At 40.5% G+C, this 121,896-nt stretch overlaps 8 protein-coding genes and 2 long non-coding RNA genes across 22 annotated transcripts; 3 read left to right on the top strand and 7 right to left on the bottom strand.

Annotated features, from left to right (window-relative positions):
• Positions 1–1,727: 1,727 nt before the first annotated feature.
• On the bottom strand, positions 1,728–20,555 carry ttbk1a (tau tubulin kinase 1a). The gene is made up of 14 exons (XM_076092015.1): positions 20,493–20,555; positions 19,421–19,568; positions 18,412–18,485; positions 18,173–18,313; positions 16,591–16,695; positions 11,610–11,675; positions 11,333–11,425; positions 10,564–10,689; positions 10,318–10,472; positions 9,830–10,040; positions 9,420–9,592; positions 8,467–8,807; positions 7,972–8,153; positions 1,728–2,030 (listed from the first exon to the last, which is right to left on the bottom strand). The coding sequence occupies exons 1-14, from the start codon at positions 20,553–20,555 to the stop codon at positions 1,728–1,730; spliced, it is 2,181 nt and encodes a 726-aa protein (XP_075948130.1).
• A 10,484-nt stretch (positions 20,556–31,039) lies between these two features.
• Positions 31,040–47,817, bottom strand: tpcn3 (two pore segment channel 3). Its single transcript, XM_076091615.1, has 19 exons — positions 47,423–47,817; positions 46,516–46,598; positions 44,371–44,485; positions 43,789–43,917; positions 42,916–43,032; positions 42,421–42,539; positions 42,035–42,136; positions 41,358–41,484; positions 40,474–40,681; positions 38,167–38,311; positions 37,586–37,771; positions 35,367–35,431; positions 35,055–35,142; positions 34,777–34,846; positions 34,077–34,296; positions 33,543–33,633; positions 33,144–33,257; positions 32,419–32,531; positions 31,040–31,721 (listed from the first exon to the last, which is right to left on the bottom strand). Exons 1-19 carry the CDS (start codon positions 47,510–47,512, stop codon positions 31,597–31,599), a joined length of 2,307 nt encoding a protein of 768 aa, XP_075947730.1. The 5' UTR covers positions 47,513–47,817; the 3' UTR covers positions 31,040–31,596.
• pgap4 (post-GPI attachment to proteins GalNAc transferase 4) lies at positions 46,575–65,315 on the bottom strand. 5 transcript variants are annotated; one of them, XR_012954084.1, is made up of 6 exons: positions 65,179–65,315; positions 60,917–62,351; positions 56,709–56,840; positions 56,494–56,601; positions 55,921–55,974; positions 55,215–55,293 (listed from the first exon to the last, which is right to left on the bottom strand). XR_012954084.1 is itself a non-coding variant. In XM_076091655.1 (3 exons), the coding sequence occupies exon 2, from the start codon at positions 62,118–62,120 to the stop codon at positions 60,924–60,926; it is 1,197 nt and encodes a 398-aa protein (XP_075947770.1). In that variant the 5' UTR covers positions 62,121–62,351; positions 65,179–65,315; the 3' UTR covers positions 46,575–46,598; positions 60,917–60,923. The 5 variants fall into 5 exon arrangements, 3 of the variants coding, with proteins under 3 accessions (XP_075947770.1, XP_075947769.1, XP_075947771.1); XR_012954085.1 differs by having other exon boundaries at positions 56,709–56,815; XM_076091655.1 differs by lacking the exons at positions 55,215–55,293; positions 55,921–55,974; positions 56,494–56,601; positions 56,709–56,840 and adding an exon at positions 46,575–46,598.
• Positions 49,715–54,509, bottom strand: hyls1 (HYLS1 centriolar and ciliogenesis associated). Its single transcript, XM_076091614.1, has 7 exons — positions 51,827–54,509; positions 51,016–51,176; positions 50,885–50,930; positions 50,739–50,793; positions 50,431–50,512; positions 50,143–50,169; positions 49,715–49,941 (listed from the first exon to the last, which is right to left on the bottom strand). The coding sequence occupies exons 1-7, from the start codon at positions 54,015–54,017 to the stop codon at positions 49,807–49,809; spliced, it is 2,697 nt and encodes an 898-aa protein (XP_075947729.1). The 5' UTR covers positions 54,018–54,509; the 3' UTR covers positions 49,715–49,806.
• Positions 65,316–70,164: 4,849 nt separating the features above from the next.
• Positions 70,165–75,405, top strand: LOC142949822 (myelin and lymphocyte protein-like). The gene is made up of 4 exons (XM_076091664.1): positions 70,165–70,254; positions 73,580–73,747; positions 74,691–74,816; positions 75,331–75,405. Exons 1-4 carry the CDS (start codon positions 70,165–70,167, stop codon positions 75,403–75,405), a joined length of 459 nt encoding a protein of 152 aa, XP_075947779.1.
• A 6,348-nt stretch (positions 75,406–81,753) lies between these two features.
• Positions 81,754–92,645, bottom strand: LOC142949821 (caspase b-like). 6 transcript variants are annotated; one of them, XR_012954086.1, is made up of 7 exons: positions 92,425–92,645; positions 90,781–91,075; positions 88,489–90,259; positions 86,703–86,970; positions 84,686–86,605; positions 82,901–83,168; positions 81,754–82,803 (listed from the first exon to the last, which is right to left on the bottom strand). XR_012954086.1 is itself a non-coding variant. In XM_076091661.1 (3 exons), exons 2-3 carry the CDS (start codon positions 83,157–83,159, stop codon positions 82,640–82,642), a joined length of 423 nt encoding a protein of 140 aa, XP_075947776.1. In that variant the 5' UTR covers positions 83,160–83,168; positions 84,686–84,753; the 3' UTR covers positions 81,754–82,639. The 6 variants fall into 6 exon arrangements, 2 of the variants coding, with proteins under 2 accessions (XP_075947776.1, XP_075947778.1); XR_012954087.1 differs by lacking the exon at positions 92,425–92,645 and adding an exon at positions 91,789–92,417; XR_012954088.1 differs by lacking the exons at positions 90,781–91,075; positions 92,425–92,645 and having other exon boundaries at positions 88,489–88,579.
• A 1,798-nt stretch (positions 92,646–94,443) lies between these two features.
• LOC142949775 (uncharacterized) lies at positions 94,444–97,713 on the bottom strand. Of its 4 annotated transcripts, none has more exons than XR_012954080.1 (4): positions 97,624–97,664; positions 96,089–96,178; positions 95,654–95,861; positions 94,444–95,560 (listed from the first exon to the last, which is right to left on the bottom strand). It is a non-coding gene; the product is annotated as an uncharacterized LOC142949775 (long non-coding RNA). The 4 variants fall into 4 exon arrangements; XR_012954081.1 differs by having other exon boundaries at positions 96,089–96,175; positions 97,624–97,650; XR_012954079.1 differs by lacking the exon at positions 96,089–96,178 and having other exon boundaries at positions 97,624–97,713.
• A 2,485-nt stretch (positions 97,714–100,198) lies between these two features.
• On the top strand, positions 100,199–102,529 carry LOC142950116 (uncharacterized). The gene is made up of 5 exons (XM_076092014.1): positions 100,199–100,226; positions 100,796–100,973; positions 101,416–101,491; positions 101,919–102,054; positions 102,141–102,529. Exons 1-5 carry the CDS (start codon positions 100,199–100,201, stop codon positions 102,527–102,529), a joined length of 807 nt encoding a protein of 268 aa, XP_075948129.1.
• A 101-nt stretch (positions 102,530–102,630) lies between these two features.
• Positions 102,631–104,164, top strand: LOC142950047 (uncharacterized). The gene is made up of 2 exons (XR_012954122.1): positions 102,631–103,413; positions 103,604–104,164. It is a non-coding gene; the product is annotated as an uncharacterized LOC142950047 (long non-coding RNA).
• Positions 104,165–105,583: 1,419 nt separating this feature from the next.
• On the bottom strand, positions 105,584–111,974 carry LOC142950149 (ubinuclein-1-like). Its single transcript, XM_076092052.1, has 13 exons — positions 111,715–111,974; positions 110,986–111,058; positions 110,697–110,789; positions 110,287–110,421; positions 110,003–110,103; positions 109,297–109,888; positions 109,099–109,169; positions 108,336–108,465; positions 108,119–108,246; positions 107,471–107,596; positions 106,907–107,050; positions 106,739–106,789; positions 105,584–106,187 (listed from the first exon to the last, which is right to left on the bottom strand). The coding sequence occupies exons 1-13, from the start codon at positions 111,972–111,974 to the stop codon at positions 105,584–105,586; spliced, it is 2,508 nt and encodes an 835-aa protein (XP_075948167.1).
• Between the last annotated feature and the right edge of the window lie 9,922 nt (positions 111,975–121,896).

Raw genomic sequence — 121,896 nt, 5'->3', positions numbered from 1 at the left:
TAATGTGTAGTTTATGGTGTCATTCTGTTTTGTTTTTGTAGTGTTTCTGATATTTTTAGTGTTTTGTGAAACATTTATATAAAATGTGTATTGTGATGGCCTTTAATTTGTTTTCAGCTATATTGTTGTTGAGTTTTTAGAGATTTAGTGAAATATTGTGGGGGTTTTATTTAGTTGTTTTATGAAATGTCACTGTGTATTCACTCTAGGTTATTTTTTTATTACAAAACATTGCTGTTTTTCTTTTTTCTTTCTGTGAAATATTTTCACTTGCAGGCCACCGTACTTCTGCCCACAGACCCAGCACAGTAACAGTTTTTGTCTTAAAGGCTGAGTTTGGAGATCAAAGTTATCACACCTTCACAAAACTCTTTTCACAGAGAAAACTCACACTTCTCTCTTCACACAAAACATTTAATGAATCAAGAGCGAGACGTTTGGATCACTGGTTTTGTGTCGGTGAAGACGTGTGGTGAAGCGGTGTCGGTGTATTGCTCGGTGGACACGATGATTGGACGGGAAACGCCGACTCCAAAGTCTCGGTGCAAAAAAACTTGATCGCCGGGACGACCTGCATTCCTCGACGATCGCTCCTTCATTTAAGCAGAACAAATAAATAAAAATAAATAAAATGCACAAACACTGTAAAGCTTAACAGTCTGTTAGCAGCCTCACTCTGTCTCCTCTTCTTCACAGGAACTAGAAGGAGATATTCAGTTTCACATTATTTCCTCCAGTTTGCCAGGTCTGCGGCGTGTGCAACATCAGGTTTTCAGAGAGGCTTTTCAGAGTTTATTGCATGGAAAATATTTCCCGTTTTCTCCTCTTCTTCTGTTCCTCTGCTCGAAAAGTAGTCGGTGGAGCTACGTGAGTGAGTGAGTGAGTGTGTGTGTGTGTGTGTGTGTGTGTGTGTGTGTGTGTGTGTGTGTGAAACTACATGTTTACCAGCACAGTGGTGCTGCTGTGTGTCTGTCATATGGCTTGTTGTGTTTAGTTAACATGTGTGGTTATTATCTGGCTCTCAGTGTTCATTTTGTCGCTTTCATACATGTGTTTGTATATGCAGAGCCTCCAGACGGCGATAAACCAGCAAAATTACAAAATCAACTGTTTGTTTACTTTTTGTTATTGTGTTATCTTGTTTTTTTGTAAAGGTGCACCCCTTGATTTTGACCACAGATCCCAACATGTCCTCACAGCTCCCTGTGGAGCCGGTGTTTTGGTGGTTTGTCAGTTCTGGGCTACTGTAGAAACATGACGGTGCAATGTGAAGAGGACCTGATCCCTATGTAGATATGAAGGGCAATGTCTTTTGTTTCAGGGGATTTCTACACTAAGGAAAAGATATATTATATTCCATTTCTGCTAATAGATCCCCCAAAATGCTACACACTGGCCCTTTAACAAATTATTTTAGGATTCAGGGGTGCTTTGACTAAATCAGGGGTTGTATCTGTATTTAAAAAGTCTCTTTGGTCACTTCAGACTCTTTGTAAACACTTAAATAAAATAGTCTGGGACGTCAGGATGCGGGTGGGAATCAGAGGGGCCGAACTCTGCCCCGGGCCCCAAAACTGGTTAGACCGACTCTGCATATTCAGTCTGTCCATGTTTATGTGTATGAGTGTGTGTATATAGGTGTGTGTATCGGTATACTTCATGTCTATGTGTTTGTGTATGTTATATGAGTGTGTGTTTATATGTTCTGAGTCCGTCTCTCAGTCCTCTCAGCTGTTGTTCTTGTTCATGAGCTTCGCTAACATCTGCTGCAGCTGCGTCCTCGACACGTTCAGGACCGAGTGTCTGCTCCGCGGGCTGCCCGGCGTCGGCAGGGTGCCGGCGTGCCGCCGCCGGATTGAGGCGTTGGCGGCCGTGATGTGGGCGGGGCTGCTCTCGGCCGAGCGGCTCCTCTGGATGAAGCTGCCTCCTCCGTGGGGATACTGCTCCGTCTCCAGGGTGGAGGAGGAGAAGACGTAGGAGGCCAGCCTCCTCAGCTGATTGGGCCGCGGTTGGTGTCTGTCCTCTTCTAACTGCAAAACAGACCAATCAGAGAGAGGGAGGGAGGTTAGCATGTGGAAAACTCTTCATAAAGTATAAATGTATTTGAATGTTTAATATTTTCCTACAACTACATCCCAACACTCTGACTTCCTTCCCTCGTCTCCTTCCCCTCTCTTACCAGGCGTTAGACAGGAGAGAGCTGATTGGTGCTCTCACACATCTAAAGCCTTCAGCTGATTGGTCAAAGGTTTGCGAGGGGTGGAGTCTCGGGAGAGAAGCTGAGGGAGTGTTGGCGTAAATCTGGCACTCTGTCTACAGTTACAGCTATCAGATACTAGTTAGAAGCTATGAAAAAGTTAACAGGACAGTTGAGCCAATAAGACTGTTAGCTGTGTGGGTTGCCAGATTGGTCAGACTAGCATCCCTCTAGCTGGACAAATGGTGATGAAAATATTTTCCCCCATAAAAAAAAAAGAAGCAGTTTAAAAGGACACACCGGCACGAACACTGCACATACTGTAGCTCACTAGTCTACAACAGTCTGAGCCTGGACAACTGACACTTTCAGCTTTTTTTGACTTCTGAAGGAAAAATTACCATTGGAGATGCAAAAACAAAACAAAACAGGGAACACAAAAGAGAGATGGAGTCATCAAGCACACAAAACACAAACACACGACGGAGGAAAAAGAAGGGAGGAAATATGTCTGAACAGAAGGAAAAGGAAGAGGAGGAACAGAAACTGAGTGAGAGAACAGAGGTAAAGGACTATTCCTAAACTGTGCTTACCCCGAAACATCACTTTATTTCTTCTTGTGTTGTCCCAATGGCTCCCTCGCTCTTTTCTCTGTCTCCTCAGGTGAGTCAAACTCGAAATACTGTGTACTTTTAAAGCGATAGGTTGGGGGCAAAGGCGTCAGTAGTTATGTGGAGGGGGGGGGGGGGGGGGGGGGGGGGGGGGGGAAGAACTGGAGAAGAGTAAAAAAGTGAATGGCAGTCCTCGATGGCCGGCGGCGGAGAGCTCGCTCTGAGTCTAGCGGTCACACGAAAATAAAGAGAGCTGGCTAAAATATTACTAAAAACGGATTTGTGCACACGCTTCCGCACGCTGCAGATAAAGTGAAATATCAGTGGTGATGTTATAACGTCCCAGCCTGTAAACAGCAGCCACCAAGTACGGAGGACCAAATCTGACTTATTAGTAAATGAATAAATGAGTGCATGAATAACTCAAATGGTCACATACACGTAGAACTGAACTGAAAAAGCATTAATGGGTAAAGAAATAAAGAAAATAAGAAAATAATGAATCAATTACTCACAAAGAAAAATCCTTCTGCAGGAAAATTAAATAAAATGTAAAATAAGTGCGAAATTCATTGATTCTGTATTTATTTTCCATGAAACCAGCTGAGCATATTAAGATGGTGACTTCCCTGACCTTTCCTCTAGCGCCACCATCAGGACAGAATTGAACAAGAAATACACAAGCACACACACACAAAAATAAAATAATATACCGTAATGAAATTATCTAATTTGTTCTCCTCCTTTACAGTTTCTTAGATAAATGATCTTTGCTGTAGCGCCACCCAGAGGACAGACTATACATTATCCATATTGTGGCTGTAATGGACACTGTTACCTCCAGGGGGCGCTGGCAGCACTTTTTACTGTTAGTGTTGTGATTACATTATCACATTTAAAATGTTCTGTTTTTTAGTCAGATTTGGTCCCCCGTAAGAAAGTTCTCAAGGATGCTGTTTCCTTCATCGTAGAGCTTGTTTGTTTGTCAAAAACCTTTATTAGTTAGTCCTAAAATACCTTGTACGTATCATGTCAACCGTTTTTATGTTTAGAATTTAGCCATAAACATACATCTTGATTTAATATTTATATCTACACAAGCTAGACACACTTTTTTTTTTACATATTCCTACGTATTTATTTAATTTGTATTACCTTTAATTTACAGAGGCCCAGACGCCCTGAAAGATAATTGCTTTCTTATCTTGTGCGAACGCCATATTAAAAAGAAAACATTTATTTTGGGACTTCTGGGCCCTCTGTATAAATTATATATAAATTGTTAAAGGGTCTTTTTAGTGATCGAAGAAGATGTCTTTTCACTTTCAGGCACTAGCAGACACACACATACAGTACATTGCAGAGTATTTTAATGCTTCTTGTTGTCATTGTCAGTCCAGGTGATCTGTGTGTGTTGAGTGATGGCTGAGCAGTTATCTGGATGTTATAGTTACAGCTTGTTGTGAAGATGAAGGCGTGTATTCATGACAAACATTTAAGTTTCCGGTTCTCAGTTGGACTTCAGGGTTCTCATCACCAAACATTCACATTATTAACCACATTAACCTCTGACGGTCCGTTCTGCACACTTCACGTAAAATATTTACCTCACAAGTATCGTTTGAATCACTAAACATATGTTTAAATGTTCCACGATGTAGCTGAACTGAATACAGCGGCTGTGCATGAAGAAATATAACGAGTCATCTTTCAGCTGAATATTAACTGAGAAACAACCAATTAATGAACCTGAATTCAATCCTATGAGTCACACATAGGTAAAGTGTCAAGTGTGATTACTAATTGGTAAAAATAGAAATGTATAACCTTGTTACAAGTAAATAAAGCTGTTGTTTTCCAACGCCTAAATTCAGTAAAAGCTAGAGTTCATCTCTCTGACAATTCAGCCTTTAATGCAAACAGTGAGAGAAAATAAGTCTCAGACACAACGAGAAGACGGAGAAAGAACCGACGCTGACTGAACGAACTACGAGCATCAAGTTGAACCAGATCCTCTGACAGAGTCAATAACAACTGGCAGTGATGATCTTCTCCAAACTAATACTTTAATCTTTACTGAAGGATCGTCACACTCCGAATCACCAAATCACAGTACTGAGATATTCACTCAGGGTTTAGTAAAGTTTCTCAAAGGAAGAATGTTGAAAAACAACCACACGCTAGACGATCTTATTAGCAACGTTTAAAGTGGGAAAGAAACAATGTAGGTTGGTGTATGATCAGGGGTTTCTGTTATTTTGTCTAACCCCTCCTTTTCTCTAAATGAACTGATTTTAAATTATTTTTCTCAACACAGAACACACAAACGGTCAGATGTTGAAGTTATTTTGCCTGTAAAAGATGCCGCCTCACTAGAAATAGTGCAACACATCATTCACATCACAGCTCTCGTTCACAAATCTGTTGTATCATGGCAGCTGCATCATGGTTAGAGAAAGATTTATGGACAATAAACTACGGGTAAGTTATGATTAGTGTTCGGGAAAGATTGTTGTTACGGTTGATTTCGGTCCGTTTCAAGTCCAGTCTCCTGCATGTCCAGTCTCCTGCATGAAAGACAAATCCGCTGCACTACACGACAATCCTTCACCCGACCTCCACGCATTTGCCACCCTGAACGTCCACCAACCCGAACAAAATCACCAAAACTGTATGTGTGTGTGTTGTGTGTGTGTGTGTGTGTGTTCCTGACTTAAGCTACCTTCGGGGACATATTTCAGACTAAAGACCAGGTAATTGGGGACGGCTTGTGCAATTGGGGCCAAAAGCTGTGTGTCCCTAATTTGGAAAAAGGTGATTTTTGGGTCAGTGGTTAAGGTCAGGGTTAGTCTCCAGGATATGAATGTAAATCTATGTGATGTCCCCAAAAGTGACCCAAGTAAACATTTACTGTGCGTAAAACCAGGTGGTGAAACTGCCCCTTTGACTCTAGCACGTCGGAGAACATGAGGAAACACAGCAGAACAACAGGAGGTGAAAACAGCGTCAACATCCCGACAGAGAAACATCGTGGCTACAGCGGCTGAATCGTACAGGAACTGCTGTTTCTCATTCACTCCTTCAGAATAAAACAATGGTCCAAAGCAAAAGTCATGAGCAAAAGCAAAGAGATGGAAAAGATTTCAACTGCACAATGACAGAGGAAAACACAGCTGGACAGTTAGAACTGTTGTTATGTGTCACAGGCAGTCGAGGAAGAATCAAACCATCAGCACCATCAGTGACTAGATATTAAACAACCCGACTGACCTGAACTGCCTCAGCAAAGCTCACTGAAGCTCAAAAGACAGTCGGACACAACGGACTGTCCCTCTTTCTCTGAGAATCAGATGTTCAGATTGATACCTCTCTCTTGTTTGCACAGTGAATATGAAGCTACAGCCAGCAGCTGATTAGCTTAGCTTAGCATAAAGACTGGAAACAGCTAGTCTAGCTCTGTCCAATGGTAACATAATCCGCCTACCAGCTCCCCTGAAGCTCACCGATTAACATGTTATATATGGCTTGTTGTTCTACTTGTGTTTGGATTAAACAAACAACATATAACGTTAATTTGTGTTAATAAGCGAGCTAGCTGTGTTCCCCTGTTTACAGTCGTTATGCTAAGCTAATCTACATATCTAGATATGAGAATGGTATCAATCTTGTCATCTAACTCTCAGCAGGAAAGTGTATTCCTCAAAATCCACAAAGAGTCCAGCTTTCTCTTCGACCAAGATCCATTTCCAGTATCTGAAACTAAACGCATTTTATTTCTAAGAATCCCAAATTGTGTTACTGAAGTTTTCTGTCCACATTTTAGGATAAATGAGGACCTACTACTGCGCTGGGCAGAAACATCTGAACGTGATATTCAGCAACTACAGCTCCCATGAGGCTTTGACAGCAGGCCAACAGACTCGTGGGATACGGTGTTTCTGAATGCAAACAAAAACAATTCTAATGTTAAATCTCTGTGGTGTTCGTGATGCAGACTTTTCAACAACAATATGAGAATATGGGATTATTCTTGTCAATAAACGGGACTTTGGCTCTCTAATGCCTCATCCTGCCATGATAGACGGGTCAGTACATATAAAAATAATACCTCAAATATACTATAAGTACGTATACTGTATATAAACACATACTGGAAAAACTGAACCTGCTGTGTGAAAACAGCAATTTCCTGTGATGAAAGTATGACATCATGACTTTTTTACGTTACACACAGCGCTCAACTGTTGCAGAGAACTTGTCCACATTTGTCAGTGAACATCGATGTGGGAGCAATGATTCGATGTCCTCAGTTAAAAGAACATGGAGAGTATCCTGCTGTGGAGCAACAACCAATTTAAGTATCACATGCAGAACCTCACCGCCATCTCTCCCGGCTGAAAGTCAGTGAACACTGATTCTATCAGAGGAACCTTTTGGCTGCTGCTGGTTGAACAGAGCGACTGCATGTGACAGACGGTAATGACAGATGTCATACACCTTTAAAAGGACAAATCCAGCACGAGTTCAGATGGTTTTTCCTCATTAGAAAGACGAACTAAAGACTTACTGGACTGGACTTTAAAAAAGAAAGACTTCAGATTTACGGATGACTTCATCAGAAACCATCAAATTTTGTGCTGATTAGGATCAAACCATCGTACTTTCTGAGCACTACTCCATCTGCATCTGTAGAATCTGCAGCACAGACTGTTGAGCACTTTTAGGGATTTCTTGATCAGATTGTAAACAGAAATCTCTTTGGTCGGCAGAGTTAACCCTCAGTTGGTAAATGCCAAGTATGATCTGTTGGCCACTCCTGCACCTGATTTATACTGTAGGTCCGGGGATTGAACAGACAACCTCTTGGTCAAAGGTTCCTTAGGTGACGTAAAAAAGGGCAGAATCATCGACACTGACGGAAACCCAAGAGGGGGAACCAGGAAATGAGCTGAACCTCCGATCATGCTGGATTTGTCCTTAAAGCTGCATGTTGACCGACAGATAAATGAGACGGAGCAGCTGCTGCAGAGCGCCTCCGTATGACAGCGTCTGGTATAACAGTCATCAGAGTGATGAATCTGTACAGCAGCCGTCCTCTTCTTCATCTGTCCGCCAACATCGGAGAGCTGAGCTCTCCTCTGATTGGCTGGCTGGGTCTCTTACCGGTCTTTGAGGTCCAGTGGGGTCTGACTCTCTCCGGCGGGGGCGTCCCGACGGCAGCGAGTGACAGGGCGACTGGACGGGGCTCCCGCCGCTCCTCCTCGACGCCTCCTCCTCCGTTAATGTCAGCATCCCCCGGCTGCTGTCCCTGGTGTGGGTCTTTGGACGAACCACCAGCTCCCCTCCTGCAGGGAAACAAAATGTTAACCAGAGTTACAAGAGACTGGAAGTCGATACTGAAGCAAACATTTTGTCGTGCCACGTCATTATCAATCTATGTTAATAATCCTAATGATATTAACAATTGTATTAATATCAATAATTCATTTTATACTTGCTAATAATCAAACCCGTTCTTGCCAGATGTATAATTGACTTTTCTTTAGCAATGTATTAAATCTACATCCAGTATAGAATCCATTTGTTTAATCTGAATCCTGCCACCTTTACTCCTGCAGGGACTCCTTTTTTATTCCAGGTGTGAACAAAAGCTCCTACCTGCTGCCCTGAGCCTCCTCCTCTCCTCCTGCTCCTCCAGGGGGCGGAGCTCCTCGGGCTCCTCGTCGGTGGTTCCCGACGTGGTCGGTTGGAAGTCTCGTAGCTCTGCCTCCTTGTCGATGATTACCCACTCTTTGCTGTCAAAGTCCTCCTCCTCGGCCAGCGGGACGGAGCGAATGAAGGCGTTGCTGTGCGCCTCCTGATCGACCGACGCCACCGACGCCTCCTGGCGGCCGCTGGCCTGACGGTCGCCGCGGCAACCGGGGTCGACGGACAGCATCTGAGCCGGCTGGGAGGAGTAGACGTGACGGGACGGAGAGCCGAGGATGTCCATCCTGGACCTGGAAGACACACAGACAGACATGAAGACACGGAGAAATGTTACGGTAACTCTACTGAAGACACTAAAGAGTTTAACTTTGACCTCCACAGCTGCTCGCCCAAAATTCATCACCCAGGTCGGTCGAGATAAGTCCGAGACAAGTCTCAACTTCTTGAGGGCAAAGCCAAGTCAAGTCTAAAGTCAGTGAAGAAGACCAGACAAGTCTTCAAGTCAGTTGAGGCAAGACCAAATCAAGCCCGGGTTAGTTAGAAGTCTTTGAGGTTAAGTCTGAGTCTAAGTCTTGTCAAAGGAAGTCTCAAGTCAATCAAAGCTAAATCTCAAGTTGGTTGAAATAAGTCCGAGTCAAGTCCCAAGTCAATAAAGGCAAACCCAAGTCATGTGTAACTCAACTCCAAGTCAACTCTCAAGCTAAAATTCTAGTCAAGGCTTCATAAGAAAACTGCAAGTTTAAAGTGTTTCAATAGGTCTACATGAGACCGTCGTAAACCAAAGTAAAGAAATAATGATTTCACTTTTTAACTTCTAAATGTGAATCTAACTGAAAAATAAAACAGAAAGCCGTCTCCCGTCTGTAAATGCTCCTCCGGTGTTTCCTGATGTTGTAGATCACCTCTGTCCGTAGGCGTCGGCCCGGCCCTCAGCAGCAGACAGGCGGTCAGATTCGGGGCTGTTGACCCGACGGTACCGTAAGGACCGACCCTGACCGGTCGGGGACTCCGGGACTCCACTTCGTACCGGCGACACAGGACACGCCCCCCGACTCACCTCCTCCTCCTGAGGCCCCTGAGGAAGGACAGGAAGTGATGTTTCATGGTCCAACACAATGACCATCTAAACACTTCAGGTAGAAACTCTAGAAAAGAAGGTTTTTTTGTCGGCTAAAAGTGTCGAGATAAATACCATAAATAGTTCCATAAAAAGTGCAATATGTCTCTCTACTCTAGTAAGTACTTCAGTAGATATATTTGGTTAATTTCAGCTTTACAACAATCAGTCCAGATGTTCTTTGACAGTTCAAACCTTGTTCAGGCTGATCCTGAGTCTGTTGCGGTTGAAGTCCGTGTCCTCCCAGGCTTCTCCGGGCTCCCCGGCGTTGGAGACCCCCATCTCCCCGGGGGGTCGGCTGGCCGGGACCGGAGGGGCGTTCTCCTGATCACTGAGATGTTCGTCCTGCAGAACGTCGTCGGTGTTCTCTCGCTGGAGATCTCCAGGAACCGACGTCACGATGGCTCTGTGGACCGAGAACAAAAGAGACTCTGATGTTTGAGAAACAGTTTAAAGTGTACACAGATATTCTACCATCCAGGGAGCCTTTGGTTGTAGTTCATGTGGGTGTTGTTTTTACATAATTTGTGATATGATCTATGTGTTGCTCATGTTCTATATTGGCTGCAAACGTGATGCGTTTCTTGACCCATCTTTTTGACAGTGACAATAAAGCAGACCGATCCTTTACGTGAAGCTTCAGCTTGAGGAGGCTCTCATACAGCTAATGGTCTGGTTCTTACCCCACCATGGCGGCGGTGGGTCGGGTGTTCTGCTGTGGTTGGCTGGAGGTACTGGTTGACAGCGTGACATCACCCCCTCCCTTCTCCCAATCGAAAGGCTCATTCTCGGTGATTATTCGCTCCTTCATGCTGTTCTCAAACACCGACATCAGCAGCTGGAACAAAACAAACAAGACAGACTCATGGATCCAAACCAAGCTGTTAGCCCTGAAGCAGAGACCACACAGTTCACTTCCCAGTGCGTACCTGGTAGTCTGGTTTGGTGTAGTAGTCCAGAGCCAGGACGTGGTCCAGGAAGATATTAAACTCTGAAGGCATATGTTTGAGCAGCATCCGATGGTCGTAACGCTCTTTAATCTGACCAACTTGTTCCTGGAGAAAAAAACAAAACAAATCACCTTCAGCTGCAGTGAATTAATGTGGATTCACGGAAAGTTCTGAAGTTTTCAGCATAAAGAAGCAGTGAACACAATCTTCCCCAAGTTGATATATTGAACTTGTTAGTAAACAGGTGCTTATTTCCACATCCAGCACTTACAGAGCAACATGATTGTTCATAAGGAGTCATGTTTGTGTACACCTGATGAATGCAAGTCCTATATTCTCTCTTTTAGCTCTGTTTTTGGTCTCCATGAACTTCTGAGGGGAAAGTCTGTCTCTATAGCTGCCAAATGCTCCACCAGCGAGTCTGTAATTGTGTCTGCCTGCTGTTTGCTGCTGAGCAGTGGATTTACTACAAAACACAGGAAATGTGCCGCAAAACCAAAACTAGGAGCTAAACGAGGCTAAAAAAGCTCCGTCGAGCTGCAGCGATTGTGATAATATCTGTGATTTTATATCGTTTGATGCATTTGTCCATAGATTATATTAACAAATGCAGCTTTTTCTACAACTTATAGTATATGAAATAATAATTATCCATTCAGCAGGTGCTCTCGGGTTATTGTTAGAATTAATTATTAGCATTATTCTGTTGCTGATGGTCAAAGTAGTGGTTCAGTGGAAACAGTCTGACCTTATCTTTGATCTTTCGCCATGGCAACTGTCCGACGGCGAACTCCACCAACATGTAAAACAACGACCACAGGTCATCATGGCGACCCATTTCCTGGAGGAGCACGACAAACACACGTTGTTCGGGCATCAGTGTTAATGTTACAACATATTATCTTTAATTCATTACTGCCGGTGTTACACAAATATAAAACGTTAATGTATAATATCAAAAGCTTCAGTAGAGTAGATCAATGAAGCTGTTACTGAAATCATTAAAGAGAATAAAACACACGGACCTTGTTTTTGTGAGCGTTGACTGAAGCGTAGCGGACCGTCCCTCTGAAACCTGCCACAGTCCTCGGCTGAACACAACACAAAGAAAAGTTAGTCAATAAAAACATAAAGTTTGGTCTAATTTACATCCTGTTTACCAAAAATATCTTGTTGCCAGACAACAGATCAGCTAGAGCGGGATGTGATCACTGTTAGAAATGTTTATCTTATTTAAGGTTATTACATTTATTCAAAAGCAAAAGAAAGTGCGCTCCAACTCCAGTTGGGGAGGGTTTCCACTCCCCTTTAATGCGACGAACAGAACTTAAACTCACGTCTCTGTGTGTACAAACAGCATCATAATCAATACAAACTAATAAAAACATATTTATATTTATAGAAACGGCTCTGCAGCATCTTTGAATGTATATTTAAATCTAAGTTTATCAAAGCTTCTCCTTCACCTGCTGCTGATTTAACGTTCCCGCTCTCACTGCTCCGTACCAAGCGGCTCGTCGGCAAATTAAGCGTTTAAGCGTTTAAGTGTTGGCAGAGACACCAGAGTACTTATCATATTTCGATATGTCACATTTCTGTTTAGTAGTCCATAATATTCACGTCGCTCTGCGTGCGAAATTTAAAAGGAGTGGAAATCACGTCCAACCGGCTCAAACCGACTCTGTGCTGTCGCAGGTTTTGGCGCGCACCCTCTGAGATCATCAAGATAAAGATAAAGATAAAGCACGTGTTGCTTCTGTCAGCTAATACCATATAATTATTCTTTGACCACGAGAAGAGAACAGAGGAACAATTACACTTATATTATATATATATTTGAACTCCAAAGAGGTCATTGCACTGACTGGAAAACGTGACGTCGCGTTGCGCTGCAGCCGCTGCAGTTGCAGAGCAGACACGAGCTGCATCCTTTAATCTGTTGGATTCATGTTTCTGGTGTCAACAAAGTGAATTCAAACCAAACACACAAAAACAACCAAACAGTGATGCAAAACAGAAATATAAGCAGAGGGTCACACTGCATCGACGTAGCCTCCAGAAAACACAGGGCGGGGGGGGGTCCATCGTCCATCCAGGGTGATGCTATTCATGTGTGTGTGGTGAGCAGGATGTGATGACATGTTTAGGACATATGGATTTACTGTATGGATGAAATGTTCACTCGACCTGTGAGTCTTGAAGTTATTGGGCCGATCCTCAGTCTGCTTTCATGTCAGACGAATGATTATAATTTAAAGTGATGTTTACAGTCAGTGTTTCTCACTAAAGTCATTTTGTTTATTCTTGACGTCTAACAAACATATTGAATGTATGAACACGTGTTGATAAAGTCCTATTGACTCTATTATTAGCAGCACTTCTTCTTCTCTGATGGTGACTAACGTGTTCTTTCAGGTTATACTTTCGGCGGTCGGCTGGTGATGCGGGCTGTGACTCCTCTGTTGCTACAGAAACCACTCACATCCCTGGGTAACCATGGAGATGATGGAGAAACGGGACGCATGCACGTCAAAATCATAAGTCCAAAGGAACTGTAAGAAAAACAAAAACAACACTGAAACGTAATACGATGAAAATAAAACAGGACATGAATCATTGATAACAGAAGTGGTGATCGGTGATCAATACAGACTGAACATCATGAGGTCAAAGTAAAAGGTTTTCATGACATCACACAATTCTGTCAGAACATAAAATCTTTATTGTACAAAGCATGTAAGAGGAAATCATATTCACAGTTCTTAAAAGAGGGTTAGGTTTGGAGATTTAAGGTAGTTAATAGTTTTTAAAAGGTAAAAGATCATCTTAAAAACAGAGAAATGTATAAATAAAGGCTCCAACTTTATTCTCTGAATAATCTAAATCTGACACTTCATCTGGAGGAGACGAGGAGACGAGGAGACAAAAAAACGAACTAAAAGGAAACAGAAAATGAAGGAGAGGAAAGGAAACATGAGGAGGAGATCAATATATCAACTCTTAATAATAAAGCTCTTCTGAGAGAGGGTTAGGTTCTTTTAAGTAAAAGATTATTTTAAATCGAGTTTAGAGAAAAAGAAGCTGTGAATGTAGTAAAGACTATAAATGAAGGTTTGTAGAGAAAACTCTAAATTGTGACTTTAACCTCAGACTATTCTTTTGTCAAATATCTGAAATGAATCTCAGAGTTAGAGTCCTAAACTTCATCGGGAGAAGATGAAGAGATTCTGAGAAGAAACTAAAAAGAGAGAGCTGATCCTGGGGCAGCTGGACACACACACACACACACACACACACACACACACACACACACACACACACACACACACACACACACACACACACACACACACACACACACACACACACACACACACACACACACACACACACACACACACACACACACACACACACACACACACACACACGTGACAGAAACTGAACCCCAAACTGCTCCACCATCGGTGTGAATGACAGACGTTGTAAAGGAGTCCCTACAACTGATACCATAACTCACAGAGAGTAATACTGAACCTTGTGTCCTCCAGAGACAAAGAGCTGTCAAATGTCTTCATACCTTTCAAATTAAATATCTTATCATCATTAACAAACACGCTCATCTCATGTTCAGACTCAAACAAATACTGTATCTGACAGCTGGAGGTGATAACGTGCAAATAAATGCAGCTCTGCACCAGTGTAAGTGAAGAAGAACACTGCTAGCTACCAAACATAGATTTAAAACATCAAAACAAACAACTGCTGAAAATGTTCCCTTACAAATGAACAATTTCCTCCTGTTTGACCGACAAAAATGAAACAACAGAGCAACATGATGATTCAATATGTTCAGTTTGTGTCACCTGATGAATTCAATATTCTCTCTCTTTTTGCAATGAGCTTAAACTCCCTGTAAAGCTCTGTAAAGCTGAAGGAAGCTGCAGATTCAGCTGATCATTCTTTGCAGGTTTGCAGAGACACATTGTTATTTCACATATATTATTGTAAGAAATATTGATTATTGCCGCTGAAGTTTTAAGTCTTCAGGAGGAACCAATGGGCTTAGAGCTGAGAGCCACAGACAGGAAGTCGGACATTGTTCAGAGACGGACCAACGCATTGTTTCAGTCTGCACATGAGATTTGATGAATATAAGAACAATTTAAAATAACACCAGCCGTATCCTTAAAATAAATACTACTGCAGTTGCTATATTACAGTGGCAGTATGGCTGATTTCCTGTTGGATCAGAGATGATGTCAGAGAGAGAGAGAGAGAGAGAGACAGAGAGAGAGAGAGAGAGAGAAAGAGAGAGAGAGAGAGAGAGAGAGAGAGAGGGAGAGAGAGAGAGAGAAATGGAGAGAGAAAGAGTTCTGCTGAAAGATGGAGGGATGAAATAGATGGAGAGGCAGCAGGATGAAGAGTGGGGGAGGGGTAGGACGAGAGAAAGAGAGAGAGAGAGGGGGAGACGATCCTCTCAGATCAGCGGACAGAAGCTGACTCAGCTGTAGAGAGAGAGGGGGAGAGAGAGAGAGGGAGCCTGAGGTCGCTCGCCCACTGACGCACGATGGAGCATCAAATATTCATCTCACTGCTGCAACAGAAGCAACACAACACCCCAGGAAGACGAGGAGGAAGAGGAGAAGCAGAGGAGAGGAGAGAAAGAAAGTGAGGAGAGGAGAAGCAGAGGAGAGGAAAAGTAACAAGAGTGAAACAAGAAAGGAGGTGAGGAATGGGAGGAGGAGGAGGAGGAGGAGAAGGAATGAGACAAGGAAGAGGAGGAGGAGGAAAGGAAGAAACAAGAATGGAAGTGAGGAGGAAGAGAGAAGAGTTGAGATGGAAGCGAAAGAGAGGAGAAGGAAACAAGAAAAGTAGTGAGAATGAGGAGGAATGGAATGAGGAGGAGGAGGAGGATAGAAGAGGATTATGAAGTTGACAGTAACCGGCTCACGTAGTCGCTGATCTAAAAATATCACAGAGTTCAGTCTGATAGAGAGACGGCATAAAGGAATGAGAGAAGAAGAAGAAGATGAAGAAGAAGCAAACAGCAACAGTGAAAACCAGCAGACCTGATTACTGACTGACGACCAATCAAAACATCCAGAGGTATTTTAGACTTTTCATAATAAAAGCCTTTTCCATTCAAACATGGACAAAATCCCCCCATGCAGCATCAGACAACTGCTGTTCTTATATCATCTTGATTAATAATATCTAATAAGTCCTAATTGATCACAGTGTATCACTGACACACACACACACACACAAAAGACATTAGGCGTCTAACAGACAACGCAGACAAACAGTCTACAGTGAGCTATTAAACTAATGTGCTGCAATGCAGCAAACACACCCTGTCTGCAGTTTAAGCTTCTTATAATTCAGTTTATTTTTTAAAGCAGCTCAAAGGAAAGTGAAAACACATGAGAGGAAAATATAGTTTGTGTTCAGTATGGAAGAGCAGTCCTGCTAAAAAACAAACAAAGAATGAAGATGAAAATAAAATACATAAAAATTCACAAATCTAATGACAAGAAAAGAATAAAATGATTTTAAAGAGTATGACTCAGTCAAATCTTTGTCTGAATATTTAATGATGAGATGTTAATCATATGCTTAACTCTCCTTTAAATAATACTAATAATTGAGAATGTTTTGTTTCTAATATTTATCTTTTATACCAGAACATAGAATGTTGATGTCGTTCATAACTGTTATTTAAAATGTCAGAATGATGAGCTAACAGGGACCTACAAAGCCAAAATGATGTGTCACAAAGACATTATTATGTCTGAAAATCAAACATTGTAAATCACAGTTATAAGATACTCACGACTTAATATTTATGATTTCTAAATGTTCATCTGTTTATTTTGGCGGCAGGACGGGTCTTCCATACAAACAGCGAGTTAAAGTCTGTAAATACTTCCTCTGATGTGATGAAGAATTAACTGTTAGTAAAATGCTACTGTCAGCACGGACGTTGTCGATAAGGTTTCTTACCGGTCGGACCTCTCCGGTGGTGTTGGTGTACTGCCGCGCCAGGCCAAAGTCTAGCATGTAGCACTTCCTGTAGGTGGAGGGAAGCCGGCCCATCGCAAAGTTCGACTGCAGGAACGAAACAAGACAGAAACTGTGAGAAATGTCGTTCATACTGGACATTAACAGAGATCTTCATGATGAGGTTTCAATGGAGGTCATGGAGGACAAAACCAAGGGTCTATGTGAAGTGAATATGAGGCTTCGACAGTCTGAGTCAATAAAAAATCTGCATTTTTATGCATGCCCAAGGACATGTCGTGGTTGCGGTGACTCACACTTTCTCTTCACACCTTTAAATGCCTGTTTTATACTGCCATTGTCTGCCTGCTGACTCTTCACTCACTTCTCTTACCCAGACCTCCCACCTGCTTCCCTGCGCCCACAAGAGGGGGCTAACAGTTTGTGGTGTGTTTGGCTAACAGCTATGGCAGCTACCAGTAAACACACTGCTTTACCTCTCCAACATTCAGCCGCTACTATGCAGACAGCTTGGTGAGAATTTTTGTTTTTGGCAAGATTGTATGAAGTGCCTTCTACGACGACTTTGAGCCGATCGTCTGCATTCATCGCCGCTCGTTTTTGAGTTTGAATGAAGTGTGTTTTTCGGCGCCTCATTGGTGTCTGGAAGATGGTTTTGGGATTTATTTTGTTCCTGTCGAGTTTAAATTCAGTGTGTTTCGATGCTCAGCGAGGTGAAATTACTGTTGTGGTCTGGAGTCTGGTGGCTTCGAGGAGAGCATATTACTGCGGAGTCATTTGTCCCGGGATGAATGTCGATTGTTTGCTTTAACACTGAAGACACAAGCCAGATGTTAGTGGATGTTGGTTTTGTGTCCAGTGGAAAAGGGGCTTAACCCTTTTTTATCTCCTTTCCTTTATTTCCTTTGTTCTCTTTAACTCTGTGATGAACACGAAACAACGAGACTCTGAGATGAAGAATATTGTGAGACAGTGAAGTGAATCTGAAGTATAAAATGTGAAACGGTGTGGAACTAAAGTTGGATTTGATGAAAACCAGACGCAGACGGAACTGGATCACATTAATAACCATGATGACGGTGACCAGACGGTCTGCAGGCTTTCTTTCCTCACTATGACCTTCCTCATCCACCCCCCTCATCACTGTCCTCCAGCTTTTGTTCCAGCTCTGCTTATTAATATGTAAATATATTCAGCATGAACATCCTTTTTTATTTTTACTGTTTTTCTTCTTGTTCCACAATATGAAAATAATACTTTATTGTGACTTTGTTTCTCTGGGTTTGGTTCTATCAGTTATAACTTAATGACAGATATTATAAATGCATTTTTGATGCATTAAAATAGCAATAAATCAGTTTTTGACACACAGTTAAAACTCCATCCAGTTAAATAAGCTGACAGATTTAACAGCCAATCGGCTCCTCAGATCAAGTATAAAACATGGGCTTTGAATCGACTCCCTCGCTGACAATACATGTGAAACCACAGAAGAAGACAGCAACGTTCCTCTGTAAAGGACCTTTGATGAAAAGAGAACTGGGAGAACTGGTTTGCATCGTACCGGTTTGATGTCTCGGTGCAGGAAGCCCACCGAGTGGATGGCTTCGATGGACTCCAGGATCTGCTTCCCGAGCCGCAAGGTGGTGCTCAAGGTGAAGGTCCCTCTGGGCTGGCTCCTCCTCAGGTCGGCCAGGTTACGCCCCTGCAACAATATGGAGACGGTGTGAAGTCTGTATTCATGTCCTTCACAATAAAAGCCTTAACAGGCCCATGCAGCTTTCAGTGTGTAGACGGACTCACCTGAAGCTGCATGACCACGTAGTTGAATTTGTCGTTTCTCCCACAGCCAATAAACTTACAGACGTGGTTTTTACCTGGAAGGAAAAAGAACAGAGTAAATCACACTGTAAAATATTGTAATGCAACACAACAACTGACACACTGTAAAATATTACAGTGCAACACAACAACTGACACACTGTAAAATATTACAGTGCAACACAACAACTGACACACTGTAAAATATTGTAATGCAACATAACAACTGACACACTGTAAAATATTACAGTGCAACACAACAACTGACATTGTAAAATATTACAGTGCAACACAACAACTGACACACTGTAAAAAATAGACTGCAACACAACATTTGACACACTGTAAAAAATACACTGCAACACAACATCTTACACAGTGTAAATAGTACAATGCACCACAACAACTGACACACTGTAAAATATTACAATGCAACTTAACATTTCTAGTGTCTGCCTTTAGAAACATTTCAGAATGAACATCCTACAAAACTGCTTAAATTAAGAAACTCATTAGCATACTACCCAGCATGCACTAGGTTTAGATTCAATATCTGCAGACAGCTGTCAGTTTCTAGTTCAAAATCAGTTACATGACTCATAGAATGTTGATGCCGGTAACAACTGCTTATGAAACCAACAGCAGTGTTTTAATCTGCCGGCTCAACACTGTGGCTCACATTGAAATATCTTAACGGCTGTTCCACATATTTTCTATGACCTTTGATTCAGAAAATGAATCCTAAAGATTTTGGTCATTCTACCAAAATCTGCCATCAGCAGGTCAAAATGTGCTGCAGCTTCTCCAACGGATTATATTAGTCTGTGAAGGGCATGCGTCATTTTATCAGACACACAGACGGGTGAACTCTGCTGTCACAGTGAAACGTCTGGCCTAGCTGATTTAAATAGAGTACAAGTTATTGTTTGGCCACTTTTGAGTCGTGCCGCCTAACTCATGAGAAGAGAGCCAAAGGTTTAAGGTGTCTCACCCTGCAGCTTCTTCAGCACAGCCACCTCCATCTTCAGCACCTGTTTGGGCTGCTGGGCCGACTCCACCTTCAGTGCCACGTTCTCCCGCGTCAGCAGGTCCAAGGCCTCGTAGATCTCCCCGAACCCGCCTCCACCGATCTTCTTCAGCTGGGACAAAGAACGCAGGACAGACTCTGGATCGGTTTCGGTCTGATGATCTCAGTGTTACAGCATTACAACTGGGGCTACAAGAGTTTCATCATGAATGAAACAGAAAGTAAGTCTTCTGGTTTCAGTGTCAAACAAAAATACATATTTTAGCTTTTTCATTGAAAACTGTTAGTTTTCATCCCTCCTTTATTCGTTCTCCTTGTTTCTCCCAATCTCTCTTCTTCCTATCTTTCTATTTCATCCCATTGTTTTCATCTTCTTTTCATTCATTCGTCCCTTCTTCAATATTTTGTTTCTCTATTCGTTTTTTAGCCCCTTAATCCTCTTTTTCTTTACTTTTTTTCGTCAACTCTTGTTCCTACTTTCTCAGCTGCAGGATTGATTCCACAAAGTGAGAGAGAAAACACACTGATAACAAAAGCATTCATTTATCAAAAACAAATTTTAAAAAAATCAAACCATTTAAAAAAAACAATTAATTAAAATCAACCCAGAATACAACAGGAAACATCTCTTCTCCCCTTTAATCCTTCTATCTTCCCTTATTTCTTTCCTTCAGGTCTTCTTTTCTCCTTTCTCCAATCTTTTGGCCTTTATTCTTATAATTCCCCTCTTTCTTTCCTTCCCATCTTCTGCTATTGTTTCCTCCTTTCTTCCCTCATTTCAATCTTTCCTTCTCTTCAGGCCTTCCTTTCCTCCTTTTACTACCTTTCTTTCTTGATTCACCCTTGTATCCCCTCTTCCCCTTTTCACTTCTGTTTGTCCTTAGTTTGTCTGTTTTTCCCTTCTTTTTTATTCATTTTTTCATTACATATATATATCTATATACATATAGATATATATATGTATATACAGTATATATGCGTGTTGAACCTAGCCAGTTCAGTGGTTCTGCAGTAAATTGATCGTTGAAGTGCAAACAGCCTGCAGGCTCCGCGCTGCGATCTGATTGGCTGAGACAGGAGCTGCATTATATAACTTCATATTTCAGAAACCAAAGGGACCTCAAAGGATCACATCAGTGTTTCTTTTTTTTCTTGTATATGAATTACATGTATTTATATGCATAAGCCCTTTAACTAAAGCTCACATGCACTTTACATGACTAGTTTTGTTTTCTTATTTGACAAAAACGATAAAGTTAAATGTGGACTGGGCTGATTCTTCTATTCTAGTCTGACGATGTGGAAACTCTCTGAAGTAAAAGGTATTAAATGTGTGATTGATGAGTTGAAACTGTGAATGTCTCGTCTCAGACCAACAGCAGCAGTTTGACCCAGAAAATAAAATAAAACATGAAATAAAATCGCTGACGGTTTTCTTCTTAATGGAACATTTTGACATTTTCTGTGTTTCTGTCGTTTAGATTCTAAACATATTTAGTTCCTGACTCACCACTTTCCATCGGTCTTTGACCATGCAGTTTGGCGGCAGGATGTCGGCCTGCTCGGACGTCCCGTTCATGTTGGCGTTGTCCTGGAGGCCGGGGACTAGGCACTGCATCTGCCAGCCAGACAGAACACGAGCAGCTCCCAGCTTAAAAGAGCCATTTATCTGTGAGGGGGGATGAAGGGAGGTGGGGGGGGGGGGGGGGAGAAAGGCAGAACAGTCAGTAAATTAAACACATCATCTCGGTACTGGGAGGCTCCCAGTGTAACCACAGCCCTGTGCTGGGACAGTCACAGCAGTCCAGTATAACAACAGGCATTAGAGATGGCTGGCTGCCATTAGAAGCCATTCTTCAGCTGGATCAGGCTACAGGCCGGTGGGGGGAGGGGGGCGGAGGGGTTGGGGTTGGGTTTGGGGGTGTGATGGTATTTGCAGTAACTGGAGCAAATATCATGTGTGCAGAGGAAGAAGCCGGACACTCTGCTCTCATCCTGACTGCTGCGACGGCCCGACGGCCATGGACTCCACCGAATCATCAGAGATCACAACGGGCCATCTGAACTGACAATCAGCATGGCACTGGAACAAGTCCCAACATGATCCACCTGAACTACACGGCACGTACGACATGTTAGGAAACTCTCGTCTTTCCTAAATATGAAGTTCCAGCAAGCAGCCAGCAGCCAGTTAGCTTAGCTTAGCATAAAGACTGGAAACAGGGGGAAACAGCTAGCCTGGCTCTGTCCGACGGGAACAAAATCCACCTGCCTACTAGTATAAAAACAACAGTTGCTCATTTTACCGGGGTTCACGGGGGTGTGCCAGACTATTTCTTGGCTGCGACCAGTTACCAGTCAACTAGGTTAGACAGGAAGTCACTAAACCCCTAGTAAAACCACAACATGTTGTTTTCACACTTCTGTTTTTTAAAGATTAAACAAACGAGATAGAACACTTTCATCGTGGTGCTTTAGAGCAGCTGGTAGGTGGATTTTGTTCATTTTAGACAGAACCAGGCTAACTGACCCCCCCCCCCCCCCCCCCTGTTTCCAGTTTTTATGCTAAGCTAAGCTAACCAGCTGCTGGCTGCAGCTTCATATGTAGCGTAGAGACATGAGAGTATCAATCTGAACATCTACCTCTCAGAGAAAAAGAGAAGATTTCACTAAATGTGGAACTATTCCTTTAAAAATACAGCTCAGAGGGAAAAAAATATGAATAAAGAATTACTGGTAGTGATAAGGGCTGAACTGTTATGTTTTTCTGAGTCATTTCCAAATAATTTCTTTGGACGGGTTTAACAGAAAACAGCACATTTTCTAAAGATACCCAGCCTTCCCAGTGAAAGCAAATACAAGTACTGCTGCTGTGTCGCCTTCTTCTTCATGGGAGCGCCACATTAATTTTGTAATGCAGTGACAAAGAAGTTGTTTGGTAAAGGGGTTTATTTTGTCTAAGAAGCTAATAATGATGTTGAACTTGGCAGGCAGTGAACATTCCCAACTCGAGTCCCGCTCCCAACAAGCGCCGTTAAGACTAAGCTGGATGAGTTCAGGTCGAAGGTTAGAAACACTTCTGAGATTTTGAGTTGGAGGAGATCAAAAGGCCTGGGAGTGAGCTCTGCCTGAGAAGATGACTACAGGGGAAAGAAAGCCCCATAGGGGAAAGAAAGCCCCATAGGGCTTTACATATGTGGGTCGAGGTTTGATGCTGGCAGACCTGAGCGGTTATAGTGCTGTAATCTTGAATATTGTATGCAGTGAAGGTGTTAAAATGTCTTATTTGACCACTTTTTTTGGGGGTCATTGGCAAATAATAAAGACTTTGATTAAAACTGAGCTAATTATTGCACAGCTGGAGCTGATGAGTCTGAAGTAGACGACCATAAACCCTATTCCTTCACACCGAATAATGGGTTCGCAGTAGAGAATGAGGTGGCCCTGTTCATCAGCGTCTTACTGAGCATCCCTCTCACAGCTGCATTCACCTGTGAACCACCTGTCTGTCCCTTCAGTGCTCTGCAGGTAGTCGACCCGAGCTGAACTGTTCGACGCTGCCGCTCTGATGCAACATGTCTGCCATGAATGGTCATCGGCTTTTTTTTCGGTGGACTTTTTCGGTGAAATTTGAAGTTCAAAGTGATGCATGTCAGTCCCCAAACCATGCTGTTCTTGCATGCAAATGCCACGGGCCGTCATCAGTGCATGCAGAGCTCAGGCGGACTGCAGATATAATGGAGAGTGTCCGCTGTGTTTCCAGTCAGACCAGCTCTGCCAAGAGGACTGGACGGACTGGGAAGGAGGGGAGGAGGCTTCTCTGCACCTGCAGTGATACAGCTGTGTTACACAGCAGCAGCAGAAGCAGCACCATCAATATCATCATCAGCTGACCAGCGACCAGCAGCTGGGAGTCACTGTAACACTGGAGATGTAGTGAAACCTGCTGCAGGCCTCAACACACTGCTGAGCCGCCAATCACTGCAGAGGGCGGGACCACAGAGATTCTCTGAATTCACTGCAACCGGCCAATCAGAACTGATACAATAAAGTGATATAGTAGTATAATGTATCGCTGTATACTTAACATAGAATACATTGGTATAGTATCATATTGTATGACAAAGGTTAGCAATGTATACTATAGCTATATAGAACAGTATAGTACGACGTAATATGGTATTTGTACACTGGCATGGTAGTAAAGCATAATAAAAGTTAGTATGTTATTATCAAATATAAAGTATGCTGTTGTATTGTAAAGGTTTGTATAGTATTACATCATATATTACAATATAGTGCAGTTGTAGTCTAGTATAGTATTTGTATACGGTAGCGTAGAAAAATAGGTTTGCATGTATAATATTGTATAGATCGTATTTTTATATTGTGTAATAGTCAAATTATTATATTATTACACTGTAATATATATATCTGTATTTCATCATATCTTATAGTATTTGTAAATATAGTATACTGTATGTATATTATTATCAAAACCATAGTTATATATTCTAAATTCTATATAGTACAATATGTACTCTACTATAGTACTGACTGACCCCCACAGCATAGTTTAATATTTAATTTAACTTAATTGAGCAGCATTGCATTATGCTGTATCTCACTGTTTTGTATCATCTCCTATTTTAAGATATATTGACATACAGTGGAGTATTGTGGCGTTTATTAACATAGAGTATGGAGTATACATGTGTAGTATCAGTATCAGTATTGATAAAGAATCAGTGTGAAACAGAGAAACTCTGAGGTCCAGCAGCGTCTCAGCAGCAGATCAGAGTGAAACATCCTGACAGACACATTCTCAACCTTCAAACCTCAGTTTGCTCTTCTTCTTCTTCTTGTTCTTCTTCATCATCTCGTCTTCACTTACAAATCGACTAGTCTGTTACTGGCATGGGGGGAGGGGGGAGGGGGTGCTCTGCCAGAAGCCGGGTTTGCATCATTCCAGTTTTGATCTGATGAAGTCAGTCAAAGCTCACCATAGTTCTGAGCTCCCGGAAAACCTGACGGCTTACAACAAATCCTGAGCGGGACAAAACCCTTCCTGTTCCTGTGTTAGCCTACAAGCCAAAACAGAGGGCACAGTTAAACCAGGAGAAGAGGAGGAGGAGGAAGAGGACGGCTGACCGCTGCAGCCGTCCGACCTGCACACACAGGCCCAAACAGTGACATCACGGGGGGGGGGGAAGCATGGAGGGACAGGCCTTCAGGTTAAAGAACAACAGCTTCAGATCCTCAAACAGCAAATATCATCGAACCTCAACGGTGTTCATTGAGCTTCACCACATGAAGCCACATTCACCAAAACACCGGTAGTTCACACGACCCTTTCCTCAAGCCTGAGGACAAACGTCACGGTGTGGTCTGTTTTCTGGTGTGGAAAATATATGTATTTATAACAACAAATTATGTTTTCTTTTCTTGCTAATCTTTGTGAAATACACAAACGCACACATCTTCAGGCTTCTGTCACGAGACATATATGATGTGAACCAGTTCATCTGAACTGAACATAGACCAGACCGGCATCACGTCATCAATCGACAAACCCTTTTGTGGAAAATAATTGAGCTGTTAAATCAGGAGAGAAACAGGAAATGGCTGAAAAGCCGTTGTGTAGCGGGTTGAGAAACATAAACAGAAGAAACCAGATCTGATATGTGACATCAGACCGTCGTCTCCAACTAAATTTCAGCCTCGATTAAACAGTTGGATGTAGGTTGTTTGTTTTTCAGTAAACCCTTAGACAATACACGATGATGCAATCAAATATGTTTGGATGCCTGGATTAGCAATATACGGCCACTGACTTGGGTCATTGATACAAATAAAAACGATAAAGCGGACTATGCTTTAGGGCGGGGCTACCTTGTGATTGACAGGTTGCTACCACGGCGTTGTCCGTGTTTTCGTCTTACAAATGTAACCTTTTCAGAGTTAGTTCATGGAAGTTAATTGTAACATTTTCGTCGCCTAAAAATGTCTTATTCAGCGTTCAGTTATACTTAGCTCCGCCCTCTCGTGTCACTTCTGGTACCGAAAAAAAATAAACAAGATGGCGAACGCTGATAATGCTTTGAAAGGCTTCAAAACCTCCAGGTCTAAAAAGTGAAGCCGATGCGGAAGTGTCTTAAAACTTGCATTCTCTCTGCTGACCAGCAGGGGGCGACTCCTCTGGTTGCAAAAAAGTCAGATTGTATAGAAGTCTATGAGAAAATGACCCTACTTCTCTCTTGATTTATTCCCTCAGTAAACATTGTGAACATGAGTTTATGGTCTCAATCTCTAGTTTAAAGTATTTTCAATACAGCATGATGTTCATTTAGTAAATTATGATCCATGTAGAGTCAAATAGACCATAAAGCGGGGTATGATTTAGGGCGTGGCTAGTCTCTAAGGCGTCCCTCTTCTGCAGTCTATATGTGATCAACCTCAGCATTTTGCTAAGTGCCCGTATGTGCCGGTCTGCTCTATCTATCTAAGCTTTGCTGCTTTGTTTCTTCGAATGGTTTAATAATGAGCTATGAGCTAACAGCTAACACACTATCCAGTCACGATATCTCTCTGAGCTTCTTATTAGACTCTCATGAGCCGTTTACGTCCTCTGACATCACATCATCATCGTTTTATCAGTCGTGTTAGCTCGGCCGCTAACAGGACAAGCTCTATCAGTACGACGTCCTCCAGGCTGCTGACTTTGTGCACACCAGTGTAGACTGAAAGTGTTTTGGTGAATCTGACATCAGATGGAACAATAGAGAGAATAATAAACACAGAACAGTTGCATATTGCTCAGACACACCTGCAGCTATAAACCAACTCTAAAAAAATATGTCAAAATATGTAAAACTGCCATAATATTACAAAAAAAAGTAGACATTGTATTTTGACTGCTTTTCTTTAAATACTTTAAATTATTTTAATTTAATTGAATTATTTGAGTGGAATTCAAGTAAGATATTAGTGAGAAACTGTTTGTGCCACAATCCCAAAACCAAAGGATGTGTTAAATTAATAAAAAATGTAAATCTTAAAACAATAACAACTGTTAATACATTTAAAAAAAACTGTCAACAAATAAAACAATTGTGTAAAGAATAAATTACATCAGAGGGATTTAAATTAAGCTCTACATTTCCAGGAACTTTACAAATGTGATTGTTCTTTTATTGTTTGATGGTATTTAGTTTGTGAATATATATTTATCAGAACATCTGTTATTTTCAGTCATCAAATGTAATTGTTTTTTTGTCATTAGATCAAATTATGTCAAAATTGGATTTTGAAAGTTACCAAATCTGCATATTTAACCTTTGTTACATCATATTATTGCTGTTCTTTGGTAAAAAAGAAGAATATATATTTACTGATGTAATAATGACAATAATGTGTCAGAGACTAACTTCGGCTCTGGTCCAGGTTTACTTTACTCCCCCCCTCCTCCCCTTCTCTCTCTGCATCACCCATATTGAATCCTTCCTCTCTGCAGTGCACAGTCATGATGCTCTGTGCGCATGCGCACCATCACATCCTGCTGATCAATAAATCTGGCCCGGACTAACCCGAGTTATGAATTAAGAGATCAGTACAGAGACACAACCCGGATCAGTCCTAGTCCAAAAATTATCATCAGGCCACATATCAAACGTTTCTGATACGGATCATTAAATTCACTTCCGTTAACGCATCACTGCGGGACACACACACACACGCACACGCACACACACACGCACGCACACACTGATCTCTGTGGTCCGGGCTAGACCTAGTCCGGATCAGGCCTACCTGGCGCACCGTCCGCTCCTTTTCCGCCTTTTGGGAATCTTCATCTGGGATTTTATTTCGGCACAAAACGTCCTGGTCCAGAAAACCCACCGTTCCTCTAAAGGGGGGCCGGGGTTTGGGCCTCAGTCTCCCGCAGGACTAAACCACCATTTATTTCTCCTCTAACAGTCCCCGATATCAAACCAGACCACAGACCGGCCGTGCGATGCAGAGCAGACCCGCTGCTGCAGGACCGGGACGCACTGAGTCCACAAAGACACAAGAACAGATTTTGTGTCCCCAAGAGCGCTCATTAAAACCTGCTGTCCGGGTCCCGGTCCTCCTCCGGTACTCCGCTGCTGCAGATGGGAGGAGGAGGAGGAGGATGGGATGATGCGGACTGATCTTCCCTTCTGCAGGACCAGATCCGAGAGTCAAATCCGGGACAAAACCAGATCCAGAACCCCGTCTGAGGCTGATCCGGACCGGCTGTCTGTCTGTCAGTCAGAGGCGGTCTGTGGGTGTCAGGTTCTCCGACTCCAGCCTGTTTGTCCGCACTGCAGCTCCGCATCCACCAGCGTCAAACCAGCGTCACCGCACACAACCACAACATCCGGTCACAGCTTTCAAAATAAAACGCCCTATGATGAACGCGTCATCACCTCTTTTTAGTTTGTGTATTTATTTGTTTCCCTATTGTTGTCAAATATTAGTTAATATTATCATTTTTTTGTATTATTAATTATATATTCACTTTGTATCAACCTGTATAGTGTCATTTAAAAGTATATATTTACAAAGAGTTATTAATATGAACATCTTTTAAGAACATCTGAATCCAAATATATATATTTTTTTGTTTGGTTCATAACTTTACTGATGAAATTTAAATTTTCAGTCTTTTATCACAACAACAGAAGATTTAATACATTATTTTTACTGAACATATTGGATCTGATTTAATACATTTCGGGGTTGCAACTTATTTTTTATCATCAGTTAATCTGCCAATTGTTTTGTCAATAAATTAGTTAATTGTTTTGTTTATAAAATTTCAGAAAATAGTGAAAAATGTCTTCAGGCGTCTCGCTCTTTCCATGCAGGTGATAACAATCCGATAATATGCAGATATTAAGACACTCTGAAAGGGGCCATTCTGCATAATGAGGACTTTTACTCTTTAATAACTGGAGCAAAGGTCCACAGAGAGATGCTGTGCACTAACCTAAAATCCCAGGTGCGCTTCTGAACCCTGATTTTGAATCTCGCATCAATAATCTCACTTAAACAGACTTTTATCACATTATAAATATTGCTAAAGTGCAACCTCTCCCAGGCAGTCACTGAGAGACTTATGCATGCTTTTATCATAGGCTTGATTATTGCCATGCTCTCCTCTTTGGTCGACCAGAGAAAAGCTATAAATAAGCTGGAGATCAGTCACAGTGCAGCAGCACGTGTACTGACCAACACCATCACCTGTCCTCAAGTCCCTTCACTGCTTATCTGTCATTTGTAGAAAACACTTTAAGGTCCTTTTCACTCACTTGAGGCTCACTTAAGGCCTGAATACTTGTCAGACAAGTTCTTAATTTATGCTCCCCACACTGGTATTGCAGTTGTTCCCATAAAGAACTATGGAGGCAGAATTAGTGTCTCTGATGCATGCTTGTACAACTAGCAGGCTACTGCAACGCTCTCCTTTCTGGTCTGCCAAAGAATACAGTAAGCCAGCTTCAAATAGCTCAAAACATTCAGCTCTCTCTACACTGGTTACCTGTTCGTTTTTCAAGTTGATTGTAAACTTATTTCATTAATTTGTATGACATGGCACCAGACTACCTCTCAGGAATGCTTTTAGTTTATGAACCATGAGGCCCTCCGATCCGCTGGTCCTCTGCTCTTAGCTGTTACTCTCCAGGCCGTTGGATCTGTGAGCCGCTGAAAATATTGATATTTTTGAAAAGGAACTAAAAACCCATCGATTCAGTCTGGCTTTTTTGTAGTGTTTTTTTTTTCATTTTATGGTCTTTATTGTCATTGCTTATTATTCCGTCCTATTTCATACAGTGTCTCATGTGTTTTAATGCTGGTTTACCATGATACATTTATTCAGTGTTGTGTTTTATTTATTTCTTCTAAGCATTCTCTTAATCTTGATCCATTTTATTTTATAACCCGACTGTAAACAAATCACCTGCACTCACGTTTGTATGTATCGGATTCTATATTTTATTTAATAGTAGAGCGTTGTATTTATTTTTAGAAATTTAAAAAACCCCAGTGTAAACAAGTGTTTTTTTATATATTTGATTCTATATTTTATTTTGTATTGTAGTATTGTATATGTGGTGTACCTATTGTTTCCGTCTTTAGAGTAACGTTGTTTTATTAATCATGTGAGGGAGGCAGGAGGCGCTGTTCAGTCCCACCCTGTAACCAGCACCTGAACGCCTCATCCTCCCCTTCATTTACCGTCGGGCCTTTTCTACTGTTGACACACCAACACACCGACGGGAGGCTTCTATTCTCAATAGAAAACAACAAATCGGATCGATTGTTCTCTGTGGAGATTCTATTGATCCGACATCGTGCCTGTGGCCTCGCACACACCGACACACACACACACACACACACACACACACACACACACACTTCATCGCTTTGGTTTCCTGTTCGATGTTCGCTGCGATCACTTGATTCGATCAGTTTCTAGCGTTTGTTTGTTGTTTTCTTACCTGAATGTTGTTTTCTGTCCGGAGCCGAGCAGGATCCTCCTCCTCCACTCCCTCTGCTCCATCTCTACAGCATCAGCACCACTCTGAAACACACACACACACACACCTACACACTTCCTCGCTGTTTCCACGTTAAAGCTGCAGCCCCACAGCGCGCCCTGCTGGCACGGAGCCTGTTGAAACGACAAGTATTCATGTAGTTAACGCATCAGCAGTAAAAGTATACAATTATTATCCGCTTCAGGTAGTTACAGTATCAGCAGTAAATACATGTATTATTAGCTTCATGTAGCTAAAGTATCAGTAGGACAAGTACACAAGTATTCTCGGCTTCACATAGTTAAAGAATTAGTACTACACAAGTATTATTAGCTCTATGCAGTGAAAGTATCAGTAGTAAAAGTACATAGGTATTATTAGCTTCTTGAAGTTAAAGTTTTGCAGTGAAAGTACTGAGAGACAGAAGTGCAGTGATTTTATAGAAGAAAGTTGTATTTTTAAAAGCAGCAAACATTCAGATAAATGTAAAGCAGTAGAAGTATGAAGTAGCATCACACGGAAATACTAAAAGTACAAGTACTTCTAAACTGTGCTTACACACAGTACTTCAGTAAATGTACTCTCCATTTCTGCTGCTTTGATTGTAATGAGCTCAGACTCATATCATTAAGGAAACAATCTCAACTCCACTCACTCGCTTGTTCTGGAGCTTTTGACCACATCACACGGTCTTCATCAGCTGAGTTTGCTCCGGTAGGACTCGTCATCCACAGTGAGTCAAAACGCTGAACCACACTTATCAATATCAGATATATATTACAGTTTTACAGCCACATACAAATATCTGGCTCCCTTTATATATTTTCTTTTCATAAAAATCCAGATTTCCATTTTCACAGCTTTATTCTGACTCAGCTGATTAATGATGCAATTAAATATAATACACATTATATGACATTTTTTGTGTCTTACTTCTCAATTAGAAATGACTTTAAATGTATTTTAAGTCGATCACATGGTCTTTTGAGGACTACTTCCTGAATAAAAACGTATTTTATATTCATTTGTAAGTTTCTTTAAGATCTTTATGCTTTTATTTGATTTTTACAGATTCCACTGTTATAACAATAAAATATCATGACCCTAAAGTGTTAGAAACATATTACTGAATTTCAATGGAAGGAAGAGTTAATGAGTCATATTAAACCTTCATTTTTGGCAGATATTGTCTTTTTATTAGTAAAATATTAATGACATTTCAAATTCACACACATTCCCACTGTCCCTCTTTAGTCTCCTCACTAACATAAAGGAAACATTTAAAGTGAGAACCTTACCTTTAGTTTATTCATTTCAAATTTTTTTCCTGATATTTCACTTTCTGCTGCATCTGTGAAACAGACTTGTTTAGTTTTTTTTTTTTGTGTTTCTGCCACAAAGAGGTCAGAAATAAATAAAACAAACAGTTTAAATACTCTGTGTGTTTCTACACAGAGCTACAGGAAAGATATATAAAAATATAACACTGGATAAACATCAGATTTAACATTTTGTATAAAACGGTAAATACATGATATAACCTGGTTCCCTTCATATATTTTTGTACATTAATGTCTACACAGAGCTGAACGCCGGGTTTGCAAAGTTCCCGTTGGCCTCATCGTCGTTCTCAGCGAAGTCTTCAGGGTCGAGGTCGGCCTCGAACATCCGCTGCAGCAAAGCGTCCACCGTCCGATATCCTGACAGGAAACAACCAGCGATATCATCATCATCATCATCATCATCCATAATCAACAGATCAGGAGCAGAGCACATTGGATTTCTGTCTCTGAACTAAAATTTTGAAATCCCAGAAGACACAAAAGCTATTTTATTTTGTTAAACTTAACTGAACAGAAAATTTCAAAATGTGATATCTTTATGAATTTTTTTTATTGATTATTTGGGGGGAAACAAATCTTAATTAATTTGTATTGCTATTTATTTGTGACATTTTTCATAGCTTCATAAAAAGGTTTCTGTGATCTGCAGGTGAAAAGACATCTATTCGTTAAAACTGGACTAAATGTCTAAAACACAAGTTTTACATTTTGATTTCAAAGGCTACTCAATGAGCACTTAGCTAAAAGGTTCTACAGGATGTTATAAATTTCTTGGCGTTCATACCACGTTTCACACCAAATGATATCAGCAAAATGAAACGGCGAACACATTGAACACACCTGGTGAGCAAAATGAAGCAATTCCAGTGAAGGTGGTCTGATTTTTATCTTTAAAATCTCTTTTGTCCAAAAAAAAAAAGAGTTGTCAAAGAGTAAAAGCTGCTCTCATAGTTTTTGCTCTTCTGGTTCTTTGATCTACAGGTCCCACAGAGTCTGCCCTTCCAAAATAAAAGCATCCATTTGCTATGACCCTGCTGGTCTGACTGTTTCTTACTTTTTGAAGCGATTTTAAACATCAGGCCGGGTTTGTTGTTTGCCGATTGGCCGGTTCCCTGGTCGTTGTCCATGGTTTCCATGGCGTTCACCAAGTTATCCTCCAACTTCTCCCTGGTGCACAAAACAACACGGATAAAACAGCTGAATATTTGAATAACCAAACTTTTTTGGGTATTATTTTACGGGGATTTTCCTCTCGTCGTTGCTTCGTCCTTGTGGATTATTGAACCAGTTCACCTTTAAAAATGGAAAATATACGACAAACATTCCTGTAACAAGGGATCACAAGCTAAAAACGTTTAAATTAAATGTTAAATGTACATTTCAGACTATAAAAGCGATTCAGACTCTTAACAAATAAATTGCTTTAAAAAAGGACCGTACCAGGGATTTTCTTAGCCAGTTCATCCGGTTTACTTTCCATAATCATATTTTTTTTTTCTAATCATTCGTTCATTAGCATCAATGTCTTAAAAATATAATTGAATCCATCTCGAGTCATCTCAGGATTTCATATTTGATAGTCTGATTGTAAAGTTTTGAAAACACAGAGTAAAAAAAAAAAAAAATAAAAAAACACACAAATACTGTGTTTTAGTACATGTTGGAAATCCTAAAGTGGTACAGTCCTTTATACCCGTCCGCTAAATATAACGTCCGTGCTGTTGCCGATCATTCCCGGAGTATAGTGAGTGACAGGTCCTGGTTGTCTTTGTAACGTACTGTGCCACAGCCAGCTCCAGCTCCTCAATCTTCCTCTCCAGAGACGTCTGCAGGTCACTCTTATCCACCGAATACTCCACGAAGAACGCCTCGAGGACGAACGCCACGAAGATACTGAAAAGCAGGAAGTGATGCGTCGTCAGCCCCAGACAATATTTTGTTTATGTTACGGCAAATTGCGGGGATTAAATGGATGCTGAATAAGCAGTTCCTGACTGCAGATGTACCCATGGACGTACAGACTGGAATACTTTGATACTGAAGAAAACTTCACAGGCAACTTCTGCAGTGATAAGGAGTGCCTTTTTCTCAGTGGATTAATGGACACCTCTTGGTGATACACAGTAGAGATAATGATATAATGTAAAGTATGTAAATCAAGCTCCTCCTTAGTCTTACTTGATGATGACGATGACGACCATGATGTGGAAGAGGATGAAGAAGAGCCTGGCTGAGATGTGGGTGACGGCGGCGAAGCCGCTGCTGAGCAGTGGAGTCACGTTAAGGAATCATAGAGTTTAACATTTAAATCAATCGGAGTAAAGAAATGATTCCTAAACATCATAATAATATCCGGGAGAACGGTTTACTCCACTACATCTCATAGGACAATATAATTACATATATTTGATAACTTTAGTTACTTTGCAGATTCAGATTAATAATACAAAAAATACAGATAAAAGATAAATGAGCTCCACCTTTACCAACTGCAACATCAAAGTGATGAACACATTAATGCATCAATTATTATAATTCAATATGATTCTTAAATAGGCCATTCTGCAGGATGAGTACTTTGACTTTGGGTATTATCACTATTTTGACTTTAGCACATTTCTGAATGAATTTTGACCGTTAACAGTGTTTCTACACTGTTGTATTGACCAGCAGTTTTACTCCCCGTGCGCGAGGCGTTCAGGTGAAGGATATCATGCCACTGGTTGACCACGGTGAGCTCCAACAGCAGGATGTAGGACGACACCACGTTGTTGAAGTTGTTCTTGCAGTAGTTGAGTTGTGCGAAGTCCGTTCCTTTCAGCAGTGGGTTTCCACAGTACGCCTTCGCCGGGTCGCTGGAGTCCTCCTCGTAAAACTTCACCTTCCCCTTGAACAGCTCCATCCCTACCATGGCAAAGATGTAGTACACCACCTGAGGAGGAGGAGGAGGATTGATTTGGATACATTGTGATGAAAAGTGGCTCACGCATTAATGTTCCCCTCAGGGTGAATTGGACAAACTTTGGTGATCCTCTGACTTTTCATCCAGCGCCATCATCAGGTCAACATTTTAATGTTTCCGATACGATGCTTTATGACATTCCCATCAGCCTCAGCTGTACTGATAATTAGCCAATGTTAGCATGCTAAACTAAGTTGGTGAACAAGGTCAACATTAAAGCTGCTAAACATCAGCATGCTAGCATTGCCATTGTGACGTAAGCATTTAGCTCAAAAGCACGGCTGTGTCCAAGTACAGCCTCACAGAGCCGCTAATATGACTGTGGACTGTCAGAGTGCTTAATACACCACAGGTCTATAAACATGGACTACTTGTAGGCACTGTTGGGAAAACTAATACACTTTTAGATGCCTTACAATATATTCCAACAATCTGCTATCCGCAACTTACAATGATCAGCTGTCCAAATGTGAGGATCGCTGGTCCGATCCTGATCAGGGTGTTGATGATTGCACGAAACCTAACGGGGGATATAATCCAGATGAGAGAGCGATGGTACATAACAAGGTGTCCTGCTGTCTAAAAGTAAGGCAGAGTAAAAAGCATATGTACATTTCCTTCATCTCATCCGAGTCCATCCCAGGTGTCCAAATGATAAACTAGCTTGAGCAATGATGTAAAACTACAGCCGTGTTTGAATCAGACAAAAGTGCATTTAAAGCTCAAACCTTTTAATGCTGTCCACCACCCGGATCAGTCTGAGGACTCGCAGGATGAAGACGATGTCCAGGATCTGTCGGCTGGTGTAATTTCCCGCTACAACAGGACGGACACGATTACTCAGGTTGAAACTGGTTTAACTTTAAATCATGTTGCACCAAACTTTAAAAGTTTGAAATGACTAAAGATTAAATGTAAAGCTCTCTTTAAACTTCAGTTAAATATCTGGCAAATCAAAGCTAACGGTGCTAACAGCACTAACAGTGCAGACGTACCGACAGAGCTACCGCTAAGTTTAAACAGAAGTAGAACAAACTTACATGATGTCACGGCGGAGTTGACGATTGTGGCGATGAGAGCGGAGATGACGATGATGGTGTCGAACCTGAAAACACGAATCAAACATTAGGAAACCTTCAAACAAGTTGAGCGTAAATACTTTTCTTCGACAGTGATGAAGCTGAAAGCAAAACCGGCGTTAGCTTAAATGAAGCTGATGGGGTTTTTTTTGTCCCGTTTGTGTTCACAGGATGTCAGTCAGACATCAACATGTTTAACGACAGAAACATTTCATGGATGTATTAAAAGATCTGTAGGCGCCGCCACTCAACCTGTCAATTTGTCCCAGTGGTCACTCGAGGTACTGCAACAAACAATTTCCCCCATAGACCTCTATTATAAACGAGACATCTGTAACACTGTTCACAGGACGTCTCCAACTGCAAACAAGCTCAGTTATTACTCTGTGTGTTATGAATATGTAACCCGTGGAGGTTTTATATTTGTAAAAGGATTTTCATGTGTGTGACACCCTGATGTAAACGGGCTGAGCATCAATGTGGAAGCCACAAAACGATTTTTTTGGCTTTAAGCTCAGTGAACAATTTAGTTCGATATCCAGTTCTTATGATACATCCATGAAACATACAAACGTATCCGACTGAAGTCACTGCAGCTGCACTGCTCACCAGCGGGGAGCGCAACAATGCCACTGAAAAGAAAGAAAACAACTTCAACAGCTGCAGCAAAAGAGTTTCAGCACACTTGGTGGTCACTTTATTAGGTACACCTGCACAATTTAATACAATACAACTATTCTGCCATAACGTTATGGAGCTTATCATATTCAGTTTGTGTTGACTCGGTGATAGAAGTTCCAATTCAATCACAGTTAGTGATGGTGGAGATGTTTTCTAATATTTTGACCCCTCCATGTATGTCTACATGCCAGCCCACAGAGCCCTTTTGTGAATCTGGAAATGTTGCATATGTTCAACAATTTGGATACTTGGCATTAATTGGTATAATCACATTTATGGAAAAATATTTCAGCAACTGCTTGGCTGATTTGGGTAATATTGTATATATCGGTTTTGGGTGTTTGAGGATGTTGATTCCATATTTTTACAAATGGCTGTTTAAATATATATGAAAATAATGGGAAGGACACAGGATTAGAAACACCACATTTTGTTTACAGGTTTCTGACATTGTCAACAAAAACTGAACATTATGAACTTTGTAAAGACAGATTAAGTTATGGCAGAGCTGTTGTATTGCATTAGATTGTACAGGTATACCTAATAAAGTGGCAATTGTGTGTAAAAAAAATGTAAAAAGTCTGAGAGAAAAAACTAAAAGTGTGAATGAGAAACCAAAACTGTGAGCGGCAGGTTGAAGTCACTGTTTCTACCTCGCAGTCAAAATACAGAGAACAACATCTGAAGACCTGAGAGGTTTTTTTTTGTTTGTTTGTTTTTTGCTCGCAGTTTTGGTTTCTCATTTTTTGTCTTTGAGGTTTTTAATTAATTGTCTATGGCTTTTTCATTAAGACTTTTTAACTTTCTGAATTTTGGCCCTAAAACAGCTCCACAAAAAAGTGTTTTTACTCCATAATGGCACAAAAACAACCCAATAAATTGCCGCCTCAAGCATCAGCGAGCTGGTCCAAGCGCTGACAGGCGTTCGACTGAAGAAGCAGCGGATAATGGAACTGGAACATGTGTCACATACCTTGTACTTATAATCTGTGACGAAGATAAGCTGTGTGAAATGGACGTGAGACAGCTCATTGATTTTAGATTAGGAAACGTTTTTCATTTTGAGTTTTATCAGTAAGTGTTTCCTCATATCGGAGGATGTTCTGAAAAAACACTTATTGAGTTTCAAACACAAGCAGCTTCAAACAAATATTGAAATATAAAATATTGTTATTTTGTACTAAATCATACACATTTTCTTCAAGTTGAGCCAAGATCATGTAAATAGTGATTTTATAAACGTCCATGCAGTCCATCAGAAGGTATTAATACCTCGATTCATTAATACGTCCAACATTAGTTTATAACAATTCTATAAATTCATGAATCACGATGTAAAAGAAACTAGCTGGATGAAATCGGATCGAACCTCTTAATTTCATCCTCACAACAACATTTGTTGAACTTTATCTCCAGCTTCCAGTGGACAAAATGCAGCGTTACCCAGAATCCTTTGCTCAATTGGGACAAACGCAGTGCGAGTGTCAGCTTGTCCTCACCAGTTCCAGAAGCTGTGCCTGGAGAAGAACGCTCTGGGCTCGAACACGTAGAGCTTCAGCAGGATCTCCAGCAGGTAGAGAGCCAAGAAAACCCACTCGGAGTTAGCGATCAACGGATTCGCCTCGTCCAGACCGATGAACACAGCGTTCACCAGGATAATCAGGTCGTACGTGATCACAAAGGCCCTGAAAGACACACACAACCACACACACACACACACACACACACACGCACACAGCAGAGCTCCAGTGGGTCTGTCACCACCTCTATGCAGGCCAGGGTTCATCTTCACCAAACATCCTGAAGTTTTCTCCTAAAGCTTTATTTATACTCTGTTTGGCACCGAGTAGTGCTTTTATTTAACTATCTGTGACAGTCTGGTGATCGCATGTCCCAAGTTAAAAAAATTCAGAGGTGCATGACCATGCGCACCAGGCACCACCAATGATTAAGTCATTACTAAAAATATACTTCACGCCAGAAATATATATATTATTTACAGAATATATAAATCATTTTATAGATACCCAGCGCTACAAAGAAATCAGTTATACAAACAGATAAAACCTGTCTGTCTCACCGGTGTTGGATCAATCGGCAGAGGAGGCGGCTGGGGGCCGACAGGTAGAGGGCGGGGCATGCACGCTGGAGTGGGTGTGGTCTTGACTTGAGCGTGATCACCTCGATGTTCAGGAGGTCGGCCAGCTGGACGAACGCCACCTTACCTGTCAATCAATCGACCAAAAAAGCTAAATCACAAACACCATATAAAATATTGTTAAAAGTATTTGTATGCGATTATGGCTGATTTCTAATTATTCTGATGACATACCGTTAAGTTTACAGACAATAACACAGTCTTGTGTCTTCCTTAATGTTACCACTTCAGGGCCTGATCACCTGCGTGCAGGTGTGTTTTGATTTATCATCTCATTCACTATACTCTGCACCAAAGACTGATCAGAAACCTGGATCAGGTGTTTAAATGACACCCCAGTATCCTGGTTTCTATTAGAGTACTCCAGGTAGCATATCCATGTCTCTTAAAACCAGGATGTGATGTGCGACACATAACCAGGAAACAAGTGTTCATGTAAACACACTTAATGAGAGGAAACTAAACTGGACTGACACGTGCCGATGTTTTATGGAGTGTTCAGGAGCTCCTTTTCAACTCGTAAAGTTGGAGATTTCAGAGTTTACCGGCAGAAAGTTTCTCTCAAACAGCCGAGAATTTAAAAACTGAATAATTACCACCGGGCATCCACGTGTCCTCCTCACTTTTATTGTTTCCTGACTTACAACTTTCATCTTGTTTGACATCAGCTATTACAGGAGGGAAGACTTTATGGCCCCGGTTAATGCCTGTCAGACCTCGGGACACAGCCTGACAGGACGCTACTCAGGGGGGAAAAAACCCTTCGTCTGTTTAGTAGGATTTAAAAAAATTAAGAAACTCGAAAACAAACAGCGCACTTTGTAGTTAAAACAGACAAACTTCATTCTAATAAAGCATCAGCTGAAATAATTTACATCATTTTATTTTGACATGCTATTTAATGAAGTCCCGCTCCATTACTAGTAGTTGTATACAGGACTGCTTAAAGAAATAAGACACACTTGTAATGAAATGTGTTGATGTTGGTTTCTGGTGGATGTTGCAGCTGCCTCTGCTAGAATGGATTGGAGGCTGGGCCAAAATGATGACTGAGGCTGATTGTGCAGTAAGATAAAATGTAACGTTTGTGTTCAAGTCATTTACGGACCACATGCTGCCCGTGGTGCACCGCATATTACATAGATCAAATAGATTTCATGTTTCCCCTTTTAATTGTGGGTGAAATAATCACCCGGTTGGTCTGCACCTAACCTCTGTCTCCAGCCTCGTGCTTTTAAAGTCCAGCCGCTACATGGTCATCCTAACATGCTACTTGGTTTTTAATCACAGCTTTTGTTTTATTACTGTTATTTATCTGTAAAGCAGGTGTGTGTGTGTGTGTGTGTGTGTGTGCATGTGTAAAATGTTAATGCAGCAAGTTACACGTTACCATTATTATGGGAAGTGGGTGAATGCATGATATAAATGGAGGAGTTTACATCCTGCAATTAAAAACGTATGATGATTTTAAAGACTGACGGCGGTGTAATAATGTGGAACAAACAAAGTTTTGTCCACCTGGCTTCGTGTGATATCTGCTCTTCTGCTCAGTTTGTTCTCAGAATAAAGTTGAACTAGATGATGAAGCAGAGTTTGACTTCCTCCATGTGGAGGATGAGTGTGCAGATAGTGACTCTGCAGAAAGCTGAGAGAGGTGGTTCACCGGGCGGAGAGCTTCTGCGGTTGCGGCCAGGCGGCAACCTCCGGTTCTTAAAAGTTAAGTCAATGTGGAAGTGTCTTAAAGCTGCATTCTCTCTACTGACCAGCAGGGGTCGACTCCTCTGGTTGTATAGAAGTCTATGGGAAAATGACTCTACTTCTCTCTTGATTTATTCCCTCAGTAAACATTGTAAACATGAGTTTATGGTCTCAATCTCTAGTTTCAAGTCTTCATTTAGTAAATGATGGTCCATTTAGAGTCAAACAGACCATAAAGCATTAAGACATCAAGACTGCAGCAGGTGAGACGTGTGTCTTCTTCTGCCTGTAATGCATTTACTATCTCACTCTTCATCTCTAAAAGGGTTTTATTTTAACTAACTCTTTGAAAGACATGATTTTAAGTTGTTGAGGAGATTCTTCTCTGATCAGATCAGTCTGTAATAACTATTTTATTGTAAAGAAAAACAGTAATAATCTCAGTGTCACCCAGTGAGAGCTTTGTATGGGTACACATATGTATTGAGTGTCTACAATGATATATAGTGTGTGTGTGTGTGTGAGACCCACCAATGAACCCCTGGTTGTTGTCGTCGGAGACGCTCCACAGCAGCTCTCTGTGGGCGTTGCTGATGTCGGGCTGGACAAGTTTGACAATTTGGTTCCAGTTAGCCTGTTTCACCACCGGCTCCCCGCCCTCCGCCCTCTGCTCCTGCAGCACGGCAAATGCTCGCACCATCTTGTGCCTTTTGGCCCTCACCAGCTGCCGTACCTCCTCCTGGTGGAGCGACAGAACACCAATGCTTTTAAGACACCTGCTCTCCTTTTTGCTCAACTCGAGTTCAAACACTGAACATTGTGGGTTCTATAACGTGTCCAGACATGAATTTGTCAGTCAAAGGTTTTAAACACTGTACATCTTTAATATGTTTGTTTGTATCATTCTTTTACCCAAACTATTATTTATGTGCGTTTCTGATAACAAAATCAAAACTTACATATACATACATATATTTTTTTTCCATTGATTACTTTTTAAAGACTAGTTTTTTTTTTAAAGTTTCTTTGATTATAAAAAATAAAAAACTGAAAACAAAAGAGTCAAAGACAAATTAACAAAAAATAACAAAATGTAAAAAGCCCATTTCAGAAACAAAACTTTTTGTTGATAATAAAGGTCAATGGCTCACTTTTTCTACATGTTTTTGTGTGTTTTTGACCACTGAAGTAGAAAATAAACTAATACAAAATAGGTATTTTAGAGGGACAGCATATCGTACTGGATACAGCATTTCACTCTATGAGACAAAAGATGAGGACCCAAATGTTTTGTATCTTTTTTTCCTAAATTAGCGGTTGAAGTAGAGCTGTCTGCAGCAGTTTTAATAGTTTTAACATTAAAATGAAATATAATGTTTACATGGCGTGTTTCAGACTCTGTCAGACCGTCGTACCTTCAGGTATTTCTTGTAGTTGTTGTAGACGACGGCCAAGAAGACGGACATGAAGATGTAGGTGTTGATGAGAATGTACAAGATGAAGAAGATGGCGAAGTAGAAGCTGGCGTTGTACGCTGGCATCCTGCCAACGAGAAGCAGAAGACAAAACATGCAGATAAACAGATGAATGTTTCTGAGAGAGTCACTTCCTTCTTCTTTTCCGTGAGAGCTTCTGACTGCAGACACAAGAACGTGTTGGTGGACACAAGAAAAGAGTCGCTTACAAAAAGACATTTACAAAGTTCATAATAATTCATCCTCACAGAAAAGAATAAAGTAACATCTTTAAAACATGATGGCTGCCGTAACACCGCCATGCTGTGAAGGTGGTTAATGATGTTCTCACCAATATGAAAATATTGTAATTCAATACAATTCAAATTGTTTAATTTGATTTTTAATTTCTTGCTGTGTGGAAAAAACTTCCTCTATTTCATCAGAAAGTACAAAAATACAAGATTTTTAAAAATTTTAAATACTTCAGAGCCTCTAAATGTTTTGTACAGTTTCAAACCTCAAGCTAAAGGGAGGAAACTGAAACGGGTGGTGGAGTAGAGGAGGTCAGAGGTCAAAGCTGACCTCAGACCAGGTGAGTGAAGACACGGTGAAGAGAGTTTGTCTTAAAGTCTTACATGACGTCGGGGCTGTTGGCCGTGGTGACGAGGACGTACAGATCGAAGACGATCTCCAGGTAGTTGGTGAAGTACGGAGCGCCGCCGATAGTCTTCAGACCTCTGCACAGAAAACACACAATCAGTCTTCTTCATAAAGTGCTGTTTTTATTATAAAACTTGACATAAATACTGAGCCTCAGATTCATAAATAACTGTCTTTGAATTCAGATTAGAGAACGACTTTATACAACTTCATTCATCCAGAGGGATAATGTTGTGTTGCAGATCCTAAATATACGCAATGCCAACAAACATAAGCAGCTTTCCCTCTGAGGAAAAACAGGTAGCTCACAGCTCATTTAAAGCTGTTCATAAGTGTCGGATTAAAAATGACTGAATCTCACCGTTTGCCCAACAGTTTGAGCGCCATGAGGGAGAAGATCAGGAGGCTAAACATGAAGAGCAGGAAGACGTAGAAGATCTGAGGCAGAGCGTTCCGGATGCTTCTGAACGCTCTGCGGAGCTGAACACAAACAAACAAACAGAGTTTATGAAGGAGGACACGAACAACTAATTATTGATGCGTTCAGGCGCCGTCGGCTCAGAGAGTCAAACATTTGCACGTTTGGCAGCAGGAAGTTTAAACAGCAGAGTTCAACTGAACACATTTGTGATCCAGAGATTAAAGGACAGACACCGCTGCACGTTTACCTGTGAGACACCTGAACACACACACACACACACACACCTGCTCACACAATTATTTTTGTAGTGGAAGAAAACAAAGACACACAGTGATTTAAGAGTCTCTCTTCTCAAACAAAACTATTAAAATAACCTCAAAAGTTGATTTCCATGACGACATTATTAGAACGGGCGAGACAGGTGAGACAGCTTACCTGCCGTCCCTCTGTGACGTTGACCAATAGCAGCGGGCGCAGGACTCTGGACCAGCGGACAGCGTAACAGTCTGCAGCTATCAGCGCTTCGTAGATGATCATATCGACCAGAGTGAGCTGGACGACACGCAGAAGTCAAACATAAAACAGTTTATTTGAATGGTTCATACAAATTAAATGTAGTCCGGCACATTTCAGTTTCTCATCATTTCTGAAAGGTTTTCTTGCATTTTTTCTTCTTTAGGTGGAATCAGTTTTAAATGTTTACAAACACGAGTTAGTAAGTTTGTGTTTTGAGCAAAATGACTTCGTGATTCAAATGGCCGCCTCACTGATTCACCAGGAAGCCGCTTTGCTTTAAAAAAAAAAAACGCTGACGGTGCAACATCTCCGGCTAAAGGTTGTTTCACAACAACAGACAGAAAGTCTTCTCAGCACATTCTGAATCTGCAGCTCACAGACAGGAACTCTGCTCACAGCTAAAACCAGGAACTGCTCCGGGTTCAAACAGCACGACTCACCAACTGTCACCAGGACGAAACCCTGACCCGAGCCGAAACACTTCACAGTGATTCCCTACAGTGGTTCTAGTTTGGGTTGATCAGATGTCAGTTGTTCTAGTTTCGATTGTTCTTGTTTTGGCTGTTTTGTTTGTTCTGGATACAATTGTTCTGGTTGATCTGTGTTTTTCTTGTTTTGTATATTCTGCAGTACCGTGAGTGGCCACTGGCTGACAGAGAGGCTGATAAACATCCAATTTATCAGAATTTCTATCATTTTTATCAGAACCAAATTTACTGATTTCAGATTCCCCCTCGCAGCTTAGTAGCCCCTCCCATTAGACTAATGATGATGTTGATAAGCTCCGCCTACCACAAGGACGACGATGATGCAGATGTTTTTGGGATCTTTCCAGAACTTGTCTCGAGGAATCACTTTGGCGTAGTGAACGAGTCGAAGGGTGAAGACGAGCAGACAGAGCAGCTCCACCAGCATGGTGTACTGAAAGAAACAATAGCATACACACTGTATGTTGATACATGTGATTTTAATGGATCGTCTCAATCACTGGTCTGTGGTACTGGTCTAAACTGGTTTCACTCCTTTCTGCCTAATGAGGCTGTTAGTGTTGCAGATGGTGACTTTAAATCCTCCTCAGTCTGTTGTAATGAAACATCAAAGATCAGACGGTCATGGCCGCATAATATACTCGTTTCAAATTGGCTCGAAAGACGTCGATTACAAATTAAAAAGTATCTTTGAAAATAAATCAGTGTGAACTGTAAACCCTCGAGTTTGTTTTGACTTGTGTAAATTGAGGACTACAAAAAAAGCTTCTTCTATCTGCAGAATTAATGTAGATTGTTTTTCTTACAATGACGTGCACATAAAAAGAAAGGAAGTATGAAAACAGAACAGCGTTGGTGTGTCAGACGGCGACGGCGGCCATCTTACCAATGAAGGCACAGGGAAGACGGCCGGCTCCTCGAAGATGGCCAGAGACAGATTCACCACGATAAAGAAGAAGAGGAGCACCTTAGGGATCCAGTGATTGTAGCGCAGATACAGTCTGGACACACACACACACACACACACACACACACAGTCGTGTCTTCATGACTTTTGGGGACATTACATTGACTTACATTCATTTCCTGAAGACTTACCCAAACCATAACCTAACTCTAAGCTTAAACCAAGTCTCCACATTTTGGCCCCTCCAAAAAGGCGGGCCCCACAATGTGACTGTGTAATCAGATGTATGTCCCCACAAGACGGGACACACAGCAGCCTCTAACTGATCACAGAACAGAAGTGTTGAAGACAAAAGATGCCGCATCAGTGAAGACGCAGTCAACAACACTATTAAAGTATAAAGCTGCTGTTAGATTTTTTTTTGTCTCTAATTCTTTCTGACTTCCTGTCAGTGGCTCTCAGCTCCAAAACTATTGGTTCCTATGCAGATGTACATCTTTAAAAACACACATATATTGTTTTATTTAAAAACAAAAGTCTCTGTAAAAACAGCTGGTCTTTGTAGTTTTTAAATCAAACAAACAGGAGGAAATAGTGGTTTTGCTGGAGACTATTTTCAGCGGCGGATTAATACACATTTAGAGCTCTAGTGAGTGTTTGTGGCAGCAAGACGATGTGTGTGTGTGTGTGTGTGTGTGTGTGTGTGTGTGTGTGTGTGTATGTGAGAGATTGAGTCAAAATAAACTACAGGGTGTGTGTTCATGGTGATGAAGGAACATAGTGACAAAGTGAGGCTCACTGATGAGTTTTTAATAGTTTCTAGACAACCATGGAGCTCTACGGCACAGAGGAAGAAGAGATAACAGGCTGAGTAGATACATCCACTGTTGATTTGAGTCTGAGCAGGAAGAAAAAATAAAAACATGTCACCAGACTTGTACTTAATAAAAACTTTAAAATGAGGGGATCAAACCTGTGACGACCCTCTCTGCCTGTTCGTTTGGCTGCCTTCCTTGCAGGTGTGGAGGTGGGTGTGGCAGAGGGTCGTCAGGCAGAGTGGAAGCGCCTGAGGCCATTTGCAACACTGGCCCTGTGTGCCAGAGCACTCGGTACAAAAACCCTCTGGATTCGCAGTTGGTCTCTCACTCCTTCCTGAGACGCCCACTTTGGTTTCTACGCTATACAACACTGCATATACACTTTACACGCACCCACTCACTTACACTGCTGAAATGACTGACTTCACATGTCACTGTTTGTTTATGATTGTCTTTTATATTACTTTAAACCTAATAAATAATTAATCAACTGTTTCATTGAATGCGTCTCCCTTTTTTGTCATGGCCGTTCGGCCCGGTTTGAGACAAGTGGGGGCTCGTCCGTCCAAAGTGATTGGTTTGAGGCTGATATTTGGTTCTGAGTAATAATGGTTTTGTCCAGCACACAATGTGTTTGGGAGATGCATTTTTTTGGGCAGCAGTGAGTACATAGTCCTCTAGTGTGTTACATTTTTGACTTTTGTAGAGTGTCCCTGGATAGGTGAAGCAACGTGGTCCGTGTGGCTGCGTTGGTTTGTTTTTTTTGTTTGTTGTTTTTGTGTGGTGTGCGGTCAGAGCAGTTGTCTCGGGGACACATCCATAGCTGTCAGGTGAGTAACCAGATTGCTGGGGGCTTAACCGGGTTACTGGTTTAAGTGTTTAAAAAGCCTACCACTAGGGTTCAGTGAGGTAGATTAGTTTGGTGTAGGCAGTCTAGGCAGAGGGACTTCCACATTAGTTTAGGCAACATATCATTGTCTCTTTCACGGCACTAGTTGACCTAGAAAACACTGTCTGGTTTTGTGGTGGCCTTTGACCTGGTCTGTTATGGCAGGGGTACAGGACTTTGTTGATGCTCCATGCGAGGAGGTTCTGGATCGTTGCTCTAGAGATCAGCTCTTCAAGATTGCAGAAGAGTATGATATTGAGCTAAGTGGTGTTGGTGATAAACGGCTTAAAGAAAATGTAAAGGCTATGGTTAAAAAGCAGTTGGTTGAGAGAGGTTCTGTTGTGATGGATGGAGTTCAATATGATATTATATAATATAATAGTGATTAAAAAAAGCAGGAGATGAAGCGTGTCTCACCTCACAGCCTGAGGCGACGTGTCAAAGTAGATGTTCCTGTTGTACTGAGCGTCTGACACATAGATGGCAGCCAGGTCAAAATCCTGAAACACACATTTATCAAAAGGATGAAGCCGTTTTCATTTGACCTCAATCTCTTAATATATATATTATTAAAAACACTTCATTATGACGATGTTATTTATTAATGGTATAGTTGAATTCAGAGCTGTTGAATTGTTGAGATCAAACTATTAATTAATCGACAGAAAATAAAATAGCCAATATTTTATTTTCCTTTTTCTAGAAAAACACACCAATATCTGTTTTATATCACAGTGAACTTAACATCAAACAACAGACAACAAAATAAATCATTGGAGTCGATTATATATTTATTTGAATTTTTACAAATTTTAATATATGTACTGATAAATCAATTAATAATAACAGAAATATACAGATTAATCGACAATGGAAATATTGTTTAGTTGTTATAATAAAGTGGTCACTGAGAGTGTAAAACTGTCCGACAGGGTAAATTAAATAGATTTTAACACTGCGAAATATATTTAGAGGGATATAAAAAGGGACAATTGTGTGTTAATCATTCACATAAGTTAAAATGAATCATTCTGTCTCTTTTAAAGCCAGCTGTCCATCTTTAGATCACAATGTGACTCTTCAAACAGTTTGAGCAGCAAAGATGAAACAGAAGAAGCAGCTGAGACCCGACAGAGTTTAGACTTTACTGGAGTTAATCACAAACATGTACTGGAAGTGTCTTCTTCACTGTTTAACTGATTTATGGTGCAAACGGGACAAAAGTCCACGAGTTTACTGCTGTCATGTGAAATAAACAAACATGCTGAACAAATGAGTTTAGTTGGTGCAGAAGCATCAGCTGGGAGCGCACTCAGACTCTCACCTCTTTGCTTTTCGCAGCATTTCCTCCGTTTGGGATTCCTTTTCCTGCAGACTCATCAGGAATGTCCTCGCTCTTGTCTGGCTCGGACATCTCACAAACTCCCGACACGATTAGTCCCCCCAAAAAAAAAGTTCTAAAAGTTGTCCTCGCGCTCCTCGAAGAGTTTGCAGACCGAGTCAGTCCGAGGCGGAGTGTTTTTGTGTCTCTGCGGGACAAGAAGTCCAAACTTATATTTCCTCTTCTCAGTTTGAGTTGTAAACGTCACGGCGGCGCGTCCATCTGAAAGGATCCACATCACATGTTGTCCTCTCTGCTGCACGTTAACGGGTCAGTTTAACCTCCGCCAGGCTTCTTCTGTCTGACTCTGCTGATCCGAGCGTCTTGCTCTAATAAACCCCAGGATGCATGCTGCCTTCACTGACCGGAGGAAGTATGGAAGGAAAAAGTTGGAGTTACGTAGTTGCAGGCTCGTGACTGTAAAAAGTAAACTCTGTGATATTTTTTTAATTCCCGAGGAGGTAATTATTCATTTTTTTCACCAGTGAGTGACTCTTTTCAATTTTGTTTTAATTGAATGTTAGAAAAAATAAATCAATATTCAAACAGCAAACTGACCTTTGATTAAAATATGAAGAACACAAGCAAGAAAAAAATAAGAAAATATAACAAACAAATATAAGATTGTGTATATATATATATATATACACATTATTATTTAATCTACTCGTTTAATCATTAACATTTTGGTGATTTTCTGTCTTTTTAAAATGTTATTTCTAAATTGCTTCCCCTGTTTGACTGAGTGAAACTCGTGCGTTGCATTCAGTTCGATTTTGTGTCAACGCTTGTTTTTGCGGACTTTAATCGGAGACATTGAAGGCAGCACGAGGCGCCATGTGACTCACAGCAGCAGGATAACGGAAACGGAGGAAGAGAGACATTCAAAGACCAAAACGCACTAAGTGGAAATACAGAAGAATGGAGTCAACGACATTGTTCATGTGAAAGGAAATATCCACCTTAAAACTGATTTTAGAAGTGAAGTCACCAGGGGGGGGGGGGGGGCATGAGGATTTACTTTACAGTTACATTTATTCTCTCAATTTCTTTATTAAGACTCAACAGGACACCTTTTCTTATTTTATGTGAAAACAATTGAAACATCGACATTAAAGATTTGTAGTATTTTCATAAAGAAACAGAATCCTCACTTTTTATTGTAAATGTTGTGAGTACATTTTCATGAGATGTGTATAAGATCAGACTGATGTACATTAGTTTTATTTTAGGGTGTAATTTCCCTTCAAGGCATTCATATGCAGATAATCTCTTTATATTTCTGCTTGTGAATCTACCTCCTGGTTCACATCTTACATTATTAATGTATGCACTTATTACATTAATCATAATTGAAATAAAAGTGATTTATCAAGCTTATCACATAAAACATTCACCTCATAATTCTTCCCAGAATGAACTCAAACTGTAAATATGTTTTTAATATATATACATATATACATTATGTGCGATTAAAAGCTTAATGAGCCTGACAGAAAGCCACCAGTCAACTCATCATTTCCTTAGTTTTGTATTTATAAGAATAAAACAGCAGTTGAGGATTTTTCTGCAACAAAGTGAGAATCTGAAGTCTTCAACGTTTCTGTCCGTTTTAAACTTTGCAAACAATTCCTGTATTTCTGTGGATCTGCTGCCTCCTGCCGGTCACTCTGCAGTCTGACACTCTGGTTTGCTGCCAGCTGTGAGCACACTCGTCTAAAAAAAACAACAATGGAAAGCAGCTTTTTGGGCAAATATCATGAGCAGCACAATGATGCTTTTTTTGAATCAAGCCACTTAAAAGGGCCAGTGTGTAGGAATTAGGGAAATCTCTACCAGAAATGGAATAAAATACTCCGTGTATAATCGGCTAAAACTAAGAATTGTTATGTTGTCGTTAGCTTAGATTGTTTTTTTAATTTTTGGAATGAGCCCTTCATATCTATATAAATTGAGGGTCCTCTTCACACAGTCCACCATGTTGCATCACCATGTTCCTACAGCAGCCCAGATGAAAAAAAAAAAAAACTCTGGCTCCAGAGAAGGCCTTTCCCTGTTTTCGTGTCGGCCACCGTATCTCTGCTACACGCTTGGCACACGGGACAAGTTTCAGTTGGTTGCATTATGCAGCCTCGCCGCTAGATGGCGCCAAATCCTAGAAGAGTTTCCAGAAATAAACATCCACCCGTCTGCACCCATACAAACTGCCCATAGAAGACACAAAATGACCTGTAATATATTATGTGCGCATTTTATTATGTTACAAAAAAATCAATAAATAACACCATTTATAAAAATTAAAAACAATACAGTTGAATTAAAAGTATCTAAAAGTCATGGCTGAATTTGTGGGGAAGGAGACCGTTTGCCAAATCGTTCCTGATCCTCCAGCAGAGGGCCGAGCGCTTCTTCTCCGTCGGCACGACGTACGTGTTCGGCACGTAAACCCTCCGAGGTTTAGGCTGCAACACAGAACAAGACGTAGCCTCACTGTATGTATTGAAGCTTGTGAAGCCGTCTGTAAACACTGCGGCTCGCACTGCGGCTCACACTGCGAGGTGGTGTTGACGTGTCTCAGTAACATTTCTTGAGTAATTGTTGGTGTGCAGGTTTGAGACTGGATGTGTTGCACTTTTACTTAGAATATTTGGGAAGCTACTTACTGGTGGAGGTCGGTATGCAAGTCGTTCCTAAAAAAAAAAAAAAAAAAAGTTAAAAAAAACCATGTATTTAGTTACCTTAGATGTGGAGTAACAATTCCTAGACACACATCTCTAACAACTAAAGTCACGTGTACAAAACAGACTTAGAAAAGCAGGAGCAGGAAAGATCGTATGAATTTTAGGACAAAAGAGTCAAAACCTAAATGTGTGGAGGATTATGCACCTGTTGGGGGAGCCTGAAAGTAAATATTCATAAATGTTTTTTCCGTTGAAGATATGTTTTCATACCTTTATCTCCCTGCGTTCAGATCTCCTTTGGTCCTCTCCTGGAACTTTATGCATGGCCCAGTGCTGCTTGTACTCAAAATACCTGCAAGAGACGAGAAAACAAAGGAGTCATCTATAACACCAACATGAATCCAATGGGAGTGTTCATGTCTTTAAATATTGTTGTTAGGTTTTCTTCAACAACGGAAATTCAAATTCAAGTCAATTCAGAACTGCTGACCTTTGATTTTGAGTCATTTTCATGACTATAACTAACTATAACTAAAACTTACTATAACTAACTATCACTTACTATAACTATAACTTACTTGGCCACTGGGTCGGTCTTCTTCAATGTTTGCTGACTCATCGCTGGTCGGATGACTGAAACATAATTTAGTCTTGTTGAATAATAAAACGGTTTTGTCATTAAAGCGATAATATGAATTAGTACGTTGGGTTTGTGTTGACTTACAGGATTTGGGTTTGGGCCTGAGGTCACCGTCACTTTGAGTTCGAGTCTGTCCAAAATGAAACGGCAATCATTTTGACTGACAGATCAAGACGTTTCATCAGACATGAAACAGTGGAGACTACATTACCCACCATGCCTCTTATGTAGGACTCAAAGGCACTGAAAGAGACTCCGTCCGTCTCTGAGCTCTGGGTGTCGCTCTGACCGGCGACGTCTTCGATCTCCGTCTCAAAGTCGCGCTGAGCCGACGAGGAGAGATGAAGATCAGCCAGACGCTTCTCCAGACAGCTCGCTGCGTTTGGAAGGAAACGACAGACACGACAACAGGTTTTACAACTTTATTTCTTGTATTATATATTCATGACATACTATACTATGAATTATTTACAACTTTATATTAAATGCAATACATTTTTTTACAACTTTTTCAACATACTATACTTTTTAAAGATTTTTTTTGAACATTCTTTACAACTTTTTTAATGACTTTTAAAGACTTATATGATTTCTTTCTCAACATACTATATTATGACATTTTTTACGACTTTTTTCGACACTATAATATGACTTTTTGGAAACACTATACAATGACTTATTAAGAAAAGAAATTCAATATGACTTTTTTGACATAGTATACTATGACTATTTTATGACGCTAACGACTTTTTTCAAAACACTATACTATGGCTTTTTTGACATACTATAATCTCACTTTTTAGGACTTTTGAAATACTAAAATTAGCAATTATTTTAGGATGAAAAAAAAAATATATATATATATAAAAAATATATATATTTTATTATGAGATGTTTTTTAGGATGAAGTTTTAATCCCTCGAATTTTAGCCTTCAAACGACCTAACATTGACTCCGTTTCAAAGTTAGAGTTTATATGAACAGACAGCTTAGATGTTTCCAACACAGAGACAGGAAACCGTTTACCCTTCTTCTGTCTGAGGTTTCCTTCCCAATCCTCACACATTTTGTCGAACGTCGTCCGGCTGAAATCCACTTTGGAGTCGATAAACTTGATGTCTTTGTTGCTTGAGGACTCATCTGGATCCTCCAACTCCACTTTTTCCTCAATTTCTTTCTCTTCTCTGCCGTCTCTCACGTCTTCTTCGAGCATTTCATATCGTTTGTCCCCTTCATCATCACTCCCACCTTCAGAATTCTTCACATCCACTTTGTCTTCAACTACAGTGTTACAACATTGACGTTCCTCAGATGTTGCACTTGTCACTTCATCCTCGGACATTGCATGTAGATCGACTTCAAATGTCTCCTCATTCGCCTGGTCTTCATCTTCTCCTGGTTTCGTGTCTGTGATGTCCTCCTCTTCTTTCTGCAGATCATCATCTCCACAAAGCGTCACATCAGCTTCAGTCTCGATGTAGTCCGGCTCTGTGGGTTTGAGGTCAAACCAGCCAAAGCTGCACAGCGAACGATCGTCCTCTTCATCGTCTCTCATCTCAGATAGATCTCCCCGGCTGTCTTGATCAAACTCTGTTATGGTGTGGTCGTCTCTGTAGTCTCCTCCCTCCAGCTCCTCTGGTTTGTAGGTTCCGTAGCCAGAGGTCATCAGACTCGGAGCTGGACTGTCAGAGCTGCTGCTACAGCGTTCTTCCTCGTCATCATCATTATTTCCACTTTCCAAACTCTCCCCGCTGATGTTGACCTGGTTGTTCAGTTCAAACTTTTCCTCCTCTGAAGCCTCCTGGTGAGAGTCCTCTGAATCGCTAAGAGGGTTGAAGTCTTCCTCTTCCTCCTCCTTCGAAGCCTCCTGAAGAGAGTCTCCTGCATCACCAGAAGGTTTGGAGTCTTCCTCGCTGATCGCTCGCTCAATCTCCACCCCCTCCTCCTCCTCCTCCTCCTCCTCCTCCTCCTCCTGGTAAGAGTCTTCTGAATCACTAAGAGGGTTGGAGTCTTCCTCTTCCTCCGAAGACTCCTGGAGAGAGTCTTCTGCATCCCCAACAGGTTTGGACTCTTCTTCGCTGATCACCCCCTCAATCTCCTCTTCCTCCTCCTGGTGAGAGTCCTCTGCATTGCCAGGTTTAGAGTCGTCTTCCTCCTCTGAAGCCTCCTGGAGAGAGTCTTCTGCATCACCAGAAGGTTTGGAGTCTTCCTCACTGATCGCTCGTTCAGTCTCCACTCCCTCCTCCTCTGAACCCTCCTGGTAAGAGTCTTCTGAATCGCCAAGAGGGTTGGAGTCTTCCTCTTCCTCTTCTTCTGAAGACTCCTGGAGAGAGTCTTCTGCATCCCCAACAGGTTTGGAGTCTTCCTCTCTGATCACTCGCTTAATCTCCTCTTCCTCCTCCTGGTGAGAGTCCTCTGAATAGCCAGGAGGTTTGGAGTCATCTTCCTCTTCCGAAGCCTTATGGAAAGAGTCTTCTGCATCGGTAACAGGTTTGGACTCTTCCTCGCTGATCGCTCGCTCAGTCTCCACTCCCTCCTCCTCTGAACCCTCCTGGTAAGAGTCTTCTGAATCGCTAAGAGGGTTGGAGTCTTCCTCTGAAGACTCCTGGAGAGAGTCTTCTGCATCCCCAACAGGTTTGGAGTCTTCCTCTCTGATCACTCGCTTAATCTCCTCTTCCTCCTCCTGGTGAGAGTCCTCTGAATAGCCAGGAGGTTTGGAGTCATCTTCCTCTTCCGAAGCCTTATGGAAAGAGTCTTCTGCATCGGTAACAGGTTTGGACTCTTCCTCGCTGATCGCTCGCTCAGTCTCCACTCCCTCCTCCTCTGAACCCTCCTGGTAAGAGTCTTCTGAATCGCTAAGAGGGTTGGAGTCTTCCTCTGAAGACTCCTGGAGAGAGTCTTCTGCATCCCCAACAGGTTTGGAGTCTTCCTCTCTGATCACTCGCTCAATCTCCACCTCCTCTTTCTCTGAAGCCTCCCGGTAAGAGTCTTCTGAAACACCCACAGCTTTGGAGTCTTCCTCGCCGATCTCCACCTCCTCCCCTGAAGTGTCATTGTACGATTCCTCTGCATTGCCAACAGGTTTGAAGTCTCCCTCACCAATCACTACTTTCTCCTCTTCGTCCTCCTCACCTTCCCGTCGGTCTCCGTCAGACCAAAAGGAGGAGCTGAGTGAATTCTTGTCATCGTCCCGCTGAGTGCTGTAGACTTTGTACATGTTGGCGACTTGCACTCCTGCTGAGGTGTGTGATCTGTGGAGGCCGAAGGCTTAACGAAGGAGCTAAGAGGATTAAGCGGATATCCAGGAGCCTCTTCTCAATGCAGAGGCAGCTCGGACTGGTGGCGACCAACGGGATTACATCTCTGCTTTTTTGTATTTAATTCCAGATTATTTTATCCATTTTAGAGAAGAGTGACAGGAACTCGACACAGCGAATAAAGCAGTTACTCAACCACGAGCACACCTCAGTGTTCAGTTTTCATTGTGCATATCGTTTTATTTAACGTTCTCATGCTGCAAAAATTATTTCTTCTTGTGGGACAAAAAATATTTGAAGTGAACTTTGACTTAACATGAATAGTTTTTTGAAATTTGCAACTTTGTGATTTAAAAATACATATACTTTATATTTTCATTAGAATAAATAGCAATTAGTAGTAAAAATCTATAAATAAATTATATTTAAAACATTGCTTTAAGGGATTTTAAATGGTGGACATCTAATTTTAGATTAAAAAACAGTGTTAAAAAGTTTAAACTTTTAATTGATTGTTTTAATCTTCTCTTTTTTTCTTATATTTTAAATTACTGGAATTGGTTTTACCTATTTCAGTTCAAACTGATGATAGAGAAGATTACAATAACGTGTAGATTACCATCTTCACTGTAGACCGATTCATCACAGACGAGTGATTCTCCTTTATGTTTCCTGGAGGGAGGAAACAATACAACAGTATTATTGTTACATTTCCAGCATATATGTTATAAAGTACAAAGCTACAGTTTGAGCAGTAACAGTGGATTGACAGTTGGTATTCTCATGTGAGGAGTCACTTGATGATGAATTAAAATGTTCTGCAGCAGACGATTCTGTAGTAAAAGTTTCAATTCAAATCTACTTTAAATCTTTGTCTTTATTCGATGTGTCACACGTTCTGCTGAAACGATTCATCAATTAAAATCTTGAAAGTTAAACGATTGAATGAATGAACGGGAAAATTAAATGAAAAAGTTGAACGAACACCTATTAGTCTAACCAAACCTACCTGAGGACTTTTCTCTTGATGAAACGTCCCCTGTGGGAGTCGGGGGTGGATGCGTAGCTCTCAGTCAGCGGCGGGTGGAGGGTTTCGTCCGGCTCCTCCTCCTCCACCTGCAGCCTGCTGGGAGCACCTGGAGGCAGCCGGAGATTCAGAGCCACCGAGTGTCGAGCGTACGAATCACAGCGTCCCTGCTGCTGTTCACGGTCTCTGCTCTGACAGCTGGTGAGCACCTGTTGTTAAATGATATACATAGAATGAATCGATCACATGAGCTCGACACCACGGAAAGAATTTTATGGATTGTCTGTCCATTCTAAATGTTATTTTTATTTAGTTTGACAATAAAACAAGCCTTCCTATGAACACACGGCACAAGAATTCACAGAATTATCCAGTTTTTCCTTAATAAGGTGGGTAAAAAAATGACTGTCTGCATTTTAAAACATATTCTCATAAAGTTAAGATATGAACATAGGAAATAAAACACTATAAAGTACAAAAAAACTTCATCTCTTCAAGTGGATGTCACTGCCCCCTCTTGTTTCTGAGGGACAGACACTAAAAACATTAAGGTTACTTTATTGTCTCTCATGGAGAAAGAGACATTGCTGCGTCAAGACATCACAAAAAAACTATTTTAAATTAGAACACATGTACAAACGTATATAAAAGATTAAAAAACAGCCAATTAATCACACGCCATTCACTTTTTATGAGTTTTATGAGCACTGGCATACATCTCCAAACACTTAAGTACATAAATTACACGCCAACAAACATGTCTCACTTTACATGTTCACAAGCAAACCCATGATCTGTATAACAAAATAGTAGAGTAGTGTGTTGCTAACACCTACCTGTCTGTCATGGTCCACTTTTCTGGCATGTAAGAAAAAGCCTTCACCAGAGCTCTGAAAGTAGCAATGACCAACTGTGAAGACAAACACAGACTTCACCAGTTAACACACAACACATCTTAATGGAAAAGAATTACAGGACCAGTGATTTATTAGTAAAAATAGAATATAATATTCATAACTTAAGTTTCCATTCGTGTATAATCACCTGAAACTAAGAATCTTTGAGTTTTCGTTAGCTCAGAATGAACCCTTCAGATCTATAAGGAGCCTTTCGTGTTTTTTACGTTCCCTGAAGGCCACCGTAGTTCTGTGACAGGCTGTGAACGGGAGGAGTGAGCGGAGGAAACCTCCTCGCTAGATAACACTGAATCAAACACACCCGTCCTTCAGACACGTAACTGTTGGCATGCTTAGAGAAAAGTGTCGTAAAGATTTTTATATACTACACTATGACTTTGTTTTTTTTATGACTATTTTTCACCACACTAAGCTGACTTTTTAATGACATTTTTCAACACGTAGTTGCCAGCATGCTTTGCTTAGAGAAAGGTGTGGTAAAGGTGCTCTGACCTTTCTCTTTGATGAAGGCAGGAGGACTCGGCTGAGATGTGGCCGGGTTTATCCGAGCGGATGAGGCGAGACTTTTCCATTCTCCACGTCGAACCAGGTCATCAAGATCTGACATTACACAACGAGAGATGTCCAAGTTATAAGACCAGTATTCCTTCTTTAACATCAACGCACAACATAAACACAATAGTTTCATTCATGCTTCAGAGGCAGACCTTGCTTGAATTCACACAGCCGGTGTTTTGGTATGTTTTTGTATCCCAGGGCGGCCAGTTGTTCTTCAATTTCATCTTCTGAGAAATGCAGGTTGTCCATAATATTCCTAAGTCAAGGAGGTAGCATAAAACCTGAAGGTTAAAAAAAACAAAACAAAACATAATTTCAACAATACACTACGTAAAACATAGTAGTGCATATATGCTCTATTTGTTCTTATTGATGCACAAACAAGTCAACACAAACATGGTGAAGCTGCTCAAATATGGAGCAAATTGACCGAAGAGCTCAGACTTGAGACTAAAATCTGACTTTCAAATCCATCTGTTTAATAGCTTTTAATTCATTTTCTTTAAAAATCAAATACAGTTGTTAGTTTTAAATCGGTGTGCTTTTGCTTGCTTCCTTGTATTGATCATTTGTTTTGTGTGTAATCTGTAACGCACTCTAGGTTTCCTTTGGGTAGTTAACCTAAGTGTTATATAAATATGACGTTTGTTGATGCAAATATAAAGTTACAGTTAATATAAAAGAGCGTCGTGAACGCTACATCAGCTGCTATTTAACTAATTCAATTTAAGTACGCTGAGGCTCTTTTGCAAGACGAATTTACCGGTAAACTATTGAGATCTTAGGTAGGAGCGGACGCGAGCTAGGCTAACAGTTAGCAGTCAAACAGAAGTAAATATAAACAAATTTAGCTAGCTAGAGGCGTTTAACTGGTCCGTTACTTACCTGCGAGAGGACCGGTTCGCTGTTATGGTGTATTCACGAGGATAACATCACTGGATAAGATCATTAGTAGTATTTATTATCCTTGTGTTATTGTTTACACGTAGAGAACACAGCACCAAGACAACAGCCGCTGGACCAACTCAGTTAACGAGCTTTTGAAAACGACGCCCTGCTCGCGTCTTGGACAAACTTCCGGTCCTTCTTCTTCTTCGTGTTTATTAGCGGTCGGCGAACGTTCCCTCGTGCGCCACCCGCTGGGCTGGAGTGCAACAGGATGTCTGGCACTAAACAATCATTGGTGGAATAAGTATTTAAATGTCCATTTTTAGAAATGTTTTGCGTATAAAATGTAACTTAGGCCTAAGTTAAAATACAGCAACAAATCTAACGCTACATCCATGCATTGTCAGAGTTTTTCTACACTGTAAGAACTCTTCTCAACGGTTGGTTTTAGTGTTAGCTGTGCTACAATGAATGACACACCTTTGTGTGGTCAAAAGATAAAAGTTGTCCATCTCTACTATCTTGTAACTTCTACAATATTAGTAATTATTTATGTAAATGGAGAACACAGAAAGAACATGAAAGAAAACATAAATGTATCTTCCAGGACCTTCGCCTCTGTACCATAATAACACTACTTTAGGGGCAACAACATTCAGACGGCTGGCGTTACACGGTTTTGAACTCCACTAGTTTTCAGATTTCTTTCTCATAAATTCATGACTTTAAAATCTCACTTTAAAATCTTTTTTTCTTGTAAATCTGTCACTATAAACTCAGAATATCCTCATAAATTTATGACTTTAATCTTGGAACTTCTGAGTTTTTTCTCCGGCCCTATAATTATTAAGTTTTTTAACCTACAATGGCACTACTTTGCAGTCATAAATACTGCCTTAGGATAGTCTGGTGCAGGATTATTACCAACTCATCGGTTTGTCTGTTAGGACAGATGAGCAAAAGCAGGAGTTTATTATTATGGGATTGTTCAAGTGGTTTATCTGACAAGAGTAAAAGGATGACGACACAATTTCACTTCAAACACAATTACTATGTAAAGCTAGGAAAGAAGAAATGACTTCACTTAATTAAACATTAACATTTAAAGCCATTTTCTTCATTTATGAGCCGTTTATGTGGTTAAACAAAATAAAGTGCGTCACCTGTCGAACCAAACATTTAATTTTCACTCCAACTTCCCGGTTGGTTGACAAGAAGACGTCGCTGCTGGAATACAAACTTCCCGACAACCAAGTGACTTCAAACTGTGATTTATTGTTTTTTAAAATGTAGGAAACAGTGAAAGAGTCTCGGTGTAAACAGAACCACGTGTCAAGATAAAACATTTCAAACCAAAATGTGATCTCGGAACAGAAAAAAACATTAATTTGAATCATCCTTCGGAGGGCAGAGGCTCATATGTTCCTTTAATCTTATTTAATTTTGAAATGTTATATTTATATAATGTATTTTCATCTGAAGTCTTATTCTGAATCAATCTTTGGTCGGCAAATTTTCGACAATAATTTGACGTCTATAAATGTCAAATAAAAAAGAAATAAAATGAATTCTCACTCTCTTAAATGTTATTAATAAGCAAACAAAATTACTGCAGAAAGAGAAACTTTAAACAGTGTGTAGGACTTTGTCAAGTTAAATATGATGTTGAACAGCTGCTCTGATCATTTATCTGGATATTTTTATCAAAATATGAAATGTAAATACCAGTTGACTGCTTTTTTGTAATATTTCTAACTCTTTAGTAAACAAATGTTTTTTCATGAAACACTCAGATTCAGTTCATTTAAATTTCTATATTTATTTATACTATAAATATTTATTTTCCTTATGTTACTCTACGTGCTCATCGTCATATTATCATATTGTTGCCATTTCATTTTGAGAATTAGACTCTTTGGCGGTTGAGACCAGTGTGAGCACATGACTCTGAACTCTGGTGTAAGTCAATTCATTTAAAGGCAGACTGGAGAACTTTCATAGGACTATTTGGTTTTACTTTGGCAGCTACTTCCTGTAATTCTTACAAGGTTCAATTCATTTCATGAATATATTCGAGTACGTACAAATTAAATGCATTTTAACATTGCACCTGCTCAACTTTAGAGGAATTTCCTCCAGGGCTGAATCATGGGTAATATTCTGTTATGGAGTGAAACCTCTACTACTGGTCAAAGCCAAAAACATTAAAGGCACATTCAGTGATACAGACTGGTCAGTGTTGGTATTTACTAAATCTTCTGATAAGCAAACGCTATGCTAACGTTTAGCAGCGCAATCCATATTTTTCTTAGATTTGGGGATTTTACTCCACAGCATCCAGCCAACACGTTTCAAACACTCCTTCTACCTCAAGGCTTTGTTTTTTTTAAGTAAACAATAACGCATAGATCTAATGTGCTTTTTAAAGACCTTTTTGCAAGATTCTGATTTTAAAAACGAGTCCACTAGAAAACATAAAAAAATACGGCTTTCCAACCATGTCATGGAGCTAACATTAACTATAGTAGCCAGCTAGCAAGAGCCAAGCCTCCAGGAAGAGCACCAGGCTTTGAGGCAAATTTAACATTGTGGCCAAACGGTGGAATTACAACTTCTGGGTCCGTAATGCGCAGCCATGGGGCCCATGAAGACTTTCCCATAGAGTTACATGGGAAAAAGACATCGTGAAAAGACTCACCGGATACGTTTTTGAGGTAAATCAACTTTCCACTACTAATAGTTTCCGCGCATGTAAATAGTAAAATGTGAGTCGTTACTCCGCCTCTTTAGACAGCTGTATTGATTAAAATAGAAACGTTTGTCAGACACCCGGGAAACGGAAAAAGACAACTAAAACATTTCCTGTGTGGACAAGCTGTGAATCGCAACCTTCACATCCAAAAGTGTTAAACCAAATGTAGCCTAGCTTTCATCTTCATTAGGGAAGCACCGATACAGATATTGGGCCGATACCGACTCAAATAGCTGGACCGGGTATCGGTCACAATGGGACCGATATGTTAAAATCCATTCTATGTATAAATAATATATAATTCTATTTTTAATTCCTGTTTAAGTTTTGACTAATTTGTTGCTGCATTGATTTTTAAGATTTTTTACAAAGTTGCTTGCTTATTTAGTTGTTACATTTAGTTTTACAAAATTAGGAAAGCAATGTTTAAGTCAAGCCTGATGTTGCCTTACATATAAAAGAATGATCCCAGTCACTTCCACACAGTGAGGCATACAGCTTATACCAAAAACATAGGTACCACTAACCGTATCGGAACTAAAAAAGTCAGATTGGTGCATCCCTAATTTTGATGTCTTTTCACCCAAATCCCCAAACCAATACTCTAAATGATGTCTTCAGATGTCTGAAGACTCCAGCATGTGACGTGATAGAAAAGAAAAGTAGAATCAAGTGAGGAGGAACCTGATTAAATCCAGCCTTGTTGAGCCGAGTTACCTCACTTTCAGAGGAGCTTGGGCCTGGGTGGGTTGGCTCTGACTGAGGAATAGGCCCCGATGTGGGTGATGAGGTTGGGTTCCACGCTGTGAGAACTCTCCCCGGGTATCGTCCTGGCCATCCGATACAGAACCGTGTCTTTGGCGTGCCCCTTGAAGCAGAAGGAGCCGTCCAGATACTCGGCCACCCTGAGCGAGGAGTTGCCGGGGTAGAGCATGGCGGGGGTGCAGCACTCCGTGGCCGGGGAGACGGCGTAGAGTTGCGGGGAAAGTCTCCGCACCTCCAGGAGGTAGTGCCGCCCCAGCAGCTCCGAGGCAGCCATGAAGTAGACGGTGAAGAAGAGGAGGTGGCTGGCCGACAGCGTGAAGGAGAAAGAGCAGGGGTTCCAGTAAGTAAAGGTGAGGAGGAGGGCCGTCGCTCCGACCAGCCCGAGTCCGACCCACTCCAGGATGCGGTAAGGCTCTGGGTTCCAGTAGCGCTGCAGCCTTTCAGGGTGATACAGCTTTATGTAGAGAGTCTGGAGGGAAAACCGACGCGACAGCAGGTCCTTCACCACTGTGAAAAAGTCCTGCTTTGGTAAAGCATCGTCCTCCAGGACAACCACGTTTTTGGGCTTCACCAGCTCCCATCCTTTGCGGAGACAAAAGACGTAATCCCTCTTCTCCTTCTCGAAGACGTTGATTGGTTCCCTGTTCATCTGCTGCTCCCGAGGAGAACGCCGGATCACCCTGAAGTGAGCCTCCAGCAACTTGGCGTCCTGGTTTTCATGTGAACCGCTTTCCACGTCGCAGACCAACACCTCCGCGCACCGCCGCTCCCCACAGCCTCCCAGAACGCCGCTCAGCTGACGCATCACCTGGAGCAGGTAGTGGAAGTCCCGCCCTTCATTGCGCCGGGCTGTCACAACGGTAACCAGCAGGTCAGGACGCTGGGCGACGTCACTGAATCTGGGAGACACCGGCGATGCGGTGGAGGCGCTCTGCCAAAAGTGCAGCGCATCCTGGCCGCGGTCGAGGCTTTCCCGCAGGACCTCCTCACTCATGGAGTTCAGGTACATGGACTTGATGAAGTAGTACGAGTAAATCAGCGGATGGCAACACAGAGGAAGGACGACGCAAAACGTGATGACGGCCAGGACGAGGGCTTGAGTGGCGGTGTTGGACCATTGCAAGTACTGAATGAAGAAGGTTTTCCATCGAGGCATTGGTGAAACAGCCGGCTGGAACCACACGGTGATGAAATGAGCAGAGGAGGGTTCAGCTCAACATTTACTATGTCCCAGCATGCAGTTCTCTTTAGAAAACCCACAGCAGTGAAACCCGATGACGGGAACTGATAGCTCTGAGGAAAAAGAGTCAGGTGTTGCCACTTCTTCTTGTAAACAGAGAGGTGAGAGTTTCAACTCTGTCGTGGTCGTCTGTTGCTGCTCTGGTGTCTGTAGAAAGAGACGAGAAGACGTTTTGTTTTTTCATAGTTATCAACTGTTGCCAATCTGTTTGACACCAAAGGGCCAGGCTGTATATAGATCAGGGGTGTCGAACATACGGCCCCGAAGGCCAGAACCGGACGGCCAAAGGGTCCGATCCGGCCCACAGGATGACTTAGCATCCCTTGATTCAAATGTTTTCGATAAAACACAATGCTATCCCTATCTGTCCACTGGGGGTTGCACTGTCCTAATCAGAGTAACGGGCCCTGTGCTCTAAACGCTATGATAGATCCCACATGCTTACGTGCAGGCTACATATCAACACTGTTGATCGTAGGCTAGTGTTCATTCAGAGCTAAATGCTTGATGTGTCCCCAGCATCTTTCAAGTGCTAAAGGAATATAATATTCGGCGCCACGATTAAACTCATCATGGTGAAAAACACAAGAACTTGCAAGGACAACTGAGAACAGAGAAGATAAATGAATTGTTGGCAGGTTTGAGGAAACAGCAGTCTGCTGTTAGTCGTGCTCATCGTCTGTTTTGTGAATGGATTGTAAAAAGGTCACTATGGTTTTACTGGTCCGGTCCACTTGAGATCAAACTGGGCTGTTTGTGGCCCACGAACTAAAAATGAGTTTGACACCCCTGCATAGATTATTATCATATCGGATGAAAAAGAATGACCCTGTCTTTCAAAAGACTTCTGCACATTTTGGGTCAAGTTTAGTTAATCTTACCCAATCAGAATCAGAACCTGTTTACTGCCAAGTACGTTACACATTCGAGGTGATTGGTGCGTAAACACAACGCACCAATGCAATAGTATTCGTAAACATGAATGTGAAAAACTGTATAATGACAAAATACAATTCATGAATATAGCAGCGCACATATGTATAAATGTGGGTTTCTTGAAGGATAAATCTTAACTTTGTTATTTCTCTCTTAAATGTCCTCTTACGGTGCTTTTAGTGAAGAGACGAGCTTCACAGTTTGTATTATTCAATCACAAGTAGAGCAACTCCATCAAATGGAAACATTATAGGTGTCGGCTGCATCATTAAAATGCAGAATCCTTGAATTTCGCCTTAAAATGTTGGAGCTCTTTGAATCATTTCGGGATCCTCGTGAGAATTTAATATGAAGTTCTGTGAATTGAACGAATTTGGATGAAACAGCCCGAGCGTGTAAAGATGGAGCCAAAGCAACAGTTCTCCAGAGTTGAAAGAATACGTTTTAAAACAATATGAACATGCCCACATGTCCTTTAAAAGAGTCGTTGGTTGCTGTGACGAAGTCCACAGTCTTTATTCTGCTTAAAGATGAAGATAATATGAAGCCTCACAGTCTGAGTTATGCAAATGAAGTGAGGATCTCCCAAAAGGAGTCAGTTTAGTCCAATATTTTGTATTTTCCCCAGACAGCTTTTTGTTTATTACTGTCATATGTAATCTCTCTTAATGCTTTTATTGTTTATATGCTTTTACTGCCTTTGAGTACCTTTTAAAGCGCTTTACAAATAAAATGTACTATTCCTACCCCTCACTGTTTATTCCACAAACCGATTTCATTCTGTACATGACTTGCATGTTGTCTCAGTACATGCACTCTCTGCCAAGACAAGAAAAACATAATCCAATTTGAGAAAGCAGCTATTCACTCCACAGTCAGTACAGGGCAGGTGCTTTAAGATAGACTTGGAAAAAAAAAATGTGCATAAAGTAGGATGGGTCTCTTCACATTCAGCATTAATAATAAACTACAGCCTATCTTGAGATACGTTTAAATATTTAAAAACTGTAGGACGACATGATCTCGCGCACACACACACACACACACACAGTTATTACCACACACAGACTGTACGTGTCGTTATAGTGTGTGTGTGTGTGTGTGTGTGTGTGTGTGTGTGTGTGTGTTTGTTTATACAAAGCAGACGGTGAGACATTGAAGAGTGTTTCTGAACAAACCAGCGCCATGTTTTTCGTCTCTCTTTTGTACAACACCGCCCGAATCTCGCTACAGACGATCAGATTTAACACCTTTACAAAACGGGTCGAATGTTCGCTTTTAATGTGACAGTTTTGTTTTTTTGTTGTCATGTGGCTTCCGGTACAGTGTGTTACCGTGAGACAGGAATGTAAAGATCACCGTCACACTGAACACACTCTCAGTTAGGAGCCGACAGAATGACACGTTGTGAAGAACAGTCGAGTGTTTCAGGGAGATATTAAATAAAACAGAGAAGACTCACGCTGAGTTGAGGGGCTGCAGCTGTTTGCTGGCCGCTGCCATGTCCTCACTCGTACGGTAATACACCCGTAGACGTGCAGCGCAAATACCGTAATACTTCTACTAAAAGGCGCAGGGACATGATCTGTTGCTCGCGACCAGCAGGTGACACTACAGCCCCTTATGAAAAGTGCATTAGGTAGATATGATTCAGTAGTGGAAACTAACTGTTACTCATATTGTAGCCTGCTTAAGTAAAAATGTTCAGGTACAAAACTTGTAGTTTTTCCCATTCTACGCAACTTTATACTTCTACTCTGCTGGGCCTTAATCTGAGAAATATTGTACCTTTATTTTAACGCTTTAGTTGCTTCACAGATTCAGATTATACAAAACTAATAATCATTCATTCAATGATATTCGACTATACAAGGCTGGAATCTAGCATTAGTAAAACATTACAGTGTAGCAATTTAGCCATTTCCTATTTCCCATTTATTGTTGCAACATCTTGTTGCAACAACAACACCTTTGACCACCTTTTTACAAGTAAACTGTCACTAAACATGGCCACAAAACACAATAAAACACACTGTACCTTGTTCTTGTTCCAGCTTGGTGCTTAACCGTTAATAAAGTAACCTCTTATACTGCAGAGCAATATCTTACGAACACTTTCTCCTTCAGTGCACACAAGTCTGTTATCGTACTTTTTTCATGCGAAGTCAAGGAGCTACTCTCAGACGAGATTTGCATATACTTCCGATTTTGCCGGAAAGGCGTCAAAATAAAGGACCCGAAAGATAAATAGCCACTTACAAAATAAAAGCTTACATGAAATGGTTATATTAGCTAACGAGCAAAATAAAGGGCAAAAGAGGCCTTCTACCTTTACAGTGCATGGTAATACTTCACATCACATCACTGTGATTATATTTCAATGCCTTGTACAGCTTAAAAGCACGTGCGCATTTTAACATATTTTCCATAACATGAGTTTCTAAAGTTTCATACTTCTGTGTTGCAACAGACTGGGTTAACACCGGATGATTCGTTATTCAGTGGTCTTTTGGTAGATATATCTTAAATGATCTTTCTTTCGGGGATTTAAATATAGTTGATGGTTGTTCTGCACATTTAATACATTTCAAAGCTGTTCATTGTTTTTCTGTTTTAGTCATTAAAGTGGTCACTAACCTTAAAATCCTACCAGTCAAAACCAAACAAATTGCATGGTGCAATACACAAACGTAAAGGTCCATTCACACACAGGATGTCGTCAGCATCACGTCTCCACCAGCTCAACCGGCAACGGCCGGGGAGCAGTTAGGGGTTTAGTGTCTTGCTCAGGGACACTTCGGCACAGGACATGTAGCAGCCAAGGATCGAACCGCCGACCCTCTCTACCCAATGTGAGGTAGAGAGGGTCTACCTCACATTTGTGTTATTTCAGTGAAACTGTAATCATCATCATCATGTATTTATTGCAGTAAAGGCCCCCTCCGCTCTGTTTTAAGCCCAGAGTAGAAATAGAAACAACAAAACGACCATCTGTCTTTCTAACAACTGCTGGACACAGTTCATGATCCTCTTTAAGATCTAAAAATCACCTTGTTTTCCTCTGGAACCACCGGGGGGACAAACTCAACTAGTTCCTGAGAGACCAGTTCACAAACAAGAGCACTTTGCCTGTCGAGATTAAAGTCACATTGCAGCAAAAATAAAAATGCAGCGAGAGTGAGAGAGAGAGAGAGAGAGAAAGAAAAGAAAAACATTTGACACTGACGGCACCCGAGGGCGCCATAATCAACAGCACGGGACACACCTGAAAAAGCTGTGCTACATGTTTAAAAGTCATAAATGTTGTTTAAATATAATTAATTAACTGTAACATTTGTATCTTCTGTTGTCCTGAATACACTCCAAACATGAATGTTGACCTTTAAATTAGGAGATACCTTGTTCTCAGTCTATTTGTGGTAACTTTGATCTGACGTTCTGTGTTTTACGAGGCATGAAAACAAACCAGTTCAGCTAGATTCCCTTCAGCTCTCTGAACTCTGAACACTTTGAATTTATTATCCTGCAAATGGATAGTGACCAAAGATATTCGTTATAATAAGACTTTCATGATCCAAACTGAACTCTTCATGTGTTCCTCACTAAAAGAATGACCTCTAACATCACATATCTATTTTCGTGAAGCCATTCATTACCATTGGACAGACCAGTGATGATTTTTATCAGCCGTTTTATGAAGATTTAGTTTAAAAGCAATAGAAGAGTTAAACGGCTGAAGGATTGACCTGTAGTAGCAACAGTACTTGAGTATTATTCAACCTGGTCCCTATTTCATCATGTTTGTGTGTCCAAGTGACTAATGGGGACAAACATTTTTTTTTAAACTGGTCCAGCATTGAGTAATAACGCTGCAACCCACAAACGCAAGACGAGCTGCGAGGAACAGTGAGCAGAGTCAATGCAACATTACGTTACCTTCGCCGTGTATTTCTGTGTGTTCAGTGATCCAGCAGCTGACAGCTCAGCAGGAACAACAGCAGCCAGACATGCTGACAGTTTCCTTACTGAGCCGTGCCAGGCCGAGCCGGGCCCATCAGTCTTTGTTACCTACCACGACTCCACACCTGCCAGGTTGGTTTACCACTAATTGTTAAAACCTCCTGTTAACCTCCTTTGAAAACTCTAAATCAGCAGTGAAGCACACAAACAACAGCAGGACGAACATTTCACGTAGCCAAAGTGTTGGTCGGCTGTCACCCACTGTGGTAGAAACAATAAAGCTTCCGTCGTGTGTTGGATAGTTTTTGGAAATGTTTCGTCTTGAGCATATAATGCTCTCCACTACTTTGAAATGTTCAGATCTCCGTCCTGCTCCTCAGAGGATGAGCCCTTAGGATTTGAATGGCCTTTGCTTGAGCGCCACCCTCACGACAAACGTTATATGTTTAGCTCCACTGCTGGTAAAACACTTGAATCATCAGGATGATGAAACGAGTCCTGCAGCCTGTAGGTCTGATAGATGTTCGTGTATTCGCAACATTGTGGTTTCCTAAAAAAATCATACTCAGCGTTCAGTTGTACCTTTCGTGTCTCTTCTGGTTGAAAAAGTAAACAAGATGGCGACGCCCAAATTCCAAACTCGAGGCTTCAAAACTGAAGTCCAGAAACCAATGGGTGTCCCCTTCTCATATACAGTCTATGGTTCATTACTGCTGCTAACATAACTGCAAGTCACATCCTTCATGCAGGATATTAAAGCAAATGTCAGCGAATGTGGCGTTTTAAGAGCAAATTAACTGAAACTATAAAACAACGATCAGCTTAGGTATGCATCCGGGGCTGTACATTTATCATCTTATCATGAAGTATTTAGCACTGAGCTCGTGCTCTGCTGATGGAGCTGAAGATTAGATAACATAGTGCCGTTACCTGACAACACCATCAGCGGGACAATAGAGAGGAGACGGAGGAATTTGCTGCAGCTCAGGTTGCATCACAATGTAAGCTGGAAGCTTAGCCCGTGAAGCCACAGGTCACTGATACACATGTTAAAAAGTTTAGACGATAAATGAAGGTGGAATCAATGTTTCATTGTGTTATGATAGCGATAGCATGCATACATACATGAGACTGTGTTGCCAATGAGAGCAGCTGAAAGGTTTAGTCTCAATTGTTGTATTGGAGACGATTTGTAGTTTGGAGAAGCATCAGAGGAGTTCTGGTTCCAGGTTGTGGACCAGGTCTTGCCTGGTCCTGACTCGTGTCCACAGAGTGTTGTCTCAAACAGGAGTAGGTTTCCCGGTTTAGAAAGGATCAGATGACAGCGGCTGGAAACCAGAACCAGCTGGGCGATTACCTGAGGTGTTTGTCTGACAGCTCGGCTGCCAAATGAGATGCTTTGTTGTTTCCATGGATCTGTTGTTCACAGTGTGAGGTGTGAAAGGCTGCAGGGTCAGATCAGATGTTACCACATCACAAATATCAAGGTATCTTCTATTTTAGGCAAAAAGTTTTAGGACGAAAAACTCCTTCAGGACTTCGATAACTGGCTTATGATCTAACAGAGGGTCCCATTAAGAGTTGGACATTTTGGGAACTCCAAAGCTTGTAACGTTGATTTGATGTCACTTTAAGTAAGAAAAAGTTGAGAAGAAAGAATAAAATCTGAGAACATGTTTTATGAGGCACTTTTACCATCTAGAGCAGAGGTCAGAATGTGTTCAGTTAAGATCTAAAGATCTGTGTAAAGATCTGTGTAAATTGAAAGACGTTGAGTGTGATATACAGTTCACATTTGTTTACTTTCATTATGATCTTTGAGTTCAGCTTTTCCTGAAAGTGTTTGCCGAACATCTCGTATCAGTTTGATTTGACAGAAGAATAAACCTGTTTACATACAAGACGTTTAATATCGCTAAGTTTGAACTTTTAACTGTTATGAAACAACCTGTTATTAAATACTGATGCCTCTATATGACAAACACACATAGCCTAAATAGGACCATCAGTGAAGAAGATTGGCTATTTCTATATTGTTGCCACCGGGCCGCAAAATCAGATGAAATCATGCAGGAGGTGGAGAGCTTAGCGTCTCCTCCTCCGGCCAGGAGCAGAGCTTCACCTCGCTCCTCCTCCGGTCCCCGCTGGGAGCCTACACCGACACCACGCTGCTGGAGGCCCAGGGCGTACTGCTGGGCCCACTGGAGGATATGGGGAGGCGCAGGAGAACCAGGACTAAGCGGGAAAGACTGTAACAAAATGAGGGATCTTCTAAAGGGAGTCTGGTGCTTGGAAACTTTGCTACTTTCGTCCACAGGGACCGCCAACAATCCACACAAGATGAAAGTTCCTCGTGGTAGCTTTAAAGTCTTTCCATCAACATACGAGAGCATTGTATGTTTAATTTGTTCGGTTAATTTCTGATGACCTCTGAAATTCATGTGGGTCAATAAGGCGGCAGCACCTTTAGATGTACAGCCCTTCAATAAAAGTACTCATTCATTTACCAGCACTTTTCCTGTTTTAACTTGTGTCATCGGGGTTGTTTTTATTGCATTCAGTTTGATGAGTTTTTATGTTCGTAGTTATTATTGTTCTGTGAATTTTGGAGTGAAATATGCTAAATAAATGACTATTACTGTAATTATTATTGATATAAATATTCTCTTCATTATGAGCATATTCCTATTTACATCAAATCTACAAGAAACAATAAAAGACATCACCACTGATATTAGTCTTGTTACTGTTGTTTTTGTTGTTGTTGATGCAGAGCTGCTGCAGGTTGTCTGGGTGATAAATGAGTCGCGCTGGTCAAACATTTATAAGTCTGTGTCTCTCTAAACCTGCAGTGAACCTCCAGCGGAGCTCACGGCCACTCTGAGCGGCCCCGGTGTGTGCGGGCGGGCCGCCGGGCGTGTCTCCTCTCGGCTGATGGGGATTCCGGTTTTTCCAGTCGGCTCCACCTGGTCTAACCTGCAGCAGCTCTGAGCCCCGCTTCAGTCCGAGCAGCAGCAGCAGTAGTAGCATCAGCATCAAGACTAGGACCAGGATCAGGATCAGGATGGCCTCCAACACTGCCATTATGGGGAACCTCCCCAGCGGGATCGGAATATGTACGACCATCCCCGACATCCTCTACCTGCCCGAACTGGTAAGAAACAGCAGGCTGCAGGACGCGTTTAAAAACTGCTTTATAGGACAGGAACCTTCCACCAGCGGGGCGCGAAGTGTGGTCACTGTTACCACCGCGGATGAAAACATCCCCGTTTAAACTAGTTTTAATTAGCAAACTGAATATAGAGAGTCTGACTGAAAAATGTGGATATAGTTAAACGCAGGTAAACGTGTTGCTGGTTTGCTGTGTGGAGAATAAAGGCTCCTGACTGGTGGACATGTTTATTCTCATCTGCAGAAAAAAACATGGAAACAAGTTATTAAGTTTAAATCCTAAAAAGCTAATTTCCTCGAATGATTTCACTCCTTTGAAAAACAAGTTCAAACAAGAGAGCAGAAACTGCACTGAGGAGGAGTTGTTTCACCACCTTTCTTTTCCCTGTTCAACCAGAATAAATCATGACTTTTTGTTTGGCAGGTTGATATTATCGTTGTTAGAATTAGAATTAGAATACTGAGTCTGCTGTGAACTTGCCGTTTCAAACAGTGAATGTTCTCAGAGAGGAGAAACAAACAGCCGTCTGATGTGTAGAGTCTGAACATGCAGAGGTTTAGTGAACTAAATGTTTTCTGTCACTGAACTTACACGGTTCACCCAAACGTCACCTTTACAATGTTTCTGATAATAAAAAGTCCACACATTTGGTTATGATCCACAAACTGCTACTGCTAATCCACAGCTCGGATTCAGAAATATATGTGATACATAAACAATGAATTAAGATAAATTCATAACTTTAATCCCCCAAATAGTTAAAATGTAACTAATTTAGCAGAGCAGCAATTTTGTCTATTTTTTTATGTACTCCGAATAAAAGTAGAACTATCCCTTTTTGAGGTGACATAAAGTCTTGGCACAATAATAAGTCCCAAAATTGGACAGACTACTCTACACCTGCAGGACTCTGGTCCGATCTCGGCCCAAAATCCCTTCAACTTTGCACAAACCAAAACCCAAATTTGGACTAGAGTAGGCTCTCGCTTGGTCCTGTGGTACTGGATGTTATAGGGATGTTATAAATTAATTATTTAACTGTTAACTGACAATTATAATTTTGACTTATTAATGCTATTAGTTTAACAAAAATAATTAATAATAATACATTCATAATAATAATTAGAGGTAAATAGCTGGTCCAGCACACCTTAAGTGAGCCTGAGCCAGAGCTGTCGCTAGCTTAACGGTTAGCTACATTAACAGTTAAAGATTGGTTAACGAGGGTCGGCTATTGGTCAGAAAAAAAAACGCAAGCTGGAACACAGCATATTTGTAGTTATGCTTTCACGTTAAAGGCAGAATTATCTTCCGACAAATGCAATATTATAAAAAGAAAAGAGGTATGACAGCAGGTCAAGGGTCAGAGGATGACAGCAGCCAGACGTTAGACTGAATAGATAACATTCAATAAACCTGCGTGACGGATGAGAGATCGGAATGAAAATACGAATTGATGCAAAAAGATAGAAACACGTTTTTTGTGCAGATTTGACGTCAGGAGACGTCAGCACAGTCTGAACAGAGGAGGAATGTTGCTGCCGTTTTCACAATGACTCATGCATTAACACCCACACACACAGAAACAGGTGAGCAGGTGGAGTCTGGTGGAGCTGCATGAATAATGCAGCCTGTCAATCATCAGAGGTGTAGAGTGAACGAAGGCAGCGACGCCCGGCTCTGTGCTGGAAATACAGGGTCGATGGATAATGGAAACACATCAGCTGACAAAAGACCTCATTCACAATAACATAAACTGCTAAAAATGGCCACAGCAGGTTGAACAGGTTTTTTTTTCATATAGTAATACAATTTAAATGGCTAAAAAAGGGTGTTCATAAGCTGTGGTGACGTGTCCGTTGAAAAAAGGCCAAACATGTGTGTAGCCTAGCTTAGCACAAAGACTGGTAGCAGGGGGAAACTGTTAGCCTATAGCTCAATCAAGATTTAAAATTTTTTTTTTTTACCTTTTAAACAATTTTGAATCCGTCTGATTTTACATGTTGTGTGTTGTTTATTGAACGGGTGTAGAAATATATATATAAAAAGCAGACATTGTGGTATTAGCAGCAGTTAGCGTCGGAGCTATTTGTTAACCAGCAACCTGCTGAGCAGTGACTGAACTCATAGTCCTAACTCTGCTGTCAACTAAACCAGCCGGCTGCAGGATGCACTGGCTAGTAGCTTGTTAGCTAAGATACAACATGTTATTCAGACAGAATGGAAGGTGTTAAATGTCTAAATATGTGCAAAGATATGAGCATACATAGACCCATCAACATTATCCAACTCACATTTGGAATTTAAGCAACAGTTAGCCAAACTAGTTTCTAAAAATGTTCCCCAATTCTTTGATTGAATTTAATTGTTTTCTTGTGTGACATGTCTTGGTAGTAAATTCCATTCATGCATAACTCGGCACATGAACGCTCGTTTGATTACGTTTGTCCTTTCTTTCTGTATTGTGAGAATCACTGATATACTTATACAAAACAAAAGGAGTCTTTGTAGCAGCGCTATTGATGATAAATGCAAGTAATGAATAGAGGAATCTGTTTTCAACCCACAACGAAGCTATGCATTGCAACATAGCTTGGTTAAAACAACAACATGCTACAACCGTATCTGTTGCAGCATTTGATTGCTGGGCGATAGCCAAGATTGGACAATATTAAAGAGTTTTTTTTTTAAAACTTTTAATAACATAAATACCATTTCCCATCGAAGTGATCAACAGAAAATGTAAACTTTGATGTAAATACAGGGATTTTATAAAAGCTGTACTTACAGACAATGCTTCTAAAAGTGATTCCAGAAGAAGATTGATGTGGACGCTTTTATGAAAGCTCCTCAGTGTGTGCTCTACTTAGGAGGGCAAGGAAACAAAATGGCCTCCTTCAGGGTTCAAAGGTCAAGCAATAAGGCCTGTAATACACAAAACAGATTCAGCTCCACCTAGTGGCTGCAAAATGTCAGGTCAGAACAGAGACAGTTAGTTGATTAATCAATAAGTTAATCAATATAAAAATAACACAACTATTTTGGAAATCAATGAATCATCAAAGTCATTTCTTTAAGTTAAAATGCCAAAACATCTCTTCTCCAGTGTCTCAGATTTAGTTATTTTTCTCTTTGGGTTTTTTAACTTTGATTCTGGGAAACTGTTCTGACATTTTATAGATAATTGGTAATCAGCTGATGAATTGATAATGACAATAAGCATTAGTGGCAGCAAAAGAAGCGGTGGGGTGACACGATGTTCAGCTGTGTCAGCATCTCCTCTCACGAGTCTCTGGTGTTCCTGCAGATCTTCGGAGGTCTGGTCTGGATCCTGGTGGCGTGCACGCTGGTGGTGCCGCACAACCCTCAGGGCTGGGTCATGTTCGTCTCTGTCTTCTGCTTCACCATGACTTTCATCTGGCTGGTGGTGTTCGCCATGGGAGGGCATCACAACAAAGGCCGCTGGGCTGCAGCAGTAAGTCCTCCTCACATTTTATAAAGCAAATACTGTTCACTGTAGAATCTGGAAGAGTCCGAATCCTGCACCCTTCATTCCTGATCATCATTGACCTCATTGGGACTTGTTTTGTTCCTTTCAGTCAAACATTGGTCCCAGTTAATTCTTGTAACTGGTGCAGTGCCCGTTCAAAACGTGCCTGTTGCTGCTCGCAGCTTTCTCAAGAACGGCTCATCCAAACAACTTCACACTCAACACTGCAGACATCAACCTGCAGAGAGATAATCCGCACAGTCAACGTTTAGGCAACCCAGCTTTAGTTACATTACCACATTGCACTGATTTCACAGCAGAGAAAGTTTGGGAAACTCTTCCTTTTGGTGCGTTCAAGGACACCGACATCTCTGATGAGTCTCTTCTATGCAAAGAATTACAAAATCAACATGATTTTTCTTTTCATAACAACCTTGGATTGCTTTTTGTTTGTCTTCTAGGTTTGACTCTAATGTCAGTGTGCTGCGTTTTGGCTGCTAACAATCAGTGCAGTTGAGACAAAGTGAATTTGGTCACTTCTTTCTTTTCAGCCACCGATTCTCAACTCTCAGATAAGGGAGGAACTTGAACGCACCACAGAGAGATTTCCACACAGACTCATCACCAAACTACTTTAAATGAGACAAAAAAACTAAAGCTGGATAAACCTTCACTCTGACAAATGACACGTTGTCTTTTTATGAGAATAAGGAGAGAAAATGATGTCCTCTGTTCACGGAGAACAGAATAAATATGTGAATGCAACATGTCACCATGACAAACCAGTTTTGCGTGACAGTGTTTGTTTTGATTCTCTGCCGGTGCAGACAGTGAACGTGACGTTCACCACATAGCTGTGACGAACATCGATCTCGCCCCAAAGAGTTTCTCACGTTCTTCTTTTGTCTTCCTCTTACTCGCCTGTCAGGACGTTGCCTATCACGGCATCGCGGCCTTCTTCTACCTCAGTGCTTCAGTGGCTTTGGCCAAAGTGACTCTCGAGATGGACAACGGGACCAACTCTCGAAACTACAAGCTGGACGTCTCTGCAGTGGTGAGTTGTTTAATGTCCAACGGATGTTGAATAAACTGTAGAGAGGATTTTCTCGTCCAAACGAATAAAAAAAACCAGATGCACACATAGACCTGAACCTGCAGGACCAGCTGAGAAACTGCTCTGAAGTGTTGTATAAAAAGCAGCGTTGGTGGATGTTTTTCTGTATCAGCCTTCAGAATAATCTGTAGCTCCACTAACAAAACACAATGATCTTAAAGGAACACTTCAAAATTCAGTGAAATCCTCTCTTTCTCTCTGAGCGTCAGATGTTCAGATTGATATCACTCTCATGTCTGTACGCTGAAGCTACAATGGGCAGCTGGTTAGCTTAGCTTAGCATGAAGACCCTGTTTGCGCTTCTCACACACACCCGAACACACACATGCCTAACAGCCGGTACGGTGCTGCGATTCTACTATTATGGATTATCCTGTAGATATGCATGGTCCTCAGAGGATGACTCCTTTCATCCAATCAAATCTTCCATTGTTGTTCCCTTTTGTCTCTTCAGGTCTTCTCGTACGTGGCGACGCTTCTCTACTTCGTCCACACCATCCTGTCTGCCATGCGATGGAAATCTTTCTAGAGGTCTCTGAACCTGAACACAACTGATCTCTATCCTTAAACTTGTGCATAAAGTTGCGGCACGCTGACATGAAGGGGGGGGGGGGGGGGCTGACGGTGATGGAGACTCGATGCTGAGGTTTTTTCCTTTTCCCTCTGCTGGGAGAGAAAGCAATGAAGCAACATCTGGATCACCACAGCGTCTCTCAGTGGCCGCCTGTCTGAAGCAGGAGGGGTTTCAGGGATTCAAAGTGATGAAGTTTAGGAGTCACAGCCGACCAGCCGACACCCCAGATCCACAGAAACTCACTTGTTCCAGATGTTGCACCACCTACTAGCAGGGTCAACTAGCCTCAAAAATGATGAACAAGATGAATCAACAGAGACGAACAAATTTAAAAATGGTAATCTTCATCAAACAGTTTTTTACTCCTGAGATGTTTCTGAGGGTTCTTATTATTTTGTCCACTCTCACATGTTGTATCATGCACACTATCTCTGCCTACTTAGAGGATCTATGGTGTCAGGTTTGTTATGTTTTTTCCTTTAGTGCAATCAAGTAGTTTGATATTCTTGTTTCTCTCTCATCTGATTAAAGAACAATTCTGATGTAGCGGATTTTATATTTTTATAAGTTTCTTAACAAGAACATTTAATTAAATGTGAATCAGAACAAGGATGTAAATTCAGATTTTTTTTTTTTTTTGCATAAAAGCCTTTATAACTGACTGCTTCAATTTTGTAAACATTTGGAGTCATTAAGTCATTGACAATGAATAAATGTGTTTGTTTGGAAACATTTGAAACTTACGTGTTTATGTCACTTTATTCATCAAATTGGTGCGAATAAACATTCACGATGAGTTGACACCAACATGTATGGAAGGAATCAAACTGGAAGTCAAGTGGAAAAATGGAATTTGTGACATCTTAATTTAACCCATTCATCAACTATTTGCTCTGTGAAGATATATAGAGGAGTAATGTACCTGATCAGAGGATGAAGTCTCCCTCTGTGTGCTGAGCTTCCTCCTGGGTGGCTCACGGCAGCCGCTCTGCACTGCGCTCATACAGTGTTTCCTGCTGGCAACGCCGTCCCGACCGACGCAGAAGCGTAGCCCCCATCCCCTCAGTTAAACACTGTTAGCTCCGTTATCACTGCTGCTGTCATTTGCACTGTTAGCACCGTTAGCTGCGAGCCACCGGCTCAGCCGTCACAATTTTTTTACTTTTCATCAGTGGTTAACTCATATCAATTAATAAAGTCACACTTTAAAACATATTACATATATATTATTGTATCAGCCTCGTCCTCACTACTCAGTATATCCACAATTTTTGAAATATCTCCTGAAAACAAAATGTTCAAAGCCTACTGACTTGAATGTTTTGTGTACATAATCAATGAGATGTTTGTAAGCTGATTGCATTAGAAAATCAAATCAGAATAGAATAAATATAGAACAATATTTCCCCATTTATTTCCCTAATTTACTTCCAGTCACATTCAGATTCTTATGTTTTTGAAAAAAAACATAACATCTCTTGGAAACTTTTTTTCAAAACGGCATTTTGGCCGTCGCCATCTTGGTTTATTTGCAACCAGTGAACGGAAGTGACCATATTTGGACTGCGGAGGAGTCACGTAGAGACGCCGTATACGACTCTGGTAGCAACCTGTCAATCACAGGTAGCCCCGCCCCTTAAGTATATGTTGTTTCATGGTCTATTATTTAATAAGAATGGGACCATAATTTACCAAATGAACATCATGCTGTATTGCAGACTTGAAACTTGCGGTTGAGACCATAAACTCATGTTTTCAATGTTTACTGAGGGAATACATGAAGTCAGAAGTAGAGTCATTTTCTCATAGACCTCTATACAATCAGACATGTTTTTTGTAACCAGAGGAGTCGCCCTGAGGGTCAGCAGAAAGAATTCAAGCCTAAAGCACTTCTACATTGGCTTCACTTTTTAGAGCTGGAGCTTGCTGCCTGGTCAAAACAAAATAATGAAAAAAAATAAGACATTATAGACACAACTATTCTTGAGCACTTCAGTACTTTAGAACAAGACTCCAGTGAACCTGGTGTTGGGTGAGCTCACCGTGTATCTGACGGTAAAACAAACTTGATGAAACTGTCCACTGATGCTGGTGGGACATAATGTCCAAATATTAAGATTTGAGGTATTTTAAACTGGTGGCCATCAGCACTGAAAACAACAGGTTTAATGAAGTATGGCAGGGAGTAAATACAGGGCAGGCTCTCTCTATCACACACACACACACACACACACACACACACACACACACACACACACACACACACACACACACACACACACACACACACATGCAGTGCAAGGCCACTCGGGCAGTATGGTGGGTCAGTGAACTGTAGCCGTGATGTATAATTGATGAGGGAAGGCAGCAGGAGATAATAGCGAAGCATCTCCGTGAAACTGAAGAAGATTGTGAGGCCACAACATTCAGCTCAAACACAAACAGCTGACACGCTTTACATCCAAAAATACTTTCTCCACCTGTTTGAGCCCCTCAGCTCCAATAAAGGGAAATCTTATTACAGCACACAGGAATATTTTAGACAGACAGATCTTCCATCCTTAAGTCAACAGTTTGTGTTTGATTTTTTCCTGTTTGTTTTTTTGGTTTGCAACTTCATATCTATTGATATACAATTAACATTTAGTTTTCTCGTTGTCTCCTCATTGCATTGTGTTAATGTTTTGACTTGCAATAAATAAATAACAAAGAAACAAACTAATAACTCCAAGCTAACAAGAGTCCCTCTGGGTTAGTATAACAGCGATCTGATTAGATAACAATGGCTGCACTAAAGCGTAGAGAGAACAGCCGTCAAAAGTCTATTCTTCAACTCAAAATGTCAGATGAAGCAAGTTGCAATAATTGATAATCATCTGAAACTATTTCAGCAGGAAAATCTGTGTAAAAGTTAGACAGTCACACTATAATTTCGTCATAAAGAAGGAAATGTCACAAATTCAGTTTCACATCACTCATTTCCAGATATTCAACTGGATTTATTTGATCACTCACATCATCCAGAAGATGTTTCACATGAGTTCCACTAAAAAAAAAAAAAACACCCACAAAGTAAGACTTTGATTAATTTTCAGACATGTTCTCAAGCTTCTTGAGGCTCTTTCTGTCCTCATCTTCCTGCAGGTTTACACCACAGATACAGAAGCACACAAAGCTGTTGTCACATCAATGTGGCTCCACCTGCTGACACCAGGTGGAGATGACAAGCACCTGCAGACGTGACGGAGCTGCACTTAAATCCATTATGATACTCGTTACCGGAGAGGTTGAAGGAGATAAACATTACTAAAATGTTACGTTTCACGTAAAAACCTGTGGAGCCAACATTAGCAGAGACTTTAGCATATCATAAATTATCATTAGCACGGCTAGCTGCTGAAGGTGTATACACATGCTGCTTTTTAATGATTGTAAGGAGGAATGAATACGGCAACAATAATAATAAAAATAACCAAACAAAACCAGTGTGCATTCCCTTATCTCGATCTGGATGTGTTTCGTGAGTCTATTTGGTGATGTTTATATTCAATGTCCCGATGGTGGAACCTGCGATAGCCGGGGCGATGATGTTACTTTGGTCCTGAGCCATCATTGAGGCAGGAGCAGATGTGGAGGGTGCAGCTGTGCTTCCCGCTGCTGATGAAAACATACAGATGCAGAGAATAATGTAAACAAAGGGAAAGAATCTAATTTTGCTTACTTTGACTTGTAAATGTATTTAAGAAACATCCACCTGCGTAACTGCTCTTAATCTGCTCTGCAGCGTTATTGTTGCCGATCTTCTTCAGAACCTCAACAGCATTCTTCACAGCCATTTCTTCGCCGTAGGTGTCTATCATCTTTCTCACAGTGTCTCTCCGTTTCGCTTTCTCCAGGAAGGCCCGGGGAATCGGTTTGAAGTCACCACCATTCCCGAGCCAAAACTTAAACTTTTTGAAGTCCTTTTCGATCAGATTTTCCAGAGTATCAAGTAGCACTTGTGGAACCGACATGTCTGCTCACTGTGCAGGTAGAAGAGGGTAAATACGTTTCCAGATTAGCATTCAATGTTAAAAGGAATAATTTGACAATACTCTTATTCGCTTTGTTGCCAAAGGTTAGATGAGAAGACTAATAATACTCTCATATCTGTCCTAGTTTAAAGAAGGTTCTTGACTAGGGCTGCAGCGTATTACACAAATCATTTAATGATGTTGATACAGATCAGGTTTACACTATATAATATAATATTAAATAATATAAATAATATAATATTATTGGATTATAATTATTGATGCATTAATGTGTCCATCCCTTTAATGCGGACTGCAGATGCAAATTAGCTTAAGATACAATCTGGTACAGTGCATCGAATGGAGACATTTATGTTTAAACTGTACATGGTCCCTTTTAAATAAATAAATAAATAAAAAATGTTGCAGCTGGTAAAGGTAGAGCTCATAATAATTAATTTATATATTGTGGGAAGTTTATTCAATAATTAATACATCATCATTTATTAGATATTAGATATTGCATAAATGTTGAAGAGTAAAAAGTACAATATTAACATCTGAGATGTGGAGTGGAAGAATAAAGTAGCATAAAATGAAAATACACAAGTTCAAGTACTTCAAAATCACACTTTAGAACAGTACTTTAGTAAATAGTTACATTCCACCATTGTTAACATAAATATATTTGATAATTATTAATCATACCTAATACTATTTATTAACAATTACTTATATTTTTAACATCACAATTCATAATTCATCTGGAAAGTTAACATCTGGAGCCTACATTTCCCACAATGCAAGTCGTTAACATCGTTAAACAAGCAATGACCTGCTCATCGGGGTTATTTCCTTACATAATACAACTGTTCTCACATATATGGTGGTGAGTCCACTGATCGTCGTGTAAAAACAGCAGAGTGTCACTTTAAAGAGCTGCATGCTGAAGAAAGAGTTCCTACAACTGAGCAAATTCACCACGTGTTAGTAACTTATGAGCTGACATTAATAAAGCCTTTAGACTCGATTCATAAACCCTTCATAAGGCTGCTTCAGTAGAAAGTAATTTCAGGAAATCCTTCACAACATTATTGGACTCTCACGAGGATCTGAGACTTATATTTGGGCTAAACAACACTCCTATAGCGGGGCAATGAAGACATGAATATGATAAAGGATTTGCATGAATAAATATGAAACAAACACGTTCAAATCCCCTGAGAAAGAACGACACATCTAAAGAAGACACCACCGTCCGTGTTACAACATTGTGTCGACAAACTGGTTCCTGAAGGTTTTACAAACTTCTGCTGAAACTTTAACTGTTTGATTTTTACAAAGTGCTCAAACAGCGAAGCAGCGCCGGAACCAAAAGTATCATTTAATGAACATTTTAATAGGAAAAGGACTCACCGCGGCTCCGACAACCCACAGTACACCAAGCGACAGAAAACACACAGAATACTTTCGGTCTAAAGAATGTGAGGCTGCAGCTCGTCTGAGCGACCACAAGGTTCAGCTCGATAACAAACATCTGGAAAGCTTTACATCCAAAAATACTTTCCTTTTGTTCTCCGCCTGTTTGAGCCCCTCAGCTCCAATGAAGGGAAATCTTATTACAGCACACAGGAATATTTTAGACAGATCTTCCATCCTTAAGTCAGCAGTTTGTGTTTGACTCTTTCCTGTTTGTTTTTTTGGTTTGCAACTTCATATCTATTGATATAAAATTACCATTTAGTTTTCTCTTTCCCTAATAACATGTTGATAACTGCTCTGTATTCACTGTTTAAGTCTTCCTCATTTAGAATAGAATAGAATAGAAATATACTTTATTCATCCCCAAGGGGAAATTTGTCTGTGGCAGCAGCAAACAAGGTTACACAATAAAATAAAAATATTAAGTGTGGAAAATGCACAAAATATACAATATAATAAAATAATAGAGCAGGACCTATTCAATTTAAGAAAAATAATTCTGTTGATGTTTTGTCTTTTGTCTTGCAATAAATAAATAAGTACGTAAACAAACAAAGAAACAAACTAATAACTCCAAGATATAAAGAGTCTCTGGGTTAGTATAACAGCGATCTGATTAGATAACAATGGCTGCACTAAAGCGTAGAGAGAACAGCCGTCAAAAGTCTATTCTTCAAATCAAAATGTCAGATGAAGCAGGTTGCAATAATTGATAATCATCTGAAACTATTTCAGCAGGAAAATCTGTGTAAAAGTTAAACAGTCACACTATAATTACATCATAAAGAAGGAAATGTCACAAATTCAGTTTCACATCACTCCTTTCCAGATATTCAACTGGATTTATTTGATCAATCACATCATCCAGAAGATGTTTCACATGAGTTCCACTAAAAACAATTTAAAAAACACCCACAAAGTAAGACTTTGATGTTCTCAAACTTGTTGAGGCTCTTTCTGTCCTCATCTTCCTGCAGGTTTACACCACAGATACAGAAGCACACAAACCTGTTGTCACATCAATGTGGCTCCACCTGCTGACACCAGGTGGAGATGACAAGCAGCTGCAGACGTGACGGAGCTGTACTTAAATCCATTATGATACTCGTTACCCGGAGAGGTTGAAGGAGATAAACATTACTAAAATGTTACGTTTCACGTAAAAACCTGTGGAGCCAACATTAGCAGAGACTTTAGCATATCATAAAATATCATTAGCACTTATACACTACGCTAGCTACTGAAGGTGTACTGAATGTATACACATGCTGCTTTTTAATGATTGTTAGGGGGAATGAAGACCTACCAGGCTTTACAGGAACAGAGTTGTTCCATAATTTCATTGTCTTCTGTCTCGATCATCAGGTGATGTTTCACTTTCACACTGTGATCTGTAGCTTCAGCTTCTATCTTTATCTGTTTCACCTGTTTTCACTGCTGAATCAGTTCCATATTTATTCTTTAAATGCATATTGTAGAGCCTTCTGTCTGCTTCACTCTGAAATCACTTTTTATTCAGGGAGTGCAGTTAGTGACAGTGTGGGCTCCATGGTAACGTAGCTCTGACAACTTGACAGAAAAGCAGCAGGAGGCGGGGCTTAGCAACGGGTCAATTACAGCAATAATAATAATAAAAATAACAAAATAAAACAAGTGTGTATTCCCTTATCTCGATCTGGATGTGTTTCATGAGTCTATTTGTTGATGTTTATATTCCATGTCCCAGAGGTGCCACCTGTGACATTCGGGGCGATGATGATACTTCCTTGCTGAGCCGTCATTGAGGCAGGAGCAGCAGGAGCAGCAGGAGGTGCTGCAGCAGATGTGGAGGTGGAGGGTGTAGCTGTGTTTCCCCCTGCTGATGAAAACATACAGATGCAGAGAATAATGTAAAAAAAGGGAAAGAATTTAATTTTGCTTACTTTGACCTGTAAATGTATTTAAGAAACATCCACCTGCGTAACTGTTCTTCAACTTCTCTGCAGCGTTATTGTTGCCCATCTCTTTCAGAACACCAACAGCGATCTTCACAGCCATTTCTTCGCGGTAGGTGTCTATCATCTTTCTCACAGTGTCTCTCCGTTTCGCGTTCTCCAGGTGGGACCGGGCAATCGGTTTGAAGTCAACACCATTCTCGAGCAACCACTTAAACTCGTTGAAGTCATCTTCGATCAGATCTTCCAGAATCTCAAGTAGCAGGCGTGGAACCGCCATGTCTGCTCACTGTGCAGGTAGAAGAGGGTAAATACGTTTCCAGATTAGCATTCAATGTTAAAGGAATAATTTGACAATATTCTTATTTGCTTTGTTGCCAAAAGTTAGACGAGAAGATTAATAATACTCTCATATCTGTCCTAGTTTAAAGGAGGTTCTTGAGGGCTGCAGCGTATTACACAAATAATTTAATGATGTTGATACAGATCAGGTTTACACATTAATAACAAGAACCTTTGATCGGCAGGATGTGGGAAGTTGATATGAGTTTATCTCCTTCAAATAAGTCGTCATGTCTGGAGTCCAGGATGTGTTCAAGGCCCGGCTAAAGTTGCCCTAGTAACAGCCCATTTGCCATCTTTAGCTGAGCTGCCCGTCAGTGGGAAAAAAATAAAACTTTTATACTGTATTTTAAATATGAGTAGCACATAATTGCTAAAGTCAGACCAAATTAAATCACCAAATCATCCATTTCAGGATAATATAATATTATTGGATTATAATTATTGATGAATTAATGTGTCCATCCCTTTAATGTTGCAGCTGGTAAAGAGCTCATAATAATGACTTTATATATTGTGGGAAGTTTATTCAATAATTAATATGTCATCATTTATTAGATATTAGATATTGCATAAATATTGAAGAGTAAAAAGTACAATATTAACATCTGAGATGTGGAGTGGAAGAATAAAGTAGCATAAAATGAAAATACACAAGTACAAGTACTTAAAAAACACACTTTAGAACAGTACTTTAGTAAATAGTTACATTCCACCATTGTTAACATAAATATATTTGATAATTATTAATCATACCTAATACTATTTATTAACAATTACTTATATTTTTAACATCACAATTCATAATTCATCTGGAAAGTTAACATCTGGAGCCTACATTTCCCACAATGCAAGTCGTTAACATCGTTAAACAAGCAATGACCTGCTCATCGGGGTTATTTCCTTACATAATACAACTGTTCTCACATATATGGTGGTGAGTCCACTGATCGTCGTGTAAAAACAGCAGAGTGTCACTTTAAAGAGCTGCATGCTGAAGAAAGAGTTCCTACAACTGAGCAAATTCACCACGTGTTAGTAACTTATGAGCTGACATTAATAAAGCCTTTAGACTCGATTCATAAACCCTTCATAAGGCTGCTTCAGTAGAAAGTAATTTCAGGAAATCCTTCACAACATTATTGGACTCTCACGAGGATCTGAGACTTATATTTGGGCTAAACAACACTCCTATAGCGGGGCAATGAAGACATGAATATGATAAAGGATTTGCATGAATAAATATGAAACAAACACGTTCAAATCCCCTGAGAAAGAACGACACATCTAAAGAAGACACCACCGTCCGTGTTACAACATTGTGTCGACAAACTGGTTCCTGAAGGTTTTACAAACTTCTGCTGAAACTTTAACTGTTTGATTTTTACAAAGTGCTCAAACAGCGAAGCAGCGCCGGAACCAAGAGTATCATTTAATGAACATTTTAATAGGAAAAGGACTCACCGCGGCTCCGACAACCCACAGTACACCAAGCGACAGAAAACACACAGAATACTTTCGGTCTAAAGAATGTGAGGCTGCAGCTCGTCTGAGCGACCACAAGGTTCAGCTCGATAACAAACATCTGGAAACTTTACATCCAAAAATACTTTCCTTTTGTTCTCCGCCTGTTTGAGCCCCTCAGCTCCAATGAAGGGAAATCTTATTACAGCACACAGGAATATTTTAGACAGATCTTCCATCCTTAAGTCAGCAGTTTGTGTTTGACTCTTTCCTGTTTGTTTTTTTGGTTTGCAACTTCATATCTATTGATATAAAATTACCATTTAGTTTTCTCTTTCCCTAATAACATGTTGATAACTGCTCTGTATTCACTGTTTAAGTCTTCCTCATTTAGAATAGAATAGAATAGAAATATACTTTATTCATCCCCAAGGGGAAATTTGTCTGTGGCAGCAGCAAACAAGGTTACACAATAAAATAAAAATATTAAGTGTGGAAAATGCACAAAATATACAATATAATAAAATAATAGAGCAGGACCTATTCAATTTAAGAAAAATAATTCTGTTGATGTTTTGTCTTTTGTCTTGCAATAAATAAATAAGTACGTAAACAAACAAAGAAACAAACTAATAACTCCAAGATATAAAGAGTCTCTGGGTTAGTATAACAGCGATCTGATTAGATAACAATGGCACTAAAGCGTAGAGAGAACAGCCGTCAAAAGTCTATTCTTCAAATCAAAATGTCAGATGAAGCAGGTTGCAATAATTGATAATCATCTGAAACTATTTCAGCAGGAAAATCTGTGTAAAAGTTAAACAGTCACACTATAATTACATCATAAAGAAGGAAATGTCACAAATTCAGTTTCACATCACTCCTTTCCAGATATTCAACTGGATTTATTTGATCAATCACATCATCCAGAAGATGTTTCACATGAGTTCCACTAAAAACAATTTAAAAAACACCCACAAAGTAAGACTTTGATGTTCTCAAACTTGTTGAGGCTCTTTCTGTCCTCATCTTCCTGCAGGTTTACACCACAGATACAGAAGCACACAAACCTGTTGTCACATCAATGTGGCTCCACCTGCTGACACCAGGTGGAGATGACAAGCAGCTGCAGACGTGACGGAGCTGTACTTAAATCCATTATGATACTCGTTACCCGGAGAGGTTGAAGGAGATAAACATTACTAAAATGTTACGTTTCACGTAAAAACCTGTGGAGCCAACATTAGCAGAGACTTTAGCATATCATAAAATATCATTAGCACTTATACACTACGCTAGCTACTGAAGGTGTACTGAATGTATACACATGCTGCTTTTTAATGATTGTTAGGGGGAATGAAGACCTACCAGGCTTTACAGGAACAGAGTTGTTCCATAATTTCATTGTCTTCTGTCTCGATCATCAGGTGATGTTTCACTTTCACACTGTGATCTGTAGCTTTAGCTTCTATCTTTATCTGTTTCACCTGTTTTCACTGCTGAATCAGTTCCATATTTATTCTTTAAATGCATATTGTAGAGCCTTCTGTCTGCTTCACTCTGAAATCACTTTTTATTCAGGGAGTGCAGTTAGTGACAGTGTGGGCTCCATGGTAACGTAGCTCTGACAACTTGACAGAAAAGCAGCAGGAGGCGGGGCTTAGCAACGGGTCAATTACAGCAATAATAATAATAAAAATAACAAAATAAAACAAGTGTGTATTCCCTTATCTCGATCTGGATGTGTTTCATGAGTCTATTTGTTGATGTTTATATTCCATGTCCCAGAGGTGCCACCTGTGACATTCGGGGCGATGATGATACTTCCTTGCTGAGCCGTCATTGAGGCAGGAGCAGCAGGAGCAGCAGGAGGTGCTGCAGCAGATGTGGAGGTGGAGGGTGTAGCTGTGTTTCCCCCTGCTGATGAAAACATACAGATGCAGAGAATAATGTAAAAAAAGGGAAAGAATTTAATTTTGCTTACTTTGACCTGTAAATGTATTTAAGAAACATCCACCTGCGTAACTGTTCTTCAACTTCTCTGCAGCGTTATTGTTGCTCATCTCTTTCAGAACACCAACAGCGATCTTCACAGCCATTTCTTCACCGTAGGTGTCTATCATCTTTCTCACAGTGTCTCTCCGTTTCGCGTTCTCCAGGTGGGACCGGGCAATCGGTTTGAAGTCAACACCATTCTCGAGCAACCACTTAAACTCGTTGAAGTCATCTTCGATCAGATCTTCCAGAATCTCAAGTAGCAGGCGTGGAACCGCCATGTCTGCTCACTGTGCAGGTAGAAGAGGGTAAATACGTTTCCAGATTAGCATTCAATGTTAAAGGAATAATTTGACAATATTCTTATTTGCTTTGTTGCCAAAAGTTAGACGAGAAGATTAATAATACTCTCATATCTGTCCTAGTTTAAAGGAGGTTCTTGAGGGCTGCAGCGTATTACACAAATAATTTAATGATGTTGATACAGATCAGGTTTACACATTAATAACAAGAACCTTTGATCGGCAGGATGTGGGAAGTTGATATGAGTTTATCTCCTTCAAATAAGTCGTCATGTCTGGAGTCCAGGATGTGTTCAAGGCCCGGCTAAAGTTGCCCTAGTAACAGCCCATTTGCCATCTTTAGCTGAGCTGCCCGTCAGTGGGAAAAAAATAAAACTTTTATACTGTATTTTAAATATGAGTAGCACATAATTGCTAAAGTCAGACCAAATTAAATCACCAAATCATCCATTTCAGGATAATATAATATTATTGGATTATAATTATTGATGAATTAATGTGTCCATCCCTTTAATGTTGCAGCTGGTAAAGAGCTCATAATAATGACTTTATATATTGTGGGAAGTTTATTCAATAATTAATATGTCATCATTTATTAGATATTAGATATTGCATAAATATTGAAGAGTAAAAAGTACAATATTAACATCTGAGATGTGGAGTGGAAGAATAAAGTAGCATAAAATGAAAATACACAAGTACAAGTACTTAAAAAACACACTTTAGAACAGTACTTTAGTAAATAGTTACATTCCACCATTGTTAACATAAATATATTTGATAATTATTAATCATACCTAATACTATTTATTAACAATTACTTATATTTTTAACATCACAATTCATAATTCATCTGGAAAGTTAACATCTGGAGCCTACATTTCCCACAATGCAAGTCGTTAACATCGTTAAACAAGCAATGACCTGCTCATCGGGGTTATTTCCTTACATAATACAACTGTTCTCACATATATGGTGGTGAGTCCACTGATCGTCGTGTAAAAACAGCAGAGTGTCACTTTAAAGAGCTGCATGCTGAAGAAAGAGTTCCTACAACTGAGCAAATTCACCACGTGTTAGTAACTTATGAGCTGACATTAATAAAGCCTTTAGACTCGATTCATAAACCCTTCATAACGGCTGCTTCAGTGGAAAGTCATTTCAGGAAATCCTTCACGACATTATTGGACTCTCACGAGGATCTGAGACTTATATTTTGGCTAAACAACACTCCTATAGCGGGGCAATGAAGACATGAATATGATAAAGGATTTGCATGAATAAATATGAAACAAACACGTTCAAATCCCCTGAGAAAGAACGACACATCTAAAGAAGACACCACCGTCCGTGTTACAACATTGTGTCGACAAACTGGTTCCTGAAGGTTTTACAAACTTCTGCTGAAACTTTAACTGTTTGATTTTTACAAAGTGCTCAAACAGCGAAGCAGCGCCGGAACCAAAAGTATCATTTAATGAACATTTTAATAGGAAAAGGACTCACCGCGGCTCCGACAACCCACAGTACACCAAGCGACAGAAAACACACAGAATGGCGCGTATAAATTTACTTTCGGTTTAAAGAATGTGAGGCTGCAGCTCGTCTGAGCGACCACAAGGTTCAGCTCGATAACAAACATCTGGAACGCTTTACATCCAAAAATACTTTCCTTTTGTTCTCCGCCTGTTTGAGCCCCTCAGCTCCAATGAAGGGAAATCTTATTACAGCACACAGGAATATTTTAGACAGATCTTCCATCCTTAAGTCAGCAGTTTGTGTTTGACTCTTTCCTGTTAGTTCTTTTGGTTTGCAACTTTATTTTTATATATATAGAATGAACATCTTGTTTTCTCTTTCCCTAATAAAATGTTGATAACTGCTCTGTATTCACTGTTTATGTCTTCCTCATTTCCTTCTGTTAATGTTTTATCTTTCGTCTAATAAATAAAAGTAAGCAAAGACACAAATAAATAAACAAACACTAATAACTCCAAGATATAAAGAGTCTCTGGGTTAGTATAACAGCGATCTGATTACATAACAATGGCACTAAAGCGTAGAGAGAACAGCCGTCAAAAGTCTATTCTTCAATCCAAAATGTCAGATGAAGCAGGTTGCAATAATTGATAATCATCTGAAACTATTTCAGCAGGAAAATCTGTGTAAAAGTTAAACAGTCACACTATAATTACATCATAAAGAAGGAAATGTCACAAATTCAGTTTCACATCACTCCTTTCCAGATATTCAACTGGATTTATTTAATCAATCACATCATCCAGAAGATGTTTCACATGAGTTCCACTAAAAACAATTAAAAAAACACCCACAAAGTAAGACTTTGATGTTCTCAAGCTTGTTGAGGCTCTTTCTGTCCTCATCTTCCTGCAGGTTTACACCACAGATACAGAAGCACACAAACCTGTTGTCACATCAATGTGGCTCCACCTGCTGACACCAGGTGGAGATGACAAGCACCTGCAGACGTGACGGAGCTGTACTTAAATCCATTATGATACTCGTTACCCGGAGAGGTTGAAGGAGATAAACATTACTAAAATGTTACGTTTCACGTAAAAACCTGTGGAGCCAACATTAGCAGAGTATATTTATTATATCATAAAATATCATTAGCACTTATACACTACGCTAGCTACTGAAGGTGTACTGAATGTATACACATGCTGCTTTTTAATGATTGTAAGGGGGAATGAAGACCTACCAGGCTTTACAGGAACAGAGTTGTTCCATAATTTCATTGTCTTCTGTCTCGATCATCAGGTGATCTTTCACTTTCACACTGTGATCTGTAGCTTCAGCTTCTATCTTTATCTGTTTCACCTGTTTTCACTGCTGAATCAGTTCCATATTTATTCTTTAAATGCATATTGTAGAGCCTTCTGTCTGCCTCACTCTGAAATCACTTTTTATTCAGGGAGTGCAGTTAGTGACAGTGTGGGCTCCATGGTAACGTAGCTCTGACAACTTGACGGAAAAGCAGCAGGAGGCGGGGCTTAGCAACGGGTCAATTACAGCAATAATAATAATAAAAATAACAAAACAAAACCAGTGTGTATTCCCTTATCTCGATCTGGATGTGTTTCGTGACTCTATTTGGTGATGTTTATATTCCATGTCGCAGAGGTGCCACCTGTGACATTCGGGGCGATGATGATACTTCCTTGCTGATCCGTCATTGAGGCAGGAGCAGCAGGAGCAGCAGGAGGTGCTGCAGCAGATGTGGAGGTGGAGGGTGCAGCTGTGTTTCCCCCTGCTGATGAAAACATACAGATGCAGAGAATAATGTAAAAATAAGGGAAAGAATCTGATTTTGCTTACTTTGACTTGTAAATGTATTTAAGAAACATCCAACTGCGTGTCTGTTCTTCAACTTCTTTGCAGCGTTATTGTTGCTCATCTTCTTCAGAACCTGAACAGTGACGTTCACAGCCATTTCGTCGCCGTAGGTCTCTATCAATTCTCAATGAATCGGTTTGATCCACTTCCAAGTCAATTTACGTCAGTACTCGGGCCCTAATTAGAAGAACAATAGGTCCTCCGCTCCGACTACGTCGATGCTCGGGCCCTAATTAGAAGAACAATAGGTCCTCCACTCCGACTACGTCGGTGCTCGGGTCCTAATAACTGGATGAAACACATCCAGTTTGCTCGTCTGTGTTTCTGGAAATCAGTTATGTATTTGTGTTTTATATATTCGCTCTGATCACTTTGTAAAGAACTCAACATGGGGTCAATAATCTAAATGGATTCAGACGGTTGATCTTCTGAACTCACCTTTTATTTTCTGTCGTCGTTTCTTCACTTCCTCCACAAAGCGTTGCAGTGGCTCCTGGACTTTAGCGTCCTTCCTCGGGACCTTCATTTCTTTATCGATCACAGAGATGGACCCTTCAGTCCCGTAGAACTGGATGATGATATCAGGGAATTCTTCTCTGTGCGTCTCCGTCTTCTGACCTTGAGGGATTTTGTCCAGACTGATAATTAACTTCCTGAATTGTGGCGGGCTCAGCTCCTCCAGGATGGAGGTCAGGGCTGTTTTCCACTTTGTCTCGAAATTCCGCGACGACATCTATAAGAGAGAGACGAATGAACAAAAGAAAACCAGGAACCATCACTCTGACAGCTTTACCAGGTAAATATATACCATTTATTGAGAATTTCTGATTTCATTTTCTCAACACGCCATATATTTTATGAACCATAAACACTGAAGCTACTCTAACGGCCTGCATGTCGAGTCTCATGTTAAAATGTCTTTGTTCTTCATCTGGGATGTAAAAACAAAAGATTTCCACACAGTACGTTTAATTAAATGTATTATATTTTATTATATTGTATTTATGGGTGAACTAATATATATTTTAGAAAAAACTATAAAATGACAATTTTTGAGGCTTTGTTCGGATCAGAATCTTCTTTATGTGAACAAATATAATTAATTTAAATCACAGAATAATTTACAGGAAAATAGAAATACACAACAAACGGCTAAAAGCAAGAACAAAGATAGAAACAAACATTTGAGTAAGTCCTCTGCTATTTATACAACTGACGAATTGTCTATTTCTCAACAAAACAAGTACAGAACAGGTTGTGTAATTTGTTAAACTGCCTCACCTTTCAACTTGTGATAATAAAAGACTCTTCACTGGACTATTAAACTCATAAATGGATCACATCAGTCACCATTCAAACCTTTTCCTTTGATCGGAACATAGTTTTGTAATGAATGTTATTAAGGAATCTAAAAGAACGAAGCAGCAAAGACTAATTAATACTCACCTTCTCCTTTTCTATATCCTTGTAAGCTGCTTTTCCTCTCGAGGTTACAGCACCAAGAAGAAAGCGGGAACAGAGTGTCTGAACTTCCTTGTGGAAGATACCAACTCAAAGCTTGTTTTACAGACTGTTTACCCCCCTGTTGTCTGTTGACTTTAAAGAGCTGCATGCTGAAGAAAGAGTTCCTACAACTTAGCAAATTCACCACGTGTTAGTAACTTATGAGCTGACATTAATAAAGCCTTTAGACTCGATTCATAAACCCTTCATAAGGCTGCTTCAGTGGAAAGTAATTTCCGGAAATCCTTCTCAACATTATTGGACTCTCGTGAGGATCTGAGACTTATATTTGGGCTAAACAACACTCCTATAGCGGGGCAATGAAGACATGAATATGATAAAGGATTTGCATGAATAAATATGAAACAAACACGTTCAAATCCCCTGAGAAAGAACGACACATCTAAAGAAGACACCACCGTCCGTGTTACAACATTGTGTCGACAAACTGGTTCCTGAAGGTTTTACAAACTTCTGCTGAAACTTTAACTGTTTGATTTTTACAAAGTGCTCAAACAGCGAAGCAGCGCCGGAACCAAAAGTATCATTTAATGAACATTTTAATAGGAAAGGACTCACCGCGGCTCCGACAACCCACAGTACACCAAGCGACAGAAAACACTGGCGGGTAAAATGTTAGTTTCGGTTTCTAAAGAATGTGAGGCTGCAGCTCGACCACAAGGTTCAGCTCGATAACAAACATCTGGAAAGCTTTACATCCAAAAATACTTTCCTTTTGTTCTCCGCCTGTTTGAGCCCCTCAGCTCCAATGAAGGGAAATCTTATTACAGCACACAGGAATATTTTAGACAGATCTTCCATCCTTAAGTCAACAGTTTGTGTCACATCAGTCACCATTCAAACCTTTTCCTTTGATCAGAACTTTTGTAATGAATGTTATTATGTTCATGTTGTTTGAAAAAAGAAATAATGAACTGCACATTTTCATGCTGGCAGTTATTGGTGTCAGTAGTTTATCCTCAGTCAGAGGCAGAAGACATACAGTATATATATATATAATATATATATATATATATATATAATATATATATATATATATATATATATATGTATATGTACGTATATATGTATGTGTAGACGACTTGCTGAAGTTCAAACCGAGCATCAGAATGGGGAAGAAAGGGGATTTAAGTGACTTTGAACGTGACATGGTTGTTGGTGCCGACGGGCTGGTCTGAGTATTTAAAAGACTGCTGATCTACTGGGGTTTTCACTCACAACCATCTCTAGGGTTCACAGAGAATGGTCCGAAAAAGAGAAGATATCCAGTGAGCGGTTTGGTTATCAGCAAATATGAAAAACTAAATTATTAACATCAATAGATTTATTAATGTCAATAAGATTATTAATAATAACGGGACACCACCCTGAGAACAGGGACCAATAACCAAACTATAATTGAAGTCTCATAATTAGTGTTCACTCACAATGTCAACAAAGTACTATTACACATTCAGAGTCAACAGTGAAGGTTTGAATTCGAGCACAGACCTTAATATCCAGCTATAATATCACAATACACATGCAGAAAGTAATCACAGAAAACTGCTTTTTAAATAACAGAGTTTATTAAATTCCAATTATATTGAATCAAGCAATCACCTGATCAATCGGGGTTATTTTCGTACATAATACAACTGCTGACACCAGGTGGAGATGACAAGCACCTGCAGACGTGACGGAGCTGTACTTAAATCTCAGGATCAACACTTTAAAACGTGTTGGGACATAGAGAATACTCGGCTACCGCTTCAGTCTTAATGTTGACGGTATTTATTATATTAATACACATTTTTGATAGTATTCATGGTCCGCATTTGTTCAGCAACATCAATTCAACGTATTCTCTCTGTATTTGTCTCTAACTTTTCATTGACTAAGGAATCAGCTGTTCCTCTTAAGGATTACAACTTTTACACATTTGTGAGAAAGAGAAATAATGCCATGAGCACACAAACTATTTACACAAGTGTTATAAAAATACAGGCTGCTTGTGTTCTAACACATTTTAAAACAATTATATTAAAATGTATTGGAGGTCTAAAAATGCATATACTGACAGATCTGGTGTCACATCAATGTAAAGGATTTGGTCGTCATTAGACTTGGACTGGCTCTCTGAGACTTAAAGCTGAGGTTGGTAATGTTGAGATAACAAATGTGGAAGATCCACTGAGTGCACGGTCAGAGTGCATGCAGGTAGACAGGCAGACAGGCAGGTAGACAGGCAGGTAGACAGGCAGGTAGGACGTCCAATCATAACATTCAGCCCAAATGAAATGACGGGCGTATTACGTATGAATAACAATACCTCCTCCTGTGGGCACCCACAAGTGTTTGCTGGTGATGAAACAATGACATCACAATGCAAAGGTGCCCATTTTACACACGTAATTGACTCTTCACTAAGCCCCGCCCCTCGAACGCAGACTGGCCAATCAAAGCGTAGATTCTACCAGTTCCGAGGGTCAGACAACTGAGTAGCTCCGCTCCATGAACTCTCAAGCAATAGTTACAGATGTTCTCTATAGGCTCGTTGTGTACCCCCCCTCCCCCCCCCCCCCCCCACCCCCCCTCATGCTCTCATCGGGCTACATGGATACATGATTTACAACAATGGAACAATGATAAATGATGTCACAACAAATCTTAGAAATATGATTAGAAATCTAAGTACGTGTAACTTCATACATTTTTGCCACGCAGGGTAAATAACAGAGTCATCTTTAAAATATATGTACTCTTCAGCAAGGTTGTTGGCTCTACCGTCTCTCGAGGTCACATTCCTAAGCAATAAATGATTATAGTAAATTAACATAAATGAGTAAAAATGAATAAAAATGTTTGCTTGTGTGTGTGTGTAGGTGTGTGTGTGTATATTAGTATGGAGCTGTATGTGTGTGAGCGACCCCGTGTACATAGCATGATGTAGGGGCCGTCTAAGCGAGCACATTTCATACAGAATACTTCACCTGGTAGAGTCTATAGCAGGGGTCACTAATAGGCGGACCGCGGTCAGACGCTGTCTTATCTGGACCCGGAACTATAACTGATGGATAATTGAGAATTATACATTTTGACGGAGCGCTTCTATTTTGGTCTATAGAGAGGCTCCAATGCAGGTGCACATGAGATAAACATTTCATGATGCTTTATAGTTTTGTATCAGACAGCTGTTCTGGCGTCAGCTATGCCGACGACATTAAAACACCTCGGCCCCAGATGCACACGTGCAGAGTGCACTTCATGACATGGCCGCAATAATGTACCTCCTAATATGGAAGTCCCCTGTATGTCCGTGGAGCCCCTCGGTATGTGTGTGTGTGTGTGTGTGTGTGTGTGTGTGTGTGTATCGAACTGCACTAAGAACAATACAGCCGGCATTAAATGCCAATCTGGGCAATAATAATAAAAATAAACGTGTGTATTCCCTTATCTCCATCTGGATGTGTTTCATGAGTCTATTTATTGATGGTTATATTCCATGTCCCAGAGGTGCCACCTGTGACTGTCGGGGCGATGATGATACTTCTTTCCTGAGCCATCATTGCTACGAGAGCAGCAGGAGGTGCTACGGGAGCAGCAGGAGTTTCTACGGGAGCAGCAGGAGGTGGTGCGGGAGCAGCAGGAGTTTCTACGGGAGCAGCAGGAGGTGCTGCAGCAGATGTGGAGGGTGCAGCTGTGTTTCCCGCTGCTGATGAAAACATACAGATGCAGAGAATAATGTAAAAGAAGGGAAAGAATCTAATTTTGCTTACTTTGACCTGTAAATGTAAGAAACATCCACCTGCGTAACTGTTCTTCAACTTCTTTGCATCGTTATTTCTGCCCAATTTCTTCAGAACCTCAGCAGTGACGTTCACAGCCATTTCGTCGCTGTAGGTGTCGATCAATTCTCGATGAATCGGTTTGATCCACTTCAACTTTTTTAAGTCATTTTTGATCAAATTGTCCACAGTCTCAAGTAGCACTTGTGGAACCGACATGTCTGCTCACTGTGCAGGTAGAAGAGGGTAAATACGTTTCCAGATTAGCATTCATGGTAAAGGAATAATTTGACAACATTCTTATTCGCTTTGTTGCCAAAAGTTAGATGAGAAGATTAATAATACTCTCATATCTGTCCTAGTTTAAAGGAGGTTCTTGACTAGGGCTGCAGCGTATTACACAAATCATTTAATGATGTTGATACAGATCAGGTTTACACATTAATAACAAGAACCTTTGATCGGCAAGATGTGGGAAGTGTATTTAGCGATCTCTTTAATTCACCAGGTAGCACTCCAATGGACTATTGGCCTACTTACACCTGCTGGAAAAGGGACACAATGAAGTCACGAGTTAACCTTTCACAAAGGGTCACGAGTTTATCTCCATTAAATAACTCGTCATGTCTGGAGTCCAGGATGTGTTCAAGGCCGGGCTAAAACTTTTATACTGTATTTTAAATATGAGTAGTACATAATTGCTGAATCATCCATTTCAGGATAATATAATATTATTGGATTATAATTATTGATGCATTAATGTGTCCATCCCTTTAATGTTGCAGCTGGTAAAGGTAGAGCTCATAATAATCACCTTATATATTGTGGGAAGTTTATTCAATAATGAATACGTCATCATTTATTAGATATTAGATATTGCATAAATGTTGAAGAGTAAAAAGTACAATATTAACATCTGAGATGTGGAGTTGAAGAATAAAGTAGCATAAAATGAAAATACACAAGTACAAGTATACTTCAAAATCACACTTTAGAACAGTACTTTAGTAAATAGTTACATTCCACCATTGTTAACATAAATATATTTGATAACTAATAATTATACCTAATACTATTTATTAATAACTACTTATGTTTTTAACATCACAATTCAGAATTCATCTGGAAATTATCCAAAAGAGGTCCAAGCTAAGCTCTGAAATATACTGAAATCTATTAAATGTACATATATATTGTACACGTTTATGGATCTTAATAATTCAAACAATGACGAAAACACATTTTCTTTATAGCTTTTTCTTTCAGGTTAGAGCAACAGCCCGTCAAAACGTCTGTGCGCGTCCTTGTCTGCTGTTATAACAGGAAACCAGCAAATGTTAGAAAGTCACTTGGGGCCAAACTGGGGCCGAGATACCCTGACTTTCAGTCCCTCGAGCTCCAAAACCACTGGAGCCTACATTTCCCACAATGCAAGCTGTTCACATCGTTAGTCAAGCAATCACCTGATCCATCGGGGTTATGTCCTATAATAACTGTTCTCATATACAGTATGTGCTGGTGAGTCCACTGATCGTCGTGTAAAAACAGCAGAGTCACTTTAAAGAGCTACATGCTGAAGAAAGAGTTCCGACTCATAAACCCTTCATGACGGCTGCTTTAGTATAAAGTCATTTCCGGAAATCCTTCACAACATTATTGGATTCTCACGAGGATCTGAGATTTGGGTTTATGGTCTTTACCTCGTTATAACAGAACAAAACGAACAAACGGGACTAAAAACAACACTCCCACAATGAAGACATGAATATATGATAAAGGATTTACAATAATAAATATGAAACAAACACCGTTAGACATCCCCTGAGAAAGAACGACACACCCAAAAATCACGACCACCGTCCGTGTTACAACATCGTGTCGACAAACTGGTTCCGGCAGGTTTTACAAACTTCTGCTGAAACTTTAACTGTTTGATTTTTACAAACCAAAAGTATCATTTAATGAACATTTTAATAGGAAAAGGACTCACCGCGGCTCCGACAACCCACAGTACACCAAGCGACAGAAAACACACAGAATGACGGATATAACTTTAGTTTCGGTTTCTAAAGAATGTGAGGCTGCAATGAAGGGAAATCTTATTACAGCACACAGGAATATTTTAGAGATCTTCCATCCTTAAGTCAGCAGTTTATGTTTGACTCTTTCCTGTTAGTTCTTTTGGTTTGCAACATTATTTTTATTGATATAAAATGAACATCTTCTTTTCTCTTTCCCTAATAAAATGTGATAACTGCTCTGTATTCACTGTTTAAGTCTTCCTCATTTCGTTCTGTTAATGTTTTGTCTTTTGTCTTGCAATAAATAAATAAGTAAGCAAAGAAACAAACTAATAACTCCAAGATAACAAGAGTCCGTCTGGGTTAGTATAACAGCGATCTGATTATAACAATGGCTGCACTAAAGCGGAGAGAGAACATGTCAGATGTAGCAGGTTGCAATAATTGATAATCATCTGAAACTATTTCATCAGGAACATCTGTGTAAAAGTTAGACAGTCACACTATAATTACGTCATAAAGAAGAAAATGGCACAAATTCAGTTTCACATCACTCATTTCCAGATATTCAACTGGATTTATTTGATCACTCACATCATCCAGAAGATGTTTCACATGAGTTCCACTAAAAAAATTTAAAAAATGAATATATGATAGATATGTTGTCTCACTTGTTGAGGCTCTTTCTGTCCTCATCTTCCTGCAGGTTTACACCACAGATACAGAATCACACAAAGCTGTTGTCACATCAATGTGGCTCCACCTGCTGACACCAGGTGGAGATGACAAGCACCTGCAGACGTGACGGAGCTGCACTTAAATCTCAGGATCAACACTTTAAAACGTGTTGGGACATAGAGAATACTCGGCTACCGCTTTAGTCTTAATGTTGACGGTATTTATTATATCAATACACATTTTTGATAGAATTCATGGTCCACATTTTTTCAGCAACATCAATTCAACGTATTCTCTCTGTATTTGTCTCTAACTTTTCATTGACTAAGGAATCAGCTGTTCCTCTTAAGGATTACAACTTTTACACATTTGTGAGAAAGAGAAATAATGCCATGAGTGTGTGTGTGTGTGTGTGTGTGTGTGTGTGTGTGTGTGTTTCTCACCCCCCTCTCTGGTGTCGCAAGCAGGGTGTACCCCTCCCCCTCCGCATTTTTAGCAATATGTTAGAAGTGAGAAATCAGCCCCTACAGCAGCCCATCTGTGTGTAACCACACACACACACACACACACACACACACACACACACACACACACACACACACACACACACACACACTCATCGGTGCCCTCTGTGCTGCAGCGCTACACACAGCATTATTCTTGACCCTCCCTTCCTTCCTCTCTTGATTTACTAACAGAGAACGCCCATGGTGGGTTTCAGAGGCCAAAGCTTCAGACACACTCAAGCAAAAGAAAAAAAGAAAAAAAAAAGCACATGCACACACACCCACACTCACATAAAAACCTGAAGTTCCCCATGTTTTCTCAGAAGACTTAGGCTGTTACTGCCAGCATCACACAGACAGTGACTATATTTATATATATTATCTATACATATATATATATATAGAGAGAGAGATATATTTTGAGCCAGGGAACCCGATGAAGGATGTGTGCATCTGGACGGCCAATCGCGCTTCTGCTGTGTTGCCTGATCAGCTCAGGTGAGTGAAATGACAGCTCGATGGTTCAATGAGACGAAACAGTCAGAAACAGGAAACAGTCAGCGCAGAGAGCATGATACCGACTAGTTTGAAACACTAACGTTTTTTTTGGGCTTGTGATCCCTCACAGTAAATTCTGCTGTGAGTGATGCACTTGCAACAGGTTGTGAATATCACTGAAGTGCAAGCAGGTCAACCAAACAGTGGTTTTTACGTCTCAGATTGTGGCGTTTTTAAACATTGACAGAGGACTAAAGAGGTCTTCTGTTTCACTCTCTTAACTCGTGGTCGCTCAGATTCTTTGTAGAAACACTGTAGTTGAGTTTGGGAACCTCAGGTAGAGAGGATCGTCATTTAATCTGTAGTACGTGTACAGTATATGTCAATATGGTGCTATGTGATATACTTATTTTGATGTATTTGGATCTTCACAAAAATGAATTGAATGATGAAATGATTAACAGATGACCTCATAAAGTAGATTCAAAGATTAGTAGAGTATTTAAATGCTGGTTAAATGTTAATGCATCAATGATAACAATCCAACATTTGAATAACCCTCTGAAAGCATCTATTCTTTCTTTTTTTAATACTCAAAATATATTTTTGCTACCAATGCTTTTACTTGAACATTTTGAATGCAGATGTAATATTGTTACTTATACCTCAGTGATGGATCCCGGTGCTTCTTCCATCACTGAAATATGAGCTGGAAAAATAGTTTCACTTTGATTTTTGACTTTTATATCGGCTCTGAAGATGAGACTGTCGATAGAGACGTAACCTGGCAGTTGTCTTGTGCCACTCATTTTGCAGACTGGCATGTGGGAAACATGACTAATACATTTCTGACGGCCGGTATATGCCGACGCCCACTCCAGAGCGCTACTGTGAGTGAGGTCATCTGATAGGCAGCAGAACAACCTCGGGGTGCAGTGGAACAATGGTCATAGAAAAGAGGAGCGAGTTCTTTGACTTGGGCAGGGTGTCCTTCCTTCCTCAGAGGAACACACTGGGTGTATTCAGCGCGCTACGAAACAATGGTTCACAATAGATCTGCTAAATAGGAGTATTATTTCACGAGATGGCAAAATTCAATTGACCCTTGCCTGTATTGTGTAAAGACGGGGGAAATGAGTTCATACAGACAACATGAACAGAAGCAGAGATTCTTATCTGTGATGAACGTGACAGATACTTAAATATATATAGTATATATACTGTATACCGTTTAGAGTCAGATCAGCTCCAATGTATTTTATATCTACTTAGTTTAGATGATTAAAGATTATGAAATGTGTATTCTTTGAGAGAAATAACCTTTTCCTGTAGTGTCTATTCTAAACATGACTGTAGTGAAACTCCTCCACGCCACACCGATGAGCATTTGAGTTATATTTATTCATAAAGTGACTTATTGTGTCTTTCTTCCTCTCCCTGACCACTCCCGTGACCTCAGCTACCTCCTCCCCTGTTTCCATTTTCACACCTGCTCCACCTCTTCCATGGCACATGTTACCTCCCTCCCCGTCTCCGACAATCCTCCCATCTCCACCCTCTCCTTCCCCCGGTGACTCAGAGACAACAGGAGAAGTCGGCTGCCCTCTGACGCTGTCTCCCCCCACTCTGGTGGTCAGGTATGTCGGGAACAGCACGGTGATTATTTCAGTGAGGTACGGTGGCTCAGAAGTTAAAAGGGTTCTGTGTCTTTCTTTCCTTCATTTCAAAAGAGTCTCAGGGGTGGAGGAGATTTACACGTTTGCGCCAAAGTAATGAGACACATTATAAAACTCTGCCATTAATCTGCGCTTGTTTGGAAGCCGATGCACATTTAAACAAGTGTTAAAGAAAACGGAGAAAAGCCAAGCAACGCAGACAAATGAAAATAATTTGACTTTTGCCCAATTGTGCACAAATGCAGACACTAAAAGTCAAGCAAACATAAAAAAGCTTGCTCCTATACTTTGATAGCATGCACGCATTTTTTATTTGTGTTACCACTGACCTCACTGAGAAGCGTACTTTTACCCTGTTTCTGTGTAAATGTATGTAAACTAACTGTCAACTCTCCTGTCACAGGTTCGGAGATCCAGTCACAGCGAACTGCTCTTTATCAAGGACTGGCTTCTCTCAGCTTGGTTGGGTAGTCTCACGGGTAATGAATGCTCTCTAATATATGACTTGAAAACCCTGTTAGCTTAACCCTCAGCCTACCGACATGTTTAACATTCAAGGACTACAGACTGGAGTCCCCAAGAATAAACTACTGTAAGAAACAACAGTTATTGCAAAATGTTAACTTATTTCTTCTCAAAACATTTTTAGTTTTGTAATTAATGTTGTCTGAATAAAAAAGCAGATAATTATTAAAGGAAAGTTAGTTAATTTTGTCTTTGACTTTGTTCTTGTTCTTGTGTTATTGACAATTAATGACTAGAACAGAAGTCCAACAAAAGAGCGCCATTATTTTTCGTAGCTCCGAATGCTGGAGACCAGCTGGCCGCCCCACATAACGTTATATTGAAGCCACCATTGGAACAGAATCCTATAGCTTTGTGATTTGTGATCTTCTGCAACTCTAGGCAGATCCTGATCTCACGACGGATCGGTTTCAGGTCTGGCGTGTTGACAGCATGACTGACTGGAGCATCAGGCCTACGTGCTTCGTACTATCTGAACAGGGACCGTGCGACATTCATCTCCCTCTAACAGTCTACAGTGAGTGAAGACATTTCTCTTTCTGACGTGTTAGAAAAAGAATCCTCTTTCCTCTTTTGGTTTTATATGTTGATCTGTCTCCACAGAGCCTCCACGTAGTGTGTCCATCAGCTTTGTTGACCCCACTGGGCCGATGTTTGAGGGTCAGCAGAACACTCTGCAGTGTACAGTAGAGGACGTGGCTCCTGTTGAAAACCTCACTGTGACCTTCTACAGAGGACGGACAGTACTGAGTCAACAACAGTCCAACATCAACGACACAGAGAAGAAACCATTGACTGACATCTTCTCTTTAAACATCACCCTCAGTAAAGAGGACGATGGAGTCCAGTACTGGTGTGAAGCAAAGCTAGAACTGGGACCTGATGGACCACAGCTCCCTCCAGTGGTGACGTCACAAAACATCACCACCACTGTGTACTGTGAGTTTGTATCATTTTTACCTCGAAAGGCTTTTACACACCGCGGGGTGTGACGAATAAACGACACGAAAACGCAAAATACTTTGCATCAAAACTATTGACACTGGCAGCAATGCAAATCTGCGACAGTTGCAACACTTATTTATTAAAAGGTTTGAATAGATTTGCGTAGCCAAATGACTAATTACCGAGATCCTATTGACCCAGAGCAGCGTCTGGCAGAGTATGAGGTACATTGTTTGGTTTCAGCTACTGTGAGCTAGTTTATTGAGTTTACATTTTGCAAAAACGCTCCTAGTGACTTCACGTTATGCTTGTAAATAGTTACACATGTGTTTACCTAGGGCTTTTATTGTAAAAGGTAACGGAAGAAAGTGGATCTGGTATGCACTGCCTTTGTCAAGGTTGAAAGGAGTAATTTGCCATCTATGTTCGGATTGCAGAGCCTCTGTGTTATAGTGTACACTATAGTGTACACTTTTAATATTTCCGTTCCACACAACGTGATTGGTTGATGTTTTTTGGCGGTGCAAAAACTCATGACAAAAAACAGTTGGAAAAAATACATCAACTCCAGTTAAGAAGTCTTTTCATCTTTTTAATATCTCACGTCCTCTCACCTAATTTCTTCTGTGAAACATACATCCATCTTGCTTTTCGATCAACCGTCTTTCCCTCCCTCATTCTGACTTGTCTTTTCTCTCAGTTGGGCCACAGCTGATGTGTCCTACAAAGCTGCAGGTGAGAGAGGGAGCGAGTCTCAGCTGCGAGGTGAGAGGAAACCCTCAGCCGTTAGTCACGTGGTTCAGAGATGGACAGGTGGTTGTCCTGCCCACTCACTCAAGCAGAAAGGATGCTGGGAGATACACAGCCTTTGCAGAAGGACGTCTCGGACAGAAAAACTTCACAGTGGAGGTGGAGGTCCTTCCTGGCCGTGGTACGTCTACATGTCATCAGTCCCATTGTTCTTTAAAGGAGTTCTAATGCAAATGTTTAAACTTGTCTTCCTTCCTGAATTTCTGAGAAATGTTTTGCGCCGTTATCTTGCATAATCAAAAGAGGATTTGAGTATAAATAAGTAAGAATTCCTGTATTGGTTGAATTAATTTGTCTCTTCCTCTTTCCAGGAACTACAAACGGCTGTAATGAACATTTCCTGTTGGCCGTCTTGCTGATTCAGATGATTAACTTGCTGTAAAGCCTCAAACAAGTCAACGTGACCTGGGATTCTTCTTTCCACGCTTTCTGGATGAGCGGCTCCCGCTGTGAGAAACGTCCGTCAGGGACGACTCGTCGTTTTGTGTCTCTCTTCATTTGTACAAATGGCTCCGTTTCATATTAGCGTCTTATTTTTCAAATTCATTTTCAACATCTCAGGTCCCATTAGAAGCAGATGAAGTTCTCTTTTTGGGAGCTTCTGCCCAGGTACATGTTCTTACAGAAGGTTAATAAACTGGCCTCTTTGTAATCTGCACAAAACTTCGCTTTCATATCTTCCAGACTGAAAGCTGCTCTAGAAAGAAAACAGTCATGTACAATGTAATGATCAAGGACCATGCTGTTATCGGTCCACCTCCCTTGCCAGAGGATGTTTATGGACTGTTTGCATCCTTTACCAAACCATGTTTCAGTCTCCTGTGTACATATGTTCAATTTTCTGTAGTATAAAGAAACATCAAAGTAAGGCATCTACAGTTTTTTTTTAACATTGCAAAGCACCTGGGGCCGCATTCATGGAGCTTACGAAAACAAAGAGTTGCTCCCGACAAAATATTAGATAATTATTACAGTTGAGACAAGATCCTGGTAAATAGAGAGGTTATTCAGAAAGCATATTATCCCTTAAGAGAACTCTTCAGGTGAAGGGAGGAGGACTGAAGAGTTTCTAAAGCAGAGGAGAAAATGGTGGAAAGACAAAAAGGAGAAACATTCTCCAAACGCTGAATGACGGAGTTAATAAGATCTTTTGAGATAAGATACTCCTTTACTAATCCTTTACTCCCACAGCAGGGACATCTGCAGTGAAGGAGACAGTACAACAACAAGAGACATCAGTAAACAAACAAGATATAATAAATAAAATGGTGAAAAAACTAAATAATAGTAAACAGACTGGTTGGATTCACATTATTGCACATAAAATATAGATATTGCATAATGAAGTAAAAAATAAAATAACCAGCAAAGTAAATAAACTAGCATAAATATAACATCAGCATGTGAATAGTGCTGCATAAGTAGGCGTGTGGTTTTTTTTGTAGGATGGCTCAGTTGCGCCGTCTCATAAATAAATAAATAAAAACATGGCTACATAACATGTAAGCTTTTAATATTTATTTATTTAAAGTAAATCATTCACAAATACAAGTCAGCGAAAGGCTCGTTATCACTGGTGACTCTTCAGAGGTTTCTCACTGATGAGAAACATAACGAGTGAGTCATCAGTACACGTACCACTTCTCCCTTCATGGGGCAAAACCACAAGAATTAACTCTTTTCTCTCAGATGACACACTCATCCAAACAGAGAGGACATGACGGCACATCTTTGGCAGAGAACCACAACTTGACAAATTAATATTAGCTCAGCTCATTTCCACAGCCGATTCTGGTATTGTAACTCCTGTGTCCAGTCCATCGCCAAGGAAACTGCTGCCAGAAACAAAAGCACAACACATACAAGACTTATTATCCATGTTCAAAAGCACAAAACTAAATCTTTGGGTTGCACTTTGGCACCAAAGTAAAAAGATGCATCCTTCAGCTGCTTTGATTGTTGCGTTGTATCATCTTAAAAAAAGAGACTACCAATGGTAATTTAGCTGTTAATCAGATTGATGCTGTTATTAGAAAATTGTATAATATAAAGATTTACTGACTGGCTTTTTCATGAGCTTTCAACCAAATCTAATGTAAGCAGGTAAATATAGGTTTTTGCTTGATCTGCATGGACGTAAAGTCTGCCGTTTCGCTTGGAATTGATTCATTTGACCATCTTTATGGTGTTTTAAACACTCTGCCCAATTCAAAGTGAATCACTGTAAGATCACCCAAGTTTCATCTACAAAATATAAATGAATAAAACGTACCGTGTGTAAATCTGCACCGTCATTGGGTAGTAATGTCCTCGTCATCAGAGATGATCTGCACATGGCTGGCATCCATGTGCCTGGCAACCTGCAGCAAATTGGGCAAAACAACATGACACACCCCACTCATTGGGAAGCCGACTGGGCTGGACTGAGGAGGAGGAGGAGGAGAAAGAAAAGGAGGACTTTTGGTGTCCACCCCAAAGCTCCAGTGCTGAACTGAACGTTTGTATTTCGCAACAGCTGCTGCTATGAGCTCCTGGGAAACGGAGAAAGGTTGCTCCCGAGCCAGCGCTTGATCGGCGAGGAGATCCAGAAGTGACCGATTTGGAGCAGATGTGACGTTGACCGGAGGTTTGTCCGCCTTCGCGGGTGTAGAGGAACCAGCATCCACTGCCACCTCGCCCGTTGCACTCTCAACCCTTTTCAAGGCAGCGGCTTCCTTCTTCTCAGTGCCGAGCGACGTAGAGTTGCTGCTATTTGAGCTCACGATAATGACGTCGGCTGCCTCTTGGGCGAGTCCTCTCAGTGGCGGAGGCCCCTGGAGAACGCTGCAGCCGTCCGACGTAGCGCGGGGGCCACCGACAGACGGCTGCTTCTTCTCAGGCCGAGCCCTCTTTACTCTAAAAACACAAGTGAGACATCAAGGAGATTTGATTTTTGGACATCCTTTTTAAAAAAAAATTAAAAAAAATTAACAAATTGACTTCTCATGACATCTTCAGGAGCTTTTAACTGCTTCTAGACAGGCTGGTCTCAGCCAGCATTCGTAGTGATAGCAACGAAAAACAATGCCCCGTAATTCGCAAATATTCCAAATGAATTTGTATGTTACCAACGTAATCATTAATGAGGAAGTATAAACAGCTACCAGTGATCTTTCATTCTCTGCGTTAAAAGAGAAGTCGATGTTTTCGCGGCACTGTAGTCATTTGAACCCAAACAACCAGCTTTTCCTAAACTTAACCAAGTAGTTATGTGGCCTAAAGCCAACCGAGTAGTTTCCTGTGAAGACGGAAATTCATTTTGTAAAGACCGTAGTCTTAACACGTGTTGCGTGAAATTATTAACTTTTCGTAAGATTTCATACAAACTGTGGTTTAAGAATACATTGTTCTAGGAATTCACATAAATAAAAAATAGTAGGTGGAGCTTAACTCCTCATTGTACTCACGGTAATGACGTGAAGAGGCTCAACATTTTCCTGCTCTCCCTGATCAGCACCCTGAAGAAACAAGTGTTGAGTAAGGACGTGTCTGCATGTACAATCAGTACAGGAGTACCTTTATGAAAAATCGGGGTTTTACAAGCGACTGTGTGAAGTTGCACCAGTGTCACATACCTGGATTGCATCCACCCCTTTGGCCAGAGCGGTTGGACCTCATTGTCCAACATGGTCTTCAGGTGGTGCTCAGTCTCCTGACTCCCTGTCCCTTCCTTCTTATACCTCTCCATTCTCACCCTTAACACCTCACACAAGCTCCCCCTGTAGGAGAGAAAATGTGATCAAATAGGCAGAAAGTAAACACGGCATAATGTGCACTTAAGCATGTTACTTAAAAAAAAAAAAACAGTCTTGGATTGAGGTCAATTGCCTTTAACAGCAAAATTATATCAAAACATCCGTTTACAAACTCAACTCGTGCAGTGATTTAAATGATACGAGTTTTACTGCACAAGTTGTGAGTTTGTGAGCCGATGTCTTGGAATAGTTTTGCTGTTAACGCGGCTTCCATTTACTTCAATTCAATAAGGATTTAGTCCGGTCACCGTGGCGGCATGCAAGAGGAACTATTTCTTCATGAATTCCAGGTAACATGCGACGAGTAATTGATATACAAACGGTCGTTTCGTGGGTGAAATATTCCTTTAACCAACATTTCAAAGGATCTTTATCATATCTGACCTGATCTCTTCGTTCCATTTGAACGACTTCTTAGGACCGCCTCCTCTTCTCCCACCTTTCTCCTCCACATTGTCCTCTGGGCCAACATTCACCTTCTGCTTCCCTTCTTTCTCCTCCTCTGTGGCCCTGACATGGACATAAGGAGAATCCAAGATGATAGAAAAATAAAAGATATATACATCTCCAATGAGCACAAACTCTTTGAAAAGAGACAGATATGCACTGCATTAAATTATAGATACGGCAATTCTTGGATATTAGCTGCACAGAAATGTTTATTGGGAAACAAATATTGACATTTCAAACGTCACCGATGATTCTAATAAGATCTATAAAATAAATGCCTGAAGAGGGAGTAACAGCTTTGATTGAAGCAAGATCAGTAGATTTTACATATAGCTAGTAAAAGATCAAACTGAATGCATTTACAGCCACCTTATGTGGACTGTTGGTCGGTTATGTATAGTTTTATAGCAGGTATTCCATCACTTGTTTTTGGCCATTTCAAGTCAGCATCTCTACACTTTTAACGTCACGTCAATCAGTATGAAAGAATAGACTCCTGGAAAATAACTCCCTACATTGTTGTTTTTATTGTATTCATTATTTATGATATGTTTCCATACCTATTACACAAGATGAACTTACTTTAAAGCCTTGACCTGCTCATACACTTGGCAGTTTTGGTTGAAACACGCTATCTGCTGGGGCATAGCTCTGCCGATGGCCTCCTTCAGTTTCTGCATGGGATCGTCCACATCTGGCGGCTCCTCCTTCTCAGCGTCAATATTCAAGAAGCGAGTCACACGCGGACAGAAACCTCGAACAACCCGTACGACCCGTGACAAACATTCAACAAGCTCACCGTGTGCGCGAGAAACAGTTTCTTTACGCGTTTGAGGAGCGTGTCTCTGCTGCAGGGCAGGAAGGACGACAGGTGCGTGTACACCTTGGAGCGCAGCTGGACGCCCTGCTCCCGACACTGCACCTCGATACTGGATCAATAAACGGGGAGAGAGCTGAAACCGTGTTTGATATTACAATGGACAGCGAAAGCAAAGAATATACATGATTCACAGCATGGTTATAAGCTAGAGATGGTCTGATTTGTGAGCACACGGGCCTCTCGTCCATGAGATGTACGCTTCCTTCTGCGTGGCGATACAGTGGGCGGGTGTAGTTCGGTAGACAGAAAATAGTTCCTACATGAAACTGCTCACATCAAGGTCTGTGGATTATCACACAAAACACAAAGTGCAACCGACTCTGATGGGAATGTTATTAGTTTTGCAGGTATGTGTTCACAAACCACAGTATTGGACACCTTGAAATTCTGACCTGATGGAGGGCATTAAATCAAAAGGTTAAGCAATCATTCATAATTCATCCTCAGGGAGACATGACTGTTTGTCCCACATGGTAATCCAGAAGCTAAGATATTGTCAGATGGACATCGCCTTCACAGCAGCCACATTGCTAGCGTGGCTAAAAATATAAAACGGTAGGTGACGCACAATTAGCAGAAATCTTGACCTCTGAACCTTAGATCAGTGTGAACAGCAGCAATGTTTTGACATTCACAACTGGATTCTGAGTGTTTGCTTCATCTGTGTTGTTCCATAACTCACTCTAGCAGGACCGAGTTGATTTCTGGAGTGAAGAACTTGAGCTTAGACTCTCCCTCAGACGTCTTGGCAACCTGAAAAATGAGTGCACGTCACGCGTGCATCCATCCATCCATCCATGCACTTGTCCAACTACAACTGATCTCTCAAACACAAGTTACTTGGCTTCAGCATACACAAGTAACAAAACGCATCTCTTACTGCCATGAGTCTTCGTATGCTGTCTTCCAGTCGTGGGGGAAGTCCCTCTGGCAGCGGGACGCACTGATGAGTTGAGGTAGAGCTGCTTTGTGACGAGGGCTGGATTTGCTCTGATTGAGGCTTCAGCTGCAAGTTGGTCTCCGGCTTTGGAGGTTGGACTTGAGGGGCGGCATCGGGCTGGGGCGGATCGTCCGCTTTGGACCTGAACAGCTGCGTCTCGGTCGCAGGTTGTGCCGCCATCTTAGGTGACGAAGTCTGTTCGGTGACGTCTAATAAAGAGTCTAAATCGATATCGAAATCCACCGCGTTGGCCGCTTGGATAAGGGCGTGGTCATTGGTTGAGCCGATTAAACTGAGGAGCGGGTCAGTCAACCCCGACCCTCCGCCCCCGCCTGCGTCTGCCGGACACAGAGGGATGGTGACGGCAGCCATGATGGCAGCACTCTTCTGATTTGCTTTCTCCTTCTTCTGACGCTCCTTCTCCTTCTCCCTTTGAAACTTCTTCAGCATGCTGGTGACGCTCAATGTGCCGGCAGCCTTTCTCTTCTTTTTCTTCCTCATCTCGTCGTCCGGTCCGATTTCAGACAACATGCTGCAAGATAAGACACGTTACGCCTATGAGAGAATCTGATCAAATTGAAATGTTCGAGCGTCAAAAGTCTAACTGGCTCTATAGAGGAGTGGAAACACCTTTGGTCAGCCTCACCTTGAGTTGGGATCCATATTTGTCATGATAGCTCCACCTTCTCTGCAGCGCTTCTTCTTCTTCTTCTTCAGCTTATCCCGTCCTCCATTGACGCTACTTTTCTAAAAATTTGAATGTGTTGGAAACTTTAGTACAAAGAACAGTTTTGGCAAAACAGTCACTTATGAAACAGCATTGAAAAATGTCTTCTTAAACTGAAATCTGTTCCCAGAGAACAACAAAACATCCATTTCAATGCTTTCCATGTTTTGTTTTTTTGTTTTATTCCGAGATGCACTTCTTACTTCTGAGGGCTCGAGTGTTTCCTCTTCGGTCGCGAGGTCCTCAGTCTCAGAAGCCCGGCGGAAGTGCAGCATGCCCATATTTACATAGAATCCACCTAATTTGGTTGTGATGGAAGCCGGCACAAATTCGTCGTACTACAGAGACCAGCCAGAAATAATGTTATAATTTCATTCAAATAGATTTAGTCAATAAGAAAGATATTAAAATGAATACGCCACAGAAGAGGTTGAGACAGATTGATGGACCTCTAAACGTCCAAATTGGGAACAAATATGAACAGAGCCAACACATTTATGAGCCAGAAATCCTAATAATTATAGTAAAAACAAAAGGCCTAGATATATCAAAACGGTCTTCAAAGATGCAGATATAGAAAATACACTATGGGGGTTTCAAATGTGTGACTCACAGCCTCAGAGTTGTCAATGAAAGAATCCTCTTCATCATAACCGAATCCGATATCAATCAAGTCCTGAATGCGGTCCTCCTTAGGTTTACCACCCTGCAAAGAGAGGATGCAAAATACTGTTGTGCTGTTTGTAAATTACATCATTCTGATTTGAGTTCAGTTTGAGTTTACTCAGACAGAGAGTCAGTAGTCCAATTCAAACGAACGTAACAGTTTCAAAACAGGACCCCAGTCTTCATTATATTTACCAATAATGCAGGTTTGCAAAAATAAATAAAGAAGTACTCACATATTTCTTTTCCAACTTCTTTGAAATAGTAGCGACCTCATCGTTGTCCCTCTTTTCGTCCTCTTTAAATCTGCTCATCTAAAAACCATTAAAACAATAATAAAAAACAGTTCTGTGTCATAATGTCGCACATTTAGCGTAGCATATAATCTCGGACAGATTGTCAGAGTGTCACATGAACAAAGGTGATCGTATACACACTCATTGGTGCAGAGTCTCCAATCATTCTGATGAGAAGCTTTTTAGAGGAAAAGGCAGCTGGTGCAAAACAACTCAACAGAAAAGGCAAAATAATAAAAGTAATATTGAATTTTCTAATACAATATGTATTGCAAAAGGATTCTTTTTAAAAAAAAAAAGACTAAAACAGCATATGGCATTTTAAGTAAGTGAGAATCACTCAGTAAATAGTCAAACAATGACAAACACCAATCATAAGAGTCTTAAAATGTCCCATCAGAAGGTATTTGCATTATTATCAATCATGATATTGATCTGACATGAACAAAAATTTAAATATAAAACAGCAATCGGTCTTTTACAGCTGTAACCCACAATTGTTTGTAAATTATTGAAAAACTTTATTGATACAAGTCCAGTCATGACCCCTTCATTGTATTTTATTTTGTTAATTCAAGATGTGAGATTGACCTGTGGATTGATTTAGTTATTTTTTGTTGAAGCCAGATTATTGAATTGCAGCCCAGACCGTTAAAACCATCAATTAACTTTTTAAATTCGGATAAAAATCCCACCTTGTTGTCAACGAGCTGACTGTAGCTGAACTCCGGAAAGCTCCTCTCATCGGCCTCAAATAACGCGACCTCCAGCCGGACTGTGCCGGTGTCGGCGGCTCCACCTGAACCGCCGTCTTTCTCCTCCTGCAGGTCACCTGACGGAGGCTTCTGGTCCGAGGCCGGTCCGCCAGGGGACGAAGGTCCATAATCACAGGACAACGTAGTCAACTGAACCCTCCGAGACTCAGCCATCACAGCTGACCGCAGGCTCCCCGGTGTGTGTTTGAACGACGCTTCAAGGGCCTAATTAAGTAGAAATAGATGCAGGTGTGCTCGAGTCACGTGGTTGAGCACGCACGTGCTCAGCTGCGTCACAACTACTCTGGACACCGTTGAAAACTTGATATGTCAGTTATACAGGCTTAGCTCTGATATATGTTAAATATCGCCAAAGGATAGTAGTTTATTCTTATCTTTAATAAGTTGTAAGGTTGTTATTTACATGAATAAAACACATTTAATTGTTTTGGTTACTTTCCTTCATCCTTCCAATTTGATTTAGCTTATTTTAGCACTTAAACGCAGGACATGTGAAACAGCTAGCATGTGACCCGTAACCAAAATCCACCTACCTGCACCTTTAACACTCACAAATAATTAGAATCTCGTTTTGTTTAAACAAAAACCGAAGAGAGAGAAAAGAGAGAGTTTTTTTTGTTTTTTGTTTTTTTTACATTTGAACAGAGCCAATAATTACATTCGCCCTGTTTCCAGTCCTTTAGCAAAGCTAAGCTAACCGGCAGTTCATAATATGTTGCTACAAAGATGAGCAAATAAACCCCTTTCCCCCAAAAAATGTTGACATATTTCTATGAACAGTCTGTGCAGCGTCATTCTAATACAAAGTGCAGATATGAAAAAGAAACATTTGCTATGTTTTCTTTAGGCTACACTCCTCTTAGTCCAGAGCTTTAAAGCACCCCCTTATTTATTTAATTTATTTTACATCTTACAACTGTTAAGCCATCAGGGTATTGATGATGTATGCATTGCAGATGTTCAACATCAGCACAAAGATACAGCTGCAGTGGATTTCTGCTGCTGCCACCTGTCAGCATATCATGCTGAGGAGATGGAAATCATCCTCCATCCACCTGGACACGTCAGAAACACACTTTTATTTTGAAGGGTTTCAGAGCTTTGAATGTAGGTTACCCATCCAGGGTCCACAAAAGCCACGAAGGGTTACTTTATGTCAGTTCCTTTAGGGTAGTTTGATTACTTAGCTTGCAAATAATAGTGGACGATGTCCCGTAAGGCAAGGCAAGTTTATTTGTATAGCACATTTCAACAACAAGGCAATTCAAAGTGCTTCACATAAAACCATTAAAAGCATCAAAACATAAGGCAAAAGAAAAGGAGATTTAAAAACAATTAAGAACATTCATTGAAACATTAAAAACAGTCATTAAAACACTAAAAAGCAGTGTAAGAAATAAAGTACAGTAGTAAAATGCAGAAATGCAGGAAATTGATTAATATCCTTGAATCTGGTTCCATTAAAGGCAGCAGCAAACAGAAAAGTCTTCAATCTTGATTTAAAGGAGCCGAGGGTCTCAGCAGACCTGCAGCTTTCTGGGACTTTGTTCCAGATATGTGGAGCAGAAAAACTGAATGCTGCTTCTCGTTGTTTAGTTCTGACTCTGGGAACAGAAAGTAGACCGGTCCCAGACGACCTAAGGGGTCGGGATGGTTCATAAGGTAGAAGCAGATCAGAGGTGTATTTTGGTCCTAAATCATTCAGTCTGTAGAGGTGTAGAGCAGCCCAACACCTTCATTTCTTCTTTAATATTGTGCTCACATGGTGCATTTTCATGTTAAACTAACTAACACAAAGACAAACCTCAGGGTAGTGTTCTGGAATTAGTCTCTGGATATCTGTGTATAGGAAGTACTTTTGTTATTTGTTTTTACTGTAAAGCGCTTTGTAACTTTGTTTTAAAAGAAGCTATATAAAGTTATTATTGTTATTTTTTTCATTATTGTTATTAATATTCTTCTTCTTATAATTATTGTTATTAGTGATGTTTTTATTATCATTATTGTTATTATATTGTGTTAATGTTGTTGTTCACAGGGAGGTGCAGACAGGCATATTAGCTGCTCTGCGCCTTCTTCACCACACGGGGGCGCTGGAGATCCACGAGGAAGAGCTGAGGAACCAGTGTGTGTGTGAGACCGCTGAGATACTTCAGGGGATCATCACACACGCAGGACACTCGGTGGAGCCCCACGTGTCGTCTGACAATGAAACAGAGATATTATTTGCAGGAAACTGTAGCTTACGTGTTCAAATAAGGATGACACTTAAACTCAGTCAGCAGTGAATGAAATCACTAGTTGGTGCTTTTAGAACTGTTTTGCAGAATCTAAAAAATACACTTTCACCAGATCCTTTAACGTTTACGTTATAACAGATAAAATCCACACTTTGCACAAAAATAATAAATAAACAACCCCGTGTAGCCCGGGGTGAAGGCCAGACAGCAGTTTGTTACAGCAGAGACTGTTTTAAGATTGAAAATAAAAGGGTCAAACAAACCAAATCTAAATCGTGTGTGAATCCCACGTCGGTTTTTTTTTTGTGTTATGCAGCCTGCAGTGAATTGACTTTGACAATTACAATAACGGGATAATTGCAATCTGTCACCATACATTCCGTGTTAGCATATCACAAAATAACCAATCCGAGCCAATCACTCCACACACACCCTCACGTGTCCCTGATCTGCATAACACACACTACACCCCGCTTTGTAATTATAAATGAATTTCACGGTGCGAGGCTTTTAATGCAAATAATATGGATCTTTTTTTCTTTCCCCCTCTCTGACCCACAAGACTGTGTGTGTGCGCGCGCGTGTGTGTGCGTGTATGCGTGAGTGTGTATATGTTTGGATCAGGATCAGATTGCGGACAAGCTTTGTTTGACTAGCCTCCCCTCTCTAACGAGTTAATGGGATGGAAGTTATTTGCCACCCTGAGCTGACGAGGTCGAACAGAAGCGTTGAAAAAAGGCGTCAATAAATGTGCTGGAGACAAAGAAGTAAAATACACCCGAGCAGGACAAAGACAGACAGATGGAGACGGCAGGGGTAGCCTCGGTCTCCGTGTGTGTGTGTGTGTGTCGTGGTCTGGTCGGTGACAGGGACCCCATCAGTGCAGGATCAAAGTGGGGAAATTGGAGGACAATGTCGGGAGAGGGGGCGCGGGGGATAATTTAAACCGATTGGGGAGGCGGTGTGTCCCAGAGGTGCATAATTCACTCGTTCATTAACTAGACCAAACAAGAGCCAATATTAATTAACTCGTTCCTCGTGCCGAGGCGCCCCCGAGAAGCGCGTGCTTTGTTGTCGACTGGCCACAGCATGCAGCTCTTGGAAGCGGAGGCTTGAAAACAGCAGAGCTGTCGGGCCAGAGGGCGAAGGAGTGAGTCACACCTCCAGTCACGTGTGCACGAGGGTCGATTTATTTATTGTGACTTTTGTAAAATAATTATGTTTTATAATAATCATCAGAAAGTAACTTCTTAACACCTTTGAAGTACTTATTCCCATGTTCTGCTACCGTGTACTTTTACTCTTTCAAAGTGAAATGTTGCACCTTTTATATATTTAAGAGTGCAACATCCAACATTGGGAGCATTTCGATTGCCTCTCAACGGCTCTCAACATGGCAACCGAGGCTCGTAGCTAACGGTGCTAAAGTGGGCTAACAATGCAAACTATGGCAACATAATAAACTGTCACATGAAGCTCCTTCAACAGCTACATTTTTAAGTCACTTTGGGAATTCTAACATACAATAAACTGCTCATAAAACATGATGGTTTATATGGATTAAACAGTATGAATGACTAAAAAATGCTCCACCTTGCTGCTGACAATGCATCAGTAATATAATAATATTCTTGTGAAGGGGAAAATCTGCATAATGAGTACTTTAACTTTTGATTCTTGAAGAGGAGTCCGTGTTGTTTGACACACAGCTATTTTTCTGGTCACAGAAACAAAAAGTGAACGTTAAATTCTTGACCTGCACTCATCTACTTTGTTAAAACATCTAAAAGTCACCGACTTTGTTGTTGAGGGTAACATTTTAGTTTTATAATAGAAATATTAGAAATCTTCTTCTTCTTAATGAGAATCAGCTACATTTTGATATAATATGTGAAAGTGTGATGAGTGCCGGATCATTTCATCTAAAAGTTGGGTCAAATGTGAGCGGGGTTGGTCGGCACATTTGTCCATTAATGTAACTGTTACTGTATATTTTGGGCTATTTTGAGAGAATAAAAACGATTTTCATATTGTTAGTTAATTGATTAATATTAATTTGAATAGTCAGTGGCAAACGTAAGTAGACTCTCCTTCTTATGAACTGCTTAAATCATGTTTTCTTTTATAAATGCTCAGATATTCTACTAAACGTTCATGCGTTCTGGGTTATTGTTTGAATCAAATGTTCAAATTGTTTCTATTATTTGCCTCGTTTTTTGCAACTGTAGCATTTTAACATTTAATTCACAACATGACTTTAATCACAAATCACCACATTCTTTAGAAAACACATGTTTACATCAGAACATATTTGTTCATAGCTGAGAGCTTAAACCTTTCATTTGCTGCTGAAGGACATTTTCTCTTAACAGAGTAGTTTTAAATGACTACTTGTACCTCAGCAACCATCTGAGTACTTCTTACACTATTACTACTAATGATAATGATAATAATGATAATACTCATCATCATCACTGATGGAAAGTAACTCAGTAAATGTACTGCTTAACTACTTAGAACGATTAGTTGTACTGAAGGCTGGATTATAGGAGGGGCCCCGATAGGTGGACATGTTTTTGGTTATTTCATTAGAGTAGAGTTACTCCCAAAAACTACTTGAAGTTTAGGCCTGAGACATCATCAGCCGAACTGACACACCTGCTGTTCATTACCTGCTCCTGGTGATTATTTCAAAGTAAAACTGAGAACTTCAAACTGCAATAAACGTTTTACTTATCGGTGGATCTCCAGGTCATTTTATTAACTGTCACTTTTTTTGGGCAACGTGCATAATGTGTGCATTACCAAATCAAATGATCAGCTGATAAGATTCATTGGGTCATACTTTATCACCCGACCTTTAGGCCTCGTCTGGATCAAAATCTCGGCTCCAGAACTTCATTATTTCAGCTGATCTTGTGCTTACAGCGGCACAGATTTTCCTAAATTAGAGCTAAATATGTTTATGGAAAGTCAAATTTCTCCACAGCAAAAAGTAGTGTACACACGGCCCAGATAGTCGGAGGACTGAGGGGTTAATGCAGAATGAGAGGCTCTGTTTCAGCACCAGCGGGTTGTGTTTTACTTTAGTACGTCCATTTAGTTTTATTCTTCTACAAAGTTTAGTACATTCATATTTGCTTACACATTACTCCATCAACAACAAAATAATTATAATAATGTATATTAATATAATACTTTGAAAGGCCCAATTGGTACTTTACTTTGTAGTAGTACTACTTTTACTTTCAGTAAAGGATCGTAGTACATCATATAATTATAATAATAACATTAATAACAACAACAGTAGCCTAATATTAGTAATAATAATATAACAATAACAAAGGAAAATTCAAAAACATATAAAAAGTCATTCATTGTGATCCATTCTTAATGCTTTACAAAATGAAATGAATGAAAGTGTCACACAGACTCAGCCCGAGGGACTGGTCCCTCCCCTGTCCTCCACTGGGGGGCGCTCCTCCACTGAACCTCGCTCAGCTGTCAGGCCCTGCTAACTTTGATTAAGGTTTAAATTGGCTGAATTTAATGAACGTTGCCTAATTAGGCAGGATAACAGCTTTAATTGATAAGTAATTATCTGCCACAAATTGTTATTAATTCTCCGGCTCTGTTTTAAAGTGTACTGACTCTCCTCTCTCCCCCTCCCTCCCTCTCCCTTCTCCCCTCCTCCCCTGCAACATTTTGTATTTATGTAAACAAGCAGTAGTAAACAATTAGGCATATGTTAGGATGGGATATTCCAGAGGGTATCATAAGGCGGCGCTTGGTGGACTGGCAGTTTATCTGAAATGAGTTCACTCACTGGCTGATATCTTTGAGCATTAATTGCTTAAACTGTCCTGTCATTTTGGCTGCATGCCATCGCACGCTGTCATGACGAGAACAAAAAAGAAAAGGCTGTACGAAAAAAGACGACTCTAAACGCGGTTGTTTGACTAATAGAGAGAACTGGACTTTAGTTGTAGAGTAAAAGAGAAAGGGCCTTATAGCAGGATCATTTTGTTTCCTCCAGCAACCACAAAATTGAGGTTTAAGTGATTTTACACAGTTAAGTGGCTCCGTTTCATTATGTCAATTGAGTCTGTGTGTAGTTGTAACTTATACTAGAGCTTTAACTCTATGCACTTGAGAGTTCATCAGTGGATGAAGATGATATCAATGATTTCAAATATCAGACGTTAAAGTGCAATCTCAGAGATTTCTTATTTGAACACTGTTAAGTCACTATCGATCACTAAAGGAGGTAAGACAATGGTGATTGAGCCTACCGCCCACTGATGAAAGTATTGCAATATTTATATTGTATCATCACAATCTGTGGTGACATTCCTGAAAAATACACTACGGTTTTTTCTCCATTGTTAAGACAAAAAAAATGGAACTATATACGCACACAATTCTGAAAACTTGAAGCTCGCGTGTCAACAAAAAGAATCCAGACTGTTAAACTCAAAGCACAACTCTGTTGTTTCCACTCAAATATAAATTCTTAACCAACCAGGACTGAAAGAGGGTTCCTGTTCGTAGTTCATATCAGAGAGGATTTAAGAAACACCTTCAGACTTTGAATCACATGAGAATCTAATGTAATCCAATGTACACACTGAAAACTCTCCGGATTTAGTTGTTTCATTTGGACTGGAACGCTTTACTCGTTTAGAAAACACTTACAGAGTTGGTAATATAAGCAACTGCTGAGGATTAGCAATATATATATATTGTTAGTTTTACTGGCACCAACACTTTGATCTGCTCATTAAATTATGGACAAACGATGATGAAACTGCCAACGCACCTTTGTAAAGATGTCCAGAAAACTGATCTACTTTACTTTGTAGACTTTACATTTCTTTACCCAGTGTTATGTTCAATGCCTTAACTTATGAATTAATCATGTGACAGGATATGGAGTATATTGTAGAAACATTAAGGATGTTTTTACACATCTCTTTCAGGAATAACTATGCAATCAACAGATCAGCTCGTACCTAGACTACCTCGTAGCTCGTATAGGATGAAGTGCAGCCTGCACACAGCTGATCTATTGCTTTTCTCTTGATGAATGTGATCGTTATTGGCTGTTCTGGCTGAATATTCAGGGTCCTTTTGTAATCCAAATGTTATATGGACACACTTGGGAACTATAGAGAAATAATTTGTATTAGGTTAAACATATTTAAATACAAAGTAAAACAAAATGGTGCTTGTACTGTAAATTGGAATTACAAGGGAGACATGGGGAAGGTTAGAAAACCAGGACCAAAGGAAACACCTTTGTTTCAAGCAGCATCACTACTTTCATTTCAGGCCACTCAGACTGAGCTTTTCATTAAAGTGATTTAAATGAGATGCGCGTGAACTTGCTTCCTAATTAAAACATCTTTCCTCGTTTACAGAGCGGCTTTAAGCTGAGCTCTTTGGGTGTGTGTGTGTGTGTGTGTGCGGTACTTTCTCCTCCTTCCTTCCACCCCTCCACCATTTCACTCCCGGCAGATGGTTTTGTTGGGCTCCAGTAGCCAGCCAGTGGCCGAACAGGCTGATCCATTCTTCCTCTGTGCCCATCAGATCTGAGCATTTGTTTTAACCCCTCCCTTCCACACACACACACGTGCACACACACTTTCCAGATGATGAAGAGATGAGGAGAGCAGTATTGATTGGGCAGCTAAAATGTGTATGCAAATACTTAAGAGCCAGTGCGTGAAAAATTGGCATCACCATTTCTCAAATTATATCATTACTGTATTTTGAAAATGTTAATTTGCATAGCGGATTTCCCTGTGGGGTAGGGGGTTAATTAGGTCTATTTCCGTGCAGGCTTGTGCCAAGACAGCCAAGGGAAAAAAAGGGGGGTGGGGGTGGGCATAAGAAAGCGAGAAAGAGGGAGAGTGAGGGGGAGATCCGGCTCGCTGATAACAATTAAAATGGCATTTTGGACTCTTTCAAGCATCGAACACTTTTGGCGTAATAAGCACGTTCTAGAAAAACAGGTGATACGTTACTTTTAATTGAATTAGAAAGTTTGACGTTGTTTTAGTGTGTGTATATATATATATACACACACATATATATACACAGAATATTGGGAGAAAATTCAATTGTGATTGATTTGGAGTTCATTTCTTTTAATCACCTATAAACATATATACACATATACAAATATATATCTATATACACAAATATACATATATACACAAATATATATATACAAACACAAATATACATATATACCTGTATATACACATATGTATACACAAGTATACATATACTGTATATATATATATATACTGTACATACATCTATAAAAGAGGTAATTTAAAGAAAATAACTCCAAATCAATCACAGTTGAATTTTCTCCCGATATCCTGTCGAGGCACAATCACACTCATAATTAGATGTAGGAAAAGTTTATAATTGCGTGGAGAGAAGGAGCAAAAACACTTGCCTGGAAATGGGTTCTTTCCTTTTCTAAATTATCAGAGCTTCCATTATGTGTCAAGAAAAAGATTTGTGGAAAAGAAACTAAACATCAATACATTAAATCCCTCCACTTTTAATTGGAATGGCATCCTCTCCTGGTTTCAGACTGCACAAAGCGCACTGAAGGATCAAACAACGCCTCCCAACAATTAATTTAGATTAGACTCTTAATCATCGACCAATCGCCTAAATAATGACTGACCTCATTTCAAATAGTTAAAAATTAACTTGTACTCAGTAATTGAGTAATTAACTCTCCACTGCTTCACCTTAGTTTGCTAATTAAAAAATAAATATGACTTGATTCCTCCTCTCAAGAGGCATATTGAGGGTTTTGTAGAGATTTCTTTCCTTCCACTTAGTAACCTACATGGTCACAGTTTTATTTTTTCTGTAAAAAAAAGAAAGAGGTGCCTCGGGAGTTTCTTCTGAATATGACATAGTGTATCCATGTCCTCATGTGAATGTACCTGAAGGACCTACATTTGATTGTTGAGGGCATGTATCCCCGATGGGACAGGTTGCATCAGGTGAAGTACAGCAAGGTCTTTCAATGTTTTTATGGACACATTAAGACAGTTTTCCTAAAGAGTCTGAAGTAAGCCTAAAAATAAATATCATAATCAAATAAATTCTAACCTAAATACACACAAACCTTGTCTCAAATTAACCTTGGTTAGAAATATATTTTGAGAGTTTATTTGCTCATGTGCGGTCACAAGTGTATAGCTTTGATTGTAAAACTCACCCCTCCCTTAGTTCCCAAAGATCAGGTGCTTTTGAGCAAAGATTAAAACCCCAAACTGCTCCTGTGGAGCCGCACAGTGGCCAACAGTGTGAGGCTGAACTGAATTACCCATTGCAACCTGTGTGTCTGTGGCCTATCCTGGTAAATGACAAGAGTCGACAGCCAAGCTAGCAGCTCTGTGAGGCAACGCTAACATGCCGATGTTAAGATGATTTGCACTCAATGCAAAAGTACAGTTGAGTCAGAACGTCAAGTATCAGCCCAGTATCACGGCAGGTCGTGAAATTCATCACAAAATACAATCTGTTAGTTTCATGTTTACGGACACGAATTGTCAGTTTTCTTTCGTGGTGCTCAGGACAAAAATAATGCCAATGGAAAGTCAATTGGGACCCTTTCTTTGGTGGTGGACACACAAAGTAAAGGTATCCATGTGACAAAGTACATAATTTTTTCATAATAAAGAATGAACACTTTCTGGAAGATCGATGGGTCCAATACAGGATATTTAACCACAAGTCAGCTTCTTTTCGTGACAGTTTTCCAAAACCTAATTACGTGTTTTTGTTGCCTAAACCCAACG

Source organism: Anarhichas minor, unplaced genomic scaffold (genome assembly GCF_050575085.1).
Source record: "Anarhichas minor isolate MPS153535 unplaced genomic scaffold, ASM5057508v1 ptg000014l, whole genome shotgun sequence".
In the NCBI taxonomy this organism is placed as follows: domain Eukaryota; kingdom Metazoa; phylum Chordata; class Actinopteri; order Perciformes; family Anarhichadidae; genus Anarhichas; species Anarhichas minor.
The sequence above is the reverse complement of the archived record's forward strand: the minus strand, read 5'-3'. Positions and strand labels throughout refer to the sequence as shown.

What these genes read in the sequence shown, in the direction of transcription:
- LOC142950116 (XM_076092014.1), top strand. Translation starts at nt 100,199, where the DNA reads ATGCCGACGCCCACTCCAGAGCGCTACT. An exon ending in GCCCACTCCAGAGCGCTACT is followed by an intron (nt 100,227 to 100,795) that starts GTGAGTGAGGTC and finishes CCGTGACCTCAG; the next exon opens with CTACCTCCTCCCCTGTTTCC. An exon ending in TCTCCCTCTAACAGTCTACA is followed by an intron (nt 102,055 to 102,140) that starts GTGAGTGAAGAC and finishes CTGTCTCCACAG; the next exon opens with AGCCTCCACGTAGTGTGTCC.
- LOC142949822 (XM_076091664.1), top strand. Translation starts at nt 70,165, where the DNA reads ATGGCCTCCAACACTGCCATTATGGGGAACCTCCCCAGCGGGATCGGA. An exon ending in AAGGCCGCTGGGCTGCAGCA is followed by an intron (nt 73,748 to 74,690) that starts GTAAGTCCTCCT and finishes CTCGCCTGTCAG; the next exon opens with GACGTTGCCTATCACGGCAT. An exon ending in AGCTGGACGTCTCTGCAGTG is followed by an intron (nt 74,817 to 75,330) that starts GTGAGTTGTTTA and finishes TTGTCTCTTCAG; the next exon opens with GTCTTCTCGTACGTGGCGAC.
- LOC142950149 (XM_076092052.1), bottom strand. Translation starts at nt 111,974, where the DNA reads ATGGCTGAGTCTCGGAGGGTTCAGTTGACTACGTTGTCCTGTGATTAT. An exon ending in TCATTGACAACTCTGAGGCT is followed by an intron (nt 110,422 to 110,696) that starts GTGAGTCACACA and finishes TGGTCTCTGTAG; the next exon opens with TACGACGAATTTGTGCCGGC. An exon ending in AGCCTCTTCACGTCATTACC is followed by an intron (nt 106,188 to 106,738) that starts GTGAGTACAATG and finishes TTGTGTTTTTAG; the next exon opens with AGTAAAGAGGGCTCGGCCTG.
- LOC142949821 (XM_076091661.1), bottom strand. Translation starts at nt 83,159, where the DNA reads ATGGCGGTTCCACGCCTGCTACTTGAGATTCTGGAAGATCTGATCGAA. An exon ending in GTTGAAGAACAGTTACGCAG is followed by an intron (nt 82,804 to 82,900) that starts GTGGATGTTTCT and finishes TGTTTTCATCAG; the next exon opens with CAGGGGGAAACACAGCTACA.
- hyls1 (XM_076091614.1), bottom strand. Translation starts at nt 54,017, where the DNA reads ATGTACAAAGTCTACAGCACTCAGCGGGACGATGACAAGAATTCACTC. An exon ending in AAACCTCAGACAGAAGAAGG is followed by an intron (nt 51,177 to 51,826) that starts GTAAACGGTTTC and finishes TTCCAAACGCAG; the next exon opens with CGAGCTGTCTGGAGAAGCGT. An exon ending in AAGACCGACCCAGTGGCCAA is followed by an intron (nt 50,513 to 50,738) that starts GTAAGTTATAGT and finishes CGTCTCTTGCAG; the next exon opens with GTATTTTGAGTACAAGCAGC.
- ttbk1a (XM_076092015.1), bottom strand. Translation starts at nt 20,555, where the DNA reads ATGAAGTTATATAATGCAGCTCCTGTCTCAGCCAATCAGATCGCAGCG. An exon ending in GGCGAAAGATCAAAGATAAG is followed by an intron (nt 10,690 to 11,332) that starts GTCAGACTGTTT and finishes TTTTTTCTCCAG; the next exon opens with GAACAAGTTGGTCAGATTAA. An exon ending in GCCGACGCCTACGGACAGAG is followed by an intron (nt 8,808 to 9,419) that starts GTGATCTACAAC and finishes TGTGTCTTCCAG; the next exon opens with GTCCAGGATGGACATCCTCG.
- pgap4 (XM_076091655.1), bottom strand. Translation starts at nt 62,120, where the DNA reads ATGCCTCGATGGAAAACCTTCTTCATTCAGTACTTGCAATGGTCCAAC.
- tpcn3 (XM_076091615.1), bottom strand. Translation starts at nt 47,512, where the DNA reads ATGTCCGAGCCAGACAAGAGCGAGGACATTCCTGATGAGTCTGCAGGA. An exon ending in ACTACAAGAAATACCTGAAG is followed by an intron (nt 40,682 to 41,357) that starts GTACGACGGTCT and finishes TCGCTCCACCAG; the next exon opens with GAGGAGGTACGGCAGCTGGT. An exon ending in CTGGAGCTGGCTGTGGCACA is followed by an intron (nt 32,532 to 33,143) that starts GTACGTTACAAA and finishes TTTGTGCACCAG; the next exon opens with GGAGAAGTTGGAGGATAACT.